The sequence below is a fragment of the Corapipo altera genome, unplaced genomic scaffold (genome assembly GCF_003945725.1).
Source record: "Corapipo altera isolate COAL_440 unplaced genomic scaffold, ASM394572v1 22, whole genome shotgun sequence".
NCBI lineage: Eukaryota > Metazoa > Chordata > Aves > Passeriformes > Pipridae > Corapipo > Corapipo altera.
This window is the reverse complement of record NW_020884886.1, coordinates 4,180,496-4,324,674: the sequence shown is the minus strand read 5'-3', so window position 1 is coordinate 4,324,674 and position 144,179 is coordinate 4,180,496. Positions and strand designations below refer to the sequence as shown.

The 144,179-nt window shown below is 38.1% G+C and overlaps 4 protein-coding genes across 7 annotated transcripts; 2 read left to right on the top strand and 2 right to left on the bottom strand.

The window, feature by feature from the left end:
* Positions 1–3,904: 3,904 nt before the first annotated feature.
* On the bottom strand, positions 3,905–13,799 carry LYAR (Ly1 antibody reactive). Of its 4 annotated transcripts, none has more exons than XM_027642823.1 (9): positions 13,750–13,799; positions 12,693–12,881; positions 12,194–12,308; positions 10,227–10,334; positions 8,745–8,828; positions 6,536–6,872; positions 6,187–6,270; positions 5,474–5,559; positions 3,905–5,174 (listed from the first exon to the last, which is right to left on the bottom strand). In XM_027642823.1, the coding sequence occupies exons 2-9, from the start codon at positions 12,812–12,814 to the stop codon at positions 5,040–5,042; spliced, it is 1,071 nt and encodes a 356-aa protein (XP_027498624.1). In that variant the 5' UTR covers positions 12,815–12,881; positions 13,750–13,799; the 3' UTR covers positions 3,905–5,039. The 4 variants fall into 4 exon arrangements, with proteins under 4 accessions (XP_027498624.1, XP_027498627.1, XP_027498626.1 ...); XM_027642826.1 differs by lacking the exon at positions 13,750–13,799 and adding an exon at positions 13,571–13,593; XM_027642825.1 differs by lacking the exon at positions 13,750–13,799 and adding an exon at positions 12,962–13,063.
* A 71-nt stretch (positions 13,800–13,870) lies between these two features.
* Positions 13,871–32,142, top strand: ZBTB49 (zinc finger and BTB domain containing 49). The gene is made up of 8 exons (XM_027642937.1): positions 13,871–13,955; positions 15,314–15,487; positions 17,505–18,610; positions 23,923–23,969; positions 27,758–27,831; positions 28,487–28,569; positions 28,660–28,821; positions 30,788–32,142. Exons 2-8 carry the CDS (start codon positions 15,336–15,338, stop codon positions 31,450–31,452), a joined length of 2,289 nt encoding a protein of 762 aa, XP_027498738.1. The 5' UTR covers positions 13,871–13,955; positions 15,314–15,335; the 3' UTR covers positions 31,453–32,142.
* An 18,477-nt stretch (positions 32,143–50,619) lies between these two features.
* NSG1 (neuronal vesicle trafficking associated 1) lies at positions 50,620–72,659 on the top strand. The gene is made up of 5 exons (XM_027643052.1): positions 50,620–50,740; positions 51,217–51,367; positions 55,109–55,225; positions 66,503–66,613; positions 71,759–72,659. The coding sequence occupies exons 2-5, from the start codon at positions 51,239–51,241 to the stop codon at positions 71,957–71,959; spliced, it is 558 nt and encodes a 185-aa protein (XP_027498853.1). The 5' UTR covers positions 50,620–50,740; positions 51,217–51,238; the 3' UTR covers positions 71,960–72,659.
* A 2,028-nt stretch (positions 72,660–74,687) lies between these two features.
* On the bottom strand, positions 74,688–135,951 carry STX18 (syntaxin 18). The gene is made up of 11 exons (XM_027643051.1): positions 135,754–135,951; positions 101,566–101,633; positions 91,695–91,810; positions 90,579–90,656; positions 90,409–90,475; positions 87,752–87,867; positions 84,135–84,223; positions 77,845–77,903; positions 76,967–77,036; positions 76,318–76,398; positions 74,688–74,931 (listed from the first exon to the last, which is right to left on the bottom strand). Exons 1-11 carry the CDS (start codon positions 135,913–135,915, stop codon positions 74,836–74,838), a joined length of 1,002 nt encoding a protein of 333 aa, XP_027498852.1. The 5' UTR covers positions 135,916–135,951; the 3' UTR covers positions 74,688–74,835.
* Positions 135,952–144,179: the final 8,228 nt, after the last annotated feature.

Here is a 144,179-nt window from a genome sequence, read left to right as displayed (position 1 = left end):
CAGTAATTTGAAATTTTGGCTGGAGATGTTAGTACAATTCCCATATTGTTTTGACTAATCTGCTTAATATGAATAGGTCTTTAAGAGTATCAGCTGAGTTAATATTTTTTCTTCTCATGGAAAACTTATCCAATGCTAAACTCTGAAATCACTTAAGTTCTGAAAGTTCACCAAAAGAGCTGAACTTTCAAAGGTTCAGCTGAGACAGAATTGTAGCAGCAAGAAGCAAGAGGAAACATATTTCATGGTGTAAGATAAAGAAATTGTAGAAACAGACCATAAAATGTGTTAATGTAAATGGTAGAATGGATAGATCGGGAAAAAATTATTAAAACACTCTAAGAAATGTCTGTATGAGTCAGTCAAACCTTTTAGACTAGCAATTGATTTAGAAGTTCAAAGCAGAAATGCAGGCATTAAGTGAAGAACTTGCTTTAATGATAAGAAAGAAGTCTAGAAGAAAATTCTGGTCCTGTCTCATCCACGGAAAACATGAGCCTTTGTCACATATGGATATTATGCAGCGTGTTTTCCTCCTTGAATTCCTTCTCATGATCAAGAGCTAAAGGCCAGCAGAAGGGAAGAAAATATAATGCATAAAAGTGCATTTCATGGTTTACATTTATACATTGGAAATTCACTAAATGGCTCCTGCAAAAACAGAATGAAGGACTAAACATGGTGTATTTTGAGCCATCTGCAATGCAGGTGGAATTCTGGTGTTATTTTTCATTCAGTTTGTCACCTAAATGAGATGTAGTGACTTGAATACTTTCAGATGGATGTCATGCTGCCTGAGAGGAAGATTCCAGTATGCTTAAAAGCATCTTTTTCTAATAAAACAAGTATAGGTGAGTTCATTTTGACTGTAATCAGGCCTCAGTTAGGCTTTCTATACTAATTTAGTACTAATGCATTCCACCTAGAAGTTTGAGAATAGTGGTTTAATGGGTGGCTAGGCATACAGAGGCACAATTTCTGTTTTCCTATTACTTTTAAGTAATTTCAGAAACTATAAAACTACTTCTGTAGGAAGTCAGTATTTTCCTTTCGCTGTAACTCAGGTATGAAGTTGAGTAGCAAGAGCAGGTTTTATACAAAGAATCTAGTGAGAAGGGCAAAACACACAGTCTCCAAAGACTGAACAATCCTGAGTCTTGTAGAATAAATTTTAAAAGAAAAGATAAATAAAAAATAAGATGTGTTTGAGAAAGCTCTGTGATGTGAAGTCTTGCAGAATAAAGTTTAATTTAAGCAAAAAGCTTGAAGGTTTTACAACTTTTACACTGTGAGAGCATAAAAGCACAAGGATTCAGGTGCAAAAGGAATTCCAAGAAGTGCAAAGAAAAGCAGTAGATTACAGGGGCAAAAAGAATTGTGTCTTAACAAGTGCAAAGGAAAGTTACTACTAAAACTTCCTCTGGTCCAAGTGAAATTTAGAATTCAATATAAAGTAACACTTCCTGTAAAAGTACTAATGGGAAACATAAGATGCTGCTTTTCTTGGCTGACAGAGCAGAAAAGAATCTTAGAGGACTCATTTTTTTTTCTTGATGGCTAAATTGGGAGAAGAAAGGGGTAAATGTTGAATATATTGACTGAGATATCTTGTAACCTGTGAATACAGCTCAATGTACAGAACAATATGCCTTTTTTTCACTTATCTCACACAAAAAGTTTAATATTTGCTCTCTTATTTCCTTAATAAAGGTGAGTGTTACAGCCTTAAAAGTTTCCGACTGGAATCATATGTTGGGTCTCTGTATCCTGTGGTCATCAGCTACGAGCCACTACTCATGTCGGGGTCTGACTACATTGTACTGATGCAATCGGATTATAGCACCAGGTGGGAGGATCGGTTTTCACTGGAGAAAGAAGAATGAACTACTCTAATGCACCAGAACAGTGGAGGGCTGAGCACAACAAATAAGTAGCTGTCCTTTGAAGATTTTTTTTTCTTCCAGTGATTAAACTCCCTGCTCAAGTGCTTATACTATACTTATAGTGAAAGCCACTAGCTTGAAACAATTTTCTAATTCACATTGCTTCTTCCTTCCCCACCCTGCCACAGACATTCAATTTCCAATGCACTATTTTAGAAAGGAAAACTTTAACAGCAAGGCGTATTTTATTATGGAGCTCTATATTATGCTGTTTAAAAAAATCACTAAAACATATTCTGGAACATTCTGTAATGCTACATTACTGTTACCTGATGGTCTCTACTAAGTTTACTGTGACTTCACATTAACAGTGACCGCTAAACATATAATTGGTGGAAAAGAAAATTTTAAAAAATTCCACATGATATTGTCAATTTGTATTAAATGCTAAGAGAAGCTTTATAAAAGCATTCTCTTGCACTAATTTTTCAGTACCCTGATCCATGTTACAGCAAAGTAATCCCCTGTGGTTACAGTACTGAGTGAATACTGGAAAACTGTAAATTGTTAACATTAATTTTATCTGTTTTCACATCTCAATTTGAAATGCAAGTGTAAAATATGAAGTTACGAAGTAAATATTTAATGACTTTTTTTCATACTATAACACCCAGGTCTTACTGGTAAGATCAGAACTCTATTTACATTCTCATTTATTGAGATTTTTCTGTACAAAAACTATACTAAAATACTAGCTTTAATGGTATAAATTCATGCAACTAAACTAGAAAACACATAAAATAGAATTCATACTGGTGCTACCCTATCTCCTTTTTTAAAAGTTATATGTTTTACAGTAGCTTTTCTGCTTCTGCAAAAGTTTGAAGGGCTCCCTCTTTTTTCCTCAGAATCTAGATTGACAGCTGTAAGTATAAGAAAGTTCCTTCTGAATATTGCTGTTGGTTGGTTGCAGCTGAGAAAAACACAACAAAAAGTGCACATCCATCAGCTGCATGATTCTGCAGTGTGGCATTAAGCAATGTCCCTTTGCCCTGAAAGCACAGGAAAAAGAAAATGGTGGGGGAAAGGTGCCTTAAAATGCTTTAAAAATACTGTTGCACGACGTCAGAGCTTCTTTTTGGTTCTTGTTTCCATCGGATATGGATCACCTTGTCTGTAGATTAGAAAATGCTGGTGCTTTTCATGAGGAGAAACCATCATTCTCCCAAGATGTGAAAGACAGATTGCAATACTCCAAAGTATGAATTTACTGTGAATATTTATTTTCAAATGCACAGCATAAATAATCCAAACTGCCCTTACCAGTTTGAAAAAGGAAAAAAAAAAGATGCAGCTGATGAGTTCGCGAGCGCATCAAGAAAACAGCAGGGCCCTTATTGAGAACACGTGTGGTACTGCAGGTGCCAGCAGTAGCACGGCCAGTAGTGCCACTCCACAACTTGCTGCCCTGCTCAGGAACTGACCCCAGCTACAATATCCTCCCACAACACAACAAGGCAGCTGGGACCAGCTGGACGATGGAAGCCAGGGCAGAGAGATGGAAGATAATCCTGGTTTGTGGACATGGAATTGGCCTTTTGAAGTGTAGGAAGAAATTCAGCAGACGCTTCAATATGTGTGTCAAACATGTGCTGTGGTCAACAACAATTGAAGATGAGAAGTGTAAGGGAATGTCATAATTTGGAATTAATTCTAAACAAAAAACAAACAAAAAAACCCCATGAAAACATGAAACAATTACTTTCACAAACCTGTCTGTGATCTTAATGTAATCTGTTGTAAAATTAATACAGTGAGTGAAGAGATTAATTGCACTGTATTGATTCCCATTTCACTGACATTTTGTGTCCTAAATTTAAAAAAAAAACAACAAAAACCCCCCTAAACTTTTGAAATGTTCTCAACTTCTCTACTCATGTCTGTAAATAAATTTTATTCTATTTATCTCCAAAACCATTTTTCATGAATTAACAACAAACACTTACCGAAGAGATCTTACATTTATTAGGTGCTTTTATTGCAACTTCTATAAAACAAATATGTACTCAGAAAAACGGGACCCAGTGTATCAGACAGGTAATTTTTTCATATTAATACTTTTAATATATTCAATATTTCTATAAATTCAGATATTTTTTACTATGGAGTTTTATAGAAGTGTACCTACTTGAAATCACTAAGCAATTTTTTAAAATAAACACCATACCATCAACTGTTTTCTACCACTGTTTGTAACAGACTATTTCATGGTAGGAAACTTTCTAGATGGAAGTATTTTGCATTTCAGTAAAAACCTATAAAACTTCAAGTAACTTTCCCCAGGCAACTCTGTCTCTTACATATGTGTAACAAATCTGGACTACTTAAATTGTTTTGGTGACTGCACTGTAACAGCCTCTTCAAATAATTTATAATCTGTGGATTTATTATACAATCATAAAGTGACAAGATTTATTATATTTAAGGTGGTATTTTAAAGTAATTGGTTTCATCAGTCAATTTTTGGTCCATGTAACCACTTATATTGAAGGCAGTTGCATTACTAATCAAGACTTCCAGTAGCAGTGCATATCCAGGTAACTCAGTCTTTAGATTTTCACTGAATGTGCAATATTGCACACACAAATCTGAGACACTATAATTACGCATTTTACAACACGGACTTAGCGGTTTATCAAAGCCTGCATACACTAGCTACACTGTGTAAAGGGGATATCAGTCATGCCATTTTGGATTTGAACATAACAAAACATTTATTCCACAGTGGGTTTTTTAATATGAAAATCCTCTTTGCTCTTAAAATAGTTTCTGCAAAAAGCCACACAACCTAGGTCCAGGTAAAACGTTCATGCCTATAAATTATATCCATTACTGGGAGAATTTTAATACAGTAGGCAGTAATTATTGTCAATGTCTCTTAAAACTTGTACCAGAAAATATACATTTTCCATAAAATCAAAAAATAAAGTATCTGAAAATGTTCTGTGATCAATCTAGAAAAACGAGCCCAGTATTAAAAGTTAAATTCTGCTTTCACATATACAATTCCAGACCAATGCATAGTATTTGTACAGGTGACAGAAGAGTTTGACTCCCTCTGCAAGATTAAAACACAACAGCAAAGTATGCAAACTTTTATTTCACAAGTTTCACTTTGTCCTTCCGAACTTTAAATTTGGGATTGTTATTCACTTTCTTATTAAATGTGACAAGGATCTCCTCTTCTGATTTGTACTGTTCAGCACCTACTGCGTAAAAATGAGCTATAACCTGCACAAAGACAGAGGAACAGTTTTTAGTTAGTAAAGATGACTCCACTTTAAGCAGTAATACATTCATGTTACTGTATTAAAAGTAGCATAGAATCTATGATGCTATAATTTCTTTGCAGAATTAGCACTGAATTTCTTCCGTAACTCAGTAAGCAATAAAGAGCCCATCCTTCAGTTGACATTCTGTCAATTGATGTTCTGTTAAATAATGTCAAACCAGGATTTTACAAACTTCAGCATTACAGAAAGAAATTCACAAGACAAGAGGAGATTAAAAACCCCAATGTTTTACCATACCTTTTTCCTTAGTCTTTTAATTGAAATTTCGTTGTCTGGAGCCTGTCTCAGAACAGCTTTGATGGTTCCGTTCCAGTTGAATTTAACTAGAAAATAATTAGGTGTTAGGAAAATTAGGCATTGCCAGGTCTTCTTCTCTAGTATAGTTAGGAAGGTCCTGTCTCCTCAAGCTTAGAGCATGGGCAGTCAAATACCACCTTCAGAGGTCATTAATTGGTAGTTCTCAAATAACAATCTGTATGTTCAAGCAACAGCCATAATGTGTTGGATGATAGGAAGAAGTAGCTTTATCCAAGCATAAACTAAGGTCTGACACATCTGAAATCCAATTTATGATTCACTGAGCAAAAATGGGGATATGAGAGATACCAGGAGGTACAAGAGAGCTTTTTCCTCTGTGCTGGCTAACGTGCAGGGAAGAGACTTCTTGTGGTGAAACAAAGACATCACATTCCTCACTGCCCAGTGGAACCAAATGGAGCCAGAGGTTGCCAGCACAGCTGAAGCAACAACTGAGAGAAGTAATTCAGTGTCAGGTGTGAAGTGTAGCACATGCTACTTACTCTGACCTGGTGTGTATATTGAATATACATTTATGTACGCTGCGGCACAACGTATTTCATGGTTTCCTGCAGAAGCACTGTATTTATATTCTGCATTAGGTCTTTTGCAAGGTAGTTTCTAAATTAACTAAACTGTCCCTTTAAGAATACCTTTATTAGTTTCCACACTTTTTTTGTTGTCATTGGTGTTTTCGGTTTTCATTTTCTTTGTTTTGATAGGAGGTTCCTCTGGAGCTGGAATTGGATAAACATACACAAAAAAATTTAAAACTAGAAGAAAAGTTCTGACACGACTTAAAGTTCTGTTCTTCTAACATGAGTTTATATTTGCTAAGAGGTTCAGATTATACAAAAGAACTGTGCAATCACTGTTAAAAAATAATCTAATTTGTATATGCAGCTTCCTACTTAAAAATTCAACTTAGGTAATTTATTAAGCTCTGGAACTGAGAAAAAGCATCTTCAAAACAAACAAGAATATAAGTTGTATAATGAATACCTTCTACATGTTTATGTTTGCGTTTCTTTACTTTTGTTTCCTCTTCAACTTCACTCTGATGGCCATTTCCATTTGTTTCAAATTCATTCTCCACGCTCTCCTTTCCTTTCTTGGACTTTTTACTCTTTTTTACCTCTGACTGGTTTTCTAATTTCAAATCTTTTTTCTCCTTTTTTTTGTTCTTTTGTCTCTCTTCTTTTCGTTCTCTCTTATTCTTTTTCCTCTCAACTTTATCATCTGTAATTCCATTTTCTTCTGCCTCTGTTTTTTCCTCAGTTTCTGCAGACTGGCGCTCTTCCTTCTGTTGTGGTTTGTCCTGTTCTTTTTCATTTGAAATCTTTTGTTGAAAAAGAAGATTATTACAATTTTTACATACCTTGTTTTGACATTGCAACTTTCCCCTACTACAAAATTCATGAAGAACACTAATTTCTCAAAATCAATTAAATTTCTTACATCTGATAACATCAGATACCTGAGAAATAGCACGAGTGTGTCTGATTCCTCTTTTAACTAAAGACTAAATGCTAATTAATGTCAAAGAAGAAGTGTTATCTTACAACATATATAATTCCTAGTTGAAGTAAATGTCCACGTGTTTTAACATAATTGCTAAATGTAATTAAGGGAGTGAAAACTCTTTGATTTACACAAGCAGAACATTACAGCAACATACAGAACCTATTCCCAAATATACAGCCCTTGAGTAATAATCTTAATTTTGCCACCCAGTTCCCTGTCTTGGGATATGTCTGGGACAACAAACCATTATTGCATGATGTTAACAAAGGCACTTCTGGTTGTTTTAATTTTACTTTTCTCACCTTAATATATTTGGTCTTCTTCTAACATTCCTTGGCTGATAATTATTTTCTTGTTGAAGAATGAATATATTAATGAAAAAAATAATATTTAATTTTAACTTTAAATTTAATAATTACTAGTGAAATACAATTACTGAAATGTTAATGTGGCTATTTAGTAATATAATAGATCTTTATACAAGGCAACTTAACACCAACATGGTTTTGTAAGGAGTAATTTCAATTAAATTTGAATGTCCATTGAGTACATAAAATTCAAGGTATGTTTTACAAAGAATATCTTAAGACTTTTTTTAAGAACTCTTAAAGGTGCATTGAAATTATCTGAGCAAGAAAGCTGTGCTATATATTTTACTTTAATGCTACGCTCTATGGACAGTGCAAATTGTTTGTATTAAAATAGAAGTTTTTCAGATTGAAGATTTATTTTCTTTAAAAATTAGTTTAAGTCAAGAGAGAATATTTTATGACTTAAATGAAGTTCTGTTGACTCAGTATTAATGTTCCAGCAAAACAATGTACTTCAAATTCAGTGTCCAGAGCTAATATTATGTTCATATCCTTTAAAAAATGTGTTTCTTTCCTTCCTGGTTCTTATATTTGGATTCTTCAGAAAAACTGCAAATAGATTTAACTGGAATCATCAAATCAGAAACATGAAACATAATCAACAGGGGATTAATGCCAAATCTATGCCTACACTCTTCCTCAAAAGAATGTGGGGGGAGAGCATCTTTACCTCAACAGAGAAATGAGATCTGTGACAGCTTTCTAATAGAAGCAATACATGTACACAATCACAACAACACCCTACCAAAACATGCTAAGCTAGTAATGAAATAGCAAAGAATTAGGCACTGACAAAAAGGTCAGGGTGAGTGCACAATTTGGACAAAGAAGTGGGAGGCATTTCCGTCATGAACTGGAGGATCTTCTCTCTCCCCACTAATAAGATAGGTGAACTGGGTGCTGTTAATTTTTCAGTCCAATGCACACAAATCTGGGGCCAATAAAGTTCTGAAAAGATATTTGATTCCATCCCAGTGTGTGCTAAAAGACTGGAACCAAAGATAAAAGTAGTGGATTTTCCTTTCTTTATGTACTAGTAGCATTAAGTTGAATTAGCCTTCTGATTATCATGTCACAATTGTGTCACTGTGTCCAAGTTTTCAATCACAACCTACCCAGTATTCACAACTACTTCAGTGACAGTCTGTTCCACAAGTAAGCAATTCAGTCTAGAAATATTACATTATAATGGAATCCATGGTAACAACAGGACACAATGTTTCTGCCAGCATCTACAAAAGGAGTCTGAAAGGCTTTCCTTCCAGCATTTGAACCACATTCTTGTTGTATGATGTTGTACCTCTAACTTAACTTACCTTTCTGGTTGCTTCTGAGAAAACATCCCACACCTGATCTTGTAAAGTGCTGTCAGTAATTCTCAAACTGTTCTTGATCCAATTCTGTGCAGGGAAAAAACAGCAATAACTGAAAATGTGCACCTCTGATTTTCTTTCTTAATTACCATATATTTGGTTCTTGGGTTTATTTTTCATTTAAGAATCTAATCACTGCTTCTGACTAAGATCTGGTTACAAGTTACTGCTATGAATCTCTCAAACCTCCTTACTAAATTGTACTATGGCTATGTACATAATGCCTATGTACTGTTATGAGGCTACACCACTCTCTGAATTGCCTCACCAATAGCAATCCCAAAGAGGTTAAGTATATACAGAAGATAATCCTCAAATTTTTTAATACAAGTGGTTATGTTAATGTCCTGCCAAACCTTCTGACTGTTCCCATGAGTTAAAACATTAATGATCTGATCTTATTTATTTGTGTACTGGACACACGCTGGTCATGTTCCTCAATGGATACCTTAGTTTATTACAGAAAAGTAAAATTTAAACAAATGTCTGGATGCAAACATTTGAAAGTTGTTTGGGTTATTGCAGGAGCTCCTGGTGAAACAAAGCCATAAATTTCTACTTATCTGTTTACAGTATCAGCAACAGATCAACTTTTAGAAACATGGAATTCTATATAAAACCTAATGTAAAGATTTTTGCACTGCACTGAAAATCCCAGGAAAGGTGCATTAGTAAATTGAACAATGAACTGCAAAAACATTTGATCTTTCACTGCAACATATATTACCAAAAAGAAAGCGGCTTCTTGACAATATAATTTTCCTTGGTTAGAACATTAACTTTCTAGAAAAATATTTTAACCTTCAGCTCACTAGCAGCAATTTCACCACAGCTCTATTAGGTTCTATTTGAGTGCTTTGGGAGCAAGCATGATCTTCTCTCAGCCTCACCATCTGAGGCACAAAACAGAGAGGAGAAAAAAAAAAAGGCATCTTGTCAGTAATTCTTTACTGATACCACATGAAACATTTGGAATTTACTTTAGTGAAGCATGCAGTGTGGAAGATTCTGTCAGAATACTGAGTAACAGGAAAATTCTCAAAACAGGATCTTGCCTTCACCAGGGAAAAACAAAGCCAGAGAAATAAAAAAATCTTTAAAAGTATGTCTAAGAATTTGGACATTCAATAGAAATTGGAAATAGGGGAAAAAAGAAAGGTATTGAAAAAGGAACAATTTAAAGATTATGCTTAAATGGTGAGTCTCTGGCTTAATACCTAATTAAACTGGCACACAAAGAGTCCTTTTAAGCATGGAAATGTATTTTACAAATATTGCCTATTTGAAAGTCAGGCATTACACCATCTGTACCAATGCCCAAATAAGCAATTTGTCCCACCTTTGTTAAAAGAGAGTAGCACTTCCTAAGAAAGTCTGTTTTTAAGCTCACTGCATAGATTACTACAAATCTCCATTAAAACATACCTGAAACTTTACTTTTTTTCTTGGAATGTTATCAAAGGCACGCATCTGCTCCAGGATGTTCCGCACTTTAGGGCTTATATTTGGTTTCTTCATTACTTCATGGATTTTCTAAATAAGAAAAACAGAATTAAATCAGAAAAGCAGCATAAGGATCTAATGGTACATCCAAGGTGTGCAAGTTTGAAGTACACTGGAGAGAATCACCCAGCACCCACAGCTGGTACAGTCTGTTCACAGGAAATGTTCAAAATGCATGAGAAAAAGACTGATCTTTGGTTTAATCACAGATCATTAGATGCATCAAAGTTACCTATCTAAGCATTTATACCTATACAGTAAGCACAGGCAAGCAGGACTGCTCACCAGTGCTTTCTGATGTACAAGTTATAATCTGTAATAAATACATTTTAAAGTAAAGAAACTGTACCATATTAGGGATTCTTGCAGCATGAAAAAGACCTTTATTAAGAAAAGCAATTGTCAAATTATCGTTTTTTTGCAAGCTTCTGGAGTTAATTGTGAAAAATCAGGCTTACTCAGATGCCACAGTTTGATATCCTTTTCTTTTGGCAGCAGTGCCAGCTTCCGCAACCACTAATCCCTGTAAGACTGTTCAGGATATTCCCGTGCTATGGGTGTCAGCACAAGAGAACAGAGATTAGGCCAGGGCAGTTCCTCACGGCAGTTCCTTGAACAGCACTGCTGCTTGTGGGGGTGAAAAACGGCTGAGCTTCCTGGAACTTAAAGATGCAGCCACTGGACACTGGAGAGTCTTCCTGGACTAAGGTTTTGTGGATGTGTTAAGACTATTGGAAAAGGGTCTTTGGTAATAATCCCTCAGCTTTCTGTGTAGGAAGAACTTACTTCTGAGGTAGGCTTACAATGTTCATGAGCAATAGCTCTCACATCACGCTGCCTTTAACAATGTCCTCAAACCATGTTCAATCTCAGCCACTACTCATCTTTGACTGTATTACTCATATACCTTGCGTGTGTGTGTAGCTTAGTACCTTGTTAGATTGTGTTCTATACAAGATAGAAATCAACAAATCCATGTATGAAGGTGATTAACTTATTACTAATGGGGTTTTAAAAATGTGTTTGAGTTCCTTCCACAAATCAATGAAGAGCCTTAAGAGGGCAGATTCTTGCACAAGACAGAAAGGGTATTAGACATTTTCATCTGTGCTGGAGCCTCTCTTGTTCAACATATTTACAAAATATCTGACAAGAGGTCAGGAAAATTTTCCTGATGATTGTGAAGCTATTCAGGATGAGGACTATAAGGACTGCAGAAAGATTTTAAGAAAATGAGCGACTAGATAATAAAAGGGTAAATTACAGCCAACACAAATTCATGTAAAGCAGGATGCAAAGGAAAAGCAATCTTAACTTCACATCTAAAATGGCAGGCTTCAAGTTGATCGCTGGAGCTTAGACACAAGATCTTGGGTTTAAAATAGCCAATTACATGAAAATGCCAGCACAGTGATCAGCAGCAGCAAAAAAACAAAACCAAAAATAGATTAACTGATAAAAATCACTTTGAAAGATACAAAGAAGGACACAGAAAACATCATTATGACACACAGTAAATCTATGGTTCATCCATATCTTCAACTCTATTTCAGAAGCATACAGTAGAACTGGGAAGACTTCAGAGGACCAAGGAGATAACTTACATGTGAAGAAAAACTGAGCAGGGTAGAATTTCTCAGCCTGGAGCACACACTCAGTGTGCAACTGAGAAAACTACATAAAATCAAACTAGTAAGAGATAGATTCAAAACAAACAAAAGATGCATTTCTTACCAGGATAAGCAAAAGACCTGCCTAAGACATGCCAAAAGAAAGCTGAGGATATTGGGAAAAACAGATCTCTGGTTTGATCCAGTACAGCCTTTTTAGTGTCTATAACGATTATAAACAATAGTTATTTATCATATCTGTATATAACACAAACTTACCTGAATCCACTCCTGCTGTTTGGCATCTCCTTTGTTAGTTTTGGCTTCAAAACCTTTTCCACCATATTTCTGGTCTTCACTTATGCACTTCACATGTTCCTTATAGTCATCACCCCTGAACATACAAGATTTTTAACCATAGGTCACAGAGATGCTTCAGTCCTTTGAAACGTGCAACACTTAATCAACAAATTAAGTATGTTCCAAAAAGAACATTATTGCCAATTTCACTCTCTCTGCAGCAGCAGAGTAAATAACAGCTGTTGATCAGAAGCTGAAAGCTCTGTCGCTGATGTCTGTTTACTGCTGAGGTTTAGCTGTCTGTGAGGTTCAAATACGGATGATTAAGCCTGAATTTCTATAAGAACACGTATATTTTTTAAATACAAATATTATTATTCAGACATAGTCACATTTAATTCTAAAAGACCCCAGAAAAAACTTCTATTTGTGACAACCTCTGCAGAGTGAGAAAAGCTATTTCACATCCTTTACCTACCAGAAATCCTTGCCACAATCCATGCAAGACAGGCACTGACAGTTTCTGCAGATGTTCACATGCTTTTCAACCTGTGCTTTCTTCACAGCTTCTCCACATGCATTGCATGTGAAAACTACCATGTTGGCAAGTGGTCAGGAGCTTCCAAGAAGTGGGTACAACCTCCTTCCTCCACATACAAGCTCAACCCTAGAAACACAAAGAGGTCTTACACTTACGGCTTGAAAAAAACACGCGGATGGCCGGAAAGCACCTGTGCGTGCACCCACCCACAGACGGGGCGAGCAGTCCCATCCTGCAGGTGCAGGAGCTCGCCTTGCCTGACACCCTGAGCACAGGGGAGAGCAGTGACCCGGGAACCAGCACTCCCAGTACTCACCACCCCAACCTGGGAACCAGTAACCCCCAAACAAGGAACCAGTAACCCCTGTACCCGCCACCCCAAACGAGGAATCAGCAATCCCTGTGCCTGCCACCCCAACCTGGGAACCAGTAACCCCCAAACAAGGAACCAGTAACCCCTGTACCCGCCACCCCAAACGAGGAATCAGCCTGCCACCTGTGCCAGCCTGTGCCTGCCACCCCAACCTGGGAACCAGTGACCCCCAGTACAGGAACCAGTGACCCCACACCCACCACCACAAACCGGGAACCAGTAACCTCCATATCCATGACCCCGACCCAGGAACCACTAAACCCCATACCCACCGCCCCAACCCGAGAACCACTGACCCCCCACCACCCCTAACCACCACCCAACCAGGGAAACATTAACCCCCAACCCAGGAACCAGCAATCCCTGTACCCGCCACCCCGATCCGCCTCCTTTTCCCGGCACGACTTCCCCCGGCCCTTCCGTCCCGCTCCCCTCAGCAGACCCGTCCCGGCCGGGTCTAGGCGAGCGGCGCTGCCGAGGGGTAGCCCGGCCATAAGCGTAGCCGCCACCCGCGCTCCTGGCAGGCAGCCGCTGCTGCCGTGCCGTGCCGTGCCGTGCCGTGCCGTGCCGCCTCTCCCGCTCCCTCTCCCATTCCCATTCCCGTCCCCTGCACCCCCGCACCTCAGCGGCCGCCGCCTCCCGCGGCACGTGCCGCCGCCCTGTTCCCGCCGCGTCCCGGCCCCGCTCCGCCCGGCGCCTGCGCCGCCCCTGCCCCGCCCCGCGCTGCGCAGCGGAACGGGAAGGGCAGGGAAGGGGAAAGGGAAAGGGAAGGAGCGGCGGCGGAAGTGGCCGGTGGCGGGGATGGAGCTGGGAGGTGGCCGGAGCCGGTAAGCGCTGGGCTGGGCAGGGCCGGGCCGGCTCCCGCCCCTCGGCCGCTCTCCCACCTCAGCCGGGCGGCGCCGCGTCCCCCCCGCCCGCGGCCCCGGCCCTGCGGCAGCGGCTGCTCCGACACCGGCCAGAGCCCGCTCTCCCCTCGGGGCCCTCTCCCCTGTACCCTCTGTGCCTTTCTCCGTGCGACACCTCGAGCCTGGGCTCAGCTGGGCCAGGCTTAATCATACTCACACATCATAAATAGCGACTGTGTTGCGGGGGTTCCCCGTGTTCGGGAGCGGCTCTCCATGCTCGCCTTTCCCGCTGGGAGACAGGCACCTGATGGCTGAGAGGCAGTTCGCTGGTTGTCAAAAGTATTTGCAGGATGCCGTGGTGGGAGACGCACACAGAGAAAGCAACTGCTTGGCAAACAGATGTGGTTTCTTTATTTGAGAGCCTGGTAGAAGACATGATAAGCGTTCACAGAGAAGGAGCACAATATAATAGCCCACATTGTAATACAGCAGGAGGCAGTGAATCACAGAGTAACAGGATAAACTAAAAAGTGGAACCTTTGGTCCCCATGAGAATTGAGAATGGGGCAACCACTTTCTGGTCATGTTTAACCCAAGGTGGTCTTTCTGCTTCATTAGTTAGAAAGTTAGAAGTTCCAATTGCCCTAATAGTTGGAGTTCTCATTTACAAGTGTGCAGGGGAAGAATTAAGTCTTTCTTTAGAAAAAAGGAAGCATAGAATTGAATGTAAATATGTTCAGTGGGAATTACTTGTATTTTCAACCTATTCAAAGAAGGATTTTTTTTCATTTATATTTATATTTTTCATTTATATTGTATTAAAAAATTACTATATCTCATCAGATCCACATGGGAAATGTATTTAGCTAGGACAGCAGCAAATATGTCTTCAATAATACTAGTACTATATTCTCCCCTTACAGTTTAGAGGGTGAGGAAACTGAGGTTTACCTTTACAGATGATATTAATTTTGCAGGCGTGATGTGTTTTTGCCTTAGAATCTAGTTCTTGTCCAAGTTGTCTAAATCAAGGTGTGATTTTTTTCTGGTTATGGAGTTCAATTTATTGGCAACACCATTAGATTTTTGCAGAAGCTCTTTGTTGTAAGCAAAACTTCATTAAAATCAGTATTTCCTATGTATGTTGCTGTGCATCTACAGTGAGCAGTACTGCAACTCATCTTTAATCAGAAAAGTGTCATTAGAGCTCACATTGCAGGTGTAAACTGTAGTCTGTTTCCTTTGGAAGCTGAAACAAACTGTGAAAATGTTCCTAATATTTTAAATTCATTTTGCAATATAATATTTAAAATTCATCTTAGCATTTTATTTCATTGTAGGTAATTTAAGTGATTTTCTAGCATGGACACTGTTGCTAGCCATAGTTGTCATCTTCTCCAGCAGCTACATGAACAGCGCATTCAGGGGCTTCTCTGTGACTGCATGCTGGTGGTAAAAGGTGTATGCTTCAAAGCACACAAAAATGTATTAGCTGCTTTCAGTCAATATTTCAGGTATGTGATAGAAAATTCTTCTTTTTAAAATGATAATTAAATGCTGTTGGTTGAGGTTTTCTTTGAGAAGGATATTTTTTTTCTGGTAGTTGCAGAGTAAAGTAACTGTTGGGAACATAATGAGAAAAGGGAAATTGTTTGTCCAGAGATAAATCTGTGTCAAGTATTCATACTACACTGTTGGATTGTTGGCATTTTCCTGATCCTTACTTGCTTATAGTGCCTCATATAATGGATTCTGGCATAGACCTGCATTCACTATTTCAGTAAGGAAAGATAACTGCTTAGAAGGAACATAGTACAGTACATAAACAGAGCCAGATAAGGGATATAACTGATGAAACATTATTCACTTCTGAATAATGTGACTTGTTTCATCAATCATATATTCAAAATAAAATTTGACTATATAGGTTATTATTGAATCTCTGTTTAGAACAGATTCTCAGAGATAACAACTGTGTTTTACAGTATACAGGTGACCCATTATGCCATATCACTGGTTTCTTTCCCTTCTGTGCTGCCCTCAATTGACCCTCCAAATTTTGGAGGATGCTGGATCTCCTAACTTAGTGTTTTACATTAGTTATGAGTAAGCTGTTAGATCTGGCAGTTTTTAGACCTTGTTTTTTGAAGCATCTCAAAAGTAAGAAAATTATTTCTATGTTACAACCAGGGAAAAAAGATAAGAGGTTCCTTTTTCTCTTCTAGTGGTGTAATCCTGCTGATGAAGTGCAATTATGCTCAAAGACTGAATTTTTTAAAGTAGTTAAAAAGAACTAAGCACTCAACTCCTATTAAAATTCAATAGGATATAAGAGGCTAATTAATTTAGACTCTCAACTCAGATCTGTTCATTATAGTTCTGATTTGATTTTGGATAGGATGGTCTCGATTTCTGAAAGAATTTTGATGTCAGCACTGGCTTCAGAGTAACCTCTGCATTTCTAAAGTTTGGGCATAGGGTCTCATTTCCTTAAGATTTAGAGCTCATTGATATTATGCCCACCTTTAAACAAAACCTAATTTGAGAGTTTGGCCACAAAGAGGAACCATCAAGTTTGGGGCATTTCGTAGCGTAGGAAAATAACTACATAGGAGTGACCTGACCCCGTTTGTTTATATGTCATTGTTTGCTGTGAGAGTATCAGGTCAGAGACTGGGGATTTTAATGGGAGGGTGTGAAGTTCTTGATTGAGACAGAGTATGAACCCACTTAATCTAGGACTAGTTGTGAATGTGAAGAGCTACAGCTCTGAATGTGAGAATACTTTACATCAAATAGTAAGTTTTGTGAATTCATTCACTTTAATGATTTAATGACAATTCAGTGGGTATTGGTTGCACTGCTGGCTTAGGCTCTTCATTATTCTTTTACTTGGTTGTCATCTAGTGCCAGTAAAAAAAAGTACTTCTTTGGATATGAGGTAATAGATTGAAAATAATGCCATCTTCTTGCTTAATGTCACCATCCTCCTGTATATTTGTGGAGAAAGAACTAATACTAAGAACTTTAATAAGATTTACTGATAGAGTTTGATGGACAAGCTCAGTTGCCAGAAGAGTTTAGCTGACTTTGAGGTCTTATCTTCTCCCTTTTACTAGCAAATTTCATATGTCCTGTTTTCTTTGCCATGATGAAAGGAGAAACACCATTCTGAGTAAAGCAATTTTTGAAAATTGTCCGAAAATACTCCACTGCACTTAATATGTGAATAACAGTGGATAGGAAACCACAAGGATAGGGTGTCATTTCAAATCATTAAAAAATACAAAATTGAAATTATATAAAGGATCATTTGTTTTTATTTATACTTTAAGTGCACTAATGTAGGACTAATATATGACAAGTAATTGAGACATTTTGAGACTGTAAAAATACAGCACTCTAGCTAAGGCCTTAGAGTATAAATTGTTTCATACCAGACAGTCTATTTGAGGTGTATGTGTATTTTTCTTATTAAAGTGCCTGTGAATTATTTCTGTTTGTATTTGAGTATTTGCCTTATTTTATCAGGACCCTTTTCCAGAATTCTTCAGGCCAGAAGAACGATGTATTTCACTTGGACATTAAAAATGTAGGTGGCATAGGCCAGATCTTGGACTTCATGTACACCTCTCACCTGGATCTTAGTCAGGACAATGTACAAGCTATGCTGGACATTGCACAGTGTCTCCAAGTGCAAAATGTGCTGAACATTTGCCACACCTTTTTAAAATCTTCTACAGCTGTAGAGCAAGCAGCCAGCATGCCTTGTAATAGTGTATTTTCACTGCAGAATACTTTGGCTGCAGATGGGAGCTGTGCCAGTGACGGTTACGGGACAAACCTGTTGCACGAGTGCTCATCTGACACACAGGCCAGTAAGGTCTTGGCTGACCACCATTCTCATGCATCGCAGTCTGTTAATCTGCACACACCCCCAGGTGAGGCACAGAAACAGCCACAAGACTCCTTAGATGGCAACTGCACAGAGCTTCCATTTAAACAACCAAATTACTATTATAAACTACGCAACTTTTACAGTAAACAGTTCTACAAACAAAATGCTTGCTCTGATCATGACAGAGGAGCAGAACCATCCTTTTCTTACAACACATCCACAGAAATAAACGCAGTGGAGAATAATTCTTGCACTGTCAGTCACCCTGAGTGTATTCTGGAAACGTCTGATCATTTACCATCAAACTTTCTGGTTCAGTCTGGGAACGAAGCTGCTCCAGACCAAGATGCAGAAAGCACACTTATGCAGCCAACCAAAGAGATGCGGCTGAAAAAGGCAATACACCTCAAAAAGTTAAATTTTCTAAGATCTCAGAAATCTGCAGAGCAGCCACCTGAGCCTAAAAGGGATGACAGTAGAGTACCAGAAGTAATTGAACCTGTAAATGAAAGTACCACAGACATGACAAATGTTAGAGCTACTGATGAAAAAGAAGATGAAGATTTAGTGAATTCTGAGAATTTTGAACAAACTGTTGAAATGGAAAGATCTCAAGGTTCTTTGGAACAAGAAGGACAATCACAGACTCTTCAGTCACAGAGACAATATACTTGTGAATTATGTGGAAAGGCTTTCAAACATCCAAGCAATTTGGAGCTTCATAAAAGGTCTCATACAGGTACAGTTATCAGTTACTTGGTCTGCAGACCAAATATTTCAGTTAAAGAGACTATCTTGCAGTGTCTCTTGATTCAGAGATGCTGGTTAAGAGTCTGCTTTCAAAAGGTGATGGTTTTGTGGTTTGTTTGGGGTTTTTTTAAGTGAATAATCATACAGAAATAAAGGCTGTAATACTGAATTTAGCTGAGAGTTGTAGAAAAAATATGTCCTATGTATTTGTTTGGGTGCTTTTTTTAAAGAACGTTGTTTGAATTCAATGAAAATGAAATTTCAATGGAAACTTTATTTTTGTCTTGCATTTAGATGAGTGATTTCTAGTCAGTTTGTCAGGTGGCCCAGAAGTTTCAGCCAGATAGCAATAAAAAGCGTAAATGAATAGGTGATACTACAAGTGTTCTAGAACACCTCATTTCTCTCCGGTCATATATTCATTGTGAGATACAAGTAATTGCTGTTTGGTGGTCATGTTTTTTAACTGTAGAAATATTTTTTATAACAACTTTCATTGTGTTTACCTAGAGAGTAAGGCTCTTGAAGACAAGTAGGCTGCAGAATGAATGGGAATTTTGAAATAATTTACTTTGTTTTAAAAACTCAGAAGTAATAGTTTTAAACCTAACATAGATTTATTTCTAAGTACCTTTTTATTCTAGTGAAAAACAAGACTTGGTCTGACTTTGAATTAATTAATTTGTCTGTTCAACTTAACCAGCATTTTCTATTACTAGATATACTTTTTTAAGGAGTTTAAGAATTACCTTATCTAGTAAGGTAATGCTATTGATTCAAAGTCAGAGATAGCATTATTCCTGATTAAGCTGTTGAATATTTTTTTTTCCCTGTATTAAATACACAAACACATCTCTCTCAATCTTGTCAAACAAACATCACTTTGGAAATGAGCATACATGTATTGGTACTTTGACACTAAATATGAAACCCTCTTAGCAGACGGTAATTTATTTTGTTAATTGGTCCTTAGTATTAAAAGTTTATTTTTCCACATTATGAGTAGAAAAATCTTTCCAGAACCTGAAAATACAAACATTTTGCATTAGCTTCCTAAAGTTTTCAGTTGTTACCTTTGACTGCTTCTGTATGTTCATGTTTCTTTTTTTTTTAATTCGGTCACCTGTGATAGAGTTGTATGTCTCTTTCCTAGATCCTCTCTTTGCCTTGTATTTTTTTGAATCTTATCCAATTTGAGCTGACATCATCAGATATATTGAAATATCCTAAAAATTTCAGGAAAATAGGTGATCAGATAGAAGACAGAGCATCTAGAAAAGTCCCAGCTGAGGGAGAGGCTGCAGTAACATTTGAGTTTGTGCTAGAGTATCTATGAGAGACACCCCAAGATTCAGGAATTCCATGCTGCTTTTCATACACTGTTTTCTTCCAGTAGTTTCTAAAAATTTCAGACTTGAATGCTTCTTAGTGTGGCATCAGCATTCTTCTCTAGATGTGCTAAACTAAAGGTTCAAGAGCATAAGTTTAACAAATAATAAGAACATAAAAGGATGGAAAAACTGAAGCAAGAATATGAGTAGAAATGCCTGGTTGCTTCCCTGTTATTCTTTGGTCACGTTATTTTGTTTTTAAATATCCAACTAGTGCAAAAGGAGTACTTGGAAAACTGCAGTGGACAGGGAGTAGGATGTTAATATAGGCATACAGGGCACATCTGTTTTGTTGACTTTAGATATACTAGCAGTTAAGTAATATTAGTGTATGCTAAAAGCCATTTCTATTCACCTGCCACTTCAGAAAGCACAGCAGATTGCTAGCTAATCAATTTTATTTAAAAACATTTATCTTCTAAAACTAAGCAAAAGGTTTTAGCTATTACAGTGCTTGCTGAAAGTCCTTCCAATCTGGCTTTGCTGAAGAGATAAGTTACTGAAATGGATCTTTCACACTGGAAAACCTGTTTTTAACCCACAAATGACAATTCTTTCAACACAAGTGCAGTGGTGGTCTGGTTGTCAAGAAAAAGTGTATGTGAAATTCTCTGTCCCTGAACAATAGGAACTGCTGAAGAATTCACAGGTTTGCATGATTGCATTGATGAGTTTTCTATGTGAAGGCTGCCATACTGTGTGCAACACAGGTTGTTGTACTGGGATGTCTGGCTGTTTTAATTGTATTTCTACTGGATACTTAAAGGAATCTCTAAAGAGAGCTTACTCTCATTGACTTTGACTGAGTTTGACTTGACTGAATGTTATAATTTGTTTTTATTATATTGACATGTCTGAAAAAAAGGAAGCAAGTATATTTCTCTTATACAGTCCATGCCTGTCCAAGAACTTCCAGTGGTTTTGTTGGGAGTTTTAAAAAATATTTTCGGGGAACATCTCAAAAAACTACCCAAAACAAATCCAGCCCCATGCAATGAACTCTTGGCAGGATGGAATACAACAGGACAGAGTAACACTGTCATAATACATTGTTGATCCTCAACCTTTTCATTCTGAGCTTTGCTTGAGTAACTTGCCAGCATTCCATATCTTAGTGGGTCTTGCTCCTCACTCTTATGATCTTTTCAGGAATACCACTTCTGCATTTCATGCTTTTCTCCTCTGGAGCTGATACACCTCTGCTTTGATCCCACTATTGTGTACTTTATCTTCATCTCTTCTTGTAGAGTGCTGAACGAGAAGGATGCAGCAGGGGATAGAAAACACAAAGCAGTCCAAGGGTTCAAAAGTAAAGTCTCATGGCTGTTTGTTGAAGCATTGTCTTAATTGTAGTTCAGTTAGTGCTTTTTCCCAAATTTTCTCTATTGCAGTATATCCAGCCCTGGTCTTTGGGAAGACTGGTGTCCTCAGATAGAATTTTTTGGGTTGGAATTAATTGACAGCTGTAGAGACATAGAATACTTTAGATTAGTTTGGATCTCTGGAGGTCATCTAGGCCCATCCTCTACTCAAGGCACATCAAATTACATTGGGTTATTTTGCTCATGACCTTGTGTAGTCAAATCTTGGACATCTCTAAGGACAGAGATTCCACCATCTCTCTAGGCAATCACTTCCAGTGTCTGACCACCATTGTGGGGAAAAGATTATTTTCTTATATCTGATCAGAATTTCTCATGATTAAACTTGTATCTGTCACCTCTTGTCCTAAAACTGTGTACCAAGAACTGTGTACCCATGTAAGGGAAGGCAGATGTTCAGTGTAGAACAATAAGATTTCCTGTTTGCCTTCTTTTCTTAAGGCTCCAGATATGGTCTCACCAGTGATAGGCAGAGAAGGATAATCTCCAGTTTAGCAGCTGCACTCTCACTAATACACCCCCAGGTACAGTGAGGCTAATTGAGCAACAGGGTACTTGATAAGCCCAGTGGTTAGGAATTTTATGCAAGTGCAAAATGGTTCTCCAAAAACTAATTTGATGTTTCTTTTTCAAACACAACTTTAGTTTTATCTTTATCTTGGGGGCAAAAACTCCCAACTCTTTGTACATCATTACGATTATAATGAGTTTGCCTGCAGCCTACAACAATAGTTTTGAGAAATTTGAGCCTCCAATTCCCTCCCTCCCCCTCTAGTCATTTCAGAGTGGATTCCTGTTCAGATACTAGTCTTTAGGTCTGCAGTAATTTTTTTTTTGTGTGTGTAGGTATTTTCTGCAGAAATTGCTACTGGTGTTTTTTATCCTCCATTTCAAATTACCTTGATGCTTTGACAGTTTTCAGAATCCTTCCCAGTTGCTACAGATCTGGCTCCCCGTTGGTTTGATTTAGATTTGTGTTGTCAATACCAGAAATTTGCATGTTTAGAGCCATAATGAAATTAAATTAAGCCTCAGTGCTCTTTATAGTTGAGTTACTGGTTTCATAATTTTTATCTTTAATTGAATAAAAGCTTTTTTAAAACTGCCAGATTTCCATTCTTCATTAAGTAGATAAAGCCTCAAGTTGTCAGATTAACTCCAGGGTTGCTATCTGTGGAGCAACATAACTGTATGTTTACTCTGTGTTTCAAAATCTAAAGAGAATTGCATTTAGTCCTTGATCTTAAAATATGCAGAAAGAACTTCATCTGCTTTGGCAACAGGAAAGGAAAATGGAACCTCAGCACCTGGGTATGGTAGATGTTGCTTGTAACATTTCTAAGGGTGGAGGAAAAATACTGATGTAGCGAATACTTGGTGGAAGAGAAGCCAAGAGGTGTTCTGTAAAGTCAGGAAAACCAGAATTAAAGAAGTAAATAAAAATCTATAGACACATTTTTGAATAAGCACGAAGATGAAACACATTTTAAGATCTCTTTTTCTCTTTGGAAACATCTGCTTTCAAAATCACATGGATTTAGACTAGTTTTGTTGCCCTGTACCAGTGGGCCAGATTATATATGTCCTTTAAATGTACAGTTAGACTCATCAAAGATGATTAGAAGTCTGACTGTCATTGAATTCAGTGATATTTGAGCATTATTATTGTTTTAAAAATTCTAGAAGTTGCACGGAGAATTTTATCCACAGTGTAAAAACTAGGAACTAGCAGAGAAAAAACCCAACTTTATGAAATACTGTGGAGGAGAAAAAGTTATTACAAAAACATACTTGGCTTATATTGACAGCTAGAGAATTGAAGTATTGTGCAGTCACATTCTAGATTGAGAGTCAAGTTATTTTGAAAAGCTAAAGTGGGCTGCGCTTGTTTTTTACTAAAGCTGCTCACGTGTTTTTGGAGAATCAAGAATACCAGTTTTATATGTATAAATTCAGAATTTTGGAGAAAAATACTTGGGTTAATCTTCAGATATATAGGGTGAGAATTTGAAGGCAAATATAAGGAAGTGAATGGCTACGTGCTGAGCAGAGGTGTACGGTACACACTGAAACTGGAAAACAACCCTGTCAAATTGGCTTCTCTACACTCCTCCTTCTTTTTAAGAATGTGTCTCTGTACAAGTGAAAAAACAGGTGCACTTCCCAGCGTTGTTGTTGTTGTAGGATCTTGTCATCTATTCTGTTCTTCCTGGCAATATGATACAGCTTTCAAAATGAGGAAAAAAAAAATTATTTAAAAAAATTAAAACCTGCACCCATTCATATCAAAACTCTTCTACCTACTTGTTTTGAATGATCAATTCTGTTTCTGAGCAAGTCTGCCTTACAAGCTTAATGGTAAATCCTGTACTTCCCTCTTGAATTTCCCCTTAAATACATGGGTAAGTGTTCTTTTGGGGATATTTTTACTTTTAAGTTACATGTTTTAAAAGGAAGTGTACCAATTAAAAACAATTTTTTATTCCATTGCAACTATTAGAAGTTCTATGTTCTGTTTCTTCTTTTAGGTGAGAAACCTTTTGAATGTAACATTTGTGGGAAACACTTCTCACAGGTGGGAATATTTTATGTATTATGGTACTTAGACTTGAAATGCATCTATGTGTTGATTCTAAAAAACTTGGGCTTAAGTCTGTAGATAAGATTTTTTTTGTTCAAAGACACTTCACTTCAGGGATAATTTATTGTCTTATTTGAAAGTAATATGTTAAGTGGTTTAGATTTCTTTGATGCATTTTGTACCTTTGATTCTGTCTGCTCTCAGTAGATGTGTTATGTATTTTACCTTCAAATGAATGTTTAACTATCCAGAGCCACACTATATTTGAAATACAGAAAACATTCATTTCCAAACTGTTCTTTTGACTTATGCTTAGGGATATGTGGGAATAGCATTTTTACAGTGTCTGAAAAAAGTACAGGTTAGAATTTTCTATGATGTTGTATTCACAATACAGTTTTATCTTCCTAAATGGCATAAATTATTAAGGAGATTTGAATCAGATAAAAAAGTTTGTATCCGTGTAAGTGGGTTTAGTTTCCTTCAGTGAGAACATCACTGTCAGAAGTGACAGAACTCAGCTATGATTTAAAAAAAAACCTCCTGTGAAATTCTGTACTTACATACAGGGCCTAAGCTTTAGCTGTCTTAATTTGCCCTCCAATGCTTGCTTCCTGTTCTGGGTACAGCACTTAATTTGTATTCCTGCAAATTTGGTGCCTAATTGTCTCACAGTTCCAAACTGTCTATTTCTTTTCTGTTTTCTTGTTTGGATTGTGCACATCTAAGTACAGGAGACAATAAACAGATACATATTTTTATACTAAAATTAAATAATAATTAAATAATTCTTGTTGAATAACTTTGGTATTTCTCATGGATCCTGATTTAAGAATTAGAGTTATGTGTTCTTTGTCTACCCACCCACAACTATTTCTGTTTCTCTTGTTTCAGTTTCATAGTCCACCAGTGGGACTTGTTTACCCATGAATCTGATGCAGTTGTGTCCTCCACTTGTTGCTTAATATGAATATAAGACTGAATATAATACACTGAACAGTACTGTTTCATCATGCTTATTGAACCATTTTGAGAAAAACTAGGTCTGTCTAGTAGACAAAGAAGTGCTTTTTTATTCATTTTGATGGCTGAACTTCTAGTTATTAAAAGCAGAACATGAATATTTCCAAATTCTATTAAAAGTACTTTTGGCAAATAGTGGTACTCTGTACCATTATTGTGGGGGAGAGAGAAGAAAAAAGCTTCACACACAGAGTGTGTGACAGGCATGACAGACTCCTCATGCAACATCTTTAACTAAAAAAAAAACAACCCCCCCCAACAAAACTGGAAGTTTCTGCCTTTTAATTAAACACTCTCAAACAGCTCTCCTTTCCTCCTTATTACCTCACTTACCTGAAGCTATAGGTAGATACATATGGATGGACAATTCCCACATGTCCAGCACACAAGCCATAGTGCTCAGCTTGGGTGCTGCAGCTGGTCTTAAAGGGATCTTGTGTATTCCTGAGGTACTTGCTTTTGAATCCTGCAAATGAGTAAGATTCCACCTACCAGAAAGCTGCAAGGATAATTACTGTCTACTTTTTGCTTAAAAGACCATGTTTGATCTTGATCTTCTCCATCTGCAGGCACAGAAGTAGAAACACTTTTATTTAAGCCTTCATGTTCAGTGCTTTTGAGACAGTGCAGTCGTTGTGCCTGGTGGTATTTCTGCTCCTGCTGAATGTAACTGATGCTCTGTGTGTTGGAATGTGGAGCAGAAAATGAATGAAGTAGGGGAAATGGACATGGGAACTCATAGTTGGGAACAAGTAGCAATAAATATGTTTGATTTTTTGAGAAAAAGGTGCCTTCTGTACTTCAAAGCTTGCATCCTCCCTTACTACAGCACACAGCCTTTTGTAATGTGTACCTTTTCTGGCTGGTTATCTGGGGTATCATGTTTTACCTCCTTCTGCAGAGCTTCTTTTGGGTGTCTCTATGCTTAAGGTCTTTCAATTTGAAAGCAAGCCAGTTACAAATGGACTAAGTCTAGCATATCTCTTTAGTCTCCAAATTTGTGAGGAGTGCTGTGCAACCAGTATGAGGATTCCTTTGAGCATTTTTTTTCTTTCTCTGAAATGCTAGCAAAAGTCCTCTTATGTTTTTTCATTGACATGGCATTGTCAATGCTGCTTTAAGCAAGCTTGTGTGCCAGCTTTAAAGCATAGGAAGAGTACAAGCTATTGATGGGGTTTTTTTGTCTTAGCACAGTTAATAACTGTTTCTGCCTTGTTAGGAGGAAATTACATAGAGTTGTAATAAATAAATGGATCTACTTGCTGCTCTCTGTAGATTGTTTTTATTCTTCATTAAAATGCTTGTATGGGAACTGTTTTAGAATGGTTGTTGCACTTCAAATGCACCTTCCGTCTTTATCCAGAATAACTTTTAAGTGCCCATGATAAGATTTGTTTTGTGAGATGGATAGAAGTAAAGGCTCTGTCTTTTATATGTTTTCTCTCAAATGCACCACTGAATAAAATTCCTTGTCTTTGCAAGGCAGAAATTATTCCATGGTTTGTCTCCTTCCTCAGACATAGGTGCCTAATGCCTCTCTTTGAATGGATTTCAGGATTATAAAGTTTGGCCTGAGAAAATAGTAGTTCAGTCACACTGCAGTCTGAAAAAAATTACAGGGGTTAAAGAGAGCTCTCTCAGGGTTCAAACATTGATACATTTGATGCTGTCCTCTGTCTGCGTTTGTGTGTGTCTGCCCTACTTGAGTTCTGGTATACTGTAAGCTCTGATTACAGTGATGGATCATCACTGGTAATTTATTATCTAAAGGAGTCAAAAGAAATTACTGTGGATCTTATTTTTATTGTCTTACTGTGACTTAGGAGGACATGATAACCTTTTGCATCCCAAATTTTCTTTCCCAATTGAAAAGACTCAATGTTCCTGTAGTGTGCTTAAATAAAACCAGGCAGCTATCAGTCACAGAGAATGGAAGGGTTAAAAACTGACTGTGAAAGTATGCACAATTTAGGAACACCTGCAGCTCTTCTATCCAGACTAGCTGTATCTTGTGCTTTGAGAACTGGACTCTCAGTGGATTAGCCATTCAGAAGCACCAGTGGCTTTAAAAAGCATTTTAAAAATAGTTGGACAGAGTAAGAAGGTTTTATCTAGTCATTATCTGGTTTGCCTGCTGGACTAGCATTCTTTTTATAGGATTGAGAGAGGAAAGATATGTAATAAATTAGTTACCACTAATCCCATTAATTCATTTCTGTACTTTCTTTTCTGTTTTCTTTTGATATGAGTGATTATATATAGGTTTGGAGCACTTGGCTCTAGTATTTTATAGATTTAAAAATTTCCACGCTATTCTTTTCTTTTTAACCTCCTGGTAGGTGAATTCAGATATCCTCATGTAACAATATTTTATTTGTAGGACAGGGAAAATGAGACATGAACTGTATTACTAGTAAGTTCTTTTCCACTGCATTCTAGATGATGTAATTTTCATTTATAATTGGATCTGTTTTAAACTATAGGTCTTTCTTTTCCCTTAGCATTTGATCCCAGGGTTATCTTTTTCCCCATTTCTCTTCTTGTCAACATATAATTGCATACATAAACAATTTGTTCTTGAAGTACATGGTAGTCTGTCTTTATTAGATAAGAATGCTTGAGTTCATACATACTTTGTAGTCTTCACTGCCTTAGAAGTAGGAATAAAAAGCCAGTCTCATAGTTCCCATCATTGTTTTTATATCTGTATACAACAACAGGCTAACTGAATTTAAATGCTTCAATTACTGTCCCTTCAGGCAGGTAATCTCCAGACACATCTCCGTCGGCATTCTGGTGAGAAGCCATACATTTGTGAAATCTGTGGGAAAAGGTGAGTAGAACTGTTCACCTTAGTAAAATTAACATGATAAGATTTGGTCATGTTTTCTACTAATCTTCACGATAAACTAAGGACCAAGTGCTAAGGCAGCATGCTGATCAATTTTGTTCAAAAGACACTGTGTTTAAATGTGTACTGATGGGATTAAAATACAGTTTTGCAGTTGTCTTGTTGCAAGTACATAATAAGGTAATTATATCACCATAGTTTGTGGTCTTAGTTTTATTTTTTGGATATTGGTATGTAGTTAAGAATATACTGTTGTGTGTATTTTGAACAGTGTGAGCCGTAATAAGTCATGCAGTTTTGTACCTTTTCATCATATTTTTTTTCATTATTTAGTGATAAAAATTTTTTTTACATTTTAGGGAATTCTGAAGTATGGGAAACTTGACAAATTTAAGCAAAGTATTAAATAATTCTGCCTTCTGCTAGCTAGCAAGTGACAGAAAATACACTAATGCAGGAGTAGCATAAAATGCAGAATGAATTAGTAACATTAATAGTAAAATTTATCTGTGGTTTAGATCTTAATCTTTGTTCAGAACATCATGCATTCATTATACTCAATTTCTGCATGATACTTAGTTTAGCAAAATAATAGGTCTTATAAAGACACTAATTAGGTTTCTGTACTGTGTTACAGATTTGCTGCTTCTGGTGATGTTCAGCGTCATATTATTATTCATTCTGGAGAAAAGCCTCATCTGTGTGATATCTGTGGCAGAGGTATGTGAGAACCAAAGTTTCTGCCTCTCAGGTTTTTTGACTGAAATGTGAGCAGTCATTTTAATCTCAGACTCTGTCATATTTTTCTAGGATTCAGTAACTTCAGTAATTTAAAGGAGCACAAAAAGACCCATACAGCAGATAAAGTATTCACCTGTGATGAATGTGGAAAGTCATTTAATATGCAAAGAAAGTTGGTAAAGCACAGAATTAGGCACACTGGAGAGAGACCATACAGCTGTTCAGCATGTGGTAAGAATTACTCTGCATAGCTTGGTTATGTCTTTGCTCTTTAGATGATAAGTAGAAGTTCCTTTGTCAACAGAATAAGAATTAACCAAAATGGTTTCAAATTGAAATACCATGTTACTCAAAAAATCTTTTGGCTTGCATACTCTATAGTCTTTTGTTTAGTGTAACTCCTTTACCTGTCACAAGTTTAAAGAGAATTTCAGTCGAAGAGTAAAGGAAATAAGAGGAATCTACATCTTATGTGTACATGTTTGCTAATGAGGCAGTGATACTAGCTGCTTCAAAAATAGATATATTTTCAGAATAGTCCTTTCTGATGGAAAGTTAGGTTTGACATCACTTGGCTATCAATAGAGTCTTTTTTTTTTCTTTCCCCTCAGTTGAATACTGTTTGGTTTTAACTGCATTCACCCATAGAGTTTGATAATAAAAACCTTTTGTTCCTTTGCTTCAGCCTCTGGAATAAAATCAAAACTTGATCAATGTTTCGTACCAGAGAACACCTGTTTTCAAAATCTGAGTCATACTTCCAAGTGGTCTGAAAGTGGCTCTTTGATCAATGATTCATCCTTCTATAACATAGTTCTCAGAAACTGCGTTGTCTATCTTGATCTCTTATGTTACTTACCATCCTGCATACTACTCATATTTTTGTCCTTAGGTGCTATTTTGATATCATTTTATTCATTTCTAAGGAATAAGCTTTGGAGGAGGGTAGTTTCGTCTGTTAAAGTCCAGCTGCAGTATGTTTTATTTGCAATGCCTTGAGGCACAAGAAAAAGCCAATATTATCAGGAGGTCTTGCATCAGAATGAGGAAATATAGACATGCGGGATATGAAAGTATAAACAGTCATTTGTGTTGCTGTCCTTAAAACAGGCTTGTTTCCATCTTCCCTTGTAGTGGTCTTTTGAATATTTTTCATTTTAACCAAGTCATCTTGTACTGAGAAGGCAAAAATTGTGCAAAGAGGATTTGGTCAAGCATTATGAAATCATTGGCATTATGCAAAAAATCCAAATGTATCACTCTAGTAATTTGTAATCTTACCATTATTGTTTAATGGCTGTTCTGAAAAGAAATCTGTGTTGTAAAATAAAAAGTATAATGCTGAAAATTGAGACTGCAGTTTTACTATGCATTCATTTAATAAAGTTAATTTTTACTGATATCTGTCCTTACAAAATAAATGAGATAAAAGTCACAAATAGGTATCAGCTTACTTCTGCTATGTTAAAGAATGTGACGTGTCTGAATCATGTAGTAATTCTGGAAATTAATGCTCTTTTGTTCTGTTTGTTCTTCTGCACTTTACCACGGTTCAACCTCAGACACTTTTTTCTTTGGAGTATGGTGATTGCGCTTATTTTAGTCTGTTGTTCTGAAGATAGCCAAACAGTTGAATATTTTTTTTGTATTCTAATATTTGCAGCAATAAAAATTACAGTTCTCATGCATTCCCTGTCTAGAATATAAAAAAAAGACTGCTACATTATGCTAGCTTACAGTTAACAAAAAAGCTAACTTTGTCAGCACTTTTGAGAATAGTTCCTTGGTAATGAACAAACCATTTCTTTCTATGATGCAGCTCTCACTGGAAGAATATAATTAGAAGTTTATCAGCATGCTGTTTTTCCAGACAAATTAAATTGATAATTTCAAATTTTTTTTTTCTTCATGAAGATCAATATAAACTGAGAGCACTAACAGCTTTCAAATACTAATGGATATTCCTGTCTCTGGAGAAAAAAGCTAAACACTTGTTGGGAAACACAAGTTAAAAAATCAGATCAAGAAGAAGAAACAAGTTAATGGAATTGTAAAAATAGATTGAACTTGTTTGAACCTGTTCTACATAGACAAATTACCACGACTGGGACATGTCGCTTGATATTTTCTCTAATTAAAACATGTTTATTCACTTGTGTTAAGAACAAATTCTTAATCTATCACTTCTGTCTTGTAGGGAAATGTTTTGCAGGCTCTGGTGACCTGCGTAGACATGTGAGGACTCATACAGGAGAAAAACCCTACACTTGTGAGACGTGTAACAAATGCTTCACTCGCTCTGCTGTTCTGCGGCGGCACAAGAAGATGCACTGTAAAGCCTCTGAGGAGGGGCCAAACGCACTGGATGAATTTACTCCAGGGATTGAAACTTCTGACCTCGACAAGTCTCAGAGTTCTGACTCTTTTGGCCAAGAAATGTCTGTTACATTGTTACCAGTGTCTGTTAAATTTCCAGTTCGTCCTACTGGGAATTCCACTGAATTTGATAGTTCTGCAGATCCGTACTGTAAGTTGCGATCAATGGCTCAACACCACGACTCAGCAAACCAGCAGAAACTCAGCGTGGATTCTGCTAAACTCCCGAAAGCTCAGACTCAGCAACCACCACCATACGCTTACGCAGACGTTGACGTGTCTTCCGCAGAAGAGCCCTTGCAGTCGGACGGTATTCCCATGATTCGCTCCTCCATGGTCAGCTTGGACGGCCACTGCAGTGACCCACTGGGCAGTCGAACATCGTCAGCCACGTACAAGAATAACGAAGGACCCTTCTTCTCCAGCATGACCCTCTGGGGTTTAGCCATGAAGACTTTGCAGAATGAAAGCGAATTGGAACAATGAGGGCTCAGGTGACTGCACCAAAACTTCTTAGAGGCATTTCGTGTTCAAGTGATTGCAATTGCACTGCAGCATAGGGGGATCAGAGCTGGTTTTTAAGCCAGGTTGCTTGGATACTGATAGGAGTCAAGATATGCATGCCCAGAAACCTGTGTAGGCTGACTTTATTTACACTGCTTCTCAGCAAAGTGCAAATCTACTTTTGGGGACCTTTGTTATTCTGTGACTGCACTGTGTAGCTCATGTGTTGCCATGATTTATTAAAACTTGCCATTTACTAAATTTGCCATTTAACTTGGAATTTTTTACCTGATAATGGAGGAAAGGATGGCCAGTGTCTAATTTCATTATATGGGTACAATTCCAAGTATGGGCCGTCAGAGCTGTGTAAGGGTGTAGATATGACAAGACAAAAATACTTAACAAATCCCTAGTGAACCTGAGTTTCAGTAGTGGCTTTCTTACCAGTAGGGTCATTGGTTTACAGGACTTGAGTATTGTGGCAGTAAATTTAAATGTTAAATACTGGATAATATTTGTGATAGTGCAAAGTAACTGTATATCTAGAAACTTTATTTTTTTACAATAAAAGTTTTTTTTAGTATTTTATAAACTATTTTGCACAGCAGATTATTTGTACAATGGAGGCCAAGATCAAGACATGTGAATAAAGGGAAGTTGGTTTACCCTGTATCTTAATTGCTCCATGTGTTTCATCTTTTTGTGAAAGATTTTCAGTAACAGTGTCATCTATTCCAAGTATCTTTACAATGCTAATGAGGATGCCACTGCAAGAAGAGCTGCACTGCAAAATAAACACAATCAATACACCAGTAGGTTGTCTTGTACTTCTGCAAATGAGTATAAAACATTGGCTAATTAATAGACTGTTACAGGATAGAAACTTCGCTGAGAGGCCTTTTTCTGCTTTGGTGCTTTGGATGGTTGCATTCATTTCCGATATAGATGTGTTGCTGCATTTCAAACTGCCTGCTATAGACACATGAGTTTTACTGGCCTCTTTCCAACCCACGAAAAAGTTTTAGCAGTGCTTTGTGGAGCCTTATGCTAAAACTTCCCTTACATATTGTAGTTTCTGAAGTGAAAATATCCTCATGTTCCTTTTTTCTGAAGTTCATTCACAGGCTGGAAGGTCTGTTTGAACCACATACTTCTTATTTCCTATAAGGAGTCTCAATGTTTGTAGGCTGAGAAGTAGGTTTGAGTGTTTTGCAACAGCTAACAACATCTATTATCGCCACTATTTTAATAACACTGCAGTTCCTCTGCTGAAAAAAATCATGTGTGTATAAAACTAACAGCTGGAACTGTCTAGTAATTAATACATAATATCATATATTCCTGGTATTAGAAAATACACTGTCACTTGTAAAGTACAAAGATTCAACTCTGTTATGATTGTCTGGTTCTTGGTTGCACAAGAATGTTTTGCTAGAACAAGAATGTAGACTGGAGGTGACTTACAATCCACTGCTTGCATTCTGTGGAATTTCAAAGCTTGGAAAATACAGTATTTTTTCATATTTTTAAAGTGCTCACCACTCTTTTCCCCCCAGGAATTCACAACCAGCTGTTTTGTTTCTTGTGTTAACACCATGCATTAAAATTTGTGGCTTCACTTCCTTAACGTGGCCCCTGTACCTTCTTGTTTTCAGCTGCTTTCAACCTGAGTTGAAATGGGAAAGAGCATTGCTGGCCAGAGCATGGCAGCCTTCAAACAAAAGGGGCAGAACATTACACTGTCAAAGTTTCAAGACATACACATTTTTCTCAATCGTCGTTTAATGTTATAAAAAAACTTTTTTTCACTACACTAACAGACTGGTTTAAAAAAAAAAGAATCCAGATGCACTGGAGAGCAAATTGGGAATTTTTTTTCACCTTTGTTTCTTGTAGTGCTAGGAAGCTTAAAAACATCTCTATTTTTCCAGCCAGTGAAGTCAAAACACAGAAACTTTTGCAGCATGTGTGTGTTAAAAATAGCACATAGGCTATATGAACACAGTCCCATATGGATTAAGCAGGGAACACTTCATATATGTAAACCCTTAGCTCTCCCCTCATTCATTGTCTTTTACATTATTTGCCTTTGAACACTGCAGATCTTTGTGGGAATTATCTATGTGCTATTCAACAGTCCAGGTATTGTGGTTCTGTCCCTGACCACGTGTGCTCATCCTCGCTCTCACTCTGCTTTCCTTGCACTAGTGCCTAAGGCAAAATGTGGGTACTTGTCAGTCACTAGCTCTGCAGGTTTCCTCTTGTCGGAAACTGTTTTTAAATTTACTTATCCCAAGAGAAAATAGAAATTTGATTCTCTTCCCACCAGCGTTCTGCTGCTTGGAAAGGACAAATTGCAATTTGTGAACCTCCTAATTTTTAGTTTCCTCTGGTTCTGCAGTGGTTTTGCTTCCTTTGTTGTATTTTGGGGGAGTCACTATAGGATAAGTTTAAAACAAGCCATGTTGCAACCTTGGTGCTCTTCTAACAGGGTGTTGGAGGTCTGTACACTGGTTTGAAGGAATGTGTAAGAATGTCTTAAAGAGAAAATGGCATCTTGAGATACTTGTAAGCACACAGATTAGATTGCAGTATCATGTGCTTTGTGCCAAGAGGACAGCTCTGATCCACTAAGGATAATTCCCCTTGCTTGGCAGTATGTCTTTCTGTGAGAGGGTTTCACGCCAAAAACATGAAGATCCTCCAACATGCTACCAGGCTGTGAATGCTGTTTGCAGGGTTTTTTTGAGGGTTTGTTAAAACACCACATTGCAACGTGGCATCTTTGAGAAGGAAGTAGAGCAAATACTGGTAGGAGGAAGCCGCCCCATCTGAGTTTGTGCACTGGAACCAGAAAACACAGGAGTTGCAGCACTGGGCAGGAGCACTGAGAACTGTTGCTTCTAGGTGGATGGAAGGAAAAGCTGAGAAAGGGAAAATTCAAAAGCTTAGGTGGAGTCAGATGGAAGACAATTAATTTTTATGAGTGAAGCAAGAAGTTTGGGATTAAGAAGCCCCATCGCTGCAGCCACTTTGCAGTGAGAATATAACTGCCTGATTGCAAGAAAATGTATTTTGCATTTGTTTTTACAAAATCGAATATAGCATGTCATGTCATTTTGGTATTGCCTGAGCTTTCCTCAGTGAGACCTCAGTAGAAAATTACCTCAAAAGAGAATCTTTCTCTGTATCCTGATGATTTCATATGCCAACCCACAGGTCCATAATGAAGAGGATGTTTGAGTGGGAATAGCAAATATGGTCTGATAGTCCTAATGCTGCCATAAAGCTGGCACAGCTGGAGAAGAGCAGCTCCCCCGTGACTTTGAAAAACAGGTGGAAACTGTGACACAATTGCTGAGTCAATAGTATTTTACAAGCAGCAGACACCCATCCCTAGCTTGCTCACAAATGTCCACAGCCAGTGTGCTGAGGAGGATGAATAAGAATGAGTCCCTTGGCTAGTAGCAGGCACTGCTGAAGTGCCATTGTAGTTGATGTACATGGCAAGCTATTAAAAAAGATTTTGGGGAAAGGGAATGTAACCTGCCTGGCCAAGTAAAATTGGAGGACTGCTAGTTGTTGTGTCTTGAAATAACTATCCTGAAACTCAGAGCTGCTGTTTATCTTGCAAACTTAAATCACTTCTGTTTACAGAAGATGCCGGTGACTGCTCAGGGCTTTGTGTGGGTTTGTTCAGTGCAGACATCTCTCTCATTTGACTCCTAAACAAGATTAGAAAAAATTAAATTAGTGTTTAAACTTTTGAAGGCATTACTGTGGGGTTTTTTTGATCATTTAAGAGCATTAAACATCTATGAAATATGCCATTTTATGTGGACATGTTTTCTGGATGTACATAGGAAAATGATACACCATATAATTACATCTAAGTTCAAATAACTCCCTGCAAAAAACCAATCCTCTGCTTGAGACTTATGATCTAGTTTAGTTAGAACTGAAAAAGTGTAAGGAAGGAGAACTTCACTAGGAAGGACTTACTGCTTGTTTATTACCTGTTGCCATTGAGCACATAAAGTGTTTTTGTGGTCTAACCCTTCATCCGCATTCTCTCATACTCTTTTTAAACCCAGTCTACTAGATTGTTTTGCAGTTTCTTGAATTTAGAGGTTGGGCTTTCGAACAGAGCACTTGTGCTTTGTTTCCATGGCTTCTTCAGCAACTCCAAATAGGCTTAAACTCCTGTTGATAATTTTACAGGGAAGTAATTGCTACACATGAAGTCCTCCCAAAACATCCAAGTGGCATATACAAGAGCAAGCCAAATTTAAGACAAAATCAGTGTGAAGCAAGTGGAACTGGCCCCATAGGCCATTTGCTTCTTGAATCCACTTTTTTCTTTCCTTGCTTTGTCTTCCCCACTGTGGGTAGCTCCATTCATATGTGGACAGCTGCATTCAATTCTTGCTGCTCACTTCATGCCACTTACCCACCCCTCATAATCCAGACCAGAGGTTAACATATTCAAACTCCGTAAGCAAAAGTGTAGAGGCACATAGGTGAAGAGAGTCCCACATGATTGTAAAACTTTATAAAAATGGCCAGTCTCCACACTTTGGGGTGTGTGCTGGGTTCTGGGATATTTAGCTTTCTTGAGCTAAAGAGCTTGTTTGAGAAATAATATGCAAAACAAACATGACAAGAAATGCAGATGGTCCTCCTTGAACAGAAGACTTAATAGAAAGCAAACAAACATGAGCTTTATAGACAGATTTGAAAGAAGAAAATGTGATAGCTTGGGAAATGTGTTCTAATGACAACTGAAGGGCCTTAGATGCAGCTATTTGGTAATTCAGTATGCTAATGACTTCAAAGTGACCTGTGCTCCACTGTGCTGCAAATAGATTTCTTTGTATTGGTATACACAGGCTTGTGCTTTCTGGTCCATAGCCTTATTCATTAATCCTTACTGACATCTATTATTGAATTTGCCTTCTCCAAACAGTTGGTTTCCACCTCTGCTATTAAATCTCCATCCTAGCAAATAGATAACACTACCTTTAAAACACAGCCTAGTGAAGACACAAGCTAGTGATTCAGACATTCTTTTTTTCTAAAGACAGTACCCCTACTGTTTAAATATATTTTTTTTCTTTTTTTGTAGTTGATATTCACATGTGTGTTCAGATCTGACAACAGTTTTGTTCTCTTGGTGAGGGAATTTTTCCTGGAAGGTTACAAAAGCCCATTAACAGAAGTGCACAATGCAGTGCTGAGGAGCGTGCATGCATGAACTACAAGTCTGCCAGCTTTTTGTGAAGCTCTGCATGGGGCAGTATACTGAAATAAAGCCTTTCAGACCCTTTTAATGTAGTTCTGACCTTCCACTCTATATTAAACAGATGACTGGAACCAGAAAGATAGGTCATTGTGATTGCAGTTAATATTTGTAAGGACCAAAGCAGCTCTCAGCCTTTGAGGTAGAAGGGAATCATCTTAAGTGTGAAAATGTATCATCACAAGAATGGAGAGGATCAAAGGAAGGCCAGCTGGTGCTCGGACATCTTTTCATAACCTTTATTACAATGCTAGAATACACTAACCTCAATGGGAAGTCCATTCAGTTCATGTATTTCAAACAGATAATCTGTATTCTAGTGAAACAAAGAAAGCTAAAATAGCCCTTTCTAAAAAGGGGGTGGTCGGCACAAATTGCCTATGATTTAATCATTTTGGTTTTCTGAAATCAGCTTAGCTTTTTCAATGCAAATATATGAATGTTTAACATGCTTATTTTAGAAATGACTGAAAATTTGTAAAATTTAGGTACAGAGAGTTCTAACTGATTTTAACTGTGTTTTACTTCTTCTGTAGAATAAAGGCCCTCCACATTTTCACTTGCAATGCACAAAAATAACACAGTTATTTCAGGAAAAAAACTATACAGAAAAACCATAAGCATCAGCTATCCAGGAGGCATGGATATGTGGAGTTGTGAAAAAGCCAAGATTAAGCCTAACTAGTTTTGACAAACACCAAAATTTTAAGTTTGGGCTTTCAGGGAACATCAATCCACTGTAAGTATGTAAGTATATATGATATTAGCAATAATGAAACAGAAAATCAATGAAGATTGCTGTTTGTTGGTCAACTGCTACAGTAAAAAATAGATAGGGAAAAGCAGTGGGACTGTAGGTATAGACTAGAGGTGAGCACTTCTGCCATGATATTTTTTACATGGGGAATGCTATAGATCACTAAAACATCAAAGTTCAAACTCAAGTGTTACATTGTTTAGTCCTTGCTTTTGGATTTGAATTTCAATCAGTCACTTTCTGAATTTGTTCTGTGGATGCAGAGTGGGGAAAGTATCCCTTCTACTTGTTGAGCAGGGATTTATTTCCAACCAATTCTATTAAACTTTTTGTCTGAAGATTGACACCAATGTCACAATTGCATTATTTATGAAGTTTAGGCCTTGACAGGATATGCAGCAGTCAGTCTCTTAATATTGCAAAACACCAAATGGACAAAAGAATATTGCCTTTTCCTACCCAGAAAGTGAGGGCAGTCATCGCATCAGCTGGGTAAAAACTGCAGCCTGTGAAGCAGGTCTGAGGGGCAATGAAATTCTGACAGCCTCAGGACACACAACTTCAATTCAATTCAAAAGTCATTAAAATAATTCCTAATTTCTAAAGCTTAGAAGAAAAGGTATTTAATTTCTTTTTCTCCAAGTAATTTGCATGTCAAATCTCTCTCCCTCTCTCTCACACATGCTTCTCCCCCTCTCTCTCCTGTCAGTGATGTCTCTCTCAGCAGCTGTCTAGTCATGAATCACTCCCGTCATCTGAAGCATATTTTAAACACTTCTGGACGTGCTCTAAAAGCAAATGCTCTTAAGCAAACAATTTGCACTGTTTTTCCATACACTCCCTTCACTTCTCAAAACCTTTCATAATCATGACTTTGAAAGCTGGGTCACAGGGGAATCAGGTACTGGAAAATACAACCTTTTGTACTTGTGAGAGTATCATAATGTTACATCAAGTTCTTGTGTAATGCAGATCTTGTCTGACTTGCAGAAGACTCGAAGTTGCCTGAAGCTTGAGAATATCACTTCATTAAGATTCATATAAATGTTGCCTTTGGTTTCACCCATTCTATTCTGCACCCTCTCAAGCTCAAACTTCAGTCTGAGTTTAGGAATTGAGCAGATAAAAAGAAAATCACTGTCAAAGGTTAGTTCAGCTGCTGTTACGGTAAAGCAGATCAGATTATGCCATATTTGCTTCAGAGCAGTTACTTCACACCCTGAAATGGAAAACATAATCATGGAGCTAATAAATTATTTGTCAAGTAATCATGAGTTTCAGAGCTACCAGAAAAAGGATATTGACTGAAAAGGTTTTGATCTTAAAAGCTCTTCTGTTGTGCTCATCTATTCTGTGGCAGAAGGATGCCCAGCAGGGCCTTAGGGCACCAAGGCTTTTTGCTAAGTGCCTGGAAGGCCTTTAGAACCATCCAGTAGCAAGTCAAAGAGGAATTGTAGCCACTGGCTAGTAAGTGACTCTTCTGGTAATTTGAATATTTGACAGGAATACAAGTTTTGAGCTCCAGATCCAAATGATTACATTTGGCACATGGGCAAAACAGGAATACTAATTGTGCCCAATTGGAAAGAACTTTCCAAATAAAATGTGGCTTTTAAATACCTAGGACCAAGTTAGTTTTGTTTCTCGTAAAGTCTAGAAGTGATAACCCTAAAGGATGCTTTTGTCTGAAGTCCTAATGCAAGCCTTACACAAGCTATAAGCCACGTACTTCCACTTCATGTTTGCATTGGGAACTTTTCTCTCTTGCTGCTTTGATGTCACATCCTTTTGTATTTTTTTAAATACCTAGAAGAACCCTACTGTGACAAAACACTAAATAATAATCAAAGCAGGGAACATTATATGATGCTATCTAATATATTTCTGGTATGGAGTGCTGTCATATGTGGATTGTGATATGGATGACCACCTTGAGTGCTCTGACTGTCCTGCATATATCATTTCATCTGTCTTAGTAACCTGGTTCTAGTGGAATCATCAGAGTTATCACATCAGAAAGTTTTGTTTTAAACAAGAAAGCTTTGTCAACCACCATTAATAATATCACCACTATTCAGCAGCCTTAATTATGTGATTTTTGCTACTTGCTATTCCCAAAAGTCCTTCCCTCTGAAGAGAGGATTAGATAAAACCCACATTGAAAGGGGTTAGCCCTTGCTATTGCAAGAGAAGCCTGACATATTGCAAGTGCCTAGAAATCAGAAAACAAGAAGTATTTAAAAATATTTGTAGCCATCTGTAAGTCACATTCATGATGCTTTACGATATACCCACATGATTTTTGAATGTGTGGTTTGTATCAAATAATAGGTTCATCTATCTCTCCCTTATTTCTCCATGAATTTAAGTCGTGTAAATCTGTCGTGTAAATCCGCAGAGCCAATGCATCTGATGCATCATCCTTAGTCAGTGGGATTCAGAGCCCATTTGCCCGCCGGGTGGCAGTGAAAGCCCGAGCTACAAAGGGGATGGGAGGGGATGGGGTAGGATGGGATGATCCGATGGCTGAGCTGCTCTGCTGCGGCTCCGGCGGAGTCGGTGCCTTCCTACCGCACATCCGCGGCGATCAGGCTGTGGCTTTATCCCTAATAATGATAAACATCATTCCGTTGTGTTAGGAAGCGATAATGTGTTTAATGGTTTGTTATTCGCATCTTTAACAAACTGTAAGGAGCTAATTTCTTGCCCTTGGGCACACCTGCCGAACAGAGCTGGAGATTGCATTGCAGTGACAGCCAGAACGTGTCTATGCTTCAGTCTCATGGATATTGTGATTTGCGACATAAATATCATTAGTTTTATAATGTGTTTTATCTCTGTGTGCTCTGTGGACACATGCTCCTGCCTTATGCCTGAATACTTTACCGCTGTTTCTCTTGCTGCAGGTTGTTGCACAAAATAAGGCAGCTGCCTGGTACTCATGCAGTGGTCCCTTGGGAAATGCTCTGACCCCATGGCAGAGCTCTGTGGACTCTCAGGACCTCTTACCATTTCCTGATACTTTTTTTTTAAATAAACCCTTAATCACTTCTTTCACATTAAGTGAAAATGCTCAGTACACCAAGTCGTTTTAACACTACTCTACTACTACTCTATTTTGAACTGTTAACCATCTTTTGCCATTCTTTAATTGTATGATGCCCACCTGCCAATTCACCTGCCAAATTAGGAAGTTATTCCCACTAGCTCTCCCTGCAGAACAAATGTTTTGTCTTCTACCTCTGGCAAGGACCTGAAAGTATTGCACTGCTGCATTTATTCAGGCTGAAAAGGGCAGAGATGGCAGAAGCCAGTCAAAGCGTAAACAGTGAGAAGTTGTCTGTGTTCAGCATAATTAAAGTATGAGTGTTTGGAAACTGCACGATTGAAATTGTTTAACAGTACCTTCTCCAGAACGGGAGGAGAACAGGTCAGAAATCAAGGAAAAAAAATTCTGAGAGTGTTTCCTTCAAGGGTAAGCAAACATTCACTTTAAAAAATACAAAACCTAAACTCTAATAGTAAAGTGAAAAGCATAGCTTTTGGTCCTTTCGTGTAGTTTCCAAGGATGTTTTGGTATGGAGTTGAGATGTTTGGCTTTGTGATTTTGGCTGAATAGCTTAGTAATAGATGAGGATCAAACACTGCCACTGGTTTGAAATCTAATTGCACATCTGGCAGGAATAAAGGTATCTATAAGTTGTTACGAGTCAAACAGCATGACTTTGTCAATACTATAGCTGTACAACCCAAGCACATTTCATTGTTTTACCGCCTGTGGTGAGGGCTGTTATCACTACAACTGGTATTGCCTTGTTGCTAGTCCCTGTGCCAAGGTGTCATGGTTTGAGAGCCTCAAAATCCAATTCCCTGCCAAACAGCAGATTGCCTAAACTGATCCAGGATGTGCACCTCCCTTTTGCTCCAACAGGGGTTGTACTGCTGTAACATTTTCAACTCTGTTCAGTAGTATTTTTCCAAGGGAATCTTAACTAAATGTCAATGTGTTTATTTACATGTTATTACTCTTTGAAAGCATATTGCTTTCTGAGTGCACAGCAGCTGATAACAAGTACTGTGCTTGTTTATTGTAAGTATTTTAAGTACTCAGCTCTACCAGAAGTGTCAATTGCTTTATTAATAGGCAGTTTTGTAACAGAGATCTGTTAAAATACTGTTCTGCAAAACGTTTCTAAAACAACTTGAATAAATTATTCTGTAGAAAACAGTTACTTTCCAAATATTTTTAGTATTTTGGTACTAGTAGTATCTCACTAACTCGGTTTTCTTTAAGTAATTTAAATAAGTTACGTACATTGGATATTAAGAATATTCAGGTTCTTTATTAGATTTGTGAAAGCAATGAGATGTCTCAAAAAGACACCTTCCTGTACCCACCTATATACAGGTACCCACAGAAATATGTAAAAATGTCTCCAAACGTTGGCCTTCAGTTTCCAGCAGATCTGGTCATTGGTGTTCTTTAGAGTTTGTGTATACAATGCATGTTGGGTTAGTTACACTACTGAGGGAATGCATGGTCCATATGTGCTATCTATATAGCAATATAATTGTTTATACTTCTTGTAAGTGTAATTTTTCCCAAAAGAGAGGAAGAATAAACTTGATCAGGATGTGATGGCTTTAGAGAAATGGAACTGCCATTGTGTGTCCTGTCCTGTAGATGTGAGGACACTGTTGTTTGGGTTTTTTAAAAAAAAACAACCAAACATGTCCCAAAGTCACATAGCTGTAGCCTAAGAAAAATCATGTTTTGAACAGGCTTAAAATCCTCCAGAAAAATGTCTTGCATAAGAAAGTAAGTTAAAAATCCTCTACACATTAAGATCATAACTTTCGTCCAAAAGAAAATATCAGAGACTTAGACTTACTGAAACTCAATATGATCTAGTTTAAAAAAAAATGTCAACATGGATTAAAGTCCTTTCCCTGAAGCGGAGAGAAGGCAACCAGTCCCTGCTGCTGCTACTTCCAGACTGTTTTCTAATATCCCTAGCTGCACAGTAGGACTAGGCTGGCAGGACAGACAGGACAGCTCTTGAATGGCTGATGTCTTCTTTTAGTAGAAGTGATAGATTCTTCCTCATCCTTGCCAATTATTTCCTTACACAGCACTCCTTGTTGACTTTCCAGTAGTCAACATCCACATACAATAACTGGAGACAGATGAAGACAAGAACAGACTACTGGGAAATGACAAAATTATCCACCTGCTCTCTGTGTGTCCAGTGGGTTGTTTCTTTATGATCCTATGACTATCTGCAGATTCTTCTTATGGTAAGAGCCAGCTGGATTGAGTTCAGCTGAGCAAAATGCAGTTAGGTACCTGGGAATCTATTAGAATATATTACTTTGGACTTTTCTGTAGGAATCAAAACCTCAAGATTCTCACTAAACTACTACTAGCACTGTGAATTATTTTGGCCATCCCAACACTCTCGAAGAATTGTCCTTTTCTGTCTCTCGGGCCTGATTTGTTCTTCTTTTGGAATTCAGCTTTTTCTGTAGTGGGAAATGGAACAGGGAATTGTTAGTTCATCTTTGTCAGGTGCTTTGAAGATGTAAAATATTTTTGGAAGCTGCTTGGTACAGTTGCCCATATTCTCCTCAGGGAAACAAATCTAACATTTGCTCTCCACAGCCTGCCCTTAGTGGAGTATTCAAGGAGATCTCTTTCCCTTTCTGTTCCCACAGGGCAACTGGATGCCTTTATTGCCGCCTCTGCTTGAAGACACCAATTCAAGAACCCAATTTATAAAGAGTCTTGAATGTGTTTGGCAGATTTCCTCAGCTGATGTACTTTAATGTTCAGTGGGAACCCTGTCTTTCTGGAATTATTCCTCACTTCTCATTTTTGTTTTCTGTTTTTCATTGCATTTCCATTTTGACTAATTCTTCCTCAAATATGCACCATGGAGATTTGATTGATTTAAAATTCATAAGTGCTGGATTTAGATTTCTTAGCATGTAGGGTGCTTAATGCCCTCAGCTGCAGTTTCCTAAAGTAACGTAAGGAATTCAAATACAGCAGTGACGATGCTGCACATTTTACAGAATACAAATAGAGGTTTTTAGGTTCTTAGATCTCTTGCTGTGAAGTACCAGTAATCCTGTGCTAGTCAACATCTGTGCTGTCTGGATGTAGCTGGTCTTGTTTTTTATTTCAGCTAACAGAGAAGGAATTATTCCTGTGCCAACCAGATCCTGCAGGGTTAATACTATTTCTCTGAAGTTACTACTGATATTTCTTGCTACATCCTTTTGTCATCATTTTTCAAAGTATCTCTTGTTGCATGGATTGTCAGTTTAAAGGAATGCAAAATGGGTTACGAGGATAGGAAAAATTCTGTTGTTTTAAAGCCATGATAAAGCTCTAATCTTACAAATGAGTGTGATATACAGTTCACATAAGTTGCACTGCATGTCAGTTTTTGCTCTTACAGTTCTTAATAACAGGCAAGTGTAAAACCCTTTCCATCCAGAATATAAAACTAATAATACTACATGTTAATATCAATACATTTTTAAGTCAAGAGTACCCTTCTGATATTAGTTAATTAGTTACACAGTTTCCCTTCGCATTGAGTTACTTTATTTCACATGAGAAGGGTTCAAAGCTGTGCCAGGGGAGGTTTAAGCTGGACATTAGGAAGCATTTCTTAACCGAGAGGGTGGTCAAACACCAGAACAGCTCGATGCCCCAAGCCTGTCAGTGTTTAAGAGGCATTTGGACAATGTTCTTAGTAACGTTCTTTAACTTTTGCTCAGCCCTGAATAGGTCAGGCAGCTGGACTAGAAGATCGTTTTAAGTCCATTCCAGATGAAATACTCTATTGTATTCCACACCATTCCATTCCATTCCCATAATTTCCTTGCTCCACCCACCCTGAAAAATATGAATATAATAGTAAGGATAGTAACTTGGTTTTTAGTAACATCTCTGTTTGCAGTTTTGTTTTTCAATGTACCATATTTAAAGCTTTCTAAAAATAAACCAACCAACCAAAAAACAGTGGACAGCTGCTGAAGTTTAGGCACCTAATTCTAATAATTCATTACTTTCTAAAAGGTATAATTCACCCTTTCAGTAAAAGTAGCTGGCTTATACATTACTTGCTTTGCTGGCTCCCTCTTATTTTTCACTTGTTAGTGATCTGGAGTGAGCAGATGTTTTGTACATCCTCCTCTCTTCGTTTTTTGACATTTAGATATCTGTGTAAATAAGGATATTTAGGAGTCCCCAAAAAACTGCCATAGTCAATAAATGAATGCTCTACAGATTTTGGCTTCTCTGTTATTTGGCCATTTTGGAAAACTCTTCCCATAATGCTACATCCCTTTCCATTCTTTTCAGCATGTCTTCTCATCGTGTCTTTGAACACAGAAACTTTTTAAACTGCTGACCTAAATTATCAAAAGTGATCTTTAATTTCCTATGCCTCAGATTTTAAGTGCTCAAATTAAGAGTGAATCTTGACTAGCTGGCTCTCTTCCCTTTGCTTTCTTGAAGTCTGTCACTTTCCCGGCTACAGACTGAGATACCCCAAAATCGCTTGGCACTTTTGGCAATTTCAGGTAGTGGATATTGAAGTTAAAGTGCCATTGTCTTAGAACTCCATCACAATTACAAATTGAATGAAAGAAAGAGCACAGACAAGAAAGATACAGAGGTTTGAATTTACACGTACCTTAGAAAATGTCTGATTGCTATTTTTTTCCTCTGGCCAAGTTCTATTTGCAAACTGAAATACAGGAAGATCAATGCCATGTGCAAAAACTTAAATGGCAGCTTTTGAGAAATTGTCCCATTAACCTGATGAGTTTCTAATTACAGTAAGACATAAGAGCTTTTTTTCCTCATGCTATGTAGGATTTTCTCCTAACAGTTTTTTTTTAAAGCTACCCTGCTGTTAAAATAATTTAACTGCAGTGTTTGAGTATAATTTGTCCTATATTTCTTTTGCTTTCTCTGAGGAGTTACATAACTTTTTAATTTCTAATGAGGTTTCCTAAATATAAATTGTGATGTTATATTATGCACCTCCTTTGGCTCCCAACCAATTAATTTGAAGTGGTTCAAGGCCAAAGAGAAGTCTAAGATCACATTCTAGCATTCCTGGTAAAAGGCTTGTTTATGCACTTTTTTTTTTTTTATATATAAATGGTTTAGTGGTTAAGTCCAGCTTCTGTTGAAATTGATCTTATCCTTTAATTTTATGTAATACTCTAAATTATTAGAGGATCATTTAGGATAGTTACATGACCTTGTGTTACTTAGATGCTGTTTAAAATCCATTTGTATAATAGCCAAAACATTACTGGGCTCTCCTAAATCAGGTAACTTTAGCCATTTAAATGACTGTTTAATCATAAGCAGGATTAACCTGGGAAGAGATCAGTAAAAGATCAACCTCACTTTACCCCTAAAGCTGTGCTTCCTTGCCTTTAAGTATATCTCATCACTGCTGTCTCCCCAAATCCCCCTGCCAGACAGAGCTCTGCCTCCTCATCATCAGGACTGTCACTTTTCTGCCCCAACTTAGCAAAGTGGTGGGTCTGATATCTGGGAATAACAGGAGGCCTGGAGAACAATTTGTCTGTCTGTACCGACTCTCCTCTCCCTTTCTCCCCTGGACTCAGAGCACTGATCTCCTTGCTGTATTTTGGCACCTTCTCTTCACCAAGAGATGAACCTGCAGGCCTACAGATGGTGTGAGGACAGAGACAGGACATAATCTGCCTTGTAGCACAATTTATCCCTTCTGCTGCACCTGCAAGCTCAGATTCTCAGAGCAATCCTTCTGGCTTTTACTGCCCTGTATTTTATGGGGGCGTACCACTGATGTTTGCATCACCATTTGAGAAATGCTGCTCTTGAGAATCTGAGTGCTTAGAACTTCCTCTGTCTCAGCATTATTCCAATGTGTGGAGTACCTTCTTCCTGAAAAATGTTATTTACATGTCTATGTCTGAATTCAGGATGATGGACATAAGGATGCCAGACTTGAAAAATTGTTCCATGTTTTAAAGAATTTCACAGCTTTCCAGTGACCATTCCTCAATTTTCCCCAAGGAATAATTCAATCTCCTCCTTCTCAGTAATTTTGGAAATAGTAGATGTGCATTCTTCAGTATCAATACCTTTATTTCCATTTGACAATTCTACAAATCTGACAGTAACTGAAAATCATTATCCATTTCATATTGCTGTTTTCTGTCATTAAGCTATCGCTTTTGTTCATGCACAGGTTTGCTATTAATTTATCTACTATCCATTTCAGTATGAATGTCACAATTCTAGAGTTGTTTACACATAAGCCTATCACATATACAAGTCAGAGAAGAAAAACGTAAAGAAAAAGTTAGATTTTAGCTCCATTTCTGTCCCAGTCTGGATTTACGGGGCAGAGAGAAGGACTAAAGATGCTTTATAAACCTTAGCACTTCCTGGTGAGGTGAACTTGCTTGTATCACGTGCTAGTAGCTATGCAGCTGGCTCTACCTATATGGCTTCACCATGCACTTGCACCTCCTTTGGTACATCACTTAATCCATGTTTCCCTATTGCTGACTAAGAGTTTAATATAATTTCTGAAGATTATTGGCTTCTTAAAACAGACTGGTGAGAATGCTCTTCTTCCTCTGGTATTTGTAAATAACCTCACACACCGAAGGGACTCGTTGCTTTAGGGTGAATAAACAGCAGGGATACTTGATGAACAACAATAGGTAGTGCTGCTTTACTTCAGCAGAGTTTGTCCCTTTTCATGAATGCTTATGTTGCACAAGCAATTGCAGCATTGCACTGCATCAGCACTGTTCCTAATCCTGATTTGGAAACATCAACTGTTAACTTGACAAAGCGTGACACATGGTATGTTGAAGTGTTTTCAGCTGCACTAACACAACAAATTGTAATGGTTCCAGAAGAGCCATTTCAGTTGATTGTGTCAATAAACCACAGCCCACAAAGAAAAAGACATGTGGTCAACCTGAATAAAGCATCATCAAATCACAAATAATAGATTAATTGTCACAATTTTTGTCCTCATTTTTAGAAAAAGAATTTTGCAGGAAAAAGAATCCTGTAATTCCCAGAGCTTTTGTCTGTGATGAATCAGAAGTCTAGCCCTATGGCACTTACCAGTTTACAACATTTCATAATGTCCATATGTAGAGAGTGTGTGACTTTGTTCTTCATAGTTCTGCTACAAAATGAGGGCTTGTCAAGTGTTCTCAGTTTAGGTCAAAATGTAAGCTGTCCATGCAACTGGACTTTCTCCAGCTTTTGTGAGACATAGGCCAACTGTTATTTAAGGAACACTTCTGTATCATTTCCCAGACTAAGTGCCAGCAAACACAAGCTTCACATTACTTTTTTTTTTTCTCCATCAGTTAGTTCATTGGGAAGAACTACATCTGCTTGATGGTAGTGCAAATTTTCTGCTTTCATAGTTAGGCTGATGGTATACACAGTGAATTCTAACCTCATTGAGACTATTAAGATTTCAGAGTAAGTAAATCAGGGTACAATCTGACTTAATGAGACTAGCCACTAGGTCATCAATTCTGTGCGTGTGCTGCTTTTTCTGTTGCCCACATACCAGTCAAAACCCACAAGGAGCTATTGTGCTTCCTCAGAGATCACTAACATTAGATAAAGATTGCTGGCCATGACACTTCAGTGGCTCAGCAAGGATGTGTGTTACTTGTTAAGCACCTGGAACTTGAGTTACTCTGTGGAAGACTGACGACAGTCCCCGAAATTTAAAACCCCCTGAATAACCGTAGCAAAATGACCTACAGCAGGAGCCCTGGAGGAAAGAGGTATGCTAGTTTTGAAGACTCATTTCTTTTCACATATTCTCCGTGTTAATATATACCTTTTTGCATTGTTAAGGCAGCAATTTTTGACTAGGAAGCATGTGAGTTTTCTTACTAAGCTACCTCATTTCTTTCTTCTGAAACCATCAGTAGCAAATTACAGTTGGTTATTTGACATCAGAAATTAAATCCTTTTAACTGCTCATTTCACATACCTGGCAAATAAAGACACTTATTAATCACAGAAATTTGTGTGCATGTATATGCACATGCAAACACATAGCTTTTTTTCATTTACATCATAGTATATGGGGCGAAATGCACTTAAAATGTAAAAAGGTAAGCCAAGTATTTGCAGTTGTACTGAGTGGCAGCAAATGTAGTATCCAGTTGCTTAACAAAAGGATTTTTCTGTAAAACTAAAGAATTGGGTAAGATTAGTTAGTTTATGCTAAAGGTAGATATCATTAAAGAAATGCACAATGCTAAAGAGAAGAATAACTTACTCTGTAGACTATCCGAATTTCTCATTTTCCCTGCAAGAGACACTAAAACTGAGGACCCCTGGAATATGCTCACATAATTGAAAAAAATGCCTCACCAATCAACTGGGGAATTTACATCCATTCATCTTAATCTGATACTGATAGTTCCTCAGGCACACACTTAATACACAATTGCCCAGAGCTTTTGACCAACTTCAGCCAACAGAAGGGCTCAAATATAAAATCACAGAAGCTGGAGATGAAAGGACTTAGTCACTCAATTTGTTAAACCATTTGCTGTGTTATTTTGGCTCCCTGTAGTATACTGTCAAATACACTTCTGATCACCACTTGGACTTTTGATGTCATTTGGATTCTGAATTACTTTGGCTTCACATAGAAATGAATGGATTACACTCATCCATCCGTGGGTTATTCATCTGTTCTGTTCAAGAACACTTGTAAGACAAGGATTTTGCCAAAATTAAATAATTCAAGTGTTTCCCGTTTTCTGAGAAACCCCTTCATTTCCAATTACAGGTGCAATTTTCTATATAAAATGAAAAACTTTTTCTTCTATTTAACACACACAAGTATGATTTATGAAATGTTACTCAGGTAAGACAAGCTTATTTTACACTTTATTTACTCGGGACAGAACACTGATGGGAGAAATAAATGAGATAGACAGGATGATCCACAGTGGGAGACACGACTTGCTTTATGTCACAGCCAGAAAGGAGCTCTGGGCCTCTATCATTACAGACCATTGACCTCAGAAAAACGAAACACACGTTGGATTGGGCAATTGGAACAAGCCAGACAGAAGGGCTGCTCATGCTGTCATCTGTGAGAAGAGGCTGGCTGGTTTTGAAGCATAAAACTGGCTCTAGGCTGAGCACCTGTCTGCCTCTTCTCTCTCAGAGCTGCCTACCATCCCAGTCACTTGTTGCATCGCCCACAGCGCTTTTCTTTCCACTGGCTGGAAAGCAATGCACCTGTAAGACTACAAGATGAGCATGATGGTTTGCCTTAGGTTAGAGGAGACAGCGCAGTGAATATGAATCACTTTTATTGTTTTTTTTCCGCCCCGAGCCAGCCGGGCTGGTAAGATGTCCTCTCCCGCTCGGCTGCCAGGCTCCGCAATACGCCTTTGCCCTGAAGTGACGCGGGCGCCGGTTCCGATGCTCGCGTTCCCCCCGCTCTGCGGAGCGGGGACGGGGTCTCACCGTCCTCACAGCCCCGGCTCGTCCCTTCCCCGCGGGAGCGGCTGGAAAGGGAGAGCCGGCCATCGCCCCCCGGCTGAGGCGGCCAGAGGGAGCAGCCCCTGCCATCCCCCGGCTCAGGGGCCGGCGGCAGGGCGAGGCCGGGTCCCCTCGCCGCCGCCTGATGTAGCGCAGTTTCCCCGACCGCGGCACCGACGCTGCCCTTGCCGCGGCTCCCCAGGGCCAGGACTCGCACGGACCCGGGAGAAGGGGACGCCGAGCGGATCAGGGCGGCGGCTCCGCCAGCCCCCGTTGGCGCAGGGCACGGGCAGCCACCACCCCCAGCACCGTGAGGCAAAGAGGGAGGGAGGGGCGGGGAGGGCGGTGCATCCCGGCCGGTCCCCCCCCACCGCCACCGCCTCCTTCTCCACCTGCTGCCGCTGCGCCAGTCGCCGGCTGGGGGGAGCCGCCCGCCTGCCCGCTCGTCCCCGCGGGGCCCCTTTGTGCTGCTGCTGCTCCAGAGCTGCCTCAGCCAAGCGCCGGCTGCGTCACGGCCCCGGCGCTGCGGCCGCCCAGAGCCACCCGCGGAGGGAGAGCCGCCGCCTCGCCCCCCGCTCCGCCATCGCTGCGCGGGCCGCGGCGAACGACGCCCCCCGAGGAAGGGCCGGGAGCCGCGGCGGTGAGTGGCGGCCGCGCTGCCCCTGCCCCGGGGAGGGGAGACCGGGAGAAAGGAGCGGGGAGCCCTCCGGCACGGCACGGGCAGGGGAGGGGGCGCGGGGAGAGGGCTCCGGAGCTCTGCGCATCCCGCGGGCTGCGGGGCGATGCCGCACCGGGCCGCACGGGCAGCATCGCTCGCATCGGGCTGACGTGCCGCGGATTCTGGGGTGCTTTTTTGTGTGCGCGATGGTGGGGTTTTTGTTTGTTTTGTTTATTTTTTAATTTTTATTTTTTTTAAACTTCGATAGTAGAAGCTTTGGCCATGGTTCTTACTTCGCAGAACGCTAAAGCCTAACCCAGTCACAGCGACGAAGGCATATTTTTTTTATTATTATTTTATTTTATTTTTTGGCCATAAGGTATTTCTGACCCGCTGGGGAAAGGTCTGGTTTGTGATATTTTGCATTTCTGTGCGTGTGTGTCCGTGTGTGCTTGCAGAAAATCCCTCTATCCTGGAAGAATGGTGAAACTGGGGAATAATTTCAGCGAGAAGAGCACAAAGCAGCCCCTTTTGGAGGATGGATTTGACACCATCCCCCTGATCACACCCCTGGATGTCAATCAGCTCCAGTTCCCACCTCCTGATAAGGTACAGTAGGCTTTAGTTTCCACCCTGGAGAATCACACCCAAATCACAGGCAAACAACAAAAGAATAGGTTATGTGTAACGAGCAGCTTAGAAACGGCGAGAAATTTGGGGTGCTTTAAAGCATGCTAGTTCCCGCTGGGGAAAAAAAAAAGTTAAGCTCATGAAAATCCAGTAATAGTGATTTGCATTAAAAACCAGTGCAAAATGTTAGCAGTAAGCATATTTAGATTTCAGTGTTGTGTATGAAACATATAGACACATAAATGCAAGCTTCTCTATGCTGTATTGTCATAACCCTTCTTATTCTGCATCTTTCTTTTTTTATTATTATTTGTAAGGTACTGTGTATTTTGTGTGAATGATGTGAATTTTCTCTGTCCAGAAAATGCCTCTCTGATTGGGGGATAAAACCCTGCTTTATTTCTCTGCAACATGGGGACAGGCAGACTGGCAACAGAGAGCTCTTCCATCTTCCTTCTGTGCTTCAGTAGGAAACTAATGCTAACCCCAGACAAGCTGAAATAGATGAGAATAGGTCATTGAGTTTTTTCCATGGCAGTTTATTTGGTTCAAAAACCTCGAAATAGGTGATTCAGATCCTCTGTAGTTGGAAAGGGACAGTCCAATGAGTGCTTACAGGTTGGAAGAGAAGTGTGCTTCCTGCATTCCTTATTATATGGCTTAATTATTAAGGATTTAATTTTAAAGCTTTAGGAAGGTGATGTGATAGCCTATAAATATGTTTATTGTCCTCACAATAAAGAATACAGTAAGTGTTACTACATGTAAGGCACAGAGTAGTAGGATAACCTTTTCAGGTTTTTCAGTATCCTATTTTAATAGGATACCTACTTATACATTTCTCACATGCATCTGGCAAAAAAAGCTTTGTGGTCTTCATACAGTTTTTATTTTTGGCCTTCCACACATTCAGTTCTACTTCTGGTTAAACTGATATTTACAGGATATATAGATTACATATAATACATATACATACAAACAGATATATTCATTCCTCAAAGCTCAAAAAGATTCAGATAATAGTATCTTAGGGTAAAGAATTGTAGCTTGTAAAATTTTCCTTGGTAGAGTGTTGCTTGTAGGCAATACAAATAATTTTTTGACCTCCATTTTATTTGCTATCAACACCATTCTGTGTTGTGTGTGGTGACCAGTTGGCAGGCATAAATGCAATAAGCCATAACAGCTGTTGGAGAGCCTGAGGGTCCATTTTATGCCCTCAGTTACATGGGTGTAAATCTTGTAACTGAGGACAAAATCGCACCCTAAGGCTTTAAAACAAGTTCAGTCTTACAGTGTCTGATACGCCTGCCAACTGGTGACTGGATATAACCGATTACAAGGGACCAGTGTCCAAAGGATTGCATTATGTTCCTGCACTGCTAAGCAGAAGTCTGAACTAGGGATCTGTATGGTAATAGGTTTAACCTGAGCAGAGCCTCTGTAGAGAGCTCAGGAGGTTCTCTGCTGTCTCTATGGCTCCTACTAGAATGGGGCAGAACTCCTCCCACCTTTAATGGCATTTGCCTCGAATAAAAGCAAATGTCCAGCTAGGCTAAAAGCTGAAATAAGGGTATATTTGATTGTTTTTTTACTCTCCACTGTCTAATTGTGTATTAGTTTTTCTTTCCTTTTGCAAACATGGGAAAAATTAAAGCCATGAATTTATTGGTCCTGCTGGTTTCCTTCTGTAAGTGGTTAGTCATGTCATGTCAGTGTCTCTTTACTGGCACAGACTCAAAGGCAGGAGCAGAGCAACTGATGTGAAAAGAAGAAAAAGTATTAAGGAAAGATTGGCACACAGATCAAATTCTGAAGTATGCAGACACTCATGTATAATGAATAGGAGTACATACTTCATATATCTATGCTTATTATTCACTTACAAGGCTCCAGTATAGCAGTGAAGCATAACTTCTTGAAAAGTAGTGACTACAGCGCTAAGGATTTGATGATTTTGACAGTTTCTAAATTAAAGGGGTGAAGTGATTTAAATTCCTATTCAGATATGTTAAACAAAAGAAGACATTACATAACCAAGCAGTTAGAACTGTACATTCAGTGTCAGCTGAATGTGATTTGAGTTGCCTGAGATTACGCAACATAAAGGGGGGAGGAATGTAAGTAAAATGTTAAAAAGCATTTCAGAACTCTTCAGGCAGTTTACTTTCATGGTGCTGTTGGGCAGTTATAAAGTTAAAATAGGTAATAACTACTATCTTACTAACTAAGCTGAAAATAGGTAAAGAATTTGCTAAACCACTGTCCTGCACAAATATGTGTAATGCTGTCAAAGTGTCTAATTAGCTTTATGGTACTGACTCTAGTACAGTTACACATTCTAGGTACCATTCAAGGAAGTGAGAAGAGGGGAACCCAAAGCTTGTCATTTCAATGCCTGGCTACCTGTGAGTGTCATAATCTTAGTTTTGGAGAGATGGAAAGAGACTATTTACAAGGGCATGTAGTGACAGGACAAGGGGGAATGGATTCAAACTGAGTGTAGGTCTAGTTTAGATATTAGGAAGAAGTTCCTTACTTTAAGGGTGGTGCAGCTCTGGAACAGGTTGCTCAGAGAAGCTCTGGATGCCCCATCCCTGGAAGTGTTCAAGGCCAAGCTGGAGAGAGCTCTGAGCAACCTGGTCTAGTGGAAGGTGTCCCTGCCCTTGGAATTAGATCATCTTTAAGGTCTCTTCCAACCCAGGCCATTCTATGATTCTATGATAATGTATTTGCTATTAATACCACGGGCTGTGCTAAAGATAGAATTTGATTCTAAAAATCTAAGAGTAGGTATTTATTCCTTGGAACAATAGAGAAAATTGAAAAAATCGTAATAGCGCTGTCAGTATGATGAACTGCACCCTATCTCGAGAATGATACTTAGAAAAAGATCCTGAAAAATGCAGAAGACAAAAATGAGGCAAATAGGTTAGGTATGAGAAAATTTTGTACAATTAGAATGCCTAGGAGAATAGTAGAGATTAGACTGACGTAGTGAATATTTTGGGAATACAGGTAAGGTGCTAAATGGTGCAGCTTGGGGCAGTAGTTCATAGTAAGGGATAGACTAAAGTTGAAGAGCCTTGGGTGTTTGAAGCAATCTCATTAACACAAGGGTTTGTGTGCATCTTGCTGCTTGCAGCTGATAAATCAGAAATTAGATGTTGAAAATAAGAGTGCCAAAGGCCATAGTCTATCACATAGTGAATAGCAACTAGATGGGTCATTTCATTTTTTTTGAACTCAAGATCCTGCCGTCAAAGAACATGGCATCTTGCAGGATTTCTGCGGGCCCTCTTCAGTAATCTTCTCCTATTGGTCTTGAGTTTGAAATCCCATTAGTGGGATTTCCTGAAGCAAGTGGAGGTGACTGTTTTCAGACTATACAAAGTGAGAAGGACCATGATTTGGATTTGACCTATGCTTGCCTAGTACAGGAGCACAGTAACACCACAGATGAAAAACCTGGAAGTTTGTGAAACTGTTGTATAACAAGTCTTCCTGTAGGTCCATCAAGATCACTTTAAGAGATAACTTTGTTAATGATTGATATGCCAGAAAAATAAATAATAATTTACAGCTTTCAAAGAAGAATTACACAAAGAGGGGGGAGGAATATTTTGCTAGATGTGCTTGTAGGTAAAAGAAGAGTTAAAGAATAATTAAGGTTTCTGTGGCTAGTTTCAGCTGACAGTTTTTTTTACTTTTTTCTTAAAGGTTGTGGTCAAAACAAAAACAGAATATGAACCTGATCGCAAGAAGGGAAAGTTCCGTACACCTAAAATAGCTGAATTCACAATCAGCATCACTGAAGGGGTTTCAGAAAGATTTAAGGTAAGCAGTGCTGTCTGAAGATGTTAATAGCTCAGTTGTGTTCACAGAATTGCTTAAAATCAATTGCTGATTGTAGTCAGAACCGGCTGTAACAGAGTGCCTGTTGTGGGGATAGCTGGACATGAGAAAAATAAATTCAGTGTTATAATAGTTCAGTATGTAACAATTAGAAACAAAATCAAATCTTGAAGCATTATTGCTTGTAATCCCTCTCTAGCAGATGAATTCAGAAGGTGTTTCTGTCAGTGTGTGGGTTTCAGAACATGGCTGGCCAGGGTGTCTGCGGCCTGCACATAGGTAGTGCTCATGGCATGGATAAAACTCCTGTTTGTGCTGAAGGACAAGAACCACAAGAACATTTATTTTCTTTTTGGCTTCTTATTTATCACTGTGGCCAAACCATTCTCTTAAAAGCACTGTCATAGTCCATTATGTATTTTTTATGGTTAAGCGTATGACTTGGCAGCTGAGGGGTATATACCAGAGCTCTTTGCTGTCAGGTTTCCTGGTCCAATTAAATTGTAAAGCTTGGTGACAACTCTTACTGTCAGATGGTAGTTCACCAAGAATCTGACTCAGATTTACTCTTTAGTGTCCCTATTGCTTCCTTCAGTAGTCCCGTAGGAAACCTGAGAGCTTAACTGCTGCAAAGATTTAATTTCCCCCTTCTCACTGGAGATAGGTTTTCCTGCTCTGTGTAAGTAAAGCAAAACAGGAAAGTTGGTACTTCAATTCATGCTTCCCTACTTGTTCTTTTAACAAAGGAAGACTGCAGCTTTTCAGTGCTTTTAATTGGCATCTTACCCAAGGATTCCAAAGCGTTTTTAAACAGTAGGAAACCACACTCTTCCCTGCGCAAGTACAAATATATTTGGAAAGCCTAACATTTAGTATGAGGGAGAAATACAGAGATTCAGTAGAGATGTGGATTCTCTTTATATTGCATGCTTCTGAACTCTGCATGATAGGAGATTTTAGGGCACACCAGAGATTCTGGTTTTGTCATGCCTGAGCAGTGGTTCTAAAAGCTGCCCAGGCCCAAGCTGACCTTCAGAAGTGTATATACAGTTCTCAGTGAAATCAGAGCATGCTAAACAAACAAAGTGAAGGCTCAGGGAGGGATTAGAATATATTTGGAAAGGAACTTTGCAGAGTGTTGCCACGACAAATGTTTTAAGTGCCAGTTACCTGGTGGAGTTGTCAGCCACACAGTGAAGCATGTAGGTTCCTAGTAAGCTATATGGGGAACCGCCCTGGATAGCTAAGAAGAAATGATATGGGGTGTGGTAGGGTTTTACTAAGCAGGTAAGAAACTTATTTCCATTTTTTTCTATTCCCTGATTTGGGGCAAGGATGTCTATCCCTCAGGGAAAATGCTACATTCTGACTAATATGCTCTCTTTGTCCTCCTGGCACCATAGTACCACTCAGTCCTTGAGAGTAATCCCCTTCCTGTCAGGCGAGGGTTGGGAAAATGCAATTAGACAGCTCAGAACAAGGGGAACTTACGTCCGGCTGTCTTTGTGTGTGTCCTGGTCACACTGAGGTGACTGGAAAATGCTTACTATGTTGTAGAAGAGAAAGGGGAGAAAGTTTGAGTACCCTACTAGGACTTTGGTTCCAAGCAGCTGAGCAGATGAATTTTGCACTTACGCTTTAGCTGTAGGGACTAAGAGGTTTCATTGCTTGAACATTAAGATATCTTAATCACATCTAAGTGGTTTGCACATCCCTATGTAGATCTGTTTTTTTCTGTCTTTGTTGGGAGAGCTGAGCAAATGAGACCTTACTGAACAACAAATAAATAAAAAAGCTTATCATGCTGTTGGGTAGTCTTTTCTAATATATATAGCTGAACAGTTAGAAGCCTGAGCGTCTTTGCATTGCATTTTTATATACTTTCGGATGGCATACTTAAGTAAAATATCATTTAGATACTTTATGATGATCATTCTGGGATTAATCTCATACTACGGGGTTGCTAGGTTTTGCTGCTAGGTAACTACTGCATCAGAGGGAGGTTTCAGTAAGATTTGGTATCTCTTGGGAATTGCAGAGTGATTCACACTGTGGCTGTAAGTCTAGGCTTCTAAAGAAGAGTGTGGGGGTTGATCAATTAGGAAAATTGTGGTTCAGTTAATTGAAAACAATGTTCATGCAGAACATTCAGGTCCTAAAAATGTCCCTTAATCTCCATATAGCAAGTTTTAGAATTGAATTATGCTGCTTGAAACATTTTAAAGAGAACTGACTGGTTTTCCAGCAGGGATGACTGTCATATTCACCACTCCCAGTAGTAAATATTAGATGAATAATTTATGGCATTTCATAAATATGTAGATGAAAAGTACCGATTGTGTGAGGTTTTCTCCTGGGTCCTTATTAATTGTGAGTCATCATGTCAACTGCTGATGTTGATTCTGAGAGAGCAAAAAGATATTTGTCTGAAAATTAAATATTTGCTATAATTATGAAATGCATTATTTAACTGGTGAGATATTGACTTTGGCTCATGTTCATGAAAAGTTTCAGATGCTGTTTTAATGACTTCAGTATTGTAAATCACCAATGCACAAGCCTGCCACAAGACACAGCCCAAATGTTGTGCTAAAAATAAAGCAAGTCAGTCAGTCAGTCATATTTACAAATAGTTCACATGTGTATTCTAGATGTACTTCTTAAATAAGGACAAAGCAGATTGCAGTTTTGGGATTCAGCAGTGCAGATCATTTAAAGCTGTTCTTCTTGAGAAGTTATACATTATAACAAATGAAGCAACTCCAGCATGTGCATATGTCATGTAGATGGTGTTTTAGCACCTGGGTGAATAATCAATTACAAAATGTATTTTCTGCATTCAGTCCACATTACCACAGTTATTACAACAGAGCTGAGAATGTTTACAAAGAAAACTGCAAGTATAATTTTCTTCTATGAAGCGACATTCTGAATTCAAATCAGAATATCTCAGAAGAATGTGAAGATTTCCTGATTATGGGAACCCTGTTGTCTTACTTTAGTTTTATGGCACTAACCAGACTAAGAAAGATGTGATTTGTCACTGAAGAGTATTTGCCATTGATACATAGAAGTCTTGCCTTTGTACTTTGAAAGTGTAGGCTAATGTGGGGATTTGGTTCTTCACAAGTGGAAAGCAACTTTGAACGAGGCAGATTTCTCCCTCCTGTAAATTGTCTGCTGTACAGAGTAACACAACAAGGCTGGAAATGTCATTGCAAAGGACTCTTGTGAATCAGGACACAGGAGGAAGCTATGACAGAATAAAGTTGATGGTGTGAGTTACCCAAGGCCAAACCTTTGCTTCCCCCATTGACAGAGCAGTGTTCTTACAACCTCCAGTTGGATTTTGTAGTGGGATGTCTGTTCTGGCACCCACTGAATTGGGCTACAGTTGACAGTTATGCACAAACACACCAATTTAAAAAAATGTCTGTTGTAGCAATGCATGACATTTTTTTTCTGTCTTTGGGAAAATCTCAATAAAGAAGATTCAGAGGTATTTTGAAAGCAAACACTTATGTTTCCCTATAAACTTTAAGCCCTTAAATAAACCCAAGCTGTAGTATGCCTTCAGCCTTTTGGTTCTATTGAAAGGCAGTTCAGTTCTTCAGACTTTATCCTTGACATCTCTACATATATCTAACTGCAGAGCCAAAGCCTGAAGCTTATTTCTTTGGTACGACCATATGGTGCAAGCCGTGTACTATCAAGTAGCAAGCAGTTGTTGAAATGTCTGCACGAGGTTATGGAAGAGGAATTCAGACTGCTTTCAAGATCAGTTCTCGCAGTTTTACCTGGTCATTTTAAGACTGCAAAAATGTATGCAACATATATCTAACTATTCAGGGTTTTTTTCCTATCTTAAAAGGGGCATCCTTCAAGCATATTTCTGCCTCAAGACTTTTGTATCTCTTCTTAGTAATGCCAACAATTATTATTGCTGCAAAAATAATCAGAGACAAGGAAGATAGATCTCTCTTGCTGTGTGATTACTTTGTGTGTTGAGTAGCTCTTTGCTCCCACATTAAAAGTCTGTTAGGTGCATGAGATGTCTCCTGTACAGGATATCACTTCCTTAAGTACGTTGTGTCTGTCACTTTGGCTGGAAGAGTGACAGGTACTTACTTACTGTCAGTAGTTCTGTTTCTTCAGTAGAACTGCTCACAGGATTAAAGTTGTTCACAACTATAAGCGTTTGGCAGGCTTTGAATTTTTTCTTTATTGCTTAAAATAAGAAAAATAAAGGAGGTTCTTTTTTCAATGTAACTGCTATTTTAAAACAATTGATGCAAAGGCACTACATGGCAACTGTCACTTTTTTTTTTTCCTTAAATATTTGATACTCTCTGATATGGCATTGACAGTCGTCCTGCTAAATTTTTGGCTGAAAGGAATTTTTACAGTCAGAGCTGGAAGATTTAAATAAAGTGAATGCCTAACAGTGGCTTCCCTGTTATTAGTCAGGTCTCTGCTATTGTCTCTATTAGAAATCATTTTATTGGAAGAGAACCAGTGACATTGACAAAGATGTTTTGGATCTGTCCAGATATATCACTTAAATAGCCTTTCCTCTTCTGTAGTAACCTTAAGCAGCCTTTATCCTGGCCTCAGTAATATCTTCTGGGTTTGTATGTGAAGGTAGTAAGATTCTTATCTTGGTGCCACAGGGTTTCTTGAACTGCTTCCTCAGATCTCTGTAGTTAAGAAACTAATACAGGGTGCCATGTGATGGGAACATTGTCATGAACAGCTGAGTTAAGCCACAGTGCTAGGAACTCAAGGCCACTGCCTTGTTAACTTGTTTTTGTCTAACAGTATGTCCCTCAGGTTTCATTAATCAACTCCCTTGCAGACTGGTCCTGTTGCCTTGCACTGTTGCAGTTAATAAGTGCTGATTTTGTAGCTTCTTTTCTGTTACTGTCCTCATGAATCTATCTGCCTTTCTTGCTGCTACTCCCAATCATCTCCAGGTAGACATCCAAGACAGTTCTCTCCTTCTCTGTGTCATCTCTGTTTGGGAAGGACAGTCTTTTGATTTCTCCTGCTTTTTCTATACAGACTGCCCCAAAACTGTCATCCTCTTTGAGCATAAAGGTTTGATGGGAATGTTCTGGTGAAGAAGTTGAGTTTAATAGATGGCTACCAGTCATATAGCTAAACATGACGTGATGTTAGAAATACACTTCTTGAAACGAGGCACCTGATTGTCTTGTATATGTATATATATATTCCCATGGAAAGTATGGGACATTGTACCAAGTTGTTCTGTGTAATTTCCATTGCTCTGTAAACGAATACGAGTCAAATGTTCCATGTACAGAGGTAAAGGTTCTCGTTTTGCTTTTATGTTGCCATTTCCTGCAAATTGAACTTTTTTAATCCTTGAGTGCATTGTTTCAGACACATTTTTCATGTAAACTTCCAGAGGCAGGCTGAAGTAATAGCAAACAAGGAGATAGTTTTTGAAAAGCAGTGATAAGTGGAGAGCTGATTTTGGTGTTCTCCAGTGTGCTGGTAGAGGGCATTGTGCAGCTGGAGATGCAGGATTTCAGGGGAGAGAGGTGAAATGGAGGTCACAGCCATTTGCAGGGAAGTCAATGCAGTGTTTTACGAATTTTTGTCTGTGGGATGCAGCCAGACACAATCTATTGTAATTACAGTCTGTCTGCCTAAAATTCTCTTGTAGTTTAAATTCAATAGCAATAATCTTAATTTCCTGTCCTAAGTGGTTGTACAGAGTTGCTGTATTTCACCCCTGAGGTCTTTGCATTTAGCTGGTGAGCAAAGCATAAATTGGTTGTAAATCACTTCATATGAAAGGTGCTCTGTGTCTGTATGTCTTCACTCATCTCGTTCAGTCATCAAGTCTGTACCTCACACTTTACAGACAGATCAGAAATGAAAGTTGTTTTGCCAGGAGGCTGAGTTGAAGTAGATAATGCAGAGATGAGATGTGACCAAGTGCAGTGATTGAGCAGTGAAAATTACTGCATATCTTGTTAGTTCCACCTTAGTTCCACCTCTCATAATAACAGGAATGCTTCTACGTGGGTTTGTGTGCTGATGGAAGGAAAAGCATGAAGGAAGGCGTGGTGCCAAGCAGCACAGTGTGAGTGGGTTAATGGAAGAATTTCAGACAAGAGGAGGAGGCATTAGAAAGGTGAAGGCAGAGGAGAAACGGATGGTACCCAGGCTTTAGTGGGGCAGTGGGACACAGGCAAAATGGATGGAACTGAGAGGAGCAAAAGGAGTAGACTTATGCATGCCTTGAAACATGATTCATAATTTGTTCAGAAAGGGACAGGAGCCAGGAAAGGATGTGAAGAGAAACAGGCACTGTTGGTGCAGTTGATGAATTTTGCTGTAATATTGCAGCTTGATTAAAAAGGGAGTCCAATAAACAGTAGTGGAGTAAGGAAGAAGGAGACTGCAGTAGCCAGGCAGAGAAGAATACAGCTTGCAGTGTTTCACAGCTGAGGCAAAGTAGGATGGACTGATAGGGAAGACCTAGCAGATCTTATGGTAAAGGCCTTATCACAACCTGCTTACATGTTAGTGTAGTTGTCAGATATGGTGAGTTTCATTTGTTCAGCTAACCACTTACAGAGTCTGAAGACAAGTTTTTTTGCTGTGGGTATGCTTAGTTCATTCATTAGTCATCTCTCATTTCGATTACTGTAATGGCTTCTGGCTAGACGTTGTCCTTCTTCTGCTCTTCACTTTCAGTCTATTCAGAAATCTGCCACATACATAGTATCTTGTCATCTTCTCTGTTCACTTCGTTTTGCTGCCAGATCCCCTTAAAACTAACTTTAAACGTCACACTCAAGATGAAAGCAAAGCCACACTTAGAATTCCTAGTTAAAAGAAATGGTTGTTTGTCCTATCTTGTAGTTATTTCATGTCCTATCATGTAGTTATTCAGTATTTTAAAAGCCCATCACTCTTGCAGTGTGACAGCCACCTTGGAGTTCTGCAGGATCTGCATGGCAGTGAATGCTCATAGTAATTCACAAGACTTCTGCTCCCACTGTGTGTGGTCCTGCACTGCCAGCTGGCTACAACAAAGAGAGAAGAGATTCAAGATTTCCTTCCAGAAGAATGGGAGTGGTGCTTGTGCATGTATTGCATCTGCTCCTGCCTTGAACAGAGGAAAAGGGCAAGTTGCTGTTAGTGTGTTGGTAGGAAGACAAGAATAACTTTAGGTTACAGCGGGTATGCAAAGCTGCTGTGGAAGAAAGCAATAAAATGGCAGCTTTGGTGTTGGTGTTGGTTGTGGTCTGAAGAGCAGATTGTTGCCTTCTCTTTTTCCAGGCTTTTATTTCTGAAAGGCATCCAGTAGGAGAGGGCTCAGAAGGTGAAGCAGAGAATTTAGGCTACACTATGTTACTGGCTGGGGAGAGAAGCTGACTGCAGTGAACATGGGGATCTGACAATTGTGGACCATCACTGTGAGTTATTTTGAGAGTGAAGAAAAATGGCTATTAGAAGAAAGAGGATTGTCAATTTATAAGGGAGAAGTAGATCAGATTACCAGGTGATTGTGATCACCTTGCAAAGAAATCCATCACTGGGTTCCATCTGTGTCATTTGCATCTGTGGCTGTCCTTAAATAGAAGTTACTTGTATCCTGAAGGATGGTAAGAGACGGGAGATTCTCTCCTAATAGGAAGGAGACAAGAGCTTACTTGATTAGGGATTTGCAAATGCAGTGTGATTGCAAATCATTGAAGATAATGAGAGTAAAAATTTACATGTTAATACCAAAATTAGTAACATCAGGAAATACAGTAAGTGAGAGAAAATTTTGAACCAGGAGCCCTGAAAGCTCTTCCCAGGGGCTTACTGGGTGGCAATGGAAGAACTTGTACGAGCTGTGAGAACTCACAGCTCCATGTCAGTCACTGAAAACAGGTCTCAGCAAATGAACTCTGAGGTTGTGGCTCTGCAACTTGCCAGGCTCCAGCACTGGGCTTTTGTCCTCTTTCAAAAAACAGTTACTTTCCAGAACAATTTTTGAGCTTTGAACAGAGTGATATTGCAGTGGTTGTGGAAATACAGTCTTTTTCTTTTGTCTAATACTTATCCTCAGTTACAAAGTAGCTTGTTAGTATGTTGTCTCGGTATGTTCTGAGACCTCATCTATATGTTAGCATAGTTACAACTGGGAAATGCTGTTATAATTCTACTACTCCCTGCTATTAGAATGGCCAGGAAATAGGGTCAAAATGCTTTAAGATTTGAGAATATTTTTCAAAACATTTTAAAACTGTTTGCTCCTATCTGTGGCAGAGACAAATGTGAGCTGAATTGATCCGTGCCATAGCAATTGTTCTGCTTGATGTCCATGTCCTGTGTCACAGGCCTGTGCTCCTAAAGAGAGCAGTCTTTGTTGAAGGCTGCATGGAGTATGTCTTGTGGAGCATGAGAAGCTTCAGCAAGAATACCATCTGGCTTTTAGCTTTTCTATCCTAGCTCTCTAGTCTCTCTTTTCCCTTTCTTCTCTAAGGTAAAGAGCAGTCACTGTCAGAGCAAAAGGAACATTCTAACAGGTGCTTGGAGTCAGTGGGAAGTGAATGACCCAAACCTGCAAATTGGACTGGGCCCTGTGTATATTGTAGATCTGCAGGGCTGGGTGAGGAGTGCTCCCTGTTTTCTGGTTCCTCATCTGCCCATGCTGCCCAGCAGCTCTGGAGCTCAGAAGAGGAAGGCCCTTGGGCCCGTAGCCCTGCAGACAGAGTGGGCTGTGGACCTGCACAGGGGCCCAGGCATGGTGAGGCCCATGGGGCAAGAGGACCCAGGGCATCTGTGTACAGGTACAGGGTACCAGCAGGGCATTAAGGAGTTGCAGTTCCCACTTGGTTTAGGGGAGAAGGGTCAATTTTTCTAGAGCCTGGAGTGCAAGGTAAATTTGGAGGGAGGGAACAGAGAATAAGAATAAGGCTCATTACAGTTGTGGGGAGGGGAGAGCCCTGGAGGGTGGAATGCAAGGTTTGGGCCAAGCCAAAGTGTGAAGGGTACATGTACATGCACTTGTACATGTGTGTGGGTGGGACAGCTGAGGAAGCACAGGAAGAACACAACCACAGAAGAATAAAGGGAGAAGCCTGATTATAAACCTACCAGAAGGGTTGAGCTAAGGCGTAGCTTGGCCAGAAATGGGGGCGTGTCTGTGTTATGTTGTTTGTTATTAAACAGAGAATAACCAGAAAGGAAAGTGAAAATGTACTTTAGCTCTTGGATTCGTGCAGGATATTCTGAGACATGAAACATGTAAGCAGAAAACATGAGGTTGGCAAGACAGAGTGATCTATCCATGTTAACTTTTGTGTTTGCAAATGAGTAATAAACTCGGAGAAAGACACGAAAATTCACGTCAATGTGAAGTTTTCAGAGGCTGATTATGATTGAATTATTTTTCTTTTTTAATCCAGTGACTGTTGAGAAACTGAACATTTAATCGGAAAGGTGCTTTGCTCCATGTCCCATTTCTAACAGCATTGTTACATTAATGTCTACATTTCTTCTGCTAAATTGCTTTTTGATCTGCAGTTCTCCCTGCCTGTAGTCCAGCCTTCCTTTTATGCTTATTTTCTGTCTATCAAAAATCCTTAAAAAATCCTTGGCTTCAGCAACACATGATACTTCCCAGCCTTGTTTCAGCCAGGAAATTTAACACTCGCTGTTGTCTGCCCATGATGAAGTTTGCTTCCACAGCATGAGAAGTCCCTAAAGTTCATTGCAGTCCTGTAATGTCCTAATCTCACTGGCACACACAGTTTGCAGTGTTGCAAAGTCTCTTAAGTTCAGGGATTTATCATAAAGGGACTTGTTTTTACCAAGAGGCAAAGCTACAATTTCTTGTTGTTGTTGCTTTCTCAAATATCAGATTAGTCTTGTTTCAATTAATTGACCCTGACATGCCTAAATTCTTTTTTTAGGAGGTGTATATAGCTGGCTTCTGCAACTTCCTTTAAAATTTAGATTACTTTATACTTTGGTTTAAGAAATTATTCATAATCTTGTTTGTTTCTGTTTATTATTGTTTCTTATGCTGTAGCACATGCTGGCTTACTTTCTAACTTGCCAAACAGGAAATTAATCTCAACCACTCTTACTGCGTAATCTCCTTGGGGTACCAGTTAGTCTATCAGTAGTTGTTTTAGAATAATACTACACATCTGGGATACTGTCCCAGGTAATGAATGCTGTTTGCTCAGCTCACACTTTCCACAAAAATGGGTCTGAATTAGAGAGCTTTGCAGTGTAACTACTAGGCCAGATTTGTGCTTTCTCTTGTCGATGGGTGATGTAATTCTGAAGGTGGTTCTCTCTCCTGTCACACATAAAAGGCTGCCGGTCTCCAGCTGCTCAGTTTGTCTGGGAAAGGTGAGCTTGATACTGACACTGAGTTCAGATTTTAAGTGTGTCTTGGATTTTTCTCCAGCTCAAATTCAGGACCAGAGAGCTACTGAAGGATATGGTGAAAAGCCAGTGCCATGTAAGGGAGTCTGTAGTGGCTTCTCTGTGAGCACTGAGAAAAGAGGTGCAACAGAGCTCCTCCAGGCTCTCCCAGTGTTGAACATGGTGTATTCCCTTACGGATCTGGCAGCGACCTACTCCTGTACAGTCTCTGTGTGATGAAGTAGTACTGTTTCAACTTAGAAATCAAGGAGCATTGAGCAACCAAGCATGCAGACTACTGGTGTAACTATCCATACGTTCAGAGCAGGCACAACAAACTCTGATCTTACCAAGAGACTGCAGACATTACTTTCTCCATGCCCTGAAAGAGTCACCTTTGTATTATCTGGATGACATCTGTGCTAACTTACTGTCACCTGACTCCATTCTTGGACAGGCACAGGGAAAACAAACATGTCTTATCAGCTGACATAAACTAGACTTATGCTTACATCATCCAAATACTGAAAAAAACAGCAGACCCAAGTTACCTTGTTGTGTCCTTCTGGCGTCATGTGTGCCCTAAACAGAAATGCAGTCAAAAAAAGCCTTGCAGTCCAGAGGCAGTGGGCCACTGACCACATGATCTGCTTTCTTCTCTGAGAAGAGGGAGGTAGAAGCACTGACGTGCTGCTTCCCTGTTCTCCCTCCATAATTCAGCAGCTTGTTTTATCCTTTGCTTGATTTTACTGTAAAGTGCATTCATAGCTGGCTGCTGCTGCCTGCAGTAACAAGGAGCAGTATAATAAGCAGTGCATTGCTAACATAAGCATGTTTTATTTTTCTTTACAGGTAACTGTGCTGGTCCTTTTTGCCCTTGCGTTCTTAACGTGTGTTGTATTTCTGGTAGTCTACAAGGTTTACAAGTATGATCACACCTGTCCGGAAGGATTTGTTTTCAAGGTAAATTGCATACCCATTCTAGAAACACAGGAGAGTATGTAATATTCCGTGTTGTTCTATGCATAACCTTGATTAAGTCATGCTGCACTGCACAGAATTTTGTGATTCTTCTCATAGGTTAGTGTGCTTCCTGCTACGTTTTTCTCATTAACTGAGGTTGTACTATTGCACAATATTAATAATGTTTTTATTTTGCTAATGCTTTAAACATTGAAAATATAGCAAAAATCCAAACACTGGTGTCCTTCAGACTTCATCTGCAGTTGTCCAGACAAAGCCCTCATTTAAGGGTCATATGGTGTAATGTTGAATGGTCTTCCAAAATAAGAGAATGATAAAACCTGGAGAAAAAAAATTCTGGAATATGTGTCAGAGAAACAGTAGAGTGATGTTCTCATTAAGAGTAGTAGAGTTACATGAGGGTTATTTTTGTAGGAAGAACTTCTTGTTCTAGAACAGTGACCTCCGAGCCCTACTGCCACAGGCCAAAAGTGATGCCAAAAAAGGGAAAATACATTTATTGGAAAAAAATACCGGTTCTAACCAAAAGAGAGGCTGGGCTGACTTCATTTATGTGAGGTGGTAGTGCTGGCTCCTCAGTTATGACCTGGGCTGAAAGTCAGAAAAGTAACATTGATTTCTGTTGTAAATTTAGCAGGGTTGAACTTGGCTGTAATTAGATAAGAAAAGTAGCAGTGATGATGGCAGTCTTCCCTCTAATTTTCTAAAAATATTTAGTCAAATAATGAATCAAGTGGGTACCCAGTATGAACTTCAAAAGGAACTACTTGACAATTCAGGATTTCTATCTGTCACTGCAGGCACATAAATATCTTACAAGAACCTAGTCCAAAATTATAATCAGTGATGCCCTGTTGGATTAATTTAGCTTCAAGCATTCAGTTGGTTACTACTTTCCCAGCAAAAGATACTGTGGTTAGAATACTTGGCTGTAACTCAGGAGATCAGCTTTCAGTTCTGTTGGTTTTTTGTGTTGTCTTAGACAAGCACTGAAACCCTTCTGTGCTCATGTCTCGTGGGACAATAGCCCAGTAGCCCTTTTTTCCCCCCCTAAGCTTTCTGTTGGCATAGAGGAATTTGGAATATGGACTACATGTTCCTACCAAACTTGTCTTGATGTGACCCTGACTTGACAGGAACAGCTAGTTTATGTGCTCCTATGTAAGTCTAGCAGCAGTCTCCTGCTTCTGCTTCCTTTCGCACCGTGTTGTCCTCTCCTTTGAGTTGCAGCCTTCTGGCTTCTTTTGGCTTTTCTTGGTAGTGCCACAATATTTAAGGGAAGAACAGTTTCTTAGCTACATTTTAGTTGCACTGAGTCTGGTTGTGTTTCTTTCCTTAGGGTCCTGTGTTTGGGACAGAAGTTAGGCAGAATGTCCCATAGCTTGTGCTGTTTTTAAGGTGCAGCAGGTACACAGGGCTGCGTTATGGTTACTCTCCTGGTGTTTTTTTGGAGGCTGCTTAGAGCTGCTTGATCGCATAATGCCAGAAGACACGGCATCTTTGGTAATGTAACTCTAAAAAAGTTTTACAGGATAAACATATTAGCAAATGACACAAGGCCTGAAACTACCAATGTTGAGATGAATTTTTGTTTGCCTGTGCATCTGTTTTGGGGAGAGTCTGTGATATGTCCTGGCATAGCTTGGCACACATGTCCTAGGAGACATGAAATCTGTCACCTTATGAGCAGTGTATCAGTGGACTGGCTTCATCCTTAGGTAGACTCAACAACATTTCCTGGCCTGGATGTCCCTAGGTTTCAGATGCTGATATGATTTCCTGGTTAAGGGCAAAGGTGTCCCTGCCTCAGGAAGCCTGGTTCTGTAGGAATCGCTACATAAAGGCTGAGCTGTTGCAGCTGAGTCAGACTCGCTCTTCTCTGCTTTGATGCTCTCATACATGGAGCAGTTCCAAACGTTTCTGCTGTCCTACGCCTCCAGGAGTTGAGGGTGTATTTTAAACAGTGCTCATCTTCCTTTGTGCAGCAGTTTTAACCAGCCTTATTTCTGTGCTTGCTTAAGCTGAGACAGCCCTAGTACTGCTGCTATGCTGATTGCTCCTCTGAGCACTCTTCAATGCCTGTTGGTGAGACTCAAAACTTGAGTGCACTTACATCCCGGAGGAATTTCTCCAGGACGTCAGTATGCTCTGTACCATATCTGTTACCCTTCAGCTTTTTTTGCCAAAGCACATGCATTCTGTCAGACTTGTGGACAGTAACTTTCAGTGCACTGGAGACCACAGCATCATCTGTGTAATTGGGAATTATTGACCCAGCAAAGTTAACATGACAGAAGATACTGTTTATAAGAGAATACCACTGGGGTCTTCATGTCAAAGGAACAAAAGGAGTCATCTTAATTCAGCCAGATATAGACTGGCAACCAGGGTTTTCTCTGGCATCAAAGGCCATAACCCACAACTAATTTCCAAAATTGAAGGGCTGTAAAAGAAAGAAGAGACTTGACTGTGGAGCATCTCACTTTCTTCTCATGGCCTTCTTACTTCTCTCACCTGGGAACCATGGAAACAAACAAAAAGGATAGAGAGAAATGTTCTGCATAGCTGAAAGTCTTAGGCAAGTCCCAGGATAAAATTGGCAGCAGTTCCCATAGCTCAGTCACTGGGTGCTGCGTGGCTTGCCTTGACTGGGAACTAAGCAAAGGGGCTGCTCCTGGGCAGAACACAAGGGGCAGTGAGTAAAAGGGATGATTTTCCCATCTTTTCTAGAAGAGCAAAATCCTGAGAGCAAAAATGTAGTCAAGATAGAAACTGCTGTTTCTTTAGGCTCTTCTGTCAGATGTTGTGCATGTTTGTGACTATGAAAAAAAAACCAAACTAAAAACCATTACTGAGTCATTTTTGCCTGTTACAAAGCAAATTGCTTCTAAAGGCAACAGACGATTCTGTGGCATTTTTAAGACTGTCAATCTTGGCTTGTCTTCAGCTCTAATAATTATATTTGCTTGAATTTCCTTGGCAGATTTCATTAGCTCAATGGATTGTGTTCCTTCTCCCATTTTAAATATTTAGAATTGTGACTACATCCCATGACTGGGTGAAATAATCACTACAAATATGTCTGTATCTGTATACTTATTAGCCATTTATCACATCAGCATTAGTGTCAGTTATCCCAGATAAAGCACGGATAATACTTCCAGAAGATGGCATGTTGATGTAATTCAACATGTGTATCAAATAGCTCTATTCCAGATTCCTGGATTATGTTTTTATAAATCTAGGTCCCAGTCTTGCAGCTGAAAACCTCTGCTGATTTAAACAGTGCTGAACGGGCACAGGTGCTGCTCAGCTGGGGTTAAATCCCTTCTGCTTTGTTGTGCTACTTCAACAAAATGGAGAGGGAAGATTTGCCCCAGCTGCTGCTTTGACAAAAGATAAGATAACAAATAAAGGGAACCTGGGTGGATGTGGTAACTTTGGGCACTGTCGAGTCTGACACACTTCAAGGCTTCTGTCACACCCGTAGGTTCAAGCCGGTGAGGTGTTGTCTCTGTGGGAGGGCTGTTAGTTTTGTGACAGTGAGGCTTCTTTGAGCCATCAAATGTGCCATGTGATTGAATTCCCCAGGGGCAGGCAGCTTCATAAGACTACCCATGGGCCTGTTGTTTTGGCAGGTCTCCGTTTTTTCTTTCCTACCTTTTGATGCCTTTTTATCACACTAACATTTTTAGGATGCAAAATTTGTATTAAGCCAAGACTGTCTGCTGGATCTTCCTCCTTTTTATGCTGTATGATTTTAACCAGTTGAAACTGTTGTTACTGGTGCTTATTTATGCCACTTCTCTTTTTCTTTTTGTCGGCAAGGATAAAAGTGAACTTAGAAGTAAATGTGGACACAGTTGAGGTAGCATCTGGTCCTAAAACCCATGGAATTTTTGCACGTGTTTTTATGCTGAGAAATTTCCAGTATTAAATTTCGTTTGCTGAGCTGTAGGAGAACAGTAGCAGTTCAAAGTTGCTGTGCCATAATACTATAAATTTTAGTCCTCCGGTGCTGGAAGCGGGAAGACTGAACAACCTATTTCTTTTTAAAAGAGCCAGAGTAGAAATGATTAAAGCTATTTTTCTGAAGCTGCAGCTACTCATAGCTTACAGAGAGTCAATTCACTTGCTCAAGTGACTGTCCTAACATGCTGAGGTATCAAGCAAGACTGCCTGGACTAGCTGGTGTGGAAAGAGGACCTGGAGAGAGACCCCATGACCTTATGGGGCAAAACTTAGGAGTCACAGTCGTTTTTAGGAGTCGTTTTTTCCTTCAGTGCAACCAGCTTCTCTGTAGGCTCTTAATCACTGGAACAGTTACTAGATAAGACCTGTGACAAATGCACTGCACAGGCACACTCACTTTGGGTTTTAAGATGACAGCAAAATTTGGATTCCACTTAGTATTTAACCCTCTAAATCACCTTTTTCACTCTCCAAAGCTCTAAGCATGTAGCAGGTTCTATGTAGTGCTCGTGCACTCCTGGGAAATGAAATAATGTAGTCCCACAGTTACAGAGAGCTTTTTAAAAGCGTGCTGTTGGCTACATCTTTCTGACGAAGAGTGAAGTATTTTCTATGTGTGTACACACTTGTGCATATGCTTGGCCACCCGCAATGTTTTCCTGTATGTCTTAGTTACTGGGCTGTAAAACTGTTCATAGGCTGGCACCAATATATCTGTGTTAATTTCCATCCCTTGGACTGCAAACACCGTAGTAAATTGCCTGAAGTTAATCTAATGGTAGGATACAGACAGCTGTAGCTGTAAACCAACCAGCTGGAAGTAAGTGGGCAAGAAAAAACAGCAAAATATGGCTGGAACTAGAGACTGAAAACTTTAAAAAATAATTTTAGGCAAGCATGTTACGTTAATTATGCTGGCATATAAACCCAGAGTGGTCTTCCTGGCAAATGCATGAATAGTTTAAGGAGTGCAGGGAAGAACATTTTGAACACAGTAGGACAACACTGTAGTTAATTGCTGTATATTGCATCTTGACTCACAGAATGTGACTGTTGGCTTAGACTAAAAATAAAAGGAGAAAAAAACCCCTAATCTGCTGCTGGTGTGTGTGGGGCTGTATCTGTAATCTAAGAGATGGATTTTCCTTTCAGAATAATCAGTGCATTCCAGCTGGGTTGGAAAACTACTACTCTGAACAAGACTCCAGCGCTCGAGGGAAATTTTACACAGTCATAAACCACTACAACCTGGCCAAACAAACCATCACGCGCTCCGTGTCCCCGTGGATGACAGTACTGTCAGAAGAGAAACTGTCTGAACAGGAGACTGAAGCTGCTGAGAAATCAGCTTAGTATGATAAGCGAATTATTAAAAATATGTAATTTGAAGGTAACTAAGGGACTTCAAGGAACTTTTCATTGAATATAATTATGAATAATTTAGAGGTTACTCATGTTTATGGTGCAATTGCTTCTGTTTGCTGATACTGCTTTGCAAAAAAAAAAAAAAAAAACACAAAAACCAAAACAAAAACTTGCTGCAGAACATTCATGGGCATAACCCCAGGTGCATATCAGCATTGCTGTAGAGCTTTGACACCATTTTCAATGTTAAAAAAAATCCAATGCTAAGATATGTTCTTGCAGTTTATTGGATACTGATAGATTTCATCACTGGATTTTCAGGGCTTGGACCTTAGATAAATGATGTGTTCTGTTGTCTGAACAGATACTTAATTTGTTAAGTTTTTTAATTCTCTTTGTCATTTTGCAAACTGAAACACCCCAGCCATAACTAGAGTGATCTCTTGTTTAGCTGAAAGCTGTAAGTAATACTTAGTTTGGGCTCAAGCAAGAACGGTAGTCAGCACTGATGTCGGGGGCGTAATGTAATGACTTGTATGGAGAAAGAAACTGTCAGGTCCCATTTTTCCTTATGTTTCCTTTACTGTTGTTTATTTGTAAGTGATAATGAAGTTCTCTGCAACAAGGCATGCTCAATGTTTTCTTATTGCTGTCAACAGGATTTAACTGCATTTCCACTGTGGCTTTAGCATCTTGGTAAGGATGTGCACTGAAACACAAACTAGATAGACATTATGGAAAAACACCAACAGTTTTAGTGGTGGGTGTCGAGGATAGTGTAAAAACTATACAGTTCAGGATGTTCTGATGAGAAATGACATCTTTTGATGATCTTTTGATCATACTTTAAGAGTACATGTAGTCTACTATGTCATTTGTTGGATACAACTGAGGGAGTAATATGTCTAAATTTTCTCCTGTATTACATTCACATTTTCCCTTCTTATTAATTAGAAAGAGCTTTCTGTTTATGTATGGTTTGCAGTTTGATACTTTTTAAAACACAGAGCATCACAAGTGAAACAGTAGCATATTAGATACCACAACTGACTGTTTTGAAGCTACATGTGAAACAGAGTGAGGAGTAGAACTGTTTGTGTATGGCTTGGGAGGGGAAAAGACGTAGAAGAACATAGTATTGTGGATGCACGTTAAAGTTCCATTGTAATTACAAACTTACCTATTCTTTGTGTGAAATCATGTTTTCATTTTTATTATAAATCTTAAATATACATTACAAAAGGACATTATTAATTTAACATACAAAATAAGTGTGTGAAGCATCTAGGCAAGCAAGTCACCTTTTTGTTCATGTTACTTGAATGGGATAAGGGGTAGTGGACATGTCAAAAGTTCCTTTTTTTTTTTTTTTGGTAGAGTCTATTAAAAAATTGAAAGGGAAACATCAGTATAGGCTATTTCTCAAGATCAGTAGTAGAACAAACATGGTCAGCTCTACTTCTGTTTCTCTCCAGCAAAATTGCTTTATCAAAGCCTTTCATTCCAATACAGTAAAAATAACCATTATGACTCAATGCTCAAGGCTTGATAATGAAATGTGCATCACAGTGCAGCTCTAAAAGGCTGTTAATATATTAAGTCATCATGGTATGTGGAATGCATCAAAAGCAATAAATTATGTGCCAGTTTTTTTCTTTGCATTTAAAAATATCAAGCTTATGTTAAGATCTTCGACACATACCATGTTTGCAATTTTTAACAGGTATCTGCTTTATTGAATGTAATTAATTCACATGTAACTTTTGACATTTTCACTCTGTGCAGAGTAAAGAATAAGAGTGATGCTGCTTGTTGCATATAATGTATAGAAATATACATTTCAGAAGAGATATGAAACCACACACATTTCATCCCAACGTATTTACAGAGGACATTCAGATTTCACAGGTTGGAAAGATCTGTTCCCCAAGACTGTCCTACATAGAAATGATTCATGATACATCTCCTCCCCTTAAATTTAGGACAATAAAAATTTTAATGCACAAGTAAATACTGATGAGAAACAACTTCTTTTTCTCCTCCTAACAACAAACAATAAAAATTAGTAAGCCATACAATCTAGGAGAAGCAGATTGCTTATGCTTCTTGAAGTCAAAACCATTTTTCTCTGATTTAATAGGAGAGAGTTTATTGATTCTTATCTACAGTTGGTTTTGAGGTATTTTTTTTTTTTAGTTAACAACCTGCTCCCAGTTTTAGTACTTGGACTTTAATACTGTCCATCCTTTGGCTTTGTTCCAGCATCCCAGAACATGTTTCACTGCACAATCTGTCTATGTTGTATTCTCTCTTTTCACCTAGAAGTAAAGCTCTTTAGTTGACTCCTTATCATTATTGCTACTAAAAAATCAAGCTGATTTCTCAGTCAAGTAGTTTCAAAGGATTAGAAGTAGAGGTCATAGCTGTGCAAAGTGATCACTGTGTACTGAATGGTAAATAAACGCCTGAGACAGTGTAGATACTTTTGCACAGTAACACTTCTCTCTCGCTCTGGGATGGGAGCTGGACTTTCAACATCACAAGTGGGTGGCTGTGACAAAACCAGTATTGTTATTTTTTCTTCCATTAGCTCTGCTCCAGCTTGTAGCTTTCTTCCCAGCCCTTTTAAAGAGTGTTCTCCGAAGGATTAAGCGTGGTTTTATATTTGACAAATGGATTTAAAATGAAGGCTATCAGTTCCCTCTGCACTAATGGATATATGTACACACTTATTTATTGGAAAATATTTCCATCATAGAGGTATGAAAAATGCATTAAATATGTAGGTATGCCATATACCCAGCTCCATTGAAAAAAAAGTCAAAAGTTTTACAAACAAAGCACGTAGACAATAGTATGTTTAATTAATTATCATACCAGTCCAAGAAGAGCAAGGAAAATGAACACATCACAAGGAAGAATAGGATCCACACTCTAAATCCAGCATTGTTTTTGATGGCCTGTGAGAAAAAGGTTATCCCTGTTACCATCACCAGTAAACACACAGAATTTCAACAACGGCAACCCAGGATGCCTGTTAGTGGCATCACCCTTCCCTCCCACGTGAGAAGTAACCACGGTGGTAGCGGATCAAGGGTTGGACTTGATGATCCCAGAGGTCCTTTCCAACCTGGCTGATTCTATGATAAGTAACATAATTTGCCCTTAATTTCAGATAAATACAGGTCAGATAGGCTGTACTTCTTTAGATTTATCAGTGAAGTTGCACTCAAAATTTTCAAATCAGACATTTAGGAAAAAAAAAGAAAATCCCAAGATCCCATGCAATGGAACTCAAAACATTAGGAACTACATCAAAAAGTACACGCTTCTAGATTAGTGTCAAGTTCCAAATGTGAAATTCCATGATTAGAAGTAAGAAGGCATTTATCTTTCTAATTAACATCTGAGTTAAACAAATGAAAAACCAACAAAACCAAACAAAAAACCCCCTGACACGTATGGAGGTTGATATAGCACAGTGGGTGCTCTCACAGCAAGTATTTTTCTAGGATTCTTCTTCCCAAAATTGAGACCAGCATGTACCAGGGGACCTGGTTTTCACTCTAATTTTTCAGATTTACAGGTGGAAGATTTTTTTTTTACATGGTACAAACATCAATGTGAGTGACAAGTTTTGTATTTAGCACCTTTTGCTAGTTTCTTAGTGTGGTTTAGGAAACTTAGTTCTACCTAAAAATGTGAAAAATGAAGCAAAAATAACTTCAGTTCTTGCCACATTTGATGCACTTTTCAGGAGAGCAGAGCAGTAAATAACATCCTTGAGATACCTTTTCTGTGTGCTCTCAGGAGGGCCATTTACTCAATAGCCTAATTTAGGAACTCTGTTTTTATTGAAATCTCAGTTACTGAAAGAAAACATCCTTTCCTTCTAATTAGTAAGACAGTGGAAGAGATTTTTTACTAGGAACATGTGAGAAGTGTTCAGGGTGGCAAAGAGTCTCTTCTGCTAATGCTTAGCATTTAACTCTAGTTTCAACCATTTCAGCACTGTCTTTTATCGTAGTCTGCAATTTCTGCCCCCTCCTCACCTTTTTTTTAAAACCAACTTCACAGGTGCTTAAATGCAAGCCAGGTGACCTTCATATTTAAAAAATTGATGAGGCCAAGTAGATTTCTGCAGACCTGTGAGCTATTCAGATCATGTTTAGAACTAATGAAAACCTCAGCTAACTTGAATAGTTTTCCCAAACCCATGTCCTGACACCCCAGCACCCACTGCACCGGTCCTGTGGGGGAGCTCTCACGTGCTGTTTAAAGCAACACTTGGGAAAAACTGAAAGTTAAGAAACAAGCGAGTTTAAAACACAACTTGAAGACATTACCTCTCTTATGTCTTCGTTGCCTTCTTTGATATTCTCTGTTGCACCGACAACTAATTGATGGATATTGTCAATATCAGTTTCCTGTTTTAAAAAAGAAATAAAACTGAGAAACAGTAATGAAAGTTAGGAAAAAACCACTTCCAAGCACTTAGAGAACAATCAGAACTCAAAAATAAATCTGGTATTACTAACATCTTTGTTTCATTGATGCAAAGGTATAGAGTAATTACAATTAAGTTGCAATTTCTTTATCTGTGATTTTATGAGCTTGAATGGAGACCACCAAGATCAGCAGGAAGTCTCCCATTTATCCAAGTTTAACCTGTCTGATATTTCCCAGCTCTTTTGGAAGAGGTGGCACCACTTCCATAAAGTATGTTATGAAATAACACATTTAACAGAACACCAGTTCTGAGGCAGAAGAATCATCCTAACACATGTTGCGTTTTCCATTCCCGGTACATACTAATAAGTAACAACAGTGAATATCTTGATTTTGAATTTGAAAAACAAACAAAAATCTTTTCCTTCACATGTGCACCAAAGATTCATTAACCTTATGTTTACACATTGCATGCAGGCAAGAGCAAAATATCCCCAAGAAAATCTTCAAGCTTTATTTGCTGCTGCAGTATTAAAATATACTAACCTGTTGCAAGACTTTCTCAGTGAATATCTCTTGTAATCTGGAGATTTCCACCACTTTTCCTTCAATTTGTCTTGGCAAAGAAGAGAAATACTTCATTAGAAACTAAATGCAAACATGTGTTGCTGTTGCAGATTCAGACTCTCCAGCCCAGTAAGTGGCTGTTCAGGTGGCTGTTTTGTCAGCCATCAGTGGGGCAGCACCAGCCTGTGATCAGGGCTCGGATGTTCCTGGTTGGAAAACAACCAGCCAATAGAGAAGCCCTGGAAAAGGCATCACCCCGCAGCGCTCAGTGAGCTGCCTTCACTGCCGGGGGCTCACCTGTCTCCCTTCTTCAGTCTCACATAACAACATCCATGGTGGGCCCCAAGCAGCTGATTTTGACATGTCCTCTTTATAGGCTACTATGACCTGTGGAATTTACCTTGCCTGGGACTAATAATCCAAAAGTCAGTTTCTAGCTTGAGTAGCTGTTCAGCTGTTCTGCACAGCAAGGGAGAGTGAACGGTGCTGCTGTAAGGACAGCCAGGTCTCTGCACAGGGTCAGCGATGGCACCTCCCCCACTGCTGTCTGTGTACGCAGTGGACCACAGGATATGAGTGGAAAACTTAGCATTTTAAAACTTGGGTAAGGGAGAATGCAAACTTTCCAAATTTAACCAGTATTACTCTGGATAGTTTGTGTGACCCTCAGAATCATTCTTTACCCAGTGGGGCAGCACACAGCACCCTTCCTGGGCGCTCCTGTTTCATGCCACATCCTCCCACACCACTCCAGTTGGTGCAGGCAGGTGTCCTGCAGCCAGTACACTGCGCGTGGGTGTTGTCCAGGTCACGGGACTGGCACGTGCCCCAGTTTGTTGAGTAACAGAAAACTGTACCTGACTTCATCAAAGAGATTGTTCATTTCACCAACAAGTCTCTGGTTCTCCTGTTCAAACTGGAAAAAGGGAGGAAATGACACACATGAGTTCACATGCCTGGACTTGGGGACCTTTCTTAATGCCCACAGCGATCAACCAACTCCCACCCTTTCCTTGCCATCCATTACAGTATGTCTCAACTAAAACAATCTTAAAGTTACTCAAGTTTCTTTGCAGTAAGGAATGATACAGTGGATGAATCTGTCCTTTCTATATTATTTTAGAAATTTCAGTGGAGAAATCTTTCATGCTTGTGAAAGCATGTGATTCTCTTCATGCCATCTTTGCGCTGTCCTTCACATTCATGAACTGCCGGTGGAATGAATTTGGGAGCCTTTAGATTTTGCTTCAGTATGAAATACTTTACAAATGCACTGGCTTTAGTTATTCCAAAAGAGCTCTTGCAGTTAAAACTCATGAGTATTTAATGAAACATTTAAATATATTGTTAGCACTGCATTTGTCAAATAGAAGGCTTTATGCAGGAAAATAAGCTTTGGCTTTTCAAGCATACATGACTCTCAGATAATTTGGGACTCATTACAGAACAAGTGACCATGCAGCAAGTATGATGACAAGATTTGCAGAAACAAAACCTGCACAGCCATAATACTGGAGAGAAAGGTCTCTCATGTCTCAGTGGATCTTACTGGAAACCACGTGATGAGGGCTCCCACACTGCCACTGTCCCCCACACTTTGTGCAGTAATATTTTTCATCTTGCTTCAGGCCCAGCAGAGCCTAAGAGAAACAGTACCTGACTCTCTGTAAGCAGCATATTAAATGTCAACCTGCATGCCTTGCAGGTGAAGTCATTACTGCTAAAAATCAGAAATTTGTAGATTTAATCTCACTGAAGCAAGTGTTAATTGACAGGTCTGAGTTTGAAGTAGGGTAACAGTGAATCTCATAGAAAAAGGTTTAGTTTTCTGACATGGGCAATTTACGTCATGAAGTATAAAGAAAAATTACTTATTTCTTTAACATACAGATTTCTTTTTGTACTAGAGGTCACTGTCTACCTGATTGGCAAGAATAGCTTTCTCTCTTTGGTTAAAGGATTCCAGAGTCTAAGAGGAGGGTTATTGGGCACTGTCACCTTCACTGTGGGGTAGAGGCCTCAGGGAAAGCATCCAGCCCCATGAGGTGAGGGGGAAGAGAGCAACATACTGCATAGTTCCCTGAAGTCCCATTGATTTCCACTCTAAAGATCCAGTGGTTTTGTTAAATAAGAAAATATCGGTGTTGCAAGTCACTGCTGTCTGTAGTGACTCCTCCTACAGAGCAGACCATTTGTTAAAATATAATTGCCTAAAATACAGTGATATTTACTTCACAGCGGTAGATGGCTAAAGGTGCTTCCTCACTGCCCTCCTTTATTTTCACACCATTGTATGGCTGGTTTTGGGAGAGTCACCTCACAGCAAAGCCAAGGAACAGAGCAGTGAAACAGAGCCATGAGATCTAGCACTGCAATGACTGATTGCTCCTTGAGTGACTAAGGGGGGCCGCCAAGCTGTAATTGTTTTTCTGACTTCTGTAAGGATAAGTATTTCTGTAAAATACTCAACATCAGAAATTCCCTATTTTGCTGCCTTAGTAAAACTGAGATGACAACTAATTTAGAAGACAAATTTTAATAACGAAACAGTGAATGATTTTAATCCCTTACAAATAGCACAAATCCACTTGAGAAAGTATTCTTTAAAAAGTCCCTTTGATACTTAAAACCCTCCACTGGCACAGATTACCTTCTAAACTGCTAAATGATCTTTGCAACTTGAAATCATGGCTGATGAAGCACTTGGCACAGACAGCAGTTAAGATATGCTAAAACAGTCAATTGAACAAAGGGTTAGGGCACTGAACACATCATATACCAGTGTGTCACAAAGGGATTTACATGATGGGAGCCCAAAACCAAGCTCTAGGAGTCAGTACAGCTCAAAGATTTATGGCTTAATGAAGTAGCCTCTTTTATGACAGTGAAATATTTGGTTACCAAAATATAGCATAAAGTGACAAACTGCTTAATATATGGCTAAAAATCTAATGCATAAAAGAAATCATCACCACTCCTTTTTGTTATCTCATGAAAGAAATCATTAGATATGCTGTTCCTGAATTTAAGACATAACCAACCAAAAAAAGATAGAGAGAAGTAGATATTTTCACAACTCTAAATGTCAGAGCCAGATTTTTCCCCAGTGCAACCAGAAGATATCTGCTCACAGTAACTATAAAAACCCTTAATACACCTGTACTCAGAGTTATAAACTGAAATTTATTGTGCAAATCATGCAATAGCCTACAAACATTTAGAACAATGTCAGGCTCTCTCCTGAGGATAAAATACTGATAGAAATTGCTGCTCTAGCAATATGATAGGGCTTTAATTCATTATTTTATCTACAGGAAGGATCACAGAACCATGACTGAGATTTGTTAAGTATGATTTGACACAACATATCCCAACTTAAAACCAACACAGCAGTTGTGTAACCTACCCTCTTTATAGAACCATTTAGGATGGAAAAAAACTTTGAGATCAAGTCCAATTATTAAGCCAGCACTGCCAAGGCCACCACTAAACCATGTCCCTAAGTGCCCTGTCTACATGTCTTTTAAATCCCTCTAGGGATGGTGACTCCAACACTTCCCTGGGTAGCCTCTTCCAGTGCTTGACAACCCTTTCAAGTGAAGAAATTTTTCCTAAGATCCAATCTAAACTTCCCCTGGGGCAACTTGAAGGCATTTTATTTTGTTCTGTCACTTGTTACCTGAGAGAAGAGACCAACCCCCACCTGGATACAACTTCCTTTCAGGGAGTTATAGAGAGTGATAAGGTCTCCCTTGAGCCTCCTTTTCTCCAGGTTAAACACCCCCAGCTCCCTCAGCCTCTCCTTACAGGATTTATGCTCCAGATGCTTCACCAGCTCCATTGCCCTTCTCTGGACATGCTCCAGCACCTCAATGTCCTTGCAGTGAAGGGCCCAAAACCGAACACAGGATTGAAGGTCCTTTTCCAATGGGCAGTCTTCCAGTCACTCTGCCCCCAACCTGCAGCACTGCCTGGGGTTGTTGTGACCCAAGGGCAAGACCTGGCACTTGGCCTTCTTGAACCTCATACAATTGGCCTCAGCCCATCAATCCAGCCTGTCCAGATCCCTCTGCAGAGCCTTCCTGCCCTCCAGCAGATCAACACTCCCACCCACCTTGGTGTCATCTGCGAAGTGACAGAGGGTGCACTCAGTTCCCTTGTTCACATCATTGATAAAGATATTAAACAGGACTGGCCCCAGTACTGAGCCCTGGGGACACCACTGGTGACCAACCACCAGCTGGATTTCACTCCATTCACCACCACTCTCTGGGCCTGGACATCTGACCGTTTTTACCCAGTGAAGAGTCCACCTGTCCAAGCCATGAGCAGCCAGTTTCTCCAGGAGAATGCTGTGGGAATTGGTGTCAAAGGCTTTAGTACGGTCCAGGTAGACACACCCACATCCTTTCCCTAATCCACTAAGTGGATCACCTCATCTTAGAAGGAGATCAAGTTGGTCAAGCAGGACCCACCTTTCATGAATCCATGTTGGCTGGGCCTGATCCCCTGGTTGTCCTGCAAGTGCTGTGTGATGTCACTCAAGATGATCTGTTCCATGACCTGCCCCAGCACGGAGGTCAGGCTGACAGGGCTTTAGTTCTCCAGATCCTCCCTCCAGCCCTTCTGGGCTGATGGGTGTCATGTCTGGTGACCTCCAGCCAACTGGGACCCCTCCAGTTATCCAGGACTGCTGGTAAATTATGCAAAGTGCCTCAGTGAGCACTTGAGCCAGCATCCTCAGTACCCTTGGTACTCAAACCCATAGACTTGTGTGTGTCTAAGTGGCAAAGCAGGTCCACTGATCATTTCCCCTTGGATTATGAGAGCTTCATTCTGCTCCCTGTCCCTGTCATCCAGCTCAGGGGGCTGGGTACCTGAGAACAACTGGTCTTACTATTAAAGAATGAGGCAAAGAAGATATTAGGTACCTCAGCCTTGCCCTCAGCCTTTGTTACTATGTCTCCCCTTGTATCCAGGAATGGATGGAGATTCTCCTTAGCCCTTCTTTTGTTGCCAATACATTTCTAAAAACATTTTTTATTGTCTTCTACTGCAGTAGCCAGATTAAGTTCTAGGTGGGCTTTGGCCCTTCTGATTTTCTCCCTGCATAATGTTAACCTGTCCCTGCATAACTTTAACCTCTCCCTGCATAACCTAAAGGATTTAGATGAGCAATGAAAAAACCAATGCACGTTCAAATGCTCAAATTATATCCTAGTTACACCTACATTTACACCTTGGACACAGATTTACCTGAAAATCAGAATAATGGATCTAGTGAATTTAAAGTCTTTTAGGAATGAAATTATATAGAATCCAACTTTTACTAATAAAGGTCAACTCTTAGCTGTAAGTTTCCTCAAAAAGGCACTGAAAGAGCAGTTTTGCTGAGGAATAGTCACCACATACATCCCTAGTGTTTGTAATTCAGCTAATTACAGTGTTCTTAAAACAAACCAAAACAACAGCCCTAAGAAAAAGAAATCTGTCCACAGAACAGAGAGGTGGTTTGCGCAACTCTGACCATCTACATATTGTGGCAACATTTACATATTACAAAAATATACAAAAATATACAACTCTGTTTACAGTTTGTCAACTCCTATAATACATATTCAAAGCCAGCAGTAAAAATCTACCTGACAAGAAATGACTCTCACTGGGGAAGGCTGTTCTGGTGAGAGGAGGGTGCTGTAGTGGTACCTCCCTTCGTATGCTTTTTTCAATTCTACTTTTTTACTATCAGTACTATCCCCCAAGTAGTGCCTAATAAACAGTTTCAGATTGGAGATTTTAGGAGTCCAGAAATCCTTCAAATCACTAAACTATGAACACAGATTTTTCCCTTATCTGCAGCCTTACTCTGAAAAGTAAAAAGATACGATAGGATTTCATGAAAAAGAAATGTATTTATTCCCAAAATACCATGACAAGGGATGTAACACGTTTAAAACTTAATTACAGTGTGAGGCCTATAAAACACAACCCCTATTTAGCAGTAAGTCAGAGCCATCACCTTTGATGCTCATTTTCCCCGTTCCTCTGGAAGCAAGGGGGCTAACAGGATTCTGACTAAAGACAGGAAAACAAAAATATGCAAAGAATTCTCTTTAATAAGAAAACAGAAAGCAGGAGTAAACCTTCAGATTTTAGACTGGCACTCAAGAACAATATGAGAGCATACAGAGCGGCCTCTGAAGAACCTTTTCTCTTTAGCAAACCAAACCATAATTTCATGCAATTTACTCATCTCTGACTGGAAGGGTGATGCATATCATGTCTGGGAACACTTCTAATAACTGCCAAGGAAGCTTCACAAACTCATTCTGCAGCAGCCCTTTCTGTTAGTGAAGCTCACTGTTCTGAAATCCACACAGCTACTGACTGAAATCTTTTTTTTTCTTACTTTATATAAACCCAAGTCAATGTGTGCTTATGTAGAAAGGTTGCCTAAGAATTTTGAGCTATGTTCAAAATGATAAATTTTAGGAATAATCAAAAAATCTGACAAGTTGTCAGCAACCATGCCTTTGTCAGAAATTTTCTACTATATCAGTTCAACTGTAAGCAGAATTGGATCAATTAATACATAAACATGCTGATAACAGGGAAATGCAAAAAAGTTAAAATTCATTAAATTCTGTGACAGATATCTATTCCTTCTGATCTTGATAATAAAAAAATAAAAAGAAATAAAATGAAGTATAACTTCATAGCTATACTTAAATAGTACAACTGCTTAAATTGTGCCCTAAAAGCCATCCGAGAAAATAGGGTCAACACTTTATTCTTTCAGAAGTTTCATAATGCTTCTTCTGATGTTACCTTGACTTCTATTATTTTCTGACTAAAAAAAAAAGCAACTAATAATTGTAATTTTTAAAAAGCAATTTTAATTTCAATTGTTGAAAATTAGTTGTACTAATTTCATGTCTCCATGTAAATATTTCGTAGCAATGTTAAATATTAGTTGCTACTAGAAGAACCAGGAAGACACATGCAAAAGGTGTATCTTGTAATGGCACTATTCTGCATAAAATGAATGCTAAAAATTAATTTGGGTGAATTTGTATTATCTTTTTAACACATATGAATACAGCAGAAAACACGATAAAACAGACAATAAGACACAAGATAAACTTACCATTTGTATTTCTTCAGGTGACAGCTCATCTTCTCCTTTGCCATCCCCCCATAATCCAAGGTTACTTTGGGCATCAAGCAGATTCCTGTCTGTAAAAGAACCACCAAACACCTGAGACAATACAGGGCACTGAATAGTAAAGTGGAAATAACTTTTCAGCCATGTTAGACTGCTGATGAAATTGTTGTATCTCCTGTGTCAGTAACTGAGATTCACCCTACATTTACAGCATGAAATTACGTTGATAACCTTTAACATCCAAACTGGGCCAAAAGCCTACGTGCATGTTTAATTTTATGAACTACAAGGAGTCGCACTGACATACTGACAATGAAAGATGTAAAACAACTCACAATGCACGAAGAGTTTTTAGGGCACAAAATACTGTGGCAGTTGTCTTTCAGCAGACAAAACCACACAATTTTCAAAATAACAGTCTATATGCAAACTATTATCTTCCAATGAGACTTGACAGTACCACCAGCTACTCATTCCAAAAACTAAAACCAGAATTTCAAAGATAATTTGTGCAAAGTTCACAGGACAAACTCTATCTCCTCATGCCACTCAAACTTCCTGTTACAGCTCAAATCCCACACCACACTGTGCAAGGGGTCTTCCTGCATATAACAGGAATCAGCTCCAATCCCACAAATTAACCACTACACATCAAAGCTGCTTCATATATTTGAGTAGTACTTCCCCTTTGATTAAAGCTAATCATCTGCATAAATCTTTGCAGGAGTCGGGCATAAAAGATCTTGAACGGCTATTTCTGGGATATTCCCTTCTGGAAGATTTAATTTTAGGCTTAATTATATACTTCTGATTATAGACAAAGAAGTTAGAATGGGGAAGAAAAGAAACTATGCTAGAGGAATCCACTGTTTCTGAAGCTTTTTTAGCATCAGTGTTTAAAAACCTCAAAATAAGATTGCAGCTTTGAGAAGGCCTCTGTTCTCTCCACTGGCTGTGACATTTTTACAAAACTCAGAGATTTGCACCACCTCACAATGGATCAACGCTGAACTTGCTTGGATTTACCAGATGCAGGTTGCAAATTAAAATACAGAAAGATTTAGCTTTTACTTTTTCATAAATTCAGGCTTCCTATTTATCCCAGTAAATTTTTTCAGGCATTTATGATTATTTTAATTTATTTTGTTATAACCTTCTAAACCTGTTTTTTTTTTCAATTGCATATGGAGCACTGATGCATCAACATTCAGATACTAACTTGTCTTGAGAAGCCTCTGAAAGGAGTAGGCCTATTTATAAACACATATATGAAAACAGTTCTTAGGAGAAATTTTCCCTTTTATCCTTCACAACAGTATTTGTGAAAACTCTTGAAAAATAAATATCATAAAAGAGTATTGTTGTGTATGTCTCCTTTAAAAATTTTTTTTTTTGGCTTCCTAACAACCAAACCAGGATGCACAAACAATGGCAGTGTTACAAATGAGGGATGTGGATAAGGAATATAATAAATTTAAAAAAAAGAAAAAAAAAATCATTTCTTTCTTTTGAGTAATAAGAAATAAAGCCAAGTATATCTTTAAAGATTTTTAGAAAGTATTTGACTCCATTTCTTTCTGTGGGGTATTATCAGTATTTCAAGTCTATTTCACAGAAACACAAAACTAATTTGTTTAGGTAATCAATATATTTATATTTTATCAAAATTACAAGAAATTATTTACTGTATTCTAACAAAATAAGGTAATTAGTTTATGGAGAAAAAAAAAAAAGATATGTTCCTGTTTTATCCCAGAGGAACCAATTACTTTCAGGCACTCTCAGCACTGTTAAAAAAACAGCACCTGTATCCAATGTGATTGCTAATAAGCAAATATACTTATGGTAAGAGGCAAGCAAGAAACACGTATCTCCCCCTTGGGTTCTTCCTGTCACTGTGGTACATTTTGGGCTCTCTGCAGCTTTCAAAGAGCTGACAATAATGCTTTTCTGCAACTCAACCAGCAAAAGCCAAACTACATTTCTGATTCAGAAGGAGAAGCAGTTAACTCATGACGAAGATACAAAATAATCATCAAATCCTCTGAACCCTTTTCCATGCTGAAAGGAGACAGCTGCTAAGCTTGTGGACCACTTCAAAAGCTACTCATTATTTACATTTATTTCCATAAACTGTCAAATTTGTAATATGCAAATAAATACTGTCAGCATATAAAAGCAATCTCCAGAGAGACTATTTTCCTACCATGAGGCATGTCCACTATAATTCTAATGTAAACAGGTGCTTTGCCTTGAAACAAAAGTAACCACATTTTGTTTTGGTTTCTGCCAAAAAAACCCAGACACAACCCAAGTTGTGCTTTAGCACGCCAAGACATTCAGCTGTTCACCAGTGTTCAAATTATGGACAGGACCACAAGCTTTTCTCAGAAGTATCTTTACAGAGAGATTTAACACAAGGGACTCAGGCATGCTGATGATGGCTAATTCATAAAAACAAATTATCACCATTCTCTAAACCATCAGCATCCTGGATATGAAAGAGTTCACTTTTAATGTGATCATTTCTCCAGTTTTTTAAAAATTTGAAAAGTTACTTGGAAAAAAAATAAAAATCAAAGGCTGTAAGATTCAAACTGAGCTTCTGGTTTCCTAGTCATCTTGTTCATGTTATTTTCACGCTTCGACAACCACCTACCACTAAAGTCACAAGGCTGATTTCTATAAGCAGCAGCAACCAGCACTTATCCTTATGTGAGGAATCACAGGCTGTGTGCATTTACAAACTGTTTCAGACAGATTTGTTTTGATATACAAGTTCCATAATTTTCTAGTTTAGTCAGCAATCCCTCATAAGGACTCCATCAGCATCACTTGTGTGGCAGGACCCCTACTTTCTCATAAAAATTAAAGCATAAATTCATAAAAGTGAAAACTGAAGTAATCAAAATTAACACGTTATAAACAAAGCTGCATTTCTATTTATTGCAGTGGTTTGCTGTGTCCAAGGCAACCAAAGAACAGTATTTTCCATGGTGTGGTGCAGATTTTTGGAGCTAAAAATTGTGATGACACTATGTGGTGGGAGTGCACACTTCCAGAGATTGCGGGGGCATTCGGTGACAAGGAAAGAGCACAGGGCAATGAAGATGCTACTATGCTGCTGCTTCTCTGGTGGCACCAGCTCACAGCTGCAAAACACTGATAACGTGTTAAGGTGAAACTCGTCTATGTGCCTGTGTGCTGCATCACTTAGGACAGACTATAAAAAGGTAGTAACCGCTAGAAACGGCACATAATCAAAAGCTGCACTTCTTACAATAAATTCAGCGTCAGGGGCTGATAGGGCTGCAGAAGTACAAACTGGTTAGCAAGATAAGCAATGACACATCAGAAAATGTTCACACGCTGCGCGATAATTCAGTATTAGAGTCTTCATCCAGAAGTGGAGTACCCACTTCACATGAATCCACCCTCTGTATGGCCCTGGAGTCAGTCTCACAATATGCTTCTCAAAAGCCTGATCAGCTCAAGGAAGATTCAAATCACAGCAATTGGCCCTTCTAACAAGAAGGAAGTACTATTGACCAGACAGGCCTTGCCACAAAAAGTAGAATATAACTACATTTTATTCTTACCTTTACTTTCCTCAGCAGAAAGTTTTTCTTCAGAATCATCTAAAGGATTTAATGAAGATTTTTCAGGGGATAGGGGTGATTTGGACACATTGGTCTGCTCAGGTTCAAGTCTGGACCTAGAAGAACAAGAGCCTATAATTTAACTGATACTACACAAAAAAAAATAATTCTCTAAAATGAGAACCACAGGTTACTAAATCCAATATTTTAACTCTTGCAAACCTCACAGTAAAGATATTCCAGCCAAGATACAAAATGTACTTAGCAACTTTCACTGAAATATTATTACAAAGGCAAAGAAAGCACGAAGAGTATTCCTGCACAAAACACACCACATGCTCAGAGTTGAGGAGAATATTGAAGGCTAGAGCATAAAAATATAGACACTTTATTAAACTTCCTTTCAAAGTGTCAGCGTATTAAAATATTTATTTTTTTAAAAAACCCCCAACATTTTGGTCATACTGAAAAATTCTTTTTAGTAGCACGGCCAACACCACTACTTTATTTTTTCAAGTGATAACAGTAATTTTACTTTATATTTTCAATTATCATAAGGGAAAAGTAAGAAAATACAACAGAATTAGCTTTTTTTATACTACAGCTAAGTCCCCATTATGTAATTTTAATACAAAGGCAATGCAAGACATGAGAAGCGCATTCTATGATTATATTCTAAGTACTTGTCAAGTATGTTTCAGCGTGGCACCAAAAAAAATTGAAAATCAGTGGCAACATATTTTTTTCCAGTAAATTTCTGTGATTTATTGTTGTCTACAATGAATTCTATAACTGCTACACAGCAGATAGTTAAATGCTTAACAGTTATGCCGCTGGAGAAGGTAAAGAACGAAAAAAACAAAAAGCAATGGGCTGAATCACCTGCTGTGCCAACTTCATCACTTCCTCCCCTCACAAATATAATCAACAGCTAATCTCATTATGATCTGCAGTTCTCCCCTGTGCCTAACAGAAGATGATGCATTTTGTGTTCCTTTCCTTCTCTGCATTGTGTCTAAATTCTAACCCATAATTAGAAAATTCTACAAAACCCGGAATATAATGCATTAGTCATCCCTGAGTGACTGTTATTTAACAAGAAAAAAACAGTAGCAGGGAACCTTTCTTAGTTATAAAACCTCTGAAAGTACTGGGCTTTTGGTAATTTTACAAAAAAGAACTCTTCTCTCATCTCCTCCCTCTCAAGTCTCAGATTTGCCTAATAATAAGGAAAAAAAATACTTATCTAGATGTCTATGCAGTTCAAATAATAGTTTTGAGACTAATAATATTAAACACCAATTCCCCAGCTAACAAAACTATCAGCTTGATTTTAATAATTGCATACATAATTCACAAAATATTCTAATGGGAAAAGAAATTTACAATTGAAATAAAATATAATCTTGAATACCAATAAACACAAAAATTGAAAATCACAACCAAGTACCTTCGCAGGAAAAAAAATGCTTATGTTTCTATTTCTCAGCTTTTCTTTACAGGGAACTAGTCCTAACTGGCAGAACTTTTTAATCAAAAAATATGAGTTAATACATAAAGACAACTTCTGTAAAAAAAATCGTATTACTCAGGCAATTTGTTGAAGAGCTTAGGATGGTTATCAGTATGAAAGGAAACATGATGAAATATATTCCTACCGCAAACCTTTCAGTATTGTCTGATACATACATATTTTAAATTGACTAAACTGCAGGAAAGAAGAGCTGCACTAGAATTAATTTACTTTTAAAGAAATGCATTCTTTTATTGTTTGTTGTCCTTACTTTGCACAGTATGCTAAATGTATTTCAACTAAAAATTAACAAAGTGCCTGGGATGCACTGTTTAAAGAATGCCTAGTTCTTTTAAGTGAAGGTACACTCCTCATCACATAAAGCATCAGCTGAAATGCTTGGGGAAATCACAGATTAACAATACTATTTTTCTTTAAGTTATAATAAAGATTGGGTTATGCACTGTGATTTATTTAAATTGAATTTTAATTTAAATGACAATTTGGCCATTATATCACATCTGCAATGCATACAGACTCTACCTGGTCAACATCAGTTTTCCAGTTCTTACATCCATAAAGACAGGTAAAGAGGTACATCATGTTTCTACTTGCCACGAACATCTGTCATCTCAAGTAGCATTTACTAACAAAACAGTCACTTGCTTTAGCAGAAAGACAGGGGCTTAAAAAAAAAAAAGGCAAAAAAAAGCCAGAAAGAAACAGAACAGGAGAGAAAAGTGATCATCTCTTGTACCTAAACAGACAGTACCCTAAATGGCATATCTTTGAGACATCCTATCTCTGAGACATATTACCAGTGCAGCATTTTCTTGTAAATAATTTTGTTCAGAATATTACTTAATGGGACACATAAAAATATTTTGGTGCACTTGTAGAAGTCAGATAGGTTTATTAACCCACATTTTACTGATTTGGTTCTTTAATCCTTTGCCTACATGAGAAGTACAGCACTATATTGGCACTCTGTAAAAGAGCCCTGGAATGCACCTGCTGACAGCAGATGCTCATGCAACCACAGATTTCCATTAAAACAATTCCCTTAGAATCTAGCCATGAATAAAAGTTTTGTTAAATGTCCTAAAAGCAAAAGGTACAGTTCACTATTTTCGACACTACTCACAGTCTCTTCTTATCTATCACTCGCTTAACTCGGATGGCTCTTTGTTCAGAATACAGCTTGCACACTCCTGTTCAAGAAAGCAATAAACAAAATTTCAGGTTAGAAGAGCAAGATTCCTTTCTTGGAAAATGCAATCATCCATTTTTAACCATGCAATAAATACGAAGTACTTTTTAAGTAATCTTCAATGAAGTCCAAGACAGCAGTTCTGTGCTCCTTTACCTGAGCAGACAGGACACCCCTGTGTGCTGAAATACAAAAGAAAGATATAAGACAATCTTGTAACTTCTTACTGAATTCCAAAACAGTTTGCACTTTCAGTTGATATGAAAGTTGTATGCTCAAAAGCCTATTTTAAATATAGCTATAGTCAAATATAGGTTCTCTAAAACAGCAAGTCATTACAAGAAATCAAAAACTAAAGCCAGCTAGTGTCTTACAGTATTTTTATATACACCAAGGAGTCAATTAAATTTCTACACAGGAACAGGTGTCATCTAGCTAAGCACAGCAACACAGATCTAGAGATTTAACTTGCTTAAAATATCGAATTTCTTCAATTCCCCAGAGTATAAACTATGTGGAATTATTTGGGATTTATTGTGTCAAACATCCTTTTAATTCACATATATTGATATTTCTTATTTTATACTATGTAGTTCCCATGCATGCCTGACTTTCAATGATTCTGAATAATATTACAACTATGTTTGGATAGCGTTTCACAGCTGATGAAAATCTTTAGTGTATTTACAAAAGACAGAGATACAGCAAGCCAACTTGAAAATGGCCAAACAGAAATTCTCTCTACAACTTCCACAGGATAGCGTAGTAGAGATATGATCTCGGATTCAAATTGTCAAAAATGCTGTTGATTTACCAGAATTCCGTTAAAGTTATTTAATTATCTCAAACTTGGAAATCTTATACCTGTAATACCTTACAGGTGGACAAGTTAGAAAGAGACAACCATTGAATTTACAGAGCTTTTGTTCAGGCCACAGTGATGAATTACTACTCAAGTTGTAAATATTTAAGACTCTTTTTTACACTTGTATTTGAACAAACAAATAAAATTCTATGCTCTGGCCTCTCTTTCCACTAACATTTAAGAAAATGAAGTACAGTACTAAACAGGCAACGGGACTACAAAGATGTAAACAAAAAGGCAATGAGACTTCACTAATCTCTTTCTAAAAGTGTTTCGGATTCACCATGCAATATTCAGCATTACATTAGCCTCTATCAATAACTGAGAAAAACCACGTAAGAGCTGCTTAGTTTACCTTCTGTTCTCAGCTGATGAATGGCATCAGCACACGTTCTCATAAACACCTGAGCATCTTGATCTATCTGATCACGCTCCGTATCCGTCATCCTCCCATACTCAGACATAATATGGCTGAGAAAAAAGACAAACCTGTCACTTACAAAATCCCCAACATAAAATCCATGAGTACACATCTTAGACCTTCTTCCCAGCCACCATCTTCACACAAACTTTTCTAGAACATGGATTTTCATGGAAAAAGGAGTATAAAGTACAATAAATATCCCTGACAAAAATGCCACTTCTAGCAAAAAAACTTTTTTTTTTTAAACACTCTTACTAGTAAAATATATAAGAAAGCATCTTATATAATGATATAAGAAAAAATATATAAGAAAGCATTGTACATAATCAAATACCGAGCAGATAAGGAGAAAATACTACTAGAAAATATATCATTGCCCTCAGCACTTATTTCAGTGAAGTGTATTTCAATTCTAAAAATATAAAAAGAATTAAGGTAATGGAATAGCTCAAATACTGAAAGAAGTACAAAAAAAAAGGAACTTATTTTAGTTAAATATATTTTCATTATCCTAAATACAGAGCTTCATTTTTAAAGTAGCTGTACTATGAAATCTGTGAATTCAAAACAGACTAAGCATATTGGAAAATAATGCAAATTTTTAATATCAAGTTGAATGTAATATTCATTAAAACCTGTTCCCATTGTTTATTTCTATTTTAGATTATACATAATGCATTTAGTATTTTCTAATGGTATTAATATATCTTTTCTTACTAAATTAATAAAAATAGAGGCCTGTGCTTAAAATATTAACAGACTGTAGGTAACCACCAGAAAAGCATACTTTATGAAGGTATTTAACAGAGTTTCCACAGCCATAGGTGACAGGATGATAAAACTTTGCTACAGCAGCTTATCCTATGTTCATCTTGAGTTTCCTGATGATACAGTGATCACAGCCTATTATATCTTCTTTTTAAAAAACCAGAAAGAAAGCCTTATATGCACATTTGAATTTACTATTTTTATATGTGAACATTTCCTCATGCATAATGCAATGATATTAACGCAGCAATACAAGTAAAAAGAAAGGATCTTCAATTTGCAAAAGTAGCCTGATTCCCTTAGAGATCTCTTACACACTTCACTGCAATAATGCCAATAATGTCTGCTGCAGTCCCTGCTACAGGAATGCCCACAACCAGTTCACACAACCCCACCTCACCAACTCTCATCATATACAAACACATCAGTTCCTTCCTGCATCGTCAATGTACTGTGAGCATGGGTCTCCCACACCTCTTCCACAAAGTTTTAAATGTGTACTCTAATGTCCTTGAGTACTATACCAAAATGTCTTAATTCCCATCCCATATAACTGGCTGCACGTCAAAAATCAGTACATAGTTCATCTGGCTTAAAAATTAGTTTCTGCTTACTGGCCAGCTAGTACACAAGCACAGATTAGCAAGCAAAGAGTAAGACAAACTAATTAGAAGTAATATTCTATATTTCACGTTTATTTCCAACACTGCCATGCATTTGGGATCTAAGTATCAGGGCTTTTTTCTCCCTACGGTTAAAACTATTCTAAATGTCATAAAATTAATTTTTAATACTTACAGAAAACCAGCCATATATAGTGTTTCCATTTATCTTTTACTAGCTGAATTGTTCCCCTTTGGTCAGGACTGACAGGTTTCATAAATTTGCAGCAGAATCCCTGTCCCAGCTGTAATTAGTGATTTCTAACATATAACTCTAATTTGCAGTTCCTGAGAAAGCAAATTCTGAATGATGAAAGATTTGAAATTGCCTGATTTTAGAAAAATCTAATAGAGGGGCTTTTCCCAACCTTGCTGAGATGACATATTGGCAGTTAAAAACAGAACATAACTCATATTGTTAAATGTATATTTAGACAGACCTCTCCCATACTCCCTTTGCACAGCTTGTACAGATGACTCTTTTTGTTACTAGTCTGTGGCATAAGCAAGTTCTTAGCATATGTAAAGCCAGAAAATGCATTCCTACATCCACCTCTACACAGGCCCAGACAGAAGGGGACCATTAAGTTCATCTGGTATGGATGGCATAATGTATAACATCCTTCAGTGAGCTCTGTCCACAGAGTTACTTGAGCATGTTAGGGCACACAGATTCAGCTGGAAAATGAACTTGGAGTCACAGCCTGGTGATGGCCCCCTGATGCAGCAAAAAAACTACACTCCTCTATTTCAAATTGCAATTATAAATTCTGGCTGGTCTGCTACTGAACAGGGTATATAAAGTTCTTGTCTTTACGTCTGTGTTCTTGTAGTCTGCCCAACTCTGTGGTATTTGCAGAGTTATATGCTTTCCATACACTTTTTAACATTACAGGGTAAAATAAAGATTACAAAATGCAAACCAGAATTTTCTCTGAAATCAGACTTAGAAATACATATGAAAAAACCTGCCTCAGGCACACTTCATTTTCTACTAGCAGTAAAAACTACCACTAGTGTGGTACATTTACTAGTGGTAGTGATATGCTGAGGATAACTGCAAGAGCTTTATCATTGGGAAGCAAGCTGTTAAGTTACTTTTCCTAGTTGCTAATACAAAACTAGGGTAGATCTTAAACAGGAGTTTCACTGCTTCAAAGCTAGCAAAACACAGCTTAACCCAGTAAAAAAGAAACAGAATATTTTTCCTTTTATAACTGCTTACAGCTTACACAGCGTTTGGTACCAGCGCTTTTGAACATGAGCTGGTCAAGCAACTCAGAGGCAAGGATACCTGAAACCCAACCTCCTTGGGAAGGCAAGAATGGAGTCACACAATCATAAGCCATTATGCCAAAACACATCCACTAGTATTAACAGGGAACTGAAGTTCCCATTGCACTCCCTAGTAAATCTGCATGTGGAGATTATACTGAAAATTCACTTAATTATCATCCTCCATCCTTACCGGAAAATGAACTGTTCATTAAAATAAAACAGGCCAAAATAAAACAAAACCACATCAAAACATCAGACAAAAAACAATTGAACAGAAAAAAAAATCCAGCTGTGTCTTGTATGTCAGAGATACAAATACTCGCTGAGAAGTGCAGTGGCAGTATTGCAGCAATGGACTGATCCATCACTAAATCAAGAAAGGCCAAACAAACCAGGTTTTTCAGAAACAATCAGAATCAGTAGCCAAGACACACACTAGCTAATGCATGCAGAAAAAGAAGGGAGAAAGGAGGAAACTAAATTCCTCTGGATTTTTATCCTAATTAATACGAGAAAACTTCATAAGAAACCTGGGCTGGAAGGCAACTTGGTTTATTTGTAATTTTTAAGACAGTGGGTGAAGAGTAAAATGAAGACAGTGAACATCAAGTAGGCAAACTTCATTAGTCTAGAAAAATGAGTAGGTTAGATTGGACAAAGAATGGAAACCTAAAAAGGTACCGAAAAGAATTCATATGAACTAGTAGTTCTCATATAAAAATTACATTATGGTAGTTTGCAATTTTGCCCTTGATGAAAAGGAAGAGTAGGCAATACAATGAGAGATGAACTGAGCTACTTTGTGAGCTCTTCACTGAGCTCAAACAGAAAAAGCAGAATACAGAAAGTGCAAATGAGTTCTGATTGCTACTGACACATCTAAAGGAATACAGCATGTAGGGACACATCAGAAAAGGTCAAGTGCATGATTACAACTCACAACTGGTAACAGATGCCAGTGATAACAAGAGATTGCTGTGCAAACATTACTATTAGAAACACTTAAGAATGTGATTTTGGCTTGTTACTCAGCAGAGAAATAAAATTATACACAGAGTATGAATAAATGCGAGATGTTTTGGGTTTTTTGCATTAACTTTCATCACTAAGATCACTTAAAAGCTGCAGATATTATTCCCTTTAGCTTACTGCTTCTAAATCACCTGGGCCCAATTTAGTACCTCTCTCATTTTGAATAGATCATAGTTCTTTGTTGATATTTTCATCAACAATAACAAGTGTCAGACAATATATGAACAACAGACTGCTGAGTAAATGAGTGTACAAGAGAGAGAGCTATGGGAATGAGGTCATAGCACAAGTGTACCTGAAGGTGCAGTGGCTCCTGGAATAATGCTGAAGGTGTTGATATATCCCTCCTATTTGTGTGACAAAGGTGTGCTCTTGAATGGAACTAACCAACTTCCAAAAAAGCCCAGGGTTTTTGCACATTCATACAGTGGTCAGAAACATGAGACCATGTCCTGGAATAAAATAGGAAATGCATCAAATGAAAGGATGTATCCTCACTTCCAAGAACTAGGAGAGACTAAGCAAATGAGAGGTTGATGAAAAGATGAAGTTTAGCAACTATCTTAAAAAAAAAATCTCTTAAAGGAAAAAAAAAAGCAGAGGACTTACAGACCACTCAGCCTAGAAAAAGGTAAGAATAAATAAGTAACATTTAAGCACTTACGAAAGAACAAAAAGATCACCAGTAGCCAAGATCATATCAGGACTATGCCATAGGCAGTGTAATTTACTGTTGGGATGCAGTAACAGGTCTTATGGATGGATGACAAGCAATCACTGTTATATTTTTTAGTATGGCTTTTGTTACCATCTCACATAACATTCTCATAAGCTACTAGTGAATAAATGAGTTAGAAGAAACAAGCACCATATGAATCTGAAACTAAAAAGTTGAACTTGGGAGTAGTTGTACACCAAAACAGTAGGACGCACTGAGTTGTGTTCCACAGGATTTTGTCCTGAATCTGATGCTATTTAATATTTCCATTAACAATTCAGAATGGAACACATGCTTACTAAAACTGCAGAGGCATAAAGTTAAGCAAATTAAAACTGTATCAAGAGAACAGGACTTCAATTCAAAACAATACTGCCAAACTGGAGAAATGACATGAAGAATTCCAGTAAGGAATGCTCAGAGGCTCTTTGCTGCAGCAGGAACAATTATCTAAACCCACAGAGTAGGGAAGAGTACTTCAGAAAGTCATCTGGGATCATATTAGATCATAAACCAAACATAACAACAACATGTTGTTGCATAAAAAGTCATCATTACAATGGGATGCATAAATACAGTATAATGAAAAGCAATCTTTCTGCTATCCTTACGTCTTCACCACCTCACTGCAACGCTAACTGGGACAGGAATGGAGAGGAAAAAGTACAATCAAACAAAGAGAACACATATGAAACCCAATATACTGAAATTGGAGAGACTGAGAAAAACCCAAAAGTAAGTTCATGTAAAAAAATTATTCTAGTAGCATGGATAAGGAAAAAGGAAAAAGAAGAGTGAGGATATGAAATCTCACTTAAAGAAATATTTAAAGGCAAACAAAGCACTACTAATTCTCTTTTTGGATGTTTCAGCCATGCTCCTTCCAGCTTATTTTGCTGGCAAAGCACAAGGGAGAAGAGCTGATGGAGGTGTTATGTCAGCTTTGGGAATTACTTTCTGCTGGTGCATAAAATATTTTCTCCTTACTAATTCAATATAGACAACAAATCAAGAAGAAAAACTTGATTTTCCTCCAACAATGTATTACAAAACAGAGAGAAGCAATAAGCAGAAAAAAAATCAGTTCTAAAATATTGATACCCACTCTTTTTAGTAGACGTTTCCCCCACCTACCATTTGCAGACACTACCTTGCAAATATATAAAGAAATGCTCCTCATAAGTATTCAAGTACATGGTTGTACAATCTTAGTTGCAAATACAGCAGACATTTTAAAACTTCTTCCCTTTGGGCATCTAGCATGTTTTAGATTGCTTGACTTCCTATTTAACAAAGCTTTGTGCATTTTCATTTACTGCCTTTTTCCATCTAAATGCTGTCTGATGTAAATCCAAGGTAAAAGCTTGTCTACTCAAATGACAAAACATTCCGCAACAACCTATGTAAAATATATTTTTCTAATTCTGTGTGGAAGCCTCAGTTACTGGAACAGGCAGTACAGGCAAACCTGAATTAGCATTTTCAGTTTTGTAATATTGCTGAGAAATTCCAGAGTGCTACTGTGAAAAAATACTATTTCTGAAATGTGATATATTAATTTAGTGCAATTAAAAAAGAAAATATAAATAATTTGAAAATAATTCCCTGGAGAACAGGAAAAGAAAGTCTCTACAGAGTCTCCAGGAAGAAAGTCTCTACAGATCATCTACATGTTTTCTATCAGTATAACAAACAAAGTCTTGTTTCTTGTAAAAATACGATTAAGTCTAGACAAGAAAGCAGCCTGGAGTCAGCACAGGAGTCAGTAAAACAGTATTTTTAGAGTCCTTTAATGGCTGCTTCTTTTCTTTTATTGTTAAAGACATGGAAACACTCTCCATGAAACATTGTGTAAGCATTCAATGATTCTCTATTAGCAGCAAATGAGGTTACTGATTTATTGCCTTCAGATAGATAAATGCTTAGATAGATAAATACTAGGGTAGGAGGTATAATTACTGGGCACCAACGTTATTTTTTAAGACAGATAATTTGTTCAGAATTTTTTCGAAGTATATTATTTGCAACTGAAATGTTCAAACACTTAATTGCACAGAAAGACCACAGAAGCACGTAATGAAGACACATCAGAAGCCACTCATCCAGCCTTTCCCATGGAAAAAGTATCACTTCTATTCAGAAGCCATCTACACCACACTGATTGGCCACAGAAGTATCTCTGCAGTTGCAAAACACCATAAATTAGATGTCTAATAATTCCAGATGGGAAGCTCTTCTCTCAAACATTTTCCTTTTACATATGAGGTATTCTGTGATCAGAATTTGGAATTCTCTCAATTCTTTCCAAAGTCTGATTAAAAGAGTAGGAATCTTTAAACTGTCCAAACCTTGAAAGAGCCTTCAGAGAAACTGGAGGCTTTGGAGGAGTCCTGAAAACCATTTCAAATTCCCAAGTGTTAGTGCACTAGTTCCTCAAACTATATTTTAACACAAATATACAAACTGTCTTGGTGGTTCAATGACAAAAGCATGAAGGAGCTGATGATGAAAGGAAGGCACAAGTTGTTCACAGATGAAACATCAGACAAGTTACCAAAGACTGAAGACAGGATCTCATGGAGCACAGTGTAAAAAGCAATGTAGGGATGTGTTACAGCAAATGGACTGAGGGAAAGAATACAGAGAATGTGTAGCAGTCAATACACTAAAAATGGGAAGGTAAAAACTATCCTCATCTAAAAGCAGTGAAAACCTACATGTAAGAGAAAGCAAGTAAATCCTGATAAACAGAAGATAAATGTGCAGTGGCCTGTAAGCCAGCAAGCTTAGATCACTGCATCAATAGTTTCATGTGCTTTGTCATTTACATATTTTGTAAATAATAGTCAAATCAAGAAGAAAGAAGGTGAAAAAGCAATCTTGAGGGTTTTTTGGTTCAATTTAGGTATTTCAATTAAATATTTAAAGTTTGATAAAATGGGTCAGGGCCTTGCATTCAAATAACCCTTCCTCCAGTTGACTTTCATTGCTAAAAATTTTCCTCTAAAAATGAATTAGAGACATCCCCTCTATAGCAGGATATTTTATGTATGCCAAAAATAAAAACTCTATTATAATTTATAGTCTGCAACAGCAAGGTCAAAGAAGCAACCAAGAACCTGGATGTAGTACATTATGAGGAAGTTTTAAAAAGCACACAATAATTCAACTTGGTAATTCAAAAGCTGAATTTCACCAACTCATTGTGCTAGTTGGACAAACAAATAGCAGGACTGACAAAATACAGAGTAGTCAAATTTCAAGAACAAAATTAAATCTCCTATGTAAGTTTCAGGACAGCCTTTTAATATTAAATTGTTCAAATATTGTCCCCGTTATGTAAGTATTGAAAAGTTATTGAAACTGCTTTTGAATGAGGCATTTGCTAAGACTGTCAGACTGACAGCATGGATGCTGTGATGCTCTTTGCACCCACAAAGTAGAACAGCATAAACAATCTAGTATGTAATTTGACAGTATTACCTATTTTAAGTTTGACCATTAAGGACAGGATCAACTGCAATCACAGATGAGATCTGCAGGATTATTTATGGTTTAATAAAGGAAATGACACTTCTTTCCTCTCCTTAATGAATACCCTAAGGTGGGGTGTATGTGTGTGAACAACACTGAGAATTACCATGATAACTTGTTACAATAGAGTTTACAAAAAGAATATTAAAAACTTTTAGAAATCAAAATAACTTCGACAAATTTTTAGTCCTCTAATCACTTTCATTTTATGCACAGTACTGTTAATACAAACAGTACCCAAAGTTTAACTGCCTCTGACTGCTCTTACTGCAGTTATTTGCAGTTTCTCAACCTCTGCATTCACACTAAGTTTTCACAGAGTAAACCCAGTTATTTCAGTATTAAATAGCTAGCTCCACCTAGTGTTGTTCATGACCTATTCCAACAGGCATTGAAAAGCAGGGAGCCAGTCATAACACATAACTGTACAGTTACTTTTGCTTGCTGCTTTGGAAAAGCAGTCCCTCTTCCACCTCACACACGGAATTGACACCCCCAAGCTTCATTTTCACCAACTACGAATAGTTCTCATGGCCTCCCACTTATAAAACATGCCATCTTCTCTTACTGGTTTCATTTTTGAACCAACAAAATACAGCTTTTAATAATCTTGGGGAGACAAAAAAAGGGTGCCAGAAGTCTTCTAGCAACTCACTTAGCAACACATTTTGATTCCATTAATTGGGCAGTATTGCTATTGCTGTGACAGACCCTTTCAGGTCCAGAAGTTGTTTCTTAGAAAGACTGTTCCTCCAATATGGACTGAGCCTAAGGAACAGCAGATGGCTCATCTGTTCTATTGTCTTCTCCTGGGGAATGGATATCTGTCTGGATACCACTTCTATTTGCTATCTGTGAAGCTTTCAACCCAAGATGCATTTAGGTTGCATTTTCTCTACTTTGATTGAAGGACAAGCTCAGCTTTAGTCAGGGTTGTGGCAGAATTGGAATGCAGACAGGGCTGACTCACTAAGTTTGCATGTAACAAAGTTCCATTAAAAAGCAAGTTCTACATTTCTCAAATGAAACTATTACTTGTACTAAAATTCACCAAAATACAAGTTGCAGTAACATTTAGCTCTTAGGATAACTTGATTTAGTATCTGCAGACCACAAGATGCTATTTTTTTCTTACTAACACGAACCTGTAAACTTGTATTTTAATCTTCTAAGAATCCCACTACTAAAGCTGTCAGCAGTAAGCAGATACAGCAGTTTAGAATGTTTCCTAATGGCTGAAGAGAATCAAAACTTTCTTCACACAGGAATAACTAGCAGAGATGAAGCCTACTGCTTTTGTCACTCACGGAAAAACAAATCTTGTGCTGCTGTCCCCTGACACAGTATCCTCACTGGTGTCCTCCATCTGGAATTTGTATTCCAGAGTCTGAAGAGTTTGCATCATTCTCCTCCAGGACCTGCCGAGGCTACTGACTGCACACTTTGTGTAGGTTTAGTGTCACAGGTGAAAGGGAAAACTGGATCACTGAATCTGGTACCCTGCTGTCTCAGGAACCCCATCTGAAACTTACTCTGCAGGTCCTTAAAAGTTGTGGGACTCAGAATTCTGGGTTTTGTTTTGGATCTCACTCCTAAGAGCCAGAAATAATTTTCAAACTCTGAGTCTCATTTTATTCAGGCACACTGTCTTCTTGTGACAGCATTATTCCTCATCTTACAGTAGCTTACAGTAAGCCAATTGATACACTCTGTCTTGGTTTTTGTCATTATGCCTATAGGTTTTTAAGCTGTTCATTTTATAAATCTTTAGATAAACAAATAAATCTATTTAAACACAATGCACACTTACCTATAAGCATTAATGTAGTCCTTTCTGTGTTGTAGAAGAAAATCTTTCAGCTTTCCAATATGAGAAATCTAAATGAATAAAAATCATAATTAAAATTTCAGTCAGGTAACTAATTATTTTATGTTTGAAGTTCAGTATTCCACATTTCAAACATGAATTTGTAAAATTATTTATTCTGTAATTAAATGGAATAATAAAATTTACTCTTTTATACTAGAATTTTCACATTTTCCAAGCAGTCAATACACAAAAATAATCTAAAAAAGATGTGCTGTATGAAGGTTTAGCTCAGATTAAAAATAGTAATAAATACATGTCTTCTCTCCAAAAAGAATAAACCAAACACTAAATATAACTACGATATCAAATATTAAAATATTAAATATTATAAAATAGTATCTAAATTGTCAATCCAGAATTTAATGTACAATTTGGAAATAAATTAATTTTGGAAGACTAAACTCTTTACTGATGAGCTATAACCTAAATATTCAAGTTATTAGAACTTGTAGGCCAAAGGTGTTGTCCCTCTCCTTTCTATTTTTGCCATAATACAGTGACCAGTTTGTGCCCAAACTGAAGGAGCATCTCTATCATCTCCTAATCATTAGTAAGTTTTGCCAAAGCATACATCCCAATCAAATTTCTACTTCTGGGTTTCCACCTCACTGTGGGTAACTTTTACTACAAATCACTTCACTTTCTTTATTAAGAAATCTTTACAAAGATCCTTCGGAAAGATGAAAGAAAAGAAAAATCTGAATAATTTTTGCATACTTTAGTCTGATTTAAAAGATTTCGTGTAGCATAAGATGCTGCTTATTTTGGAAAATGGAGGAACTACAGAAATGCAGCTTAATTTGTCAGAGAAATGAGATGACTACCAGTATTCTGGTATATACCAGTATGACTTCCCTGGCAGGTTCTTGAAGACGACATGATGGGAAGATGGGAGAAGGGAGGAGAATTTTATACATTAATGGTATATATTTTCAGAGGGATCCAGGGGGAATCTTTTTAAAGCATATTTTTAAATATTCATTAATAATTCAGTGTAAAAGAAGCATACAGGGAATTTCACAAAACAAAAGCTGGTTTAGTTTACAAATGCAATAAACATGGTTTACTCCACGCATCTGGGAAAAAGCATCAGAAGCTGTTCAACTCTTAAAATCCTATTTTCATGCAAATGGTCCTTGTAATTAAACAAACAAAAAACCACAGAGAAGGAACACAGAATAGTTTGGATAAATAGAAGATTAATTCCTCCAATTATTTTTCTTTCAAAAGATCAGCAGCTTTTTGAAAAAGAGGAAAAAAATTAGTTATTTGAGTTAGTTAGTGATTTGTACAACTCAAAATAAATGTTTCTATGTGCAAATAAAGATGTATCCATCTCCCTACTATTATTTGCTCTGTTTCATTTTCACTATAACTCATCATACTGGATAACAATTTCCCCAGTTTCCATGTTTAAAGTTTTCTGTGTGAATAACAGCTCTGGGAATTTCATCCCATTCACAGCAAACTGAGTTCTGCCAGTACTCCAGCAGATCCAAAGTTTCCTACATGCATTAGCACCATCATACACAACAAAAAGGGAAATACTGCAGTCACTGCAAGTCCAATGAGGCGCACAAAGTAAGCTAAACCATCCTACAGATGTTCCTTCTCATTGCCACTTGATCTCATTACTTGTACAGTAATCTCTTCCTCAGCTCAGACTTGGTATGTCATCAAATTTGCTGAATAGGTAAATTAAGCTTGACTATGAAAGCAAAACATTTAAAACAACCATACAGTGTTTCAGTGGAACAATAATACTTAATAGACAGAAAGGAAGTAGTACAGAAAACAAAACAGAAATGTAAAACAAGAAACATGTTCAAAACATTTACATCAATATGCAAACAAATGCTAAACTAGAAAACAGATTAGTAAAATTTTGTAAGCAATAAATCTTAATATTACTGCAATAGCTACAATTTAGGAGTGATTAACAAGCAGAAAGAATCAGAATGACAAGCAAGAACACTGTCTTACAGTAATTAATTCATCTAGTCACAAAGAGCATTCTATTTAGGCTAAAATTGTCATCGTGTGTTTGAATTGCACTGACCCCACTTTGCCTCTCCTCCATTTGTAAAGCTATTTTCATGAATTTAGAATGACACCATTATGCCCATACTCACACCAAGCTCTTAGTTCCCAAGATTTGCATCAGAAGTGAGACTTCTTGTTCTACTTTCCGTGAAATTCTAACAGCATCTTCTGCGATCCTGCACTGCTGATATTTCTCTTTTGCCTCTTTTTACAGTGTACTACTGGAATAGCTTTGAATTCAGTTTGTCATTACCACATCAACAAAATGAAGCAATTTTTATGAAAAAGGAGGTCTCACTAGCATTAATGTGGATTTTATCCAAATAAAAAGATGGGGTTTTTTTGCATGATGCTCAATCTCCTACAGTCGCAAAATATCACTGATTATACAGATATAAATTTTGGAGATATCTCCAGGGTCATCGAGCTGCGATTATTCTGGGGTTATCAGAGGCACACCATACACTCTTTACAAAGTTATCAAGCTCCAGCCTAAAGGTAATAAAGGCTTCTCCCCGTTACAACTGAATGGTTTTATTAGAATCCTACTATTGGTATTACAAATAAGGACGTCTAATTTCCAGGTTTACTGATTTTATTCATCTGTTCTTGCTTCAAAACAGTCCTCTCCCTTAAGAGCTCTGATTCCCTGTATGTGTTTGACTTTATTGTCAATAACTATCTTTCTCTAACTTCCATACCCAAGACAACTGACTCCAATCTTTTAGTTTCTTCTCAAGAAACAGTTCTGAAGTTGCCTAACCCACAGCTTTCCTTTGCATTTGTTCCAGTTTGTATCCATCCCTTTCCAATGCAGATAATTAGAAGGCATTCACTGGCATTAGTTACTTCGTAACTCAGCTGGAAATAGCTTTTCTTCCACCATTTCCATTTATGATGTTCAAGCTTATTCTTTGTTTAGGTCTTCAAATACATGCTTAGTCCTGAATTTCTTTCTTCTCCTCACAATTCCAAGACCCCAAAGTCATTCAGTACTTGCTGTAAGGTATCACTTCTCCCTCTCCTTCCTCTCAGCATTCCCTCATCAGTAAATTTTACCAGTCTGTCTTACTGTGGGACTGATTTTTAAACTCATCTTGCTCTTGTTTTAGGGAATGCAAAAAATAATTCCCCTATTAACCTCTCTTCAGTCCAACACTTCTTTTACTGTAGAAGAATTGCTGCTGCTAATTCATCTCATTCCATTAGTATTTCCTCTGGTAATCTCCTCTAGACTTACTGCTGGCACTTTAGCAGACACTTTACCGTCAGACTTCAGGTCATTTTAACAAAGGAAAAGCAGATTTTCTTAAAGCATCAAGTTGGTTGGACACATTCTATTTTTAGTAAGACAGCAAATTATACTTCATTGTATCTTGTTTCCTATTTGTCTTTTTCCCCTTAAAATATTTTCTGAATCCTGGACCACTTCTGAGTCAGGTCCTGCTGATGTCATTATCAGTTTCCCTTTGCTGACCTAATCGAAGGCATTAAATTAACTTCCCTCTGACCGAAGGGTACCATTTATTACCATAAAAATACCTGACATGAGAACCTGGTATTTCTCAAATCAGCTGTGGTTGAACTCAATCCAAAGACTACCTGATAACCACAATTTGGCTGCATTAAAGTTCTGGGATTTTCCAATTTCCAATTCCATGCTCTGGTTCCCAGTACATATATGGCTTTTATCCTGCTGGTCCATAGCTTTTTCCTTAATAATTTAGTCTTGAGTCCATGCTTAAACTATTTTTGATCTATACTCCAGTTGCATGACAAATCCACCTTTTTTTGCTAATTCTCTTTTTATTAAAATAGCTAAAGAATACTTTAACTTTCAGAGGGTTTTAATACTATTAGATAACTTCGTGAATTTGGCCGAACCTGACCTTATTACAAAGTCTGCTCTTTTGTGACAGTTTTCTTGGCCAGTCTCTCTTTCTCTCCCTGATTTTCACTGCCTCTGGGATAATTTTTTGTTCTCTTCTCTAATTGATCTTTCAAGTAGATCTAGACAAATTTTAAATCCCACTTGCAGTTCAGCACATCCATTTTTTGTCACTCCATTTACCCACCCATCATAACTGCAACTTCCTATTTGCTGTACACGAATGTTTTCAAAATATTTATACCACTAGCTGACACACCCATCAAAAGGATAGATAACAGCAATTTGAAGAAGCAGCACAAACACATTTCAGTACTGGCCTCTTGTCATGCCTCTCATTCTTTGCATCTCAAAAATAGCTTTCTTCTTTTCTGAAAGTCTGGAGCCAAGAAAAGCCTCTCCTTCAACCCTGAAATAAAGAAATTATTTCCCTTTTTTCCCCTGAAGGGATAGGAGGGCTTAGAGAAAGGCCCTTCGTAGTTGCAGCATTCTTGCATTAAGACTAAACTTACCTTAGAGGGAAGAACACTACTGAATTTCCAGATAACTGACATTTTTATGAGAATCAGGGGAATAAAAGACTTTTCCTCACAATACTGCCAGCACCAGTTATATCTTTACAGCAACAGATCTTCTTGAGCTTCTGTTCACTATCAGAATATGGCAGGTTACATTCCTTCTGACAATGAAGACCAGTTAGAAAACTCCAGACTCTCCCTCTTCCCATTCCCACTGGCACTCCCCTCGAGGGTCAGTATCACACCCCAAAACATTGAAATTACTTTTTTAAAATTACTGTTCCAGAAATGGGGCTTACAGTGCTTGAACTCAAAGAGAAAGAATTGGTTTCTTTCATTTCAGCTCCACAAATACCTGTATCACCAGAAGGGAGAGCAGAAGCTGAACAGCACCAGTAGGAAAATTCCTACAAGATGCATCTGCCATGTATGAGGGTATATTTAACTACAACTTACAAAATTCAACGTGATAACCTCCTAAGATCAGGTAATGAACCTGGAAATTCCAGGTGTTATTTAACAACTCCCAAGTGTAGTTTTGATCATGAAAACCCAATTGATTCTCTACAGTGAAGCAGTAGCAGGTTTCCACTTTGTGGCAACAAAAGCCTCAGCATCGTGCAAGTGAAAACCACTATAAATTCACAGTAAAGCCTGTAATATGACATTTTAAAAGTTACTTTAGGTTCCAGTTCGTAAACTATCTCTTTAATACATATATCAGTGTTTTGTTGCCGCTATAGATTTTTTTAAGCAACTCCTATGAAAACATAAAAGCAAATATTGCATCTAAGGCAGGTCTGGCACAAAAGGAAGCCTTGAATGGCTGCCATCTGCTACCACAGGTGGCATGCACAGCTCTATTTATACTTGGGGCCTGCGCTAGAAATGGTAGATATTCCTCTATTTAGAGATTTTTTTAACGATTTCAGAGCAGGCTGTGTTATTAAATAAGATGAGAAACAGGAAAGCATTCCTTCCAAAGCAGCATCTTGAGGAGACGCACAGACTTAAGAATGAAGCCGCTGACTACGCTTCCCTCAGTCTCTTAGCAATACATACAGCATTTCTCTCCACTCCCAACAAAGAATTGATCACTCATGAAACAGTAGGTTCCAATTTGCATACGCTTAACCCACTGCAAGAAGCAGCAGCATTGTTTACGATTAAAATGATTGGAGTAGGTTCCCGTGACATATTGTAGAGGGAATTCAACCGTGCTGAATAGTCATTTCCATTGAACAAATATAGCGTTTTATCAAATTTACTCTTCCATCAGAACAATAAGCAAGGATTTCCTACCACATAAAACTGACTGTTACACTTGGCGCTGTATTGCCGCTCTGAATTTTTTAAAAGGTGTACTTTGTCAAAGGAAACTTTAAAAGTACTTAAAATCAAAACATAATAGAAAGGCTTTTGTAAAAGTCATGAGAGACATGGTATTTACTGTTGATTCAGCAACACTGAAAGGCACTGTTGGCTGAAGTTTCTTATTAACCCTAAAAAGAAAAAAAAAAGGAAAGGAAAAGAAAAAGCCTAAACAAAATTTAACATTTTTCAATAAGTTTGAAAAGCTTTATGTCCAGTGTCTTACCTAAATACAGTCTATCTACAGATTCATGAGTAGGTGACTATATTCTAAAATCCCCTTTACAAAAATTGTAAAATTTAAATTGTTATAATATGAATATCTAGACACCTATCATGTTTTCAATTCCAAACATATAGCTGACCCAAACATACCCACTGTCTATTTCAGAAGAAATTCAGAATTCCAGTAAGGTAGTAGAAAATGTACAGTGACTACATGTTTCTGACCAAAAAAAGTACTGTCTCAGTACTGGGAGAAACAGTAATTGCTGTAAGAATATAAGCTTGTTTTTCCAGTGTCTAAACCATATTAACAAAAATCAAAACAAAACCAAGAAAAAAACAAAAACAAAAAACCACCAGATGAAATTTTCCATGGTTAGTGCATGTAATGAAGGTAAGCGTTTTCAGAAATCTGGAATAAAACCCAAACAGAATAGATACTATAAACACAATTCATATTAAATAAATTTTAAAATTAAGAGCTTAGGGTCTTACTATTATAAGTGGAAAAAACTAGTCAGAAAACCTGTGATGCAGAAATTACTCCTATAGAGAAGTTTTCCAGTACAAACTACCTTTGATTAGATAGAATTATGAACTTTTAAAAAATAAAACACATGAAAGGCTAGGTTCCACACAGCTTCCTTCTAGATTATATTTTAAGCACTGTCAGCCCACTGAACCAACACAGGCTCCTGCTGGATGTTACTACAAACAGACAAGATTTTTGTTTTCAAAATACTGTGACTTGGATTCTACATTTCAGAAATTGGAACCTTCAAAAGACGAAATTATATAATTCCCTGATCCAACGACATGCAACAGAGATTAAACCAATTAAATTAAACCAAAGTTTAAATCAGGAGCCGAAGTTCTGAATTTAAAAGCGTGAAGACTTCAAAGTTCTTTAAAGGGGTTTGGCTGGTGACTCTCCAGCAGCCCATGAGGTGGTGCTGTCCCCCCAGAATTCACGGCAGGGGCACATTTGCTGCCTCCAAATGTCAACCCGCCAGTTTTCGGCTGATTTGTCTCTTGAGGGGATACATTTGGTTTAGGTTTCCCCAGCAAATGTGAAAGTTTCTAAAATAGGTCACGCAGATCAATTGCTCTCGTAATCCGAGACCCAAAAGAGCAAATAATATCTAAACTGTGGCGTGGGGGTGGCCCAGAGCTGGAAGCGGGGAGCAGGAGGCGAGGAGACAGCCAGCCTGGCTACCTCTAATCTCAGGAAAATTGTGACTTTGTTCAGTTTCTGCTTTACATCAGTATATACCTTACAGCAGCAGCAAAGGGCAGAGAAACGTTTTAATTGCATTCTATTAGTAGTCTTGCATTCGGAGCAAAGGAATTAACCAAGAATAAGGGGGGTCCTACTAATAAAATGTGTGGTACATGGGGTAAGAACATTCAAAACTGAATTAATTGAAATAAAAGCCATGAAAATGAAGACTGAGGCATTTTGAATCTTCGAGGTAAAGATGGTACAAAACTTTAAAAATATTTTTTTAAATGTTTAATATTTTCAGTATTTTTTCTGATTTAAAAGAACCCTTTTTTTTTTTTTTGTAAAATGAAAACAAAATTTTAAAGAATCATTGCAGAAGTTTGCGTTAGGTGTCGTGGAATACTGGAAGTTAAAACCTGTCCGAAGAATACCACAGGCAGTGTTCTGTGCCCAGTAACAAACCGATTAAGAAACCCCTAAACTGCAATAAGAAGCAAAGCCAATTTCCTGACACCTGGTCTGGAGCAGAAAACACTCCATTTTGCTTGATATTAAACTGTCAAAAAGGAAAAAGTAAAAAAGCACTATCTTGTACACTACATTAAAAAAACCAGTCAACTCTAAACAAATATTTGGTTTTTGATTCTTGCTTTACTTAACATATTTTATATATTCTGCCTTTGTTTCAAAAATTGTCTCGTTGATTTATGCTATTGTCAGTTCATACTGAAATATTCTGACTCTAAAGTGCACTTCAGATCTGCATTTGGTTATTTTTATTTTTTATTCACTGTTTATTATACAAAATGGAAAATTTGGTGGTAAATAACTCACTAGCAGCCTTATAAAAGCTTCATCTTTCTACGCTTTCCTTATAAGTAATCCAGAGTTGGCGTAAGATTTGGTCAAATGTACAATGAAGAGATTATACTTGTGATTTTGTGACACAACTGCAAACATTTTTTGTTCAAGGCTCTTCTAAAAAGAGTGAAGCAAAAAAAGATCTAAGAGCTCAAGGGTCCAGTCCTCCCACTGACCACAAAAAAGACTGTAAGTACCTGATATTATAACTGGATGAAGGTTTTACTGGGGTATTATTTGGGGATGAAGTGGCTGCATGTTTTAAAAATGTGCATGGTACCTACAGCAAACTCCAACTGTACAGAAAAATTACTCTGAAGTCACTGATTTTTTTAGGAGTGAAATTTTCCCAAAATACATTGTATATTCTTTAAACCATTTTAATGCTTTGTACTTCAGGCATTTATAAATAGAGAAAAAAAAATCTTATAGCATAATTACTTATAAACACCTAATTTCAACTCTGAACTAGAAAAATGCAAATGCACAAAGAATTTAAGACAGAGGTCTGAGTTAACTTTGTCCCTGTTTTCTTAGGTCTTATGGGAACATACTGGTTTGATACCATCACATAGAGAACCACATCTAAATATTCTGAAAATAGTCTGTACAGAGTCAAGAGGAACAGGAGGTGACCTCCTGAAAAAATTAACAGTAGGCTTTCTACAATGTAACATCATGGTAAATGGTTTTAGTAACCAGTTTTCATTTATTCTCCATGGCAACAAATACTTTCAATTAAAAAAAAAAAGCACATCTGATTTTAATAAAACTTACTATTTCTCTTTTTCTTGTTTATTGTCCAACTCTAATCATAACTTTCTTTAACATTTATATTTTTACATGATCATCGAAAACCCCACTGACTAAAACATAAACCCCACAACAACTGTGGGGAATGTTTTGGTTGAAAGATAAAAGGAAATTGGTCAAAATACATATTTGCAATAATTGGCCTTTACCATTGCTGTTCAAAATGCTCCATTTACAAGTTTTCAGTAACTGCATTCAAAGTTGTGTTTTTCTGTAAGCAGTATTTTTCTTGTCCCTTGTTCTCACAGTCTGAACTCATTTAGTATGTTTTCTGGACTTAAAGATGTTTTACAATATAGAGAGAGATTTCTAGTCTCATTTAACAGATACACAGTAATAAAAGGTTACTCTTTCTGACCATCACTATGAAATTCAGAATCCAAGTTTTTGCAGTGCAATTCAGAGAGCTACACGTGCATGTGCTTCACGTGTGGACTAAGGTGAATCTGCCTCAGCATAAACCATCACAGGCCAGTGGAGCAGCTGAGCCCGTGGCAGGAGCTGTGCTGCCGCCGCAGTGGAGCCGCGGCCGGAGCAGAGCCTCCCTCAGGCTGCTCTGCCAGGCCATTCCCACTCCAAACTCCACATCTTTGGAGTATTTACACTCATGCACCTCTACACTGACAGAGCACCAACTGTCACAGCACTCATTCTGTCTGAAAATCCTACCACCCTGTCAGACACGATTCAGAGGGACAAGCACCATTTTGTTTCGGTGTCCAAGTATTTTTCTGGATTTTCCTCATCAGTACAACAATGTTCTTAGTGCAAAAAAATCCTTTTATTATGTTTCAACATCTTCATTTATATTATGTGTATTAAACATTACTTTAGTGGTTGCTCTAGCACTTACAACAAGAAAGTCTTTCCCCCACTAAAACACTGGACTGGACCAAGAAAACACCCAGTCAGAAATGAGAATGTTTATGAACACTTATGTAAAAAAACATGTTTATGAATCCTTATGTAAAAAACATGTAGAGATCAGGCACAAAAGCAGTAAATAAACATAGTGGAAATAAACTAATTCTGTACACATTAAGATTTTAATCCAAGTGCTTTATGGTATCCTCAGAAAAATTAAAACAAAGGGTCCTTTTTGCCCCCTCTTCTCACGGAACAGGAAACCAAGACCTGGATCCTCTGCCCTAAATGGGAGGAACTTACTGGGCCCTGGTAACCGTAATTCCTTACACAGCTGATGTGGAGTGACGCACTGATAGAGGCTGTTCACATTCAGTAAATCCAGAGTTTCTCAATCAGGCACATGGATCTTCTCTGTGCCACCTCACTTCAAATGGTCTGCTTTGGTCCTTTTTCTAAGCAGGCCACTACTCCTTTGCACCTAGGAAGTAGAATTATGCAAAAAAATCCCTCCTCCATACCTGGAGATCCACTGGTCCTTATAACAGCAAACTGAGGTAAGGAAAAAAATAACAGCAAAGAAAAAGGATAGACCTTCTAATAGGACCAAATAGGGACACTAACAGTCAGTCTGAAATCCACTCTTATAATATTATCCCATTCCATTCACCCTGTCACTTTCTAAGAAATAGAAGTGTCTTATACAATGCTAAATAAGGCAAACCATAACAGGTTCTCAACTCTACAGCAAGGGCAAGAAGTTTATCAGAGCAGAAGTGGGACTAAAAGCATCACAGAACAAAAGCACCTTACTCTGTCCCCACTCCAGAATCTTCTGACATGACCAAAGTCCAAGAGAATAATCCCTTCCTTATAGAGCACATCACTCTTTCATATTTCCATTAAGTTAACTACCAAATGACCATTAGCTTCCCAAGGTATCAGATGAAGTGTCTGGAAAAAATCTCAGGACTCCAGAATTAGTTCATCACAAGATGCTATTCATGCTGGTTTTGATCTGCCCTGGGGTATTTGCCAGCTGGTTTGCCTGTGAAAAAAATGCCTCTACCATGGGGAAGAGGAATTCCTACTTGAAAAAAATCCAGTAGGTAGCCACACAGAACTTTCTCCCAAGAAAGTGCTTGCTGAATTTGTGAGAAGGAAGATTTAGCTGTAATTAAAAGGGAAATCAACGCTATTCTTTCGCATCTGAGTAATGCTGACAATTCAAAAATATATTTTTAATCATTGAAAGCAGAAACTCCTGACAAGATTTCAAGTTGTGAAGTAAAGCACTTTTCCCTTCTCACTTTTTCTCAGCCATGAATCTCAGAAGGATTTTTTAAATGTTCACTTCCTGTAATTTTGGTAATTTTAGAGTATAATTATTTTTACATTTTTATGATGCCTTTGGGGTATCATTACAAATATTTTTTAAGCATTTAAACTTACAAAAATAAAATTAAGTAATAGCTTCTCTTAAGGAGAGACTGTCAGTCCTGTTCTGAGTAAACAATCCCTTTTAAAGGCAATCTTGAGATTTATATCCGCTGTAACCATAGAAATTAATCTTGAGTTTAAACAAAATAGAGTAAAACATAATTTATTTAATGAAAATCAGAACAGTGCTATTGCAAACGAAAGTTGGGTTTCTGCTTTTTTATTTCAACAGACAGCTTTGTATGCAGTCTTAAGATTTTACTTGATGGGCTACTTCTTACAACTTAATCATACTCATTTAACCAATCTGAACAAAGTATTCAGATTTCTGAGTATTTTAATTTTACTTGATATAGATGTCAATCAGTAAAAAAAAAGGTTACGGACTTTACAGATTTAAAAAGCCGCAGTTAAATATACAAAACATTTTTAATGATAAGAGCAATCATGAGAAACTGCTACAACGTGAGGTGAACAAGAAGACAGTAGAAAAATTTTTGAGAGTTTCTCAGGTAAAAAGTTTGGGAATAGCAGAGAATAAAAAAGCACAAACTGAGAAACAGTTTTATTTGTCAGCATAGCTAAAAAAAATGACATTATGTTCAGAACAAAACAGGGGTTCCCATAGACTAAGTATTTACAAGTTTGCATGAAACATTCCAGCATACTGACCCTCAACAACAATCATAATGCATGAAGAACTTCAAGGTTTAAATAATTAAGTATTTATAGGTCGCTTATGTAAGAGTTAAAAGAGTTGTAACATTTACTGTATTTTCAAAAAGCAAGGAAAAGAACTTGAAGTTCACGTGAGGAAACACTCATATGCTTCACAATATAACATCAAAACAAAAGACAGAGTGCAAAACATAGAAAAAAATTCACAATAGATTGAAATAGTTTCCTGTGAGAACATCTGTAACAGCCACAAAAATTTTACAGAAGTTGTAAAAAATATTGAAGTATACAGTAGAAGGAAATGTTATCAAAAGAAATACAACCTAATAGATAATTTCTCTAATTCCTTTATGTATTATGATGAACTGTTTTGTGGCACTTGCAGCTGTTATATTACCTGTATATAAGGCCACCTTCTAAGCCTCCCTTGATCACATCGACAGGAAATTATCAGACCATATTAGAAAAATAAAAAAGTTCAGTCTTATTTACAATTAGGAAGCTAAACTTTGAATTCTGTAGTCTAAACCCAATTATTCTGTCTATTGTACAATGACATGTATATTACCAAAGAAGAGAAAGAGAATTAAACTGCTTAAAAGCCATAAGTTTCTAATAAGACAGTAACTGTTCATAAGCCAGAGTACCAAATCTAAAGTCTTTGAGAGACATAAGCTTCTGGTCCCCTCTTCTTACCTCTCAGTATGTAAAAGAGAACAATCTCGGAGACTCACCCAAACCAAGGCTCACATGGACATAACAAGCCTTGGCTTGTAATACAAATGGGGAAGAAGAGACTCAGTGAAGTGAACCTTGCAAGGCCATACATGACAACTCAAAATACAACAGTCCATTCTTGTCTCCTGGTTAACTCACCTGTTTCCTGCAATGTATTACTCATTTCTGAAAGCATTGTATCTATCCCTAGAAAGTCTCAAATTCATGGGAACCCACAACTTCATGTAGCAGGTAGCTTTTTGATGGTACTCACATACAGAAAAGAAAATATACAATGTGTAAATAGGGAGAGAACACAGAGACAAATAAAAAAAATTAAGGCAAAATCAAGAGACACAAGAAGAGGAAATAAAGAGTTGGCTGAGATAAAAGCAGAGAGTATCTGCATTGAGACATACCACCACTGTATACTGCTGCATGAAGTCTGAGGTTTCAGACAGCAGTCACCTCCAAAGGCCTCCAAGAAGAGAGCGCTGCAAACTACAGTGTTATCTTCATGGCTGCTCCCAAAAGGAATGCAGGAATGAAATTACTAAGTGCCCAGCCAGCTGTGAGACAATCTTAGGAAGCAAGATCATGAAACGCACATTGACACATGCTTATTGACAGATTCCTGTTCACAAACACTTGGCAGTGAGAGCACGTGTCAGCTATCCAGCACCTAAGCACGCTGAGACAAGATCACATTAACTACCAGTGTGATGAAAGAGGTCGTCCTTATTCTGGAAACTCTAACCAAGAGAAGAGCTTCAAAAGACAAAAATCTTAAACCACTATTTTGCCAAATGAATTTGAGTTCATATTTTACTTGAAACACTCTGGTAGAAAGAATAAAATAGGAACTACTTTGCTTTGTCCAATTTTTTAAGATATATTTCATAGGCAACATCACAGTTTTTCATAGCTTGTGGCACACGAACATTTCAAAGATATTACCATTTTCAGAGATCTTGCTTTTCACAGCGTACTGCTAATCTATATATGGGCATTGCTATAGCATGTAGGGCAAGAAGGAACTGTCAAGGAACTAAAACACCACTGTGTCAACAAGTAAACACGTACCAACCATTGACAAGTTAACAGATTAAGCCATAGGAGTTATTAAGAAGCTTTGTGTTAAGATTCAGTGTCCATCAAGCAGTTTCACTGTATCTCACCAGCCTGTCCACAAAGAAGAAATCAACGTTACCTCTGTGTCTTTTGCCATAACAACTAAATTGGCCAGGTTAGGCTGCAGTAGCTAAATGCTCCTGCATTGTGTGGGGAAATAAAAGAACAACTGGATAGAAAACACTTGTGTTTCAGCAGACAAGCAGATGGAGAAACTGGAGTATCTCTTGTGAGATGGATACTGGTTTGTACACAATTTTCACTCAAGGTTAGAGTAAAATGCTACTGCAGTTTGCCACAGAATGTTTCACAGCTCTCACATAAATTATGTGAACAGTCTCTCATGTCAAGGACAGAACTAAAACTACATTTTCCAGTTTCTATGTGACCTACAAACACCTGATTTAACAGATGTCATACAACTGCTCCACAGTTCTGCTCTGCATTACACATGAATCAGTATTACTGGAACACATTTCATCAGTATTTCAATATTCTGCTCATGCACTGGCATGAACTTTGGAAGAGAGGAAGGTCAACAGGAGGTACCTCCTTGCTGAGGAGCTATCTCACTAGAAACTGTAAGATGAAAATGTTAAGACTATGAATCACAATAAGAACACAAAAACTTAATACTGGGAAGAGAATTTACCACACAGGGATTGGTCAAAATTATGTGGTAAATGTCAAGCAGATATCTGACTGTATGAGTAGATGGAACAGGAATTGGTAAAATTCACTGTGGCACAGGGGTGAAAAATAAAAGAAACACTGAAAAGTGTGGGAAGGTAAGAATTGAAGGTGGAAGAGGGAATAAAAACAGAGGCAGAAGGACACGGCCTGAGGTAAAGAATGAAAATCCACAAAACATTGTAAGCGACACCCAAGATAAAAGCAATAATTATAATTTCAGTGCAAATGAAAGACACATCAGAGACACAAGAGCTCGCATGGACTTGGAAGAATAGGACCCTTATTTGGTGTAATAAATAAAACAAAAACAAACAAACAAACAAACAAACAAAACAAAACCAAAAAACACCCTAAAACCTCACACTTAATGGGGAAAGAAAAAAACCTCCAAACCAATTAATAAATCTCTTAGGATGTAAAATATTCTCCTTGAAACTGTTCAAAGCAGCCTAAAAACACTGTATGCTCCATATATGCTAGCAAAGAAAGGATTAACCTGACCTCATGTTTTAATAGCACATTTTATTTCTTGGCACACCAGCATTAGAACCAGATAATCCCCAAAATTACAGTTTTTCTCCACAGAAACACACAACAATTTCAAATGCCTGCAGCTCTTATGTCATACCAATAGAAAAGCATATTGTTGAACACAATGTATAGCAGTGGTGCAAATACTTTTAACTCAGGATATCTAAACCAGTTGGAAGGTATTTTTTTCTTTTTTGTCCCGTATGTTCTTCAATTCCCTTCACAACGATTCAAATTTTGTTCCTGCAATAAGGAAATCAAGTGTCTGTCTGACTACAGCGTCAGTGAGCATGGAAAAGACAAAAATGACTATGGATAGAAAAACAAAGGGAAGGAAAATAAAACCTGTTGTCCAAACAGAAAGTTTTGCTCATGTAACTTTGTTTCATTCTGTCTAGTTGCACTGTCTCAAATTAGCTGAACCGTGACTTTTTATGAAGTTTAAATAACTAAAGATGATTTTGCTTTTATTTAAACTGATTTGAGGAATTTGCACTTTAGAAAATAAAAGCATAGCTTTAATGACTGCATGCATCTTTTTATTGCTTAATTAGTAGCCATTATTAATACTAACATGATACTAAGGAAGTCAAGAAAAGGAAAAAGTCTAATAAGAGCTGGACAAGATAGGCAAAAAAAAAGGGAAAATTATTTACACAGATTAGGCTTCACATAGACTGCACTTTTAATTTCTTTGTCTTATACAATAAATTAGACAGCAACAAGAAGAATAAGTCTGCCTTCTGCTGCAGAAAGAAAGTAAAACAACTGACTAGATATTTGTGGGAAACCAAATTATCCTACATGTAGTTAATGATTTCTTACCATTTAAATAAACGAGTGTCTACTAATTCTGTAACGTAGAGAAAATCAGTCGAAAATTAGGAAATAAATATTGTAACAAAGGACTTAAATGATAAATAAACACCAAAAATAAGTAATCAGTGACACTAAAATTGTGAAAGATTCCAACAGAGAACTATGACAAAATCCAATACACAGAGCCAGAAATAAAAGCACACACTGTCAAAAAAAGTAAGAGTTGGAAGGAACAAATGAAAAGGAAAAAGAAAGCTACTTCTTTTAAATAAGTGAAACAGGAGAAAATGGGGTGACTCCTGAAGAACCACAATTTTTTTCCGAAGTCTATTTCAGAGATAATAATATAGTTAATATTCCCTTTAGATTTAAAGGTGATCCTACAAGTAAAATTAAAGGCATTTACTTGAGCAGAGGCAGTTATAAGATACGTGCTCTATGCCTGGTTTGGAGCGTGTGCTCTGAGGCAGTGGACATGTACAATTATAAGAGCTGACTGAAGTTATCCGGTTTGAAAACAGCCAACACACAAATACTCACTGAAGCACAAAGAACAAACACTTTCACTTTTAAAATTTCCCTTTCCATTAAACAAAAAACACAGGGTTGGTTTGTTTGGTTTTTGAAAGCAATACCATTTTTCTCTTACAGTACAAATATAAAGCGTATGCAAAGCACACAGCAGAAAATCTACTAGGCAGTGTCAACTGCAGGCAACTAACTGAAATTCAGTAGTTTGTTGCAACAGTCACAAAAGAAAAGTCCTTTTCCTAATGAGCAAAGAGGTGGAATCAAACCAACCAACCTTCACTTGGGACAAACAGTTGATGTGGTCATGAAAAATCTTGAGACAGACTAAGAAACAGTCATTTCACCTGTAAAACAATTTTTGTCTATTGAAGGAGGCATAACTCTTAAAAGGTTACTGTTAGTAGCCTTTGAATTTGTGATCAGGAGTGTCACTACACCTTAGAACTAGAATTATCTAGGTCAGAGTAAACACAGTGCAAAATCTAGACTTCTCCTTTCAGGTAACGTGCAGACTACAGGTACAGCATCAGTTTACTCTCAGAACACACTCAGTTTAGCTGTTACACTAAAATGCTTTCATTTCTGAAGTTCTGTACTACACTGAAGCCCTATAAAATGAAACAGAGCCCAAAAAACCGATCCAGCATCCTGGATGTAGTAGCCTTATGAACTATAATACAATTTTATTAAAAATTCAGGAACTTGTATCAACCATCCCTACCTTCAATTACAAAGTCTGATGGTACGTTGAATGGCAGCACAGGTTTTACTAGAATTTCTAGGCAAATTCTATTTCTTATGGACATTATGGTAAGGAGGAGGGAAAAAAGTGATAGGGGGCTTGCTGGAAGTGTTCAATGTGTTTAGACAGCATCTTCTATGACAAATCTACTAAACCAAATACAATTGTACAACAGATTATGACATTCGCCATTTGCAACAGCTGAAAGGTCTTCTTGGCTCCCGATGTGGAGTTAAGGCAGGGAGAAAAAAAAGTCCTGAGTGGTTCTGTAAATAGGATTGTGATGAAAGGACTGCAACTGAAAATTGAATTTCCTGACTTCTCAGTGCACGGCAGTCCTTCCTTTTTGAGAGGAAAAAAACCACTGATGTTACATAGCAAGAACTACTACATTTTCTGGTCTTACACTACTACAAATTTTGCTTTAAAATTATGATTACAAAAATAGTTTTATATATGGATTACCTTCTCAAAATAGTATAATTCATTCAGAAAACTACAACATACTAAAAAGCAAAATCAAACAAACAAAGCCAAAAAAACCCCAGAAGACAAATAGTAGAGAACTTTTCCCATGTTTACAAAATATAAAGACAAAACACATTCCATGCAATCTCTTGGGCCTACAGCTTTACAGTCAACGTAACATTCATTAGATCCTTTTTTTTCCACAAGTGTTACAAGAAAAACCAATTAAACATCAAAAGACTCCTGCTTGTCATGTCAAATTTACTACTCATTGCAACAGTGTGCCTTATTCATCAAATACGTGTTGATTTGGAAGTCATCATGAACCACGTTCTTAACTAACTACAGCAACTGCTACAAAATACTGATTTACTATTAAGAATCAGTGAGTTAAACTAAATGCACCAATTACCATAGCCTTCACTTGCCAGGAGACGCCATTCCATCAAAAGCACAAGGTACAATTAAAAAGTTAAAAATAAAGTGTTTATTCTGTCCTTAGTCGTTGCTCCTCCACTGCTGCCCAAGAGACAGGAACTGTGCTGCTGCAACAACCAAAGTCTTGTGCACTGGGGCTGCTTCCTGCAAACTACACACGCCTTTGGTGCAGAGAACACTTGTCCAGAGAAGGCTGCACATAACTGTCACATGAGGAATAAGAGCATCATCATGTTGGCAATGTTATGTCAGACAGTGAATGCAGCACAGGATACTTCCCAGCTAGATAAATACTATGTGGTTTGTTTTGCTTGTAGGATATTATCAAAAGATGCCTGGGCTTCAAGTTAGTGGTCTAAGTGATAACCTTTACTAACTGTAGCTGTATTCTTGAACACTGTCCATAGGGCTGAATGGATAGTTTATTTGCTCTAACTGAAATAAATTAATAAAATAGTTGAAAGTCTATTTTCAGCATAGTTTCTAATCTGTGTCAACTACCAGTAATATTGCAGTTGGGTAGTCTGGGGTTCATTTTTCTAAAAGAGCAAAAAACTTCAAAGGTGGGTGTTTTAATCAGAACATTAAAAATACAGATTTGAGCACAGACATTAAATTACATAATTTTGTTCAGATTCTTTCATAATTTCATTGTAGCAATATTAAATATTCAAAATAGCTGTTTAACCCACTTTTTAAAATTTAAAATTATTTATCCAGTAAACCATTAGGACTCAGACCTATTTTATTAACCTCACCGGGATAAAAATGTAGCCATAAACACTAAGTCAACAAGTAACAACCATCATGATCTAGCAACTAGGTAGCAAAAGAAATCCTTTAAAAACTATCAAACGACATTAAAAATAAAATTAGATGTAAATTCAAGTTTTAGACTGTGGTCAATTGAGGTCTAGACAAAACCCTATGTTTGTTCACTGCCTAGTCTCCAGTCTGCTCTAAGTTTGAAAAGGTAATTGAACTCAGTCTATAATTACTGGATTAGATACAGATGGGCTCTGTACATTTCAGGGGAGGAAAGAACTGTTTTGATTCATTTTATGATTGCCTGTAAGGTCAAACTTTTCAAAATGTACTTTCATCTGTTAAATGGTTTCTCAAAGTCCCAGGGGGACATCTTCAATAACTGATGTTTTAAGCAATTTGGATCTATCAGATCCAGTCTTTGAATGTAATATGCTGTCCATTTTCTAGAATTATAAATGTGCATGTAGGTTAATTGCTACAACTCATACAGATTTTCAAAACTACACTTTTTTAGAAAATTGCAAGTTTTACTCAACAACTGTTATGCATAAATATTTGTAGAATTATTATCATTTAGGGTACAGAATATCTTTGGAAATACAAATAAGTAACACAAATTAGAAATGTCCTTATTCATAATTCCTTCCCATTTGGAAAATGTTCTCTTAGGACTCAATTGAACAATGTTTAAATAGTTCTAACTAAATCAGTTTACTTTTTGCAAAACAAAAAAAAAAAAGAGAAACATATCTTAATTAAAAAATCCTAAACAGCACTTGAGAAAACTTCATTTTCCATAAGCTCTGACTTGAACCTTCATCTTCACTCTCTCTCAAGGTCAAATGGGGAACAAACAATAAATGAGCACTAAACTCTCATTCTCCTAAGAATTTTTTGCAAAGTATTTTCTTCAATTAAATCAACTGTAACTCTGCAGCCTGTTTCAGTACAACCAGGATTTCATTTTGCTTAGTTAACAGTTCAAATGCTCTGCAAAGGGTATCTAGCTCTGCTCTCACTTAGAGACTCTCAGAGATACCATAATAGCAATTCAAAGCAGAAAACACACCATGCAATCAGAAGGCAATATAATAGTTCAGTTCATAGTCTTAAAATTGTAGGAAACTTAATTCCAAACTTACTATTCGAGAGTTTCAGTTTATTTGTATTACAAAAATCATCTTGCTTATAAAATTCCAGTAGGAAAGTATTTTTTTTTGTTACATCACATTTGTGTTTAATCAACAACAATATCTCACCAGCAAAGTCTCAGACTCAGTCAAAAAAGTTATCTTTGTAGGATCAGACATCTCTAGAGTTGTTCTGACAGAGACTCAGTATTCAAGCACCGGTAATAAGGATAATTGGAACTATGCTAATATAATCTCCCTCTGTCTCCAAGTAGGCTAATGAAAAAGCAAGTTCTCATGTAGTTTCCATGATTAACACTTTATTCATATCATTTCAAAGTCCTCCACAGAAGGGACATAACCTGAAGGCAGAACCAACCACCACAAAGCCCCAGCAGAAAGATGCAATAAAGTAACAGAGTTATTTGTATGCCTGCTCAGACAGAAGATCAAGTCCATCATCATCATCAGGCTGCACAGAATTCCTACCACAACTTATAAGTCTCACTGAAAGAAAAGACTTCTTCCACTGCATTTTAAGAATTGATTGATATAAATCAGTTTATTCAAAACAGTTCAATAAACAGACGATGGGTTTTTGTAACAACCATGTATAAACAAATGAAACAAGCATGCAATTTTACTCAAAAGATAAAATCCGTGTAATATTTGCCCTATCTTCCTTCCCACATCTATAATGGATGCTTTTAAATTTATTTCTTTAAAATTGAAATAATACTCATATTAGAATTTACATGGGGTGTGTATGCTTAATTCAATAAATCTTGATTTTTATTTAAGATCTCTATAAAAAAGGCTGCTTCTTCACTGTAAGCAAAAAAATAAATTTGCTTCAAAAAATGTCTTATTTTTCTTACAAAATAAAATTATAAGTATTTCAAGTGTTTTGTGTGAACCCACAAACTGCTCCTGAAACTACTGTAATTTTTAGACAATAAATTGTGAAGCTAATATAGCTAAATAGCCAGGCCACAGCACCATGAATTCTGCATGCTGTAACATGGCAGAAAATAAACAGGATATAAGAAGTTACACTAGGTCACATTTTAGAACAACTAATTAACTCTGATATTTTTTCTTTTTTTCTTCTCCATCACATTTTCACTATCTCAAATAAGGATTTTCCTGTATTTGCTGTACAGTTCCTTATATCATATTTAGAACCATAAGAAACAGTATTTCCCATCAGTATTCGTAAGTATGAACAGTATTCATCAGTATTTCCCATCTACACTTTAAGGGATTTTACAACAAGCTAAAAATCTTAGGAACTGGAAACAACATCATCAAGAAAAATAAAATGTATTCTTACAATAAGCTACTCTCACTTACTGTGTCTTTACACAAATCTTTAAAAAACAAAGAAAGGAGATATCCAATTCATATATGTGAAACAGAGTCGGTATGCAGACTACAGCAATGTAGAATTATTTAACCAATGAACACCTCATGTCCATTACTGATTTCTTCACTTTTAAAAAAAAAAAAATCACTTAACCATCTTTATACATAATTCGTCCTCTGAAATTTGTGAGGAAGAAATCAGACAAAAAAACCCCCAACATTAAAAAGTGGTTGCTCATTTCACAGCAACAAACTTCTGTGGTAGATTAAGCAGCCTGTGAAGTCTAATATGGCTATTTTATTTCAGAATAACAACTTTAGCATGTTGTTTCCTATATGTTCTTTTATTTTTAAAAACGAAGAGAGAACATTCATACGTTCGCAGTCCAAGGTCAGACTGATCAGAGTCACAGGTCACTGGAGCAGTAGTCTGGGATCTGAAAAACCACTATTCAATTCCTTGCTTTGGTATGAAGCAGTGTCCCACATGTAAAAAGGAATTCCTGATCCATCCTTAGGCGTTAACTCCTGCATTACTTGTTGAGTACCGTATGTATTTTGAAATACATGCACTTGACTTAAGATACTTCAAATGATGCATAATCTACCAAATGAAGGATCAGCTGAGTCACACCTCAAATAATGTGTGCTACTTGTGGCACTGTATCTTACTTTGCTTCTTCATAAGATCCATGCAGAAATCAGACACTTTTTTTTCTTGTGATCGTGTACCCTAACAAAATAAGATTAAAGGATTTCTCACCACAAAGTAGATTTTTCAGACTTTAGATCATCTGTGTAGCTCTTTCTATTACAAAAAAAACCCCCAAAAAACCAGAACGACAAAGCAACCTCCCACCACTATCACATTTCATAAAAAGGCTGACATCAGAACTGGACACAACATTTTGTCATTTTAGTAGTGCCACACACTTTTCCTTTAATTTATAATTCCCTCTATGCTTTGTTAAACTTACATCTTTTAAAAACTTCAGTTCTTTTTTTTGGTATTGACTTCTATGTGCAATATTTCCTAAGAGTCAAAGAGGTCGAATTATGCCCTATCACATTCACAACCAGAATCAGTAACTACCCTGCTTACACATGCAAAGGTAATGTTAAGTCAAGAATCTTTGCATACATTTAATAATTTTCTATATGGGTGAATGAGCCATGCCTCAATTTAAGCCCTCATAAAGCAATGTCTTCCCATGAATATCACAGCAGAAACCACAGTATGCATCACACTGGCCAGCTGAGTCGACCCAAAGAAAATAACATATAACAAAGACAGCTGAAGAAAGTAGAATTTTAAATGAATCAAAAATTTGTAGCTGTCACATGAAAACTAGCATGCAACAAGGTTCTGAAAGAATATCTCAGGAACACACACAGCTGTTTAATATTACAAGCCAACTGTCAACATCCTAAGTGAAGTTTTAATTTAATATTTTTTTCTTTCTTGATGTTTTACCTTTCGTCAATGCCTTGTGAGAGTATCGGCTTTCTATAAGAAACTGTTAAATATAAAGAAATGTTATTGTAGCATGTTTATAAAATCATAGTTCGAGAACTTTTTATTTTTCTAAGGCCTGACCACAACTTAATTATCTGCAGGACATTCCAAGCTCACAACTGCAAGCTCCAGTTCCCAAGCAATTTTGAACAATATCTACTGTACAGGACATACAGCACTGCAAATACCACAACATGGGAGTGTTTCCATAAGTCAACATTAGAGCCTTTAGACATGGTTTTTATTTTCAATAAATATTTGTTTCTCTACTAATCATTAAATGGTTTTCATCACCATTACATGTTTGTCTTTCACATGTCAGCTTGCTATCACTGCTTCTTTTTAAATAGTGCACTGGTAATAAAAAAGATAGATACATTGTATAACATGCCTTCCATTACACATAAAGTGTCCTAAGAGTGAGCACTATGTTCTTCTACAGCTCACACAATGTGTTCCTTCCTTTTCCCCAAAGAGTAAGAGCCAGAAAAAAAACCCTGGAGGCCTTTCCCCCCCCCCCCCCCCATTAAAAAATAAAAAAATCACTGAATGATCACATTAGAATTTAATGAGAATATCAGAATAATACTTCATATTAGAGGTCTAATAAATTTAGGAATTAAACCAAGACCCCTTCTCTTATTTTCAACCATAAACCAACATAATATTTAAGAGCTTCCAGATATCCTCACAGAACCTCCACCAATATTCACTTGAAACCCATTTCACAATTCCTACCCAGCTGAGACATGGAGAGGTGGGAAGCACCAGTAAGTTGCATCCTGTACTGCAGAAATGAAATATTCAGTTTAGAATCAGTGAGATTACATCCACATTCAAAACCGTTTAAAAGTCAACCAAAAAAAGGAAATATCCAAAAGGAAATGTCAAGCAATCCATTAATAATGGAAAAGCAAAGACTGAAAGGAATCTGGATTACATTTAATTGTATCTGGGTTTTGTTTTGTTTGTTTTTCAAATGCTGGACAATACCTATGGAAATGGAATAGATGTAAATTTGAGCAGATGAAACACATCTGCTCTTCTACAGCTCTCACCACCCTCTATCAAAAGGGAAGGCAGAGTCAGAATGAAAAGATAAAAAGGGACAACAAACACCTGATCACTATAAAATGTCACTTTTGGCAGACAGAAAGCTTTGACACGCCACCACGAAGTCAGGAAACTTACATTTTCAAGAAAGTGTCCATCATTTAACATTCTATACAATTATATCACAGTAATATTTTCAACAGTAAAGAACAGTTTCCTTAAATTGCTGGAAATGATTCATACCTCCAATTTTCACCCTTTAATTGCTCTCACAGCTGAAGCTATTGTGCCAGGTTTTATTATTTCCAGTCTGAAAAATATTTTCAAGTATAGTTGGACTGAAGTTTCAAAGACAGAGCACATAATTACCTAATCTTTCACTGAAAAATTATATCATTTTGTCCACAGTGAAACACAGAAAAACTTAATCCACTCATTACCAAAAATCACAAGTAATCAGCTCAGCATTACAGCAAGAACTAACCCTGATGACCAAAACCAGCCTCAATTAACAAAAACACAGATGGGAGTACTATTCATTGAAAGTAATGATAAGTAACTGATTTTTGTGAGAAGTTGTAAAACCTTTATGTTTTTAAATAGCTGTTCCCTGAGATTAGAATTAAACTTTTTTTTGCTGATCACATATGTGAAGCATAATTAGCATCCTAAATAACAGCATCTACTCATTTTATTTGAATACACTTCAGAGTTCAAAGCAACTTGATTCAGAATGATTCAAAATTAATAAAAAATGGTTTGATAATTGTCAGAGAGAAGAAAACTCCTCAGTTCAAGTCTCGATTAAGCAGAAGATAAAAGAAGTTACTTTTCAAATGTGCAAGAACATCCCTCTCTTTGCAAGTGAAGAAGCAGGACAAACTACACACACAGAAAATGAGAACAGCAGGATGGTGAGAAGAGTCAAGCTAAGTCCTTCTCTCAGCTGCTATCCACCAAACTTGTTCTATTTTAAAAAAGCAGAGGAGGAGGATAATTAGACCTTTAAAGTAACTAACTTCCAGGGAAATCAGCTTTATTTTGGCCTCACTGCTAATACCTGGGGAAATAAACCCCAACAGTTAAATCTCTTAACAAATCACACTGATATTCTTTTGAGTATGTTTATTTTTATGTTCATTTCTGTCCCAAGCAAGAGATTATATTTCAACATACATAAATACAGAGCCCAAAGATTGTAGCAATGTCAGCGTATCAAAGTACTAAAAATAATGAGCTCCTCTTGCTCCAAAATCTTTGATAAAGAACTCAGAGAAACAGTAAAAAGCCTAAATGCATCAATTAAATTCACTAACCTGAAAATATTTTCAGCTTCGTTCTTCCTTCTTCCATTTCCCATCCTTTCTTTCCTATTTAGATGTATTGCATCATAACCTCCATATCATTTCCTGATATTCATTCTTTTTATTTTTTATTTTTAACCCATATTTCTACCTCTAATCTTAGACTGTCTCTTCTCCATCATACATCCTTCCATTTACTTCCAGCTATGCCTGCTCACTTTCTATTGTCTTTCTTTTCCACTGTCTCTCTCTGCCTTTCAGACCCCTCGAGCTCCACCATTCTGCCCCTAGCCCACCTTTCTCCTCCAGAGGTCATCCTAATGTATGTGGAGCATATCATCATATGCTCCACAAACTTCCACAAACGTTACCCTTATCTGTGGCAGGATGACAAAGCAAGAACTCACAAGAAGTGTTGGTTTTATGGACAACCACAGTCAGGAAAGAGTTCAGTGACCAGCGACATGATACAACGATTCCTCCAACAACCCCAAGCAAGGAAAGAACCTTCCACAACCAGGCTGGAAGGAGGTAAGGTGAGGACAAAGACAACATCCTCAAAATGGGAACTGTAGCCTTAGATGCTTTTGGACGACTCAGCACCACATGGGGTCCAGTTAGTCAAAACAAAATTAACAGGCAACTAAGGAAAGTTGTCTCCCAAGCCAACTTTCAATCCCGCTGTTCTGTTATATACAGAAAATAATTCCCAGGGAGTTAAGAATGTACTTTAAAACAAACAAACAAAGCTGAGGGTGGGGAGAGGAAGGACACAATGACAGACATTTGCACAGACATTTCCCAAAATGCAAGAGTTCATAACTTTTCCCTCAAGGCCAATCTATACTGTCACCATTGTTTCTAATGTGAGTTTTGCTAAAACCAGAAGCATTACAGGGAGAACATTAGTGATTTGGCATTTAATCCTAATGCATTGAACAAGGTCAGCATTTCATTCTTCTCCAGAAGTATTTTCAAAAAAATTTTTACTCTGCTATTTCCTTAACCAGCTTTTTATGTGTTTCTCCTCTACTAATTAAAATTACCAACTTCTTTCCCTTCCATCTCTCAGACTAAACTTTTTCTCTAACAAGGATGAAGGAAACGAGAAGTAAAAATAATGCTCATAATTAAAAACTAACATTAACCATAATTTGCACAGGGAACGAGATAAATCTGAAATATCAGACAGCAGTATACTATAACTCCCTATTTGAAAAAGCATAATTCAAAATTATATTTTCTGCCTACAACCTGGGGGAGGGAAACCCATGTGCATGTAAACGAGTACAAAATGCAGCATCACTGGTGAACTTTGGGGAAAAGAGTGACTGTTCACAACTATATATGGGAGAAGTCAGAATTAATCCCAATGACCTCAGCTGTGGGCCCAATTTATTAGAACTTACCTCTCATTAAAAGTTAAGAAGTGAACTGAAATATCACTTGCTGTCCAAAATTTGGCACAGTCATTAATTTCTAATAAAGACTATAACTGGCTACACCACAAGCAGTATATATTTCCCCTGTATCCAAATATTCTCTCATGGGAGTTATTCTTATGTAATCATTAGAGTCAAAACGATCGTATAAACTAACCTTATTAAATCAGGTTATAATTTTTTAGTTTGAGTATAAAACCAAAACCATTAAAGCAACAATTTTAACCATTTTTGGCCATTTCCCTCATAGCACTGGTTAGTATCAGCTATTCAATCACAACAGAAGCAGTTCACTACATAACCACAGTCTTTGATGCTCTGCCTGCATTCTGCCACAGACTTTAATGGTACCACTCTTGGATATGGAAGTTTTAAGGATTAAGTCCCTTTCCAGTCTATCCTAGACCCGGTAAATCCATGTCCCATCCTATAAAAGTTAACATAATAAACTGGCTATTTCTTCATTTTGGATATTTCTCAGTGTTTCGAAAAGCTCAGATATAACATGATTCGTTCTGGAGTCACCAACCTGAACTTGACTCAGAACCAGCAGCATAATAATTACTGTATATTCCAATAAAACATTTAATACTTGGCATTTCTATTTTTATATACCTTTTACTTTTAGAACAGAGATGGTGTTACTCCCTGTATCAGTATACTAGTCTGCCAAGAACTGAAGTTACTATATATCCAAAAATAGCAGGCAGTGGAAAAGCCTGTGGACCTCCCAGTCTGCAAGTCTACTCTTTTTCTTATTATATTAAAATTGTATTAAGCACAAGGAATCCTCTGTTTGAAATCTAGATCTCTGGATTTCATCTACTAATATTTTTCAAATTTTTTTTTGTTTGTAAATCCCTAGAAATTTTCCAGTGAGAGTGCAGACTTGTCTTTCTCTGTTAATACTGCATATGTTATACGATCTTGGTGGCTGAATTTTATTCTTAGTGCTTCTTCAAGCAATCCCAAATAGTCTGAAAGGGATCAGAAAGTATATATGTTTAAAAACACTCAGTTTTAATTGTGCTATGTCAACAATTATATCATGCTTTTCAAGGTGGTCCTCTACAGTCAATTTGGGGGACCAGCTACTGGTTTGGGGCATTTTTGGGCTTTTTTAAATGAAGTGACAGTGGCAATGATGAAGCCATTTTAAACTCCATATACAAACACTCCTACCCTTTTTTCTCCTATGGGAATGCTCTAAATAATAAACAGTGAAAAAATGTGCAGGAAGACCCCAAGTTTGGGACCGAGGACAAAACATCAGCTCTCCATCTCTTCTAACAGCATTGCTCTTTTGAATTATCCCATGGGCTGCATTCCAAACAATGGAATATGCTGGATTTTGCAGGTATGCATGAAAAGCTGTTTTACCTAGAGAATTAAAAAAAAATTAGAAAATTAAAAAAAAAAAAGCCACCACTACCCTCTGGGTAGCCAAAGCAGCATACAAAAGTCAGGTAGCCTTGAAATTAAAAGGTTTGCTTAAAATTTATATTCAATGCCATTTGTTCTGGCTTTCACGAGAACTAGTTTTGGAGACAAGTTTTATGTGAGGATTTTTCCTCCTCATTACACATTTGTACAGAGCAGCTGAACATATTTTTTATGTGAATATTGGCCTATCATACCAATTTTTTTTGAAGAATCAGTTAATCATCCTACAGAATCCATACACAGAGCTTATATGAATAACAGATGTTGCAGCCTCATGAATCTGGCATCCTTATGTGTTCAACAGCTTCAAACATGGACATTTGATCATTCTGAAATTTTGCATTTAAAGACTTAGAAACATTTAACCTTTCAATTTTTCCAATCTCAAGGATATGTTTTCAGATATGACTGGTATTGCTTTCGAATTCATGCTACAACACTTCATTTTTTAGCTTTTCACAAAACCTTAAAGAAGAAGAGAACCTCCCATAGCAAATCAGGAGATTTTACTCATGGCTGTAATCAAGTCTGTCATGAAATTCTACTTGACCATTTTTTTATATTTATTTCTTTTAATAGGCTGTATGACCCTTGATTCCATTTCTCCAACACATATTGAACAGTGAGCAGTGATAAAAAGTTCTCTTTCCTTCAATATTTTCAAATACCTAAGCAGCATATGACACAGATGATACTTCTAATAGCTCATACTTGCCATAAAAAAAAAACAGGAAAGGCTTAAACAGTCAGATTTCCTAATATTGTCCTAAAACAGAAACTCAAATGCCAAACACCTTCCAAAACTGACAATCTTTTAAAATATCCAAAATAACAGATTTAAGACATTGTAAAGCTGTGAACTGGTCTCACAAACTCAGCCTCTGCACTGCTTATGTTTGTCACTGAGCACTCACTGCAAGCCTGTTTTTTTTTTTCTTTAATACTTCTGCTCTAATCGGTAAAATTCTTCAACCATTTACCTTAATCCCAAATCTGACACCATATCAAGGAACAAATATATTGGGTCTGTGTGGCAAGGTTTTGGTAGCAGGGGGGCTATGGGGTGGCTTCTGTGAGAAGCTGCCCGAAGCTCCCCCCCGTGTCTGACAGAGCAAACACCAACCAGCTCCAAGATGAACCTGTCACTGGCCAAGGCCAAGCCCAGCAGCAAAAGTGGTTGTGCCTCTGGGATAAGAGTTAAGAAGGGGGTGCAAATGTGTTGCTGCACAACAGTAACTGCAGCTGGAGGGAGGAGGGAGAATATACGAGAGGAACAACTGTGCAGACACCAAGTTCAAGTGCAGAAGCAGAGGCACTGAAGCAGAGATGACCCTGTTGCCCAGACCACGGTGAGGCAGCTGCCCCCCTGCAGCCAGGACGGTCCATGGTGGAACAGAGATCCACCTGCAGCCCCTGGAGGACCCCCCACTGGAGCAACTGGAGGTGCCCAAAGGCAGCTGTGACCCCATGGGAAGTTCAAGCAGTCTCCTGGCAGGACCTGTGACCCCATGGAGAGAGGAGCGAGCCCCCACTGGAGCAGGTGTTCTGGTAGGACTTGTGACACCACAGGGGATCCACGCAGAACCAGCCTGTTCCTGAGAGACTGCACCCCATGGGAGGGACCCCATGCTGGAACAAGGAAAGAGAGTGAGGAGTCCTCCCCTGTGGAGGAAGGCACAGCAGAGACACTGTGCAATGACCTGACTGCAGCCCCCATTCCCAGTCCGCCTGTGCCGCTGGTGAGGAGGAGGCAGAGAATTAGTGAAGAAGGGAGAGGTGGGGGAAAGGTGTTACTAAGATTTTGGTTTATTTCTCAATATCCTATTCTGATTTGACCGGTAACAAATTAAATTCATTTCCCCAATTTGAGTCGATTTTATCCATGACAATAACTACTGAGGGGTCTCTCCCTGTCCTTATGGTCCATGAGCCTTTTGTTCTATATTCTCTCCCCTGTCCAGATGAGGAGGGCAGTGATAGAGCAGCTTTGGTGGGCACCTGGCATCCAGTCAGGATCAACCTGCCACAGCTACATATGCCTGTACAAGTATGACAGAATACAAACTTAAATATCCCCGTATACTGCACTTAAAATAGCCATGTAACTGTAAAGTCTAAGAGAAAAAAATGCTGCTTTTCTTTTAATTCATCAAAAAGCACTAACACACACATAATGAATTCTAACAATCTTTTATAAATTGCAAGCAATGGAAAGTATGTCACTGTAACTGTAGCTTTCCTCTAGAGAATCCCTCTAGAATCATTTCTTACCTGGTCCTAGTCAATATGCAACTGGTGAAGAGATGGAGACATGCCAGAAACATTCACCATACAGAAAGCGTAAGTCATCTTTCATTACATATCAGACAACCCAATGATTGTACAGTGCAGCTGACAGACCAAAAAAACCCCAAACCAAACAAACAGTGATGGGTCAATGCTAGGGCAAAGAAAATCCTTTCAACAAGTTCACAGCCATAACATTAACCTTCGATTTATATGGATCAGTTTTGTCACAGATTAACAACGTCACCAGCAACACCAGTCTCTGCAACCAACATTACCACGGTTATAGACGACCTCGTTACATCCTTGTGTTAACAACTTAGTCTCAAATACAAAAACCTTCATCAGCTCCCTACAGACTGCAGCAATACAGTATACCTGAGCATAAAACAGTCAGCTTCAAAAAAAAACAAAGTAATACAGAATGTTGAAGTATTTTCTTGTGACTAACACAGAATACCAAGAGCACACAGATATCTTTTCATCTCTATACCAGCTTCCCCACAGCATATCTATTCAAGTCAAAACTCTTATATTCTACATTCTCTATGCCTACATCTATGCCAAAAAAATCACATTAAGTTTGAGAATGTAAACCAGGACTTTATAACTCTATCTCCCAAGTGCAGTGAAACTTCACCATAAGTACAGGTGCCCACTGTGTAGGATTACTGCTACAATTTTGCCAGCTTCTTCCTCAAATGCTAAGCACCTTCAATCTTCCTTCTTAAACATCACTTAAGACTGTACACAATGAAAACAAAAAGTAAAAAAAAAAAATCAAAAAAAAAAATCTCCACAGTTCTCAAATCCTAGAGCAAGACTCATAGTCCTTCAGGGGCAGAAAGAAGAAAAAGAATATATGACATACAACAGAATTACATCACTTAATACAGTTCAGCCAAGTGTTCAAACACATTAATAACATGACACAAAACCTCCATGGGATGAACTACAAAGGAGATTTCTGATACTACAGCTAAGCAGCCACCCAGTCTCACACTCCACCTGTGCTGCCAGGGCTGGTTGATGCTTCTGGAGCTTGGAGCACAGGTGGCATCAGTACAGCTCTACCTGCAAGATGCTACGCAAACCCACCCAGAATATAATGCTGAAAGGAGAAATTCTGTGTGTGGACTCCGTGTATTTCACTATTTCCATATCTGCAGGTCAAATGGAGAACTTCCACTATGGACTTTGGGCTTGTCTAGTTTGGAGAAAAGATGGCTGAGGAGCAACCTCACTGCTCTCTACAGTTTCCTGGGGAGGGGACCCGAAGAAGGAGGTGCCGGCCTTTTCTCTCCGGTATCCAGGGATTGGACGAGCGGGAACGGTTCAAAGCTATGCCGGGGGAGGTTTAGGCTGGACATTAGGAAGCATTTCTTTACTGAGAGGGTGGTCAAACACCAGAACAGGCTTCCCAGAGAGGTGGTTGATGCCCCACATCCCAAGTTGCCCAGTCTTGGCCAAAGCAGCTAAGTTTTTAATTGCAAGGCTAAACAAAGTATTTTAAAGAGGGTGTGGCACATACATAATCAATCTGAACTGTATTTGGCTGAAACAAACAGTTAAAATCATAATTTATTTTATTATAAAGCTTATTCTTCTAGCTGTAGTTTCAATGCTTTATTCACACATTTAGATGGTGGTCTGTAGTCTGGTATGTTGCTGGCTCACTGTCACAAAGGTACAGGTGTTACAGAGCAAGGCCAATCCATCTCCTCCTTCTCCATGATCAGCATGTCAAGAGATATCACATTCACATATGCTTCAGCAACACATTTTTAGCTTTCACTTCTTCTCCAAAGTCACCATTTATATAAGTACCATTAATTAAACCCATTTTACCCCTCAAGAGCTTCAGCTCATCCCTGCTGCCATTCGCTGTTTACTTCACTTGAAGCTCTTGCAATTAATCAAGATACTTTTATCCACATCTTTGTCCTTCTTTCTGTTGTCTGGACAATGCACAGAGGAAACTCAGAAAGGGTAAGGAGTTCAGAGACAAGATTGGAGTCTCCAGGAAACAGTAACTGTGACTAAGGAAAAACCAAAAGACTAAGGCAGGAGGAAAAGGACATGGCTCTAGCACACCATCACAGCACAGGACTATGGTGAGGCAATGAGAAAAGGAGGGTAACACGAGGCCTAAGTATGAACAGAACTTTAAGGAAGAAAATCAAAACTGGAAGAAAGCAAAAGCAAGGGAGCCCTGGTCACAGAAAGGGAAGAGGGAGCAAAGACTAGGAGGGTGTAAAAGGTGGACATGAATCTAGTTTGAGGCTGTAAGTTATTTGAAATACAGACTGAAACTGAGAAGAAGGAATGGAAGTGCAGACAGAAATAACACTGGTGGCAATTGCGCAGAAGGTAAAAAGCTTCAGAGGGAACAAACAGAAATCTGTGGATATAACAGTATCTTGAGTAGAACATAAAAACCTCAGATTTCCTCAGGCTTCCTCTGCTACCACAAATAACTGTGAAACACTTCATTAATACATCCAAACACCATCTACTGCTAAACTCTTAGGGGGTAACAACCTGCCCTCAGCACCAGCCCAAGTGCAGATTTAAAAGTTTCAGCTTTGTTGATGAAGAAGATTGAAATTGAGAAGTTCTGCTCTGCTCTGTCTTGGGTAAGACTGAAGAAGCCTGTTCTCTCTAACACTGCCTTTAGTTAAAATCAGAAAAAATGCAGTGTGGGAGGGAGGAGGTAGATCTCATGGACAAAGATCACAAATGTAATTTTTGGACAGGTCTGATTGCTGCAGATAGATCCCTCCTAGCAACTCACAGCTGACAAGTCACACATCATTTTTTTGTAACGGTGAATAATTATATGTTCATTTAACAGGTACTCAACTTGACACCTCTGCTTAGGCCTCAAAGCAGTCACTGAGCCAGTAAACTCAAGTGTTATAAAACACATCAATTTTTATGTACTCTCTCTCACAATTGGGAAACATACAAAGAGCACAGAAATATGACATTAATATCTATGCTTGAAAACTAAATCATCCCTAAGTCGGAAAGTGACAGAACAAGATAACTTGTGCATTCTTCATTTAGTCCTAAACTTGCATATGCATTCTGTAAGCCTGTATCCTCAGAGACTGTATTAAGCAGCCTTTTTCTCGTAGTTTTGAAAGTACAGTCCAGTGCCTTATTAAATATATGTTATTGAAACTCTGCCTTTGACTCAGTATGGAGGAAAACAATCTGTGACAAAATTGTTCTTACAGAACGACTGTGGACTGAGTAACTAATGCCAGTCAGCTTTCAGGTCTGTAATTCCTTAACTTTCCAGTGCTTGTCTTTTCAAGTCTTAAAACGTTCCGATTACCTCTGTACATTTAATTTGCCTAGGACTGGCATTTTACAGCCATACCGTGTGGCAGGGGAGGCAACCAAACTAAAGGCAGCAAGTAGGAAAAGGAATTACAAACGCTGACGAACACAAGTGTTGGGGGAGCGCTCTCTTACGTGGCAGCTGGCGTGAGGGAACACCCCTGCACGCCGGCACGGCCGAAGGGACGGCGGATCTGGACCACGGAACCGCAGCCCTGGCAGGAGGGGCCGCGGCCCGGAGAGCCCCGGGGCCGCCCCGGAGGAGCCTGGAGGCGACAGCCGGGCCCGGAGCCGTCCCCGGCCGCCACAGCCGCGCCGGCCCGCGGCTCTCCCAGCCCACACCCGCGTGGGAAAGCGCTGCCCCGGGGCTCTCTGCGGGCGGCTCCGGGGCCTGCTCGCTTTCCCCAGGTCCCGCCGGACGCTCTGGGGCGGCGGTGAGGGGCGGGCAGCCCGCCCTCCCCCCAGGGCCTCACTCACCACTTCCCGGGCGCGGCCGGTGAAGTCGCTCTTGGAGCGGGTGGCGCCCCGCTTGAGCAGCTCGTCCCTGGCGCTGTCCCCCGCCGCCACCCCCAGCGCCTTGTTGCGGGTCTTGACGGTCTTCACGCTGGCCTTGAACAGCAGCGTGATGTCCACCGCCATGGCGCCCGCCGGTGCCGCCGCACGCCCGTCCCCGCGCAACGCGGCCCCGCGCGGCGCGTTCCGCCCTGCGCGGCGGGGCGGGAGGGGGCGGGGAGGCTCCCGCTTCCACCGGGAAGCGCTCGGGAGCGGCTCGTGCCCGCGGGAACCGGCGACGAGAGTGCGAGCGCGGGGGCCTGCCGCCTCCTCCGATCTAATAGCGGCTTTGCGGGGAATCAGAGTTATATTGCAGCAAAACTCGGGCGTGTAGGCCGCCCAGCTGCGGTGCCGTGGCAGGTGTCGCCAGTGGTGCTGTTACCCGCGGTGTCCCAGGCTCGGCAGCTTGGTCGTGGAAAGACAGATTAGTTAGAGTTGATTAATACACGTTAGCAGATCTGCACCGGGTCGGGAATTGGCGCTGGTGTGAGACTCCCCTAGGAAATGGCCACACGTGCGATCAGACAGTGATTGTTTCTCTGTGGTGACCTGTGACAGGACACGAGGGAAAGGCCTGAAGTTGTGTCAGGGGAGGTTTAGGTTGGATAGTAGAAAAAGTTTTTTCATCCAAAGGGTGATTGGGCACTGGAACAGGCTCCCCAGGGAAGTGGTCCCAGCACCAAGCCTGGCAGAGTTCAAGGAGCACTTGGACGATACTCTCGGGCACATGATGTGACTCTTGGGAATGGTCTTGTGCAGGGCTAGGAGTTGGACACAACAATCCTTGTAGGTCCCTTCCAACTCAGCGTATTCTGTGACTCTGTCTCTGTCTAAGCTTTTGACCCAATAACTAGTGGTGGTGTTTTTAGAGAGAGAGATGTATGTATATGTAAGTGTGTATATGTAAATATATGTATCTATATATATATGCCGTCTAATGCTCTGGGATCCAGCAGACACCATGTAGTTTTAACTGTCCTTTCACTGACCAGAAGCACATTCCCTGAGATAGTTTCCAAAGAACACAATTTCAAAATCCTACCTCGCCTCAGTGGACTGGAACTTAATCAACCACAACTATTTTTCCTATCTACTCCAGGGTATAAGGCTTTCTTCTCTGGTTGATTACTGTTCTGCTTTCAGTTCAATTCCCATCAACTCAGCCTTGGCTATATATTAGTGGTTCCCTTATAGTTATATTGCAATTAGTATTCATTCATACTTTGTTATTACTGTTCTATTTTAAATTGTGTTTTTATTGTGGTATGGATATGTATTTCTAATTAAAGGAAGAGACTGTTTGAAGTCCCTGTCCTCGGTGCTGGATTTGCCATGAGACTATATTTAAAGTATTAAAAAAGTGGACAATGAAGGAGATTAAAGTTGTCACTCTAGGAAGGCCAGCAGTATTTGACTGAACCTTGAGCCAAATGCTTTGCTCTTTCAAGATTAAGAAGTTCAGTGTAAAGATACTTCAGCAAAGGACATGTTTAATAAAGCTACGTGAAACTCACACATGGTAAATCAGATACTTTCAGTTATGTTTCCTAAAATTGGTGGGTTTTTTCCCCTTGCATAACAAAGCAAGCACATTTAATAAAATTCCAAGAGTGTCGTGATTACACTGGCACCCTTCACTCCTTGAATACTCTTCTGAGGTGTGTTTGTGAATGCTATATGTTTCAGGTGCTGTGGTTTTGTCAGTAAGTAATAACTCATTCCACAAACACAGGCACTTGCACAGGTAGCTTTTTGCCAGCAGAAATAAGAAGTTCACTGCTCAGCCCACAGTAGTATGCTCCTGAAAGTATAGATGATACCATTAACCTCTGGTTCTGTGCACCTTCAACTATGTAGTTTGTTACAATATTTAATGAAGCAAACATTTACAGTCCCTTGAATATTCCCATTTAAGTGGCTATTGGATAAGAATCTACAGAGTTTTTCCTATTAGAGTACTGCTTTTTGACATTTAAACTGTAGAAATATAAAAGTTATTTAGAAATTTTGAACTTCATCTTCCCATCCTGCTTTTAGGAAAAAAACACTTATTGGTGCCTATGTGAAGTAATAGTTCAATCGTTTTCTAATGAAATTTAAGTTCTTTAAAATAACTGGAATACTCTAAACATTTTTGGAAGAAAAAAGAAACTACAGTTCATTAAAGCAAAATAAATTTTAACAGACATGCTGTAGTTTGCCTTCCAACTTTGCAAAGATTTATGCACATGTTAAACTACTGTGAATACTCTCTCTGAGGTCAGTGGAACCACACATGGCACACATAGTTAAGCACATAACTCTTTCACTGGATCAGGACCTTACCTGGAAAGTTTTTCAGGAACAAGATCATGTCCTTATTTCTACTTTTACTTATTTATTTGTGCTTTATGTATGTGACCAATAGTTACTGAAAAAACACCCCAAAACAGCCATAGTAATAGTAATAGTACACAACCAATTTTGAACCTCAACAGTCTTAAAACTTCCATTCAGGCCCAAGGAGATAAACAGAGACACATTTTAAAAGGAACAGAGTATTAAAATTCCATATAGCTGATCTCATCTGTCAGAAATAGACTGAACAGTTAATCTGGCAAAGGAAAAAGTTAAAGTACCTTTTTAATGTGAAAGAAGGTTGCTCAAGTGGTCTAACTCATTAGGTATATAATACCCAGGGCCTCTGCTGTAGAGATAAATAGATAGCTTTGAAGATTACAACTGCTTTAAAATCAGTTGCTAAGAACTGGTGCCCAAAGCTTTTATTTGAACTTGATCCTAGCTTCCTGTATACAGTATCTGCATCTGCTCAGTAGTTATTTGCACTTCCACAGCCACCTCCTTTGAAAGCTTATGGCTTACTTTGGAGCAGATAGGTTTCAATAGTACGTGCTCGAGCTTCCTGTAACTGCTAAAAAAACTGATCTTGAAATTTAAGATTTTAAGGTTGGAGTGAAATCCCAAAACCACACACAAAGAACTACAGTCCCACCACAAGCAATGCAGGTAAGTCTGTAAGACCACATACACTGTGCACTCTCTTGTGCCTCAGCGGGAACATGTCTGGATGAGAAGAAATTAGGACTTTGCAAACTACAAGAGTTTTGTGTGCAGTGTGAGAGCAACCTGGTGATCATCAGGTCTTGGTGTACCTTCTTAACAGGCATGTCCTGTAAAATGTCCTGGACAAACCTGCTAGTGAAAAGGAGTCGATGTTTCCCTGTGGTTGTCAATGAATGTGCTCAGGAAAGAGGGGCCAGTGGGGTTTGTCTCCACTCAGAGACAGGTAACTCCTCAAATTTCCTTTGGTGTGAGAAGTAAACACAGGTGATAGAGCTCCTGAACGTCTTCCCTTCCAATGTGACAAAGGTCCATATTTGGCACAGGCAGTATCAAAAGGAAGACAGTTTGCTCACAGTGCACATTTGTAATCAACACAAATCAAAAAGGGAGAAACTGTATTTGATGACAGCTTAAACTTTTAAACCAACAGCATGCATGCTTATTGAGTTACACTCAAAGTAAATACAACTTTGTGGATGTGTAAAGAAATCTTTGGTGTTTAAAAGTAGAACTGGAAGACAATTCAACATGTACAAAGGAAGTATGGTCACTGTATACACTGAAACAAAGTTTTGTGGAAACAATGAATATGAACTGCATAGAGATAAGCAACTTCTGTTGTCTGTGGCAACAAATATTTACTGCTAGAAACCAGTTCAATTGGCAGTAACATCAAGGTTCTGTTATTCTTCCTGGAACTAGACCATCACAACAAAATTTACACCAAAAATGGTTCGAACAGAAACCCTTTACATAAAATATATTTTTGCCTTAAAACAGGTCTGTATATATGATGTATAACAATAGAAATTTTTAGAAAAAATAACTCTATTTTCCAATTGTTCAGAAGCATATTTCATTCAAAGAGAAGTCAGTTATAAACCCATCCTTTAGTGGTAATGTAAATCCTAACATGATACATTCTATCCAGATTACATCACCAAAGAAGTGTGTGTGTGTGTTTCTGCTTCTGTGTGTGTGTGTGTTCAATGCAATTAAATTTGAACTACTGAAATATTAAAGAGCTGGCTAGTGCATGCAAGAGCAATCCTCAGGAGTGATGATTCTTCCTCAGTTAAATGGAAACACTGTCCTTGCCTTTGGACATTATATCTAAAAAGCAGGTAAAATTCCAAGTGAGGAAGAAAACTGTAGGTCTTCACCAGAAAAAAATTACCTTTTAGACAAGGTTTTATAAGAAAGAAATAAACCTAATTATATTGATGTTATTCTCCAAAGCATCAAACTTCAGAGGGTAAAATCTTCAGTTGTTTGCTCAATTTGTAACTCAAGTTGTAAAACTGCTTATCCTACAAAGCTTTAACTCTTATAATACAGTGTATATTAGGGTTTTTTTGGCCACATTATCACTACTGCTTCTTGGCTGATCCAACAGCAGCAGTAATTAGAGTAAATGAACTTTAAGAGTTGTGAAAATATACATGGCAATAACCCAGCTGAGACAGAGTGCCCTTTGAACAGTCTCTAAATGACACTGATGAATGTTAAGAGGCAGCTTTGACTAAGCTCAGGAATGTTCAGGTGTAGTGCCTTGTACATTCACAACCCAATTTTCTGCCACAGGCTTCCCTGAGTAGATGAACCCCTATAAATTGAGCAGCAGCCAACACAAAGAAATCAATGCAGACTTGTTACACATATAATTTAATATAGGTAGTGAAGAAAATTAATATTGCTAACAACTACACACTATGTCACCCTATGGGGCCTTAGAAATGGGATACAATGAGCACAAAAGACAGGCCTGAATTTTGCACGCCCCTGCCCACAATATTGAATGCAAGAGGATTTGACTTGAAAATATTTATGCAATAAATATTGTATATGTAGGATGCTGACATTGTCCCACAAGCTCTGAGTTACTGGCAGTGACCAGAGATAAAAGAATGTATGCAAGAGATCCTTCAGAAATTCCCCATGAAAAATAATGTTGATAGGCCAACTGTGAAAAGAGTAGAAGAGAGGTTAAAAAAAACACTTTTCTGGAACTATCCTGCTGATAGTTCCAGATGAAGACTGAAAAGCAGTGCAGACACAGCTGTTCCCCATAACTTAGACCAGATTCAATTTATTTCTCAATATTCATGGTTTTAGAAGTGAAACCAACCTAGCTACAGTCTAAAATTCCAACCCCTTAATGAAAATGGATAAGAAAAAATCTCTTATGGAATATGAAGATGAACTTCAGTCATGGAACACAACACAGAGCATATTGATGTCTTGTGTTCAACAGGAACTGTATTTAAATGTGATCCTCCATTGATTCCATATTAACAACAAGCAAAAGTGAAGTTATTTACAAACAGTGATATAAGAAAAGGAGTTGTGAAATCTGGATCATTTTTGTTCAATTTTCTCATAAGAAACTCAAATCCTACTGTGTACATAACACACCATCCAACATGATGGTTGGACGGGCATTTAGTTTATGTTATTATGTATGCTTTAAAAGTAAAAGACGAAAAAACAAACGAATTTTAATTTTGTTTCAATTGTTGTAAACTTCAATGACCAACTGATATGTAAGGGAAATAATGTCCTAGTGCCTAAGTGCTTCCCACATTTATAGGGTCAGAAATAACAATAAACCAAATCAAAGACATTTCCGTTGTTGGGATTTGAATCAGGCCCAGCCTACGTCACTAGAGATTCTACAAAGTCTTTGCCAAACCCACAAAGGACTGGAGTAATTCCATAGCTCCATTCGGACATTTCTGAGGTTAGGCAATGGCTCTCTATCTGCTCTCTATCTGCTGGATGTCACTAGAGTGACTTGTCACAGTGGCTTTCACAATAACTAAAGCAGCAATAAAGACACCAAATTAATTGACATTGCAGTACCCCAAATTATGTTATCTGTAGTTCTATTACTTATGACTAAGATTATGTACATTCTCACAGTATTTGCCTAGTTTACTTGCAGCTAAGCTCCCTGAACTTTTCATGACTCAGTTGCACAAAGCACTACTGTGGGTACAAGGGAAGGAATGGGAAAAAATAGCTTATGGAAAAAAGGGTAGAACGGTACTGCAACAGCCCCAGCTTATATTGGTTTATTCTGTCAGTGAACAGACACAAAAAACAAACCAGCAGAAATAAACCGGGAAGAGTAGCCTTTTAGAGAATAATTTTGTTCTCATGTGTATCATCTCAGTTTAGTAAATCCACAAAGCCAGCAGATGAGGCATAGAAATAGTGTTTGACTCTATTCTTGCTTATTTTGGTAGAAGCAGAAGTTAAACTAGATTAAAAGGTGTTAGAGCCCTTTTGGCATGTTTGCAGCCTGCATAGCAGTGCTGTATAGAGATCCCTGAGCTGGCTCCAAGCAGACTGGCATGTCCACAGTGTACTAGTGCCCTGAATGGTTTCTGCCAAAGTGTAATCATATCCCCTTAGCCTTTCAGCTTAGACTTGTACAAAGGCATTATTATTGCAATACAGAAAGTACCTTACCTGACAGGGTTTTAGAGCCAATTTGTTTTTTTCATGTTGATGACTGGGAGTCAGGGACCTGGCTTTCCTGGTCATCTCTCTTTTCCAACTGATGAACCTTCAGTTTAGAGCAGAAATCCTTCTTTTTAGTTCCTAAGGGGAAAATAAGGAAAGAATTGATACTCCTTAACTCTAAATAATCTCAGAGCTGGTACACAGTCTCGAGTCATTCTCTAGCCACCTCTACAGCCAGTTACCCTTTTGGCAAAGTGTGCCATTCATTCTAAGGGACATTGTCATGGACATCTTCTTCTATCAGTGCCTATTTTGACAATCTACTTTAGACTAGACCCTCAGCTCAGACTGACCGTCTTTGGAGATTAGATAAATATAATCTTTCTTATCATGGTGCTTCTTGTGATAAAAATGGAATATACCAAAATGAAATGATTCAGTACTTCCTTGAGAACACTGGAGGGAGCTCACAGAAAGAGACAGGAAAAAAACAGAAAAGGTGGCAAGACAAGTTGCTCCAGTTATCTGAAAAGTTCCGTGAATATTTGCACTTATAGACTGTGTTTCATTTTGATACATGTAGAAAGTGTAGGAAAGAGGTATTTTTGTTTATATTAAATTCTGGTAATTTTTCTCTGTATTTGTATCCTGGCATCATTGTAACTTTCTATTTTGAACACATTTACTTAGAAAACATGCTTAACAGGCCTTTTCTTTTTCATTTAAATTGATGTTTATTTGAATTCTCTTGTTTCTGTTCACTTGGCTTCATGCTCTGCAGTCTGATATTTAATCTAAAATGAGGGAGAGGGACTTTGGCAAACCGTAGTTATACATCCCCTAGGAAAATACCATCATCTTCAGTGAACACAACATAATGAGAAGGTGTCCTATTACATAATTGAGGAGGCATTGTCTTTTATATGCATTCTGGTTCATTTTTCACACTAAATTAATCTTAATAAGCATCTGCTTTGAGTAAAGAGAGTTTTGTGATATTTCAACCATGACCTCTCTGGAAGTCCAAATGATTTTACTTTATGTTTCAGACTGGAGTATTCTTTTGAAACATTTCCCTTTACTATATGATAACCAGTATGTTAACATGAGCTGATTAATCCCATCAGTCTAACACTGATACCATGGCTTTTATGCCCTTTCCCTAATAAACTTATGGCTGGAAACATACCGGCTTCTTAAATGAAGTCAGGGCAATCCTGCAGATTATGGAGGTCAAATTTGATGATCACAGTGGTCCCCTCTGGCATATAATCTATGAATCTGTAATTCAAACTGGAAGAAATACAAATAACTGTACAATAGCATTAACTGAAGAAATAAAACTAGCTTCTTCTAAGACAGCGTTTGATATATTTATGAAAAAGATTATATGAACTGGTTGCCTGCAATAGCTGAAGCAAGGATTTGGTGGCCCTGCAGTCACTTCCAGAACTATTTTACTGTGTTTCAATTGCTCATCATCTTGCTCTCATTTTTAATAGTTGTTTTAAAACAGTTTTTGATACAGTTACTAGGATAACAAATTAAAGATGGATTTTAGCTTTTTAAAGAAAGGCTCTCTTTCATTTCAGATGACAGACTGAATTGAGGCTTATGAATAATGCTTGTGTTGACCTGCCAGAATATGTCTTTGCAGCAATGAATTCTCAAATACCCAGGCTGAGCTTATTCATTTTGAAGTCAATGGGAGGATAGGCAATACAGCCCAGTGCTGAATCAGGCTGAATTTTAGCGTAACAGTGATCATATACTGTGTTTCTTTAAAAAATAAGAAAATACTTTGCAAAGGCCATATTTCA

Excerpts from the sequence above, each read along its gene's own strand:
- NSG1 (XM_027643052.1), top strand. The coding sequence starts at position 51,239 with ATGGTGAAACTGGGGAATAATTTCAGCGAGAAGAGCACAAAGCAGCCC. Across the intron at positions 51,368-55,108 it reads AGTTCCCACCTCCTGATAAG|GTTGTGGTCAAAACAAAAAC; the intron begins GTACAGTAGGCT and ends TTTTTCTTAAAG. Across the intron at positions 55,226-66,502 it reads GGGTTTCAGAAAGATTTAAG|GTAACTGTGCTGGTCCTTTT; the intron begins GTAAGCAGTGCT and ends TTTTCTTTACAG.
- LYAR (XM_027642823.1), bottom strand. The coding sequence starts at position 12,814 with ATGGTAGTTTTCACATGCAATGCATGTGGAGAAGCTGTGAAGAAAGCA. Across the intron at positions 6,873-8,744 it reads TCTCAGAAGCAACCAGAAAG|ATTTCAAATGAAAAAGAACA; the intron begins GTAAGTTAAGTT and ends TTTCAACAAAAG. Across the intron at positions 5,175-5,473 it reads TTAAAAGACTAAGGAAAAAG|GTTATAGCTCATTTTTACGC; the intron begins GTATGGTAAAAC and ends GTCTTTGTGCAG.
- STX18 (XM_027643051.1), bottom strand. The coding sequence starts at position 135,915 with ATGGCGGTGGACATCACGCTGCTGTTCAAGGCCAGCGTGAAGACCGTC. Across the intron at positions 76,399-76,966 it reads CTGAGAAAGTCTTGCAACAG|GAAACTGATATTGACAATAT; the intron begins GTTAGTATATTT and ends TTTTTAAAACAG. Across the intron at positions 74,932-76,317 it reads GCAACGAAGACATAAGAGAG|GCCATCAAAAACAATGCTGG; the intron begins GTAATGTCTTCA and ends TTTTTCTCACAG.
- ZBTB49 (XM_027642937.1), top strand. The coding sequence starts at position 15,336 with ATGGACACTGTTGCTAGCCATAGTTGTCATCTTCTCCAGCAGCTACAT. Across the intron at positions 23,970-27,757 it reads GTGGGAAACACTTCTCACAG|GCAGGTAATCTCCAGACACA; the intron begins GTGGGAATATTT and ends CTGTCCCTTCAG. Across the intron at positions 28,570-28,659 it reads GTGTGATATCTGTGGCAGAG|GATTCAGTAACTTCAGTAAT; the intron begins GTATGTGAGAAC and ends ATATTTTTCTAG.